This window comes from Papio anubis, chromosome 13, assembly GCF_008728515.1.
Source record: "Papio anubis isolate 15944 chromosome 13, Panubis1.0, whole genome shotgun sequence".
NCBI classification, from domain to species: domain Eukaryota; kingdom Metazoa; phylum Chordata; class Mammalia; order Primates; family Cercopithecidae; genus Papio; species Papio anubis.
The window spans coordinates 14,445,620-14,589,798 of NC_044988.1; the positions used below are offsets into that span (position 1 = coordinate 14,445,620).

Here is a 144,179-nt window from a genome sequence, read left to right on the forward strand (position 1 = left end):
GCTTAATCTTACTCAATTTCTAGACATTCACTTTTAATGCATGAAAAACTCTTAAATTAACAATATGTACATAATGTTGGATTGCTTGATATCTTAAATAAGATGATAGATGCTGTGCTACTGCTTGCTGCTTAAATTATTAGCGTCTAGTTTCATAAATGCTGTATCACCATAATATTTGAGGTCACTTAATTAATTTAAGCATAATATGGGATAAGCACTTCCATGACTCTCTGCTTTTTATTTTGGGGATTTTACAATGGTGATTCTGCAGATTCTGGCAGTAATGTATGCAAGCTCACAAATTTAGAGGCCAAAGATATTTTGGGGGTGCTCCAGGTGCTGCTCATGAAGCAAAGCACAGTTCCTGGGACAAGTTCAGTGCTTCATAAATTTGTGCTAAGGACTAGGCTGAGACCACGTCGTCAAGGCCATCTCATAGCAAATTATGTATAAATTAAAATTTTGTGAATGAAGTCTCATTTCAACTACTGAGTGAGGGCTTGTTATATTTAGGAACTATGCCTCAAATTATTTGTAAAATGAATAGCTACTTCCTGATTTGCCTGCTATATAAGTTTGACTTTCTCTGACAAAAAATTAAAGGGTGGATCACCTGAGTATATGAGAAAATAACTTAGCATAACATGGTATGGTGAACAGGATCTCGCCTGTGATTTTCCATCTTTTTATGCCCTGGAACATCACACCCTTTCTGTGATGTTCTCTGAATGCCAGACTTTTCAATACATTCTTAAAAGAGTCACCATGAAAAAAACATGCTAACTTTGCCCTTGAGATTTCAGCCTTTGAAGTTTAAGGTTTTACAAGTAGGCTTTTGTAGTCACTTATGTAGAGATCATAAGTGTGTGTGTGTGTGTGTGCATATATATATATATATGCACTTAAATCAGACTATAACAAGTACGGGGAATATTAGCATATCATAATGAGGCATCATAGATATATGGATAAATAGAACATATGTAGATATATGGAAAGACAGAGACAGAAATGTCAGGGTGCATGAAGGATATAGAGGGTTTGATTATCCTTTCTCTGTGGGTGTGTACATCTACAATAAGCCACTATTCTCAGATCCTGCTCCATTATAAATTATGAGAGGAAAAATCTGGGTGTGTGTTCAGTTCCTAGAACCATCTGATATGATTTGCCTCTGGGTCACCACCTGAATCTCACCTTGAATTGTAGTAATCCCCATGTGTTAAGGACGGGGCCAGATGGAGATAATTGAATCATGCGGGAGTTTTTCCCCTACTGTTCTCATGGTGGTGAGAAAGTCTCACGCGATCTGATGGTTTTATAAATGAGAATTCCCTGCACAAGCTCCCTCTTTGACTGCTGCCATGTAAGACATGACTTTGCTCCTCCTTGCCTTCCACCGTGATTGTGAAGCCTTCCCAGCCATGTGGAAGTGTGAGTCAATTAAGCCTCTTTCTTTTCTAAGTTACTCAGTCCTGGGTATGCCTTTATCAGCAGTGTGAGAATGCACTGATACATCATCTTAGTTGCAATTAGGCACTTAATAATTTTATGATTATAATGATATTAGGGAGATAAATAAAATCTGTCAACAGAGTAGAAAGTAGTCATAAACATGAGGGTTAAAAATATAAACATAGTGAACAGTAGTTAAACTAAGCAGAAAAATCACATTAAAATCGTGGGATTAATCATAGGTTAGATTTGATTTTTTCTGTGTTTATAATCTTCCAGTTTGGTATATTTTGATCTTTTAATAACACTTCAATTTCTTAGTGTTTTACAACTCATTTTATTCTAATAATAATTGTAAATGAACCCTATTAGGCCTAAACTTGTTATTAATCTTAGAATCTTACTGCCAACTCCATTTTATATCACTAGTATTACCAAGGTCTCTCTTACTTGCTGATTGTATTAATAGAGAACCTGGGTGCTTGTATAAGATGACTGACTCTTATTAGTTTAGCTCTCAACTGAAAGTTCATTCAGTATGGACTCTGGAGCCATCAGCCCTAGATCTGACTGTAGCTTTGTTGTTTACTTAGGGATAACCTCAATGAGACATTTAACTCTCAGACTCACAATTTTCTTATTTGTAAGAAATAAGAGATAACATCTATTTTTGTAGGACTATTGTAAGCACTAGAACTAGTGTCTATAGGAGGCCTACCTAGGAATCTGGCATACTTAGGCACTTCTCAACTGGGAACCATAAATATGATGACAATGACGATGACGATGATGATGTTGATGATGCTAACTCATCTGAACAAATTCATGTCATGCCTCTAGCACACTTGATTCATTGCCCTATCCTCTATGTGCAGAAAGATTTGAACTTGAAAACAAGTCCTTGTTTGTTTCCTCCTGTAGGTGAGGGATCAGCTTGCCCATATCATTGTGACACAGTGTCATTAACTGGACAGCCTGGTCCTCAGCTCCTGTCCTCAAGTAACAGGCATAAGCTTGGTGGAAATCAGCACAAATCTGCGAGCCCTCAGGTACTTTTTTCTGTGTAGGCATCCTAACCAGACCCCAGCAAAGGCACCCCAGTGTTCTTTAAGATAATGGGTTTGGTCTTTTGATTTTTCTTTATTTAAATCACCCAAATAACCAATACTGTCTGTTTGATGGGTAAATTAGAAATGGTCACTGTCTGAGAAGCCAGCTGAGGTTCTGCCTGATCCTTTCTTGTTTTGGTGGAGCAGCCAGCATCACTCTGTGAAGTGATCTGACCCATCAATACTGAGTGGGATAGAATGAATTAGGAAGAAATAGACATGAGGTTTGGGATATGTGACATTTTGTTTGACCACAGGAAGGTGTTTTGAAGGAAAATTTTCAATATAATTTTAACAAAAGCGCTGTGGCCATTCTATATTCCTAATGGGCCTGTCTTGCAATATCAATAAATGATTTAACCGTTTCTTCCTTTCACCATCAAATAAAGACAAGAACTGGGATGATGTGAAGAGGTAAATGAAGGCAGAGTGGTCGTAAATGCCCACATAACAGAAGCCCACTTACCTATGAGTATGCACCAGAGAAAGATATAGCATTAAGGGTATTCTTTTAACGGGTCTAAGCCACAACATGATTTGCTTAATTTATTCCCATCTTATAGCCTTTTCCCCCACTTTCTTATAATCCAAAATTATAGTGCTGCAAACGACACTGAAAAAAGAACCTCCTATTTTATATGATGTAGCATTATTAGCCTGTTTCTGTGGCTGCCCAAAAAATCCTGCAGCAATTTAGTGGTGGAAGATAACCATTCGATTAGACTCACTGATTCTGTGGTTTGGGAATTTAGACAAGGCGTTTTCAAAGAATTTTACCTTTTATTTGATTAGCAAGTTTATGGACACACACATTTAATCATCAAAACAACTCCAACTCTTAAGTAGTTATTCTCACTTATTTTTCCAGAGGAAACAGAGGCTCAAAAGAATTAAGTAACTTGACCAGATTTGGCTGATTAGTAAATGGCAGTGTAGGCCTCAACATCAAGGCATCTGGCTGCACATCCTGTTTTCTTTTTTCCTCAAGAAGTTTTCATCTTTAATATGCAATATTGTTAAGATAAGGGTACTCTGCTGCTATAGAAGTTTGCATTCTAATATTCTAAGAGGGAAGAGAATTGCATTCTGGAATGCATTGTGAGCACTTTTGAACCCAGCACCTGAACCCTCCTATAAACTTTCCATTCCCCCAAAATGTCCTCTTTCCTTTAGAAGAAGGTAAAGGAAATAAAAGGCAGGAAATTCCACCCCTTGTTACAGGTTCCTACCCCTAGGTCCCATCTAAGCCAGGTAGATATAAAGAATGAAAGGTAGTAATATAGTTAATACTATAGCTGCATAGATGTTTATATACAAGCTCTTCTCTATTATGAAAGCTGAAGCTATTTTGTTCCTGTAAAAATTCAACAATGGTTTCTTAAATAATTTTTCATTTAGGAAATTATTGATTCTTTTTCTCAATGTTGATGCTTAGAATATACACAAATGAAAGCAGCAAAAATATTTCAGTTTTATTTGAACTCTGCCCATAGAAATCTAGTTTGTTATCTTTAATGTCTTTTTATAGCTCATTCTTGTAATCTTAGATCACTGTTATGATCAGAAAATTCTATGAAAATCTAGGGAAGGCAAAACTTCTCTAGATACTTAGAGCTTATTGTGTTTGACCAAGCAGATGTGGGGAAGATAGAAAACAGAATTATTTTCTTGCTTAAAAAAGGGAGACTTGGGACAAGGCACAATGTGACCGGAATTGCACTGGTATGTTTCTTCTTTATAACAGCAAACTCCACAGAAGTGTCCTCTCAACTAGTTGTCCAATTCTTGTTCTACAGATAGGAGAAGGGAAGCTAAGTGTGCCCACTTGTGAAAAGCCTCTATTAAGTCCTTTTTACTTACACTCTAGGTATCTTGATGTGAGTGGTTGCTGACAGATTACCAATGCAGGAATCCATGTGTTGGCATGGAGCTGTCACCAGCTCAAGTATCTGGACCTGAGCTCTACAGGGATAAGCAAAAGAGGGTAGGAAACTTAGAGATTATATATTTTTTAAAAATCTGGTTGCTTTAAGAAAAGGGACCATGAATTAGTTATTCATTTCATTTTATCATTTTATGGGCACCTGTGAGTCTATAGTGTAGACTATGATAAGATAGGCCAAAGGAACATCTATAGATTCCTAAGCAGAGAAAATACATGATAAATGAAAGTACGAAGGAAGGAGATTCATTCACTCAACTGTAAGGAGAGTTATTTTGTAAGGGGAATATATACAAATTATCTATTTTGTATCATCTGGCATGAACTGCTCTATAAACTTCAAATTAAAATATGGTCATATTTCTTCACTTTTATAATGTTTACTTAAGCAATTCCTGCTTCATTTATAGGAAACCCATTTTCCTCCTCTCTGGTTTTTCTCACTAAATTATACTAGAACCCTGGGGGCAACACAGTCTAAGAAGGTGGGTAGGCTCTATCCAGCTTCACCCAAGTGAAGAGACTGAAATCTCATTAGTCCACTACTGCCATTGTTTCCTGCTGCCATAGGGGTGATGCTAAAGATTCATGATTCACCAGATTCCAGAGTCCCCTGCTTCAGTGATGCTTCACTTGAGCCAACTGGGTTCGTTGAGATTCATCTCACTATCTCAGTTCCAAGCAGTGCACCACGAGACTGAGGTATCAAAACTGTATCAAGACTGGTGTTTAATTTCTTTCATTCCCTTATACAGCTACCTTCTAGGATATTAGTTGACTAATTACAACTGGTCTGGCACTTGTCAACTGGTGGTTCCAGAACTGCCATCGCTCTTCCTCCCCAGGTAGCATTTCCTTTTAAATTTTCAAATCATAAGGGTTCTAATTGCCCTTTCCCAGGATATTGGAACTAATACACCACCCTTCCAATGGAGATTACTGCAGTCATTTCCAGGGGCCCTACATTCACCAATCTGAGGGAGATTCCCAGTTATGCTTGGACATGAGGCTACCTTAATTATTGTTAAGTAAAGTAAAAACTATAATGTGAGAAACAAGAGAAACAAGTAGCCTAAGAATCACTACCAGGGTGTATATCATTCCTGTAAGTAATGTTAATTAGCCAGATCCCTTGTTAAAACACCAATATATAATTAGGTGTCATTGTCCCATTTAATAATTGGAAGTGCCAACCCCAGAGCAGGAGTTGTATACTATCCAGACTCTTCTTTTCAAATACCCTCATTGCATTTTGGTCACGTGCTGATTATCAGAATTTTTTAAAAAGAAAACTTAATATTAAGGAAATCTAATGAGTTCTCTCTTTTATACTATATACACCTGACTTTTAAAAGACAAGGAAACAAATCTGTAAATTCCCAGAGTTGATAAATAAAATACAGGTTTTGAACTGGTTTCACATAATGAGAAGAAATTCCCAGGAAGGGTCTAGCAATGTATCTTCACTAGAAATATAAATCAATCCACATGTATAATTTAAAATTTTCTAGTAGCTACATTAAGAAAAGGAAACATGAAAATAATTTTAATAATTTATTTTATCCCAATATATTTGAAATATTATTTTTACATATAATCAACATAAACAATATTAATTAGATCTTTTATATTCTATTTGCACCAAGTGTTCACAATGTCATCGGTATTTTATATTTATAGCACATCTAAATTCAGGCAGGCCATATTTCAAGTGATCAAGATCCATGTGGATAATGACTGATACTGGACAGTGCAAATATAAACTGTAGGATCTTGTGGAACAGGAATGACATCTCATGATAGTATTATATTATTTTAATCATTGGAAACCATTTTAATCATTGGAAAACGTGTCCCACAAAGCACCCTGAGGAAAAAAAATAGTTTTATGGTTAAGTAAATTTGAGAAATGTTGCACATTATCTTCTGAAAAGAGATTTATAATAGATGACCCGTATATCAAAATCACTGGGAAGTCTTGCAATAAAGAAGTCTATTAAACATTGTTCAGCCCAGTGTTTTATAACTTACTTGATTATGGGACTTTCAACTAACATTTATGAAGCTATCATTCTGCAGAATATACATTTAAAATGCTATCTCATACTACGGCACATTTTTATCTGGAATTTGGAGGGACATAAGTGGTTCACATTTGAAGATTTTCATGATAACTGAAGCTTTACAAGATGGGTCCATGAAAATGACAGAGTAAGGACCTTCAAAAATATCCCTGTCCATCATAGCAATTGAAAAACTGGAAAAAATAGCCAGAATCAACTGTTTTCGGAACTCTGACTTGCAGCACTCTTTGGGGCATTTATGCAAAAAACGAGATAAAAAGCAAAAGAATAAGAAATGAAAGAAAAAGAATATAAAAATGTAACATAGTTGGATCTTAGTAAGAACAGTGAGCTTTGTAGTTACTGTTTTAACTTACCCTTGTCCCATCTCCCTCCCCAGCTCAGTGGCCACTTAAAAATAACATCTCGGCCGGGCGCCGTGGCTCAAGCCTGTAATCCCAGCACTCTGGGAGGCCGAGACGGGTGGATCACGAGGTCAGGAGATCGAGACCTTCCTGGCTAACACGGTGAAACCCCGTCTCTACTAAAAAAATACAAAAAACTAGCTGGGCGTAGTGGCGGGCGCCTGTAGTCCCAGCTACTCGGGAGGCTGAGGCAGGAGAATGGCGTGAACCCAGGAGGCGGAGCTTGCAGTGAGCTGAGCTTGTGCCACTGCACTCCAGCCTGGGCGACAGAGCGAGACTCAGTCTCAAAATAAATAAATAAATAAATAAATTAAAAATAACATCTCACAATTTTGGTACTGATGGAAGCAGCAAATAATTCATTCCCAAAGAACTGTCATTGTTTGACTGTCTGGTAGTTCCCTGGAAGACCCCACTCAAAAGACTAGTCTTTATTTTACCTCTCTTAAACTTAGTAGGGCTAAAATCCTCTTCCCAGGGATTGTTTGTTGAATATTTTAACATCACAGCTACTTGAGGCAATGGATAACAGCTGGAGCAAACAATACACTGACCAAAAAGCTCAAAAGAAAAGGCTAAGGAATTAGATGTCCATAAGGACTTTATTTTTAAAAAATTATTTTTATTTTTATTTTTTTTTCAGTCAGTATCTCCCTCTGTCATCCAGGCTGGAGTGCAGCGGTGCAATCTAGGCTCACTGCAGTCTCCACCTCCCAGGTCCAAGTGATTCTCCTGCCTCAGCTTCCTGAATAGCTGGGACTACAGGTGTGCACCACCATGCCTGGCTAATTTTTTGTATTTTTAGTAGAGACAGTGTTTCACCATGTTGGGCAGGCTGGTCTCAAACTCCTGACTTCAAGTGATCCACCTGCCTCTGCCTTCTAAAATGCTGGGATCACAGGCGTGAGCCACTGCACCTGGCTAGATGTCCATAAGGACTTTAAAAGCTCCAGTATATACCTAGAAATATGGAAAGTCATGTGCAGGTACAGGCCTGTGTGCATGCACAGCAAATACCTGAGAAGAACCCAAACACTCCTGACTGGTTGATCTTGAGACTCTTTGCAAGTAGAAAGTGAAGTTAAAGCAGAGTTGAAAACCACCTGGCTGAATGAATGTTGAAAGCATGTCCCAATACACACACAGAGCCTGTCAGTAATTATTAGGAGATTTAATGGTTCTAGATATTTTAGGCACATTCTGTCCAATTAGTAGCTAACCATAAGCTAACTGAGCAGAGACTTCAGTGGCCATACATGAGAGATAATATAGACTTTATTATTATTCTCTGGAATAATATTACTATTATTATATAATATATATATTATTCATTTGTTGATTCATTTGATTGATTCACTTGTTATTCAAAGACAAAAAATGACTTGAAAATAAAAGGATGAAAAAAGATATACCATGCAAACACTAACCAAAAGAGAGTAGGAGTACCTGTAATTAGTAATAAGTAGCCAGTAACATAAACAAAATAGACTTTAAGACAAAATTTTTTGCTAGAGACAAAGACATTTTATAATATGAGTCAATCTATCAAAAATATTCAGCCCTTAAAAACGTATTTGCATCTAACAACAGAGCCCCAAAATACGTGAAGCTTATTTGGCAGAATTTATGGGAGAAATAGAACATTCAGCAATATTGATTGGAGACTTCAATACCTCACTATCAATGACGAGTTGAACAACTAAAGACAAGATCAGCAAGGTAACAGAAGATTTGAACAACACTATTAACCAAGATAGTTCACATATTATCTCTCTCTCTCTCTGTAGATAGATAGATAGATAGAGATATATCTAACTATAGATATATCAAGAGATATATCTATGTCTATATTTATATATAAAGAGAGATATGTAGGTACCTACATAGATATAGATATATAGAAAGAACACTTCACCCAGCAATGGCAGAATGCACATTCTTCTCAAGTGGACATGGAACATTCTGCAGGAAATACCAGATATTAGGACATAAAACAAATCTCAAAGAATATAAAGAATTGAATCACACAAAGTATGTTTTCTGACCACAATTGGTTGAAATTAGAAATCAATAACAGACTAAGGGAAATTCACAAATATGTGGAAATTAAATAACAGATTCCTAAATAACAAATGGGTCAAAGGAGAAATCACAATGGAAATCAGAAAATAATTTGAGATCAATGAAAATAAAAATACAACTTACCCGACTTTATGGTATGCAGTGAAAGCAGTGTGCAGGAGAGAATTCATTCTATATATTAAATAAACTCAAATCGGTCCCCTAACCTTCCCTTTTGAGAATATGGAAAAAGAAGAGCAAACTAACCCCACAACTAGCTGAGGAATGAAATAATATTAGTGTGGAAGTAAATGAAACAGAGAATAGAAACACAATGGAAAAAAAAGAATAAAACCAAAAGTTGGTTGTTTGAAAAGATGAACAAAATTGACAAATCTTTAATCTAGACTGACCAAGAGAAAAATAGATAAGACTCAATAAAATCAGAAATGAAAAAAAGGACATTACCCACCCTACAGAAATACAATGGATTAAAAAAAAACTGTAAACAATCACATGCCAAGAAATTAGATAACCTATATGAAATGGAAACATTCCTAGAAAAACATCAACTACCAAAATTGCCTAAAGCTGGAAGCCATCTTCAAGCTGTGTTCTCACATGGCAGTAGGAGAGAGAGAGAGAGAGAGAGAGAGAGAGAGAGAGAGAGAATGAATAAGAACATGCGTATGAGCATATTCTCTGGTGTCTCTTCTGATAAAGGCATTACTCCTATCATGAAGGCTTCCACTCTCATGACCTCACTAAATCCAAGTACCTCCCAGAGGCTCCATCTCCAAATACCATCACACTGGGGGTTAGGGATTCAACATACAAATTTGGGGGACACAATCCAGTCCACAGCAAGGTAACTTTAACAATTTTGTCTTCAATGTCCCTGCCATTCCTCCCTATAATTGCAATCCCCACCCTTTAATAGCCAGACACATCTACTTCTTTCTTATTGGGTATTCAAGTCCCAAGGAAATCTGAAAATGTGATAAAATACTTGTTTTAAGTGGCTCTGTATAGTTACCCTTTTTCACAGCCAGCTTCCAAGATGGCCCCAATGTTCCCCAGCTCCTGAGATTTACACCTTGTGTAGTTCCTTCCAACATTGTATTAGCATTGGTCTGCGAGACCAAAGAATACAGCAGAAGTGAAGGTATCTCACTTCTGAGATTAGGTGATAGATGGCTCCATCCTGGCTGCTTGATTTCTCTCTCCCTCTCTTGTTCTTTTCTTTCTCTCTCTCTCATCACTTCCTCTGGGAGAAGCCAGCTGGCTTCTCATGAGGACACTCAGGCAGCCTATAAAGAGGCGCAAATGTTGAGGAATTGAGTTCTCCAGCCAATAGCCAGTGAGGAACTGAGGCTTGCTTGCTGCCAACGCTGTGAGGGAGCTTGGAAACAAACTCCCTCAGTTGAGCCTTTAGATAAAACTGCAGCCCCCACAGCAACTTGACCTCAACTTTGTGAAGCACCTTGAGCCAGAGACACCCGGCTAAGCTGAACCCAAACTGCTGATCTAGATAAATTCATATAAAACATAGTTATGGTCTTAAGCTGTAAAGTTTGGGGGTAACTTGTTATGCATCAGATAACTACTTATATACACTGAGAAGTGTTCAGTATAAATATTCTGGCTTGCTGAATAGGACATCGATGACCTCCAGACAGTTTCTGCTTGAGCCCATTTATCAATATCAAATCTGGCCCCTTTATGGATATTTATTTTAACAAATGTGTTCCTGAGCTCTGTGTTGCTTCCTTATTAAAAACAAAATGAATCTATGATCTTTATTTTTCTTCTTGTTATCTTATCCTTGGATCTTTTCCAAATAGTTGAAGCTTCTGTGTACATAGTCTCTGATTTTAAGATATTAATTCTGCCCCTTCACATACCCGTAACACCTAGCACATTTTGTACACTACTAGGTGATAATTCTTAGTTGATTGCTTAAAGCATCTTCTTTGCCAAAGCTACCTGAAAGTTTTTTTAAAGATAAAAATAATGAAGTAAAGAACACAGAGGAGGTCTCAGTTTGGAATGTGTGCAGTGTGAACGGTCACATACACATCACTGGTTACTGTTTGAGGATTTGTAACTTTGTTTTTTTTGGAGACAGAGTCTTGCTTTGTCACCCAGGCTGGAGTGTAGTAGCACAATCTGGGCTCACTGCAACCGCCACCTCCCAGATTCGAGCGATTCTTCTGTCTCAGCCCACTGAGTAGCTGGGACTACAGGTGCATGCCACCATGCCTCGCTAATATTTGTATTTTTAGTAGTGATGGGGTTTCACTATATTGGTCAGGCTGGTCTTGAACTCCTGACCTCAGGTCATTCACTGCCTCGGCCTCCCAAAATGCTGGTATTGACAGGCGTGAGCCACTGCACCCAGCCACATTTTTTTTTTTTTTTTTGAGACAGGGTCTCATTCTCTCACTTAAGCTGGAGTGCAGTGGCATAATCAGGGCTCACTGCAGCAGCAATCTCTTGGGTTCAAGTGATCCTCCCATCTCAGCCTCCCAAGCAGCTGGGACTGCCAGTGTGAAGCCACCATGCCTGGCTAATTTTTGTATTTTTGGTAGAGATGGGGTTTTGCCACGTTGTTGCCTAGGCCGGTCTTGAACTCCTGAGCTCAAGCAATCCGCCTGCCTTGGCCTCCCAAAGTGCTGGGATTAGAGGCGTGAGCCACTGCATCCAGCAAGCAACATCTTTTTTATAATGCTTAAATGATTTCATGTCATGGACATTGAGATGTTATGTCTATAGAATGATAATGGTTTAGAATAACTGAATTTATAGAGAATTAATGTCTGACTGATCATAAGAAGTTGATGGCCTCCTGGCTTCTAAATATTATTACTATTACTATTTTTAGTTTGAAGTGAAGTGGGAGGGTATGGTGATGGCTGTGGCTTACTGGAAGCAATTTTGTTTTCCTGGGAACATTGAATGATGTTCTTGTACCTACTTGTTCTTACTGGGATATATCTTTTTAAAATTTCAAATAAATAAAGGACCGCTTTGTGGTTAAGTTTTCATTTCCTGGAATCACAAAGCTGAGTATTCCTGAACTAGGTGCAGCAATGCAGCTCCTGCCATTTAATTTAATGAGCATATTTAAAATGTATAATAAGTTCAAAACAATTATGGTGAACTGTTTGCAGTGAGGGATAGAAAAGAATATCCAAGACAAGTTCTTCCCTCAAGATACTAATCATTTAATTTGAGAAAAAAATATACACATGCAAAATCTAAATGTCATACGTACGTGAAGATGAAAGAAATGGATGTAGCTTTAAGAGCAGGGGTGGCTTCCTGGAAGAGTGTAACCTTAGATAGTCTTGAAGGACCAGTAGGATATAGATGGGTGGGAAAAAGGAAAAGGAACTCCAGATGAGGGCAAATTGCCCCACATTGTGATATATTTTTTAACAGTTTACAGTTGCCAATAGCTTCCCTATGCATCAAGTTGCCCCCACAATCCTTTGAAGTACTTAGGGCAGGTGTGATTATTCCCACCTGCCCTAAGGCAGGACGTTTTGAGTCAGAAAGCGAGTTGAGACCTTTCCAAGTTAATTCATGTAAGACAGTAGTTGGCAAATGGTAGCCAGCTGCCTGCTTTTTACAACTCGAAGTGGTTGTATTTTAAATAATTATATAAGAACCTATATAATATTTTTGAGTGTGACTCTTGGCCTATGATTAAATATAAATTAAACGCTGCCAAGACTAAAATATTTACTACCTGTAAGAAAAAGTGTGCTGACTACTAATTTAGGATCTTCATAATGCTTCAAATGGAACATTTTAAACTTATTGTAATAAATATTTTATCGTAATGAAATAAGATAAAAAGATATGGCACTATTACAATACACTTAAGTATGGATCATTCTGTAAGTACAATTTTATCTCTGTGTCTTTTACACTTTTACATCTAAACTTATACCATGTTCTTGTTATCCATCATTTTTTCAAAAATATATTGATGCTTGCATAATATTCCATTATATGAATATAAAATAACTTATTTATATATTATCCTGTTGTTGAACATACAGATTCTTCGAATTCTAATTAGTAAAATAACATGGTAATAAATATCCTTGTACACAGGTATTTGCATCTTTGATTGTTTCATTGGTATAAAGCCCTAGAAATAGAATTACTAGTTCAAAAGTTATGAAATTACCATTTTTAAGGATTGCAATAAATATTGCTAAGTTCTTTTAAGAAAAGCTGTACCAGTTTATTATTCTAATAGTAGCATATGAAAGTGCCTATCTTGTTACACCAGAGGAAAATCCAGGGTTCCCTTAAATATGTACCCAGCATTATATGGGGGGTGTCTTATTTTATGGTTTTGCTGATGATTCTTGATATTAAAAAATTTTAGTATTCTTAATGGCATTTTGCATTTTTAATTTCTTTTGTATTTGATGTGTGTGTATATATGTGGGGTTTTTGCCCCTTTTGTTATTGAAATGTACATCTTGTTTCATAGATTTGTAAATAGTCTATAGATATGATATTGATGCTTGATCTTTGAAATATTTTGTAGATATTTGTTCAAGTATATCATTTTATGTAAAATTTTTCACTTGATTTTCGTGTTTTCTTGATGTATTGAGTACTTTCTACGATAGAATATAGTTGAACGTGTACAAAATATATGCGTTTCAATACATACATTCTTAAACCTGAAAAATCTCTTCTTAAAGATAGTGTATAAGACAATCATTTACCAATTTGGATGAGATCAGGTGTGTTCATGGTAGGATGGCCGTAGACCATTTACCAATTTGGGAGAGTCACAGACAAACCCCTTTATGGAATTCATCTGCTCTGGGGCAGAATTGTAATGTGTAACCAACTGATGTTCTAGAAAAAATATAACAATTGTTCTTGGTTCCTTGCTGTGGTACTACATATATATTAGAGAGAGGATGCAGAAATGGATCTGAATGGAAAAAATAGGGCCATATTGGATAGGTATGAATTCGAACTACCCATGCATTTTTTTGCTCATTTACTACAGGTATGTTTGCTACAGATATGCGTCTCTATACTTACAGATCACTGGGCGCATGATCTTATATTAGATTGATCAAATTGACAAGCTTCTACCTTTGTTTTCTACTTCACCAATGTCATCCCTCTTTCTAATAATACTTCTACCCATTACCTCCTACATAATTTATGTAACAGTTGGTAGAGAGAGTAAACTTGTCAGAATCCAACAAACTTTTATATGAGAAAAACTGTCCAAACAAATAGAAAGGGAGACATAATATGTTTACTCCATTGTAGCCTTGAAGTCCTATTTTAATTTTGGCCTAACTTGTTATCTGTGTTTAAACCTGTCTGCCTTTGTTCCTTTTTGTTTTGCATCTTGGACTATCTGGATAAAAGTTGTGGTTGTAATCTCTTTGATCAGTCTCCTGCAAATGTTTGAATTTCACTTTTAAATCTGACTGAAATATAATGAAGAAAAAAGTGATACAGGGTGTGCTGGTGCAAATGATAAAATCAGTTAGATTTGTACTACTGATTTCATCTGCTGAGATAAAAGTAGCTCCCCTGGGTGATGCAGAGCTAATCAAGCATTGTTATTCAGCTAGAATCATAGTTCTCCCTGGGATACCAACGGTAGTGGGCTTCCATGAGTGATAGATAGGTCAGGTTCATTCTCTCATTAGGAAATTATCGTCATTTTAGAAGGAGGCTGTGTCTCTAATTACATTGATGTGAAGTAGAGGTTGCAGAGAGAAAACTTCCTAAGTATGGAATATTGGCAACCAGCAGAACGAGGATCGTTTTTTCCATCCTGGCTTTGTTCCAAGGGCCAAGATCATACTAATTAAAGTACAGAGAAGAGAATGACCCGAGCCTTATGAGCTTATTTTGTCACATTTTCAATCTCTTACTGACGCTGGGTGTCTAGGCTACATTTCCTGGTAACTATGGCAACATCCCCATTTTTCGTTGGCTCTCCTGGGACTCTCTTATAGGATTATCTGACTTATGCCTTCTCAGTATTTTCCATTTATATTTTACTTCCATGTCTTAAATAAAACATTTAATTGACTGAAATGTGAATTCAAACCAGTTACATTGCACTTGTACCCAAGCCTGTACTTCAGGAGTTTAATTTATGGAGAGGTGATCACATCGGTAAATACATGACAAGTACGTGGAGATGCTGGTATCTCCTTGTTTTACTAAAACTCTCGGAGCAATGGTACCTCCTGAGCCCAGCTGGCCTAGTTTAGCAGGATTTACTCTATTATGAAGAAAAGAATGTTCTATTCTAAAAGTGACGGGAACTTCCAACCGTGGTTGAATCATTTGAGAGAAATGTATTACAAGATATATAAAACCTTTCCTGATGTGGTCTTCTTCACATAAGGGAAGTTGTTTCCTTGGAAGAAAACATGTAACATCATTCTTGTGTTTATGAAAATGCTCAATAGAAGCCAGTGTCTCCATCCGGTGGTGCCATCACAAGGTTTTTATACTATTGTTCAGGCTAGAAATGAACAGGAACAATTATAAAGCAAAACAAATCAAAAAACAGAGTCATCTCTACTCATTTACTAACAGACTATCAAGAATGAGAGGCAGATTACTTTTTTCTGTGTGATGCAATATGACTTCTAACTAAAATGTTCAGGAAAAGACTGATTTCATGCTTGCACAAGTCTGAATCATCTGTTTCATTTACTTTGAGAAGAGGAATTGCTTTGGAATGTGGACTTTGGAGGCAGAGTCCCTGGTCCAAGCCCCAGCTCTTTAATTGTTGGTGTGACCTTGGATAGGTTAATCAAGCCTCTCTGTGCCTCAGTTTCCTCATCAGTAACATGAGAATGATAGCACCTGGCTTAGGGTCATTGTGGGGATGAAGGGAGCTAATACAGGAAATGTCTTAGGGGCTTGGAACACAGAGAGTACTCTGTGTTAGGCATTAGTATTTTTCATACGATTGAGTTTTTCTTTATTCTGAAGAATATGCAGTATTTATTGTACATAAACTCAAATTACTAACTTACGAAAAGGTGATTATCTCTTCTCTCACTAACGTTTTTTAAAAAGCAAAAACTATTTAGTATTACTCAGTGTGAGTAAACTCATGAAGAATTTTGTATTTTCATAATGGTTGCAGGGAAGACTTATTTCCTAGATTGCACCAGTCTAATGACTCACTGGAACCCAGTGAGATACCAGAATTTCAGTACTTACAGCTAATACCAAGAAATTTTTCTGTTATGAACAGAAATTAAAGAAAATGTCCATTTTAAAGATGGGGAAAGAAATTTTTTGTGTTTGTATAATTATGTTTAACATTGAGAGGCATAGATTTCTTACTAGATACATGTGTTCCATTACTGACACCTGAATAATTCTTTTAGTGAAAGTCCTTAGAAATTTTCCATGCTCTTGTTAGCTTTATGAAGTACCCTCCATAGCATGCTATGTGAAATGTTCAAAATCTAACCCAGGCCATCTTTGATAGTGTGTACAGGCCACATATACTATCTGGCTCCATCATCTGGGGGTGGGGCAAAGATCATCATACTTAGGATTTAACCATGAAAGTTTCTTTGCCTTTGATGTTGGCATAGCCATATCTGTATGGAACTCTCTTACATTTCCATTATTACCATCTGTGATACTTGTCTGTCTCCTTTATGTAACAGGTCTGGGAAGTGGAAATATGTTTGATACAAACCTACTTCCCCTCATTTCTATCACTTGCTTCCTGTTCTCCACTCTCCCCTGTCTTCCTACAGTTCCATAATTTTTGCATTGAAACCTGGTAACTAACCTAACAGAAGAGTTTTAGATGGAATTAATGCTTTTGGAGGGCACAAATATGGTACCGAATATGGATTTTGTTTATTCAGAATTAATTATTTTTAGGAAATCCAATCAGTGGTAAATTAAAAATATTGCTTAATGAGATTTTTAGCCTTTCTACCTATAAACTTATTTTAAACAATTTGTTGTTTAGACATATAATTTGTTAAGGTTGGCCGTGTCTTTGAGGATGATTCTCAGACATGAGTATTTTTTTAATCATCATATCACAAGGCCATTAACATAGTTTAGCTATTTGTCCCTGCCCAAATCTCATGTTGAATTGTAATCCCCAATGATGGAGGTGGGACCTGGTGGGAGGTGTTTGCATCATGGAGGTGGATTCCTCACAAATAGTTTAGTGCTGTCTTCTTGATAGTGGGTGAGTTCTCAGCGTTCTGGTTAAGCGTGTGGCATCACCGAACTTCAAACTATACTACAGGGCTACAGTGACCAAAATGTCATGGTACTGGTACAAAAACAGGCACATAGACCAGTGGAACAGAATAGAGAGCCCAGAAATAAGGCCCCACATCCATGATCTTTGATAAAGCTGACAAAAACAAGCAATGGGGAAAAGACTCCCTATTCAATAAATGTTGCTGGGCTAACTGGCTAGCCATATGCAGTAGACTGAAGCTGGACCTCTTCCTTATACTCTATACAAAAATCAACTCAAGATGGATTAAAGACTTAAATGTAAAACCTAAAACTAAAGGAACCCTGGAAGACAACCTAGGCAAACCATCCTGGACCTAGGAATGGGCAAAGATTTCATGACAAAGACACCAAAAGCAATTGCGACAAAAGCAAAAATTGACAAATAGGATCCAATTAAACTTAAGAGCTTCTGCACAGCAAAAGAAACTAACAACAGAGGAAACCTACAGAATGGGAGAAAATATTTGCAAACTAAATATCTGACAAAGGTCTAATATCTAGCATCTATACGGAACTTATCAAATTTACAAGAGAAAAATAAACTACCGCATTAAAAAGTGGGCAAAGGATATGACCATATGAACAGACATTTCTCAAAAGAAGATATACATGTGGCCAACAAACATATTAAAAGAAGCTGAATATCAATGATCATTAGAGAAATGCAAATATAGTTACCTTATCCTGCTGAGAAATTCCTAGTACTATAAGTTAGTTGGCAGCTTCTGATTGGTTAGCATGAAGTTTCATTTCTCTCTTTTTTTTTTTTTTTTTTAGACAGGGTCTACTCCTGTTGCCTAGGCTGGAGGGCAGTGGTGCAATCTTGGCTTACTGCAACCTCCGTTTCCTGGGTTTGATTCTCCCAGGTAGCTGGGGCTACAGACGCATGCCGCCACACCCAACTAAGTTTTGTATTTTTATAGAAACGGGTTTCACTATGTTGGCCAGGCTGGTCTCGAACTCTTCAGCTCAGGTGATCCACCCACCTCTGTTCCCAAAGTGCTGGGATTACAGGTGTGAGCCACTGTGCCAGGCCTCATTTCTGTTTAATAGAGGTGTTTACAACAAACAGCTCATGTTAAGTTTCGCTTATATTTACAAATTAAGGAAGGCTGAGGTCACTATGAAGCCTAACTGGCTTTGTCTGCTCAGGGGTACTTCAGGCCTGGCCTCCATTTTCATTTACTTTGACAGCTGCAAACCATTGAGGTCAGTGGTTCTCAAGTTTTATCTGCATCAGAATCACGTGGGGGACTTGTTAAACACACAGATTGGTGAGCCACACCTGAGTTGCTGATTCAGTGGGTTGAGGGTGAGACCTCAAAGTTTCTAACAATTTCCCAGGTGGTGATGATGCTGCTGCCCTAGGAACTATCCTTTGAGAACTAGTGATTTAGGTTATACAGAGATCCCTTGTCCCAGAAGAGGCCTTTTTGACTCTGAAACAAAGGTAAACATTTGCTTAAGAGGATCAAAATTTCGTGTCTGGAATTTTCATCACAAAATCACTCCAGAATTTGTGATTTTAACAAATTCTGGAGTGGACTTAGTTCTCATCTCCCTCTCCCCACCATCTTCCCTTGTTTCCTGGGCTGCTGTTCCCTCCTACCTGGTTAATGTTAATTCAGGCTCTTCTAGTTCATTTATGAGCAAAATTAACGTGTGACAGTATTATCCAAAACAGATGGTTCCCTCCCATGAGTAATTCTGGTGCCAGAGGTTAAGATAATGATTATTTTCACCTCGTTATTAATACACATCACGGTAACACTGTAATAATTCTCTGGATTATTTCTTTAATAATCTCAAAATGAAACGCAGATGTCTTTAGATCTTTGCCTCTATCTTTTTTTTGCTTGAATTTTTTCCCCAATGTTTTCCTTTTTTGCTGTCCGGACATTTTATCAAACGTCTTCAAAATGTGTACTTAATAAGTTCAATTTGCATTTTCACTCTGATAGGGGAGGGGAGGGTTGGTATGTCAGGGCTAAGGTAAGTTTGAGGGTGAAATTCAAGAAACTATTTGTAAAAAGTATATTTAACGACCGATTCTAATAACTTTTTCATCCTCTTTTTCCTATCCAGAGGTGGTTCAGTGGCTAATTATTGTCATACTAATTTGGAATGTGTAGAACTCAGTTTCTGTAAGAATGTCACCCTGGATGTAGTTGAAAAACTTTGCAAAAATTGCAGACAATAAGAGAACGCTGATTATGTCCACTTGTGTCTCTTTTAGTCTTATATGTCATCATAAAGTGAAACGGAAACCTGACATTCGCTGTGTGCTGGTTTGTGTTTCTTCATAAGCCATCATTGTTTCCATTTTATTAACACAGAGTTGTAACAATCATTAAGTATTTCCCAGAAAATAGCTTCTGGTAATTTCATTTAAGGATAAACCAAGTTTTCATGACCTTTTCAAGAGCAGAAAATACATTAGTTTCTTTGTGCTTTGGAATTCATGTAAAAATTCCAAAGTGAAAAATATTTGGAAAAAAATAAAACAAAAAATTTTTCAGTCATGAGTGACTTCTGATTTTGGAATACTGTTTATCAGAATTATACAATAAGCTAATGGGAAAAAAAATCAGGACTTGTCAGAGTTGAAGTTAGCATTTCAGGTGTCCCATATTTCAAGAATTATGTGAGTAGTCCTGCTCTGTGAAATCCAAGCTTTTTGAGTAAAATCTGAGGTTTTTGTAATGAATCTTTCATGAAATGGGGGAATCCATTGAGCAACACTTCTATAGGGCACTCTGGGCCTTTTTAGATTTCAAAGCAAACAAAATAATAGAAGAGTTTGAGAAAATTTGGTTTGCCAATAGTAAATATCGTCTAGAAAAATTAATAATTTGTTTATTGCTGGAAAACATTAACTGAGAGCTGAAAGGACATAATAAAATCTACCTTGTCTTTAAAAATCTTCTCTAAAGGCATGGCATTCTGAACAAATATGTTGGTGGGGAAAGTATCTATCTTCTACCTCATTTTGTGGCAAATGTGACCTCTTCTTTTTTTTTTTTTTTTTAACTAGACCTTCATTTTATCCACCTATCTTCTATGATATTAAAGACTTGCAAAATCAAGGAATTCATGTAATATCATTAGGAATCTTGATTCTGTATTTCTAATTACTACATTAGTGAAAATTAGTGTCCTAATTTGTTAATCTAAGACTCAAAGGTATTGGTAAAAAGAGACTTATTTGAATATGTCATCTTTTAAATACTGAATTATATAATGCTTTCCAGAGGAATGGGAATGGCTTTATAATTTTTTGTTGTTGTTGTTTTGAGACAGTCTTGCTCTGTCACCAGGCTGTAGTACAGTGGCGCGATCTTGGCTCACTGCAACTTCCGACTCCCTGGTTCAAGCAATTCTCCTGTCTCAGCCTCCCGAGTAGCTGAGATTACAGGCATGCACCACCATGCCCAGCTAATTTTTGTATTTTTAGTACAGCTAATTTTTGTATTTTTAGTAGAGACGGGGTTTCACCATGGTGGCTAGGCTGGTCTCAATCTCCTGACCTCATGATCTACCCGTGATCCGCCTGCCTCGGCCTCCCAAAGTGCTGGGATTACAGGCGTGAGCCACCGTGCCTGACTGGCTTTAGAATTTTTTAGATCTCTTTCTGACTTATCTATCTGACAAAGTCTCATTTTGCACTTCTGGGAACAGGAGCTTTAATCCTTTTTTTTCCTAAAAAACAGATGAATATTTTAACATCTCTTCATGTTATAGCATTGGTAACTACTTTCATGTCACACAGAAAATGTGTATTTCTCCATTATTTTGGATGACTATGAATGTATCTATGATCTAACAATGTACATATTACATCCCCTGGAGCTAAAATAAATTTTTGAGTGTTTTGAGATCAAATTCATATAGGCTTCTGTAGGAAGAAATCTATTGTGGTCTCAGAACATAATTTGTCTTTAGTTAGAATAGTAGCTTGGGAAAAAGGTGAGTGTGTCCTTAGCAGCTGTGAAATAGTAAATTAAGAACAAGGAAATGTTGACATGCCTATCATTCTGATAGTTCTAACATTAAAATAAGCATAACTGCCTAAGAATTGTTTATAATTATTTATAATGTATAAACCCTGTCTACTTTCAAAAAGACTTTGAGACTTTTTATAGGTAAAAACACATACACACACACACATACAACTGGGAAATTCAAAATTATATTAAGAAAAAACTGATTGGAAACCAGTTAGAGAAAGAATATAAATAGAACTGGGGTTAGGCTGAGAACTGCAGTTTAACAATGGAAGTCTATACAGACTCAATTCAGACTGTAAGTTGGAATTTGCTGGAAGGTAAGGCAACATGGGGAACAAAATAAACATCATGGTCCTTTCTGCCATCTAAAAAGAGGCCTACCAATACTTCACAAAGGCAAAATTAATACTCTTTAAGGAGAATTGATCATAGGATCCTTCTACAATATTAAGAAACTGAAAACTTTAATCAGACAAAATTGCATAAGGTTATGCAGATGATGGTCAGTTGGTATTTTCTTATTTTTAAAATTTTAAGTAAGTTATTAATAGAATTTCCAGTCTTCCCGCATTCTACCACCATTTCCTTGTGATGACATCACTTCTTTCCCTGCAAGTTGATTACTATGTTTCTAACTGGTTTAAAAAATCTTAGAGGTGATGAAGGTAAAAGACTGGTTTGAACATAAAAACATTCCTTGCCAATGCATAAAGTTAACTTGTGCTATGAGAATATGTGAAATGTGTCTGTCCTTCCCTTCTTTCTACAGTGCAGGGTTGACAAACTTTCTGTAAGGGGCCAGAGGGGAACTATTTTAGGCTTTGCAGGCCATATGCGTGTCACAGCTACTCAGCCATTTTCTTGCAGCGTGAAAGCTAATGAGTATGACCATGTTACAATAAGGCTTTATGGACACTGAAATTTGAATTTCGCATAATTTTCACATGTCCTAAAATATGTTTCTTTTTATTTTTTTTAAACATAAAAACCATTTCAGTGAATAAGCCCTAGAATAGTGGGTGGTGGGCTGGATTTACTGACATCTGGTATCTCTCAAAGGGCCAACATCCTGGTTTTTAACTTAAGTATTCTCAACATACCCTCACTAAACACAGACAGGTGACAAATTCTAAAAATAGATTTGTAATTCTCAAGTTTGATGCTATCTTTCTCCTTTGAGAAACAATCAGTACTAGTCATAGCCAATGATATTTGAAAGACTCTTCATGCATTTATCATGCTTAGAATCCAGGCTCAGCTATATCCACTCCAGATAATCTGTGGTCTTTTATTTTCATCTTCTTTTTTGTTGTTAGATTGAAGATTCTCCATCTCTATGGCTGCACCATCACTTCTGACCTGAGCAAAATAAAAGAAGCTTACGGAAGTGTCAAAGTATTTCATGACATATCTGCCCTTACCTGCTACCATTTTCAGGAAAATAGAATTTCTGCCAACAAAGATATTGAAAATATACATAAATATGCCCAGGAGTTTTCCCCATTAAAATGAGATATACATTATTTTTTGGTTTGGAAATAATCAAGAAATAATTGTATGTGAAACTTCAGCATCATACCAAATAATGCATTTTTCTATGCCAAACACCACCTCCTCCAAATAATGATAAAGTTAAAAAGCCTAAAACTTTAAATATTGGTATTTTCTTGCTTATTAACATTATTGGTTTGTAATGGTTTTAACTCTTAACTGAGATTACTACTAACTGGCATATTGTAATCTATTTTCCTTTAGCCACTCAACATATCATGAGAGAAGAGTAAGTCAGAAAGCTCTAGAAGGAATATTTTACTCTTTAGTATTTAATGGTATGTACAGTGGCTTTATATGTACACTACAGCAAATATGGTGGTGATTTCTGCAGGCCTTGTGCCAGGACATGGCAGTGGCTTCCAGAAAGCCCATACATCACATAGGGTTCTTTCTCAACTGCACCCTTAGACATGAGTCTGTAGAAGACATTGCATGCCAAGGAAGTGGTTGTACACTGCCTTCACTGGGTTACCATTAAGAGGAGGATTCATGTCAGTGTGGAAGGTTAAAGGAGGTAAGAAAGATAAGCAGTAGCACAACATTGACAACAAGCACCATGGTGGGGTGGGTGGAAGGTGGGGTGCTGGGGGTGGTGACTTTGTCTCAGTATCATTGCTGAGGATTATGGAGATCAACCTCAAAGGTATTCTGTGTAGAGGGCAAGAGAGTTGGGGTATTTATTTTACCATGCATTGTTCATGGGCTGCTTCCAGAGGGGATACAAATTTCCAGGCACCTATGGCTCTCTGAATACACAGGTAAAGCAAACCCTACCAGCAGGAGGGTACTCCTCCAAGAAGTGATGCAGGGGCTGGTTTGTGGAAATGCATGGGGGGCTTATGGGGATGGGGCTGAGCAAAACAGCATCTGCTACATGTGTGATAGAGAGAAATGTGCCACAAATTTGAACTGGGTGATCTGGGTTTGAACCCTACTTCTACTAGCTGTGTGATTTTACTTATATCACTCAACCTGATGCTTAGTGTTCTCCTCTCTAAAATCGAGAAACATACTTTATGAAGGATGCTTAAAAGAGTAAATAACATAGCTGTGATGGTTAATATTGAGTGCCAACTTTATTGGATTGAAGGATGCAAAGTATTGTTCCTGTGTGTGTGTGTGAGGGAGTTGCCAAAGGAGATTAACATTTGAGTGAGTGGACTGGAAGAGGCAGACCCACCCTCAATCTGGGTGTGCACAATCTAATCAGCTGCCAGTGTGGCTAGGATAAAGCAGGCAGAAGAAAGTGGAATGAGCAGACTTGCTAAGTCTTCTGGTTTTCATCTTTCTCCCAAGATAGATGCTTCCTACCTTCAAATGTAAGACTCCAAGTTCTTCAGCTTTTGGACTCTTGGACTTACGCCAGTGGTTTGCCAGGGGCTCTTGGGCCTTTGGCCACAGACTGAAGGCTGTACTGTTGGCTTCACTACTTTTGAGGTTTTGGGACTCAGACTGGCTTCCTTGATCCTCAGCTTGCAGATGGCCTATTGTGGTCCTTCACCTTGTGCTCATGTGAGTCAATATTCCTTAATAAACTCCCCTTCATATATACATCTATCCTATTAGTTCTGTCCCTCTAGAGAACCCTGACTAATGCAGCGGAAAAGCAGCAAAGTGGGGAAAAGACACTGGACAGAGGAAACAGCATGCAGGAAGTACAGAGTCTTAAAAATAGTGCATAATATTTTGGAAACAGTATGGCTGGAGGGCAGGGTACATGGGCAGAAGGTGTGAGGATGGTGATGGGGTTGTGGGATACTTAGAAGGGAAGCCTAATCTCTGTATGGAAGGTCAGGCAAATGATACTAAGTTAAGGACTGAAGTAGGGGAGGAAGATACCTGGTCAACAGGGTGGACTGAGCTGATGTGGGAAATACATCATCCTACTTCAAACATACAGAAATGTAGAAAACAAATTTAAGAAAAAGATTAAAGATGGTCTCAAAATTTTAACTCCTCCTCCTGCATCAAGAGGTGGAGACTAATGACCTTCCCGTTGAGTCTGGGTTGGTCTTAGTGATGAATAGAATGTGCCAGACCAATAGAAGGTAGCAGAGCTAATGTTCTGGGACTTCCAAAGCTAGATTGTATAAGAAGCATTGCAGCTTTGGAACAAGACTCATTGAATATTCATCCTTAAAACCCTGAGACAATAAGAAACCCACTTACCAGATGGAGATACCATGTGAAGAAGCCCTGAGGCCACATGGAAAGTGAGAGTTGGATTAGAATGAAATCCATCAGTATAATTCACCACCGTTAACAAAATGAAGGAAGCCAGGTGCAGTGGCTCACACCTGTAATCCCAGCACTTCAGGAGGCCAAGATGGGCAGACTGCTTGAGATCAGGAGTTCAAAACCAGCCTGGGCAATGATGAAACACCCCATCTCTACAAAAAATGTAAAAATTAGCTAGATGTGGTGGTGTGCACCTGTGGTTCCAGCTACTCGGGAGGCTGAGGTGGGAGGATGGCTTGAGAACTGGAGGAAGAGGTTGCCATGAGCTGAGATGGTGTCACTGCACTCATGCCTGGGTGGCAGAGCCAGACCTTGTCTCAAAAAAACAAAAAAACACAAACAGAACGAAAGAGCAAAAACAACACCATCATTTAAGTAGATGCCAGAAGCATCGAACAAAATGCAAAATCTACTCATGATAAATATTCTCAGCCATGTATGAAAAGAGAATTTCCAAAACCAATAAAGGGCATCTACAGAAAGACCCTCTCGTCACCATCACAATGGTGAAAGATGAAGTGATTCTTCCCCATCTCCTGTGACTAGGAATAAATCAAGACTATCTGTTCTTACTATTGCAATTCTACCTTGTATTAGAAGTCCAAAACCAGTGCAACAAAGCAAGAAAAAGAAATAAAAGACATACAGATTGAAAATGAAGAAGGCAAACCATCTTTTCTTCCCTATAGATGACATAATTGTGTATGGAGAAAATTCTAAGAAGTCTATAAAACAGCCACCAGAATTAAAAAGTGAGTTTAGCAAGGTCTCAGAATATAAGTTCATCATTATAAAAATCAACTGAATTTTTATATACTGGTAATAACTGGAGATTGAAATTACAGTGTTATGTCTTTTACAATAGCATAAAAATCAGAATATACTTAGGGATAAGTTTAACAAAATATGTGAAAGACCTATAAATCATAACCTATACAACATTGTTGAGAGAAAATAATCTCACTGATGGGCAGATTCATCTCTCTGATGGGATGAATCTCACTGATGGGCAGAGAGATACAATCTCACTGAAGGGCAGATTCAATACTGTTATCAATTCTCCCAAAATTAAGCTATAAGATTCAACACAATCATGATATCTACAGAATGTATTTTTGTGTAAATTGACAAACTGATCTTAAAATTTCTACGGTAATACCTAGGACCAGGAGTATCTAAAACAACTTTGAAAAAAGAATAACAAATTTGGAAGACTGATACTACTTGATTTTGCAACTTATATTCACCTTATTATCAGGCAATGTAATCAAGACCATATGGTGTTCGTGAAAGAACAGATGAGAAATCAACAGAAAGGAATGTAATGTAGAGCCCAGAAATAAACCCACACATATGTAGTCATTTGATTTCTAACAAAGGTGATTCAACAGGGAGGGGATAGTGTTTTCTATTTTTTAAAATAACACTGGAAGAACTGAATATCCATATAGAGAAAAGTGAACTTTAACTTTTTATTCACTTAATACACAAAAATTAACTTAAAATGTATCATAAAAGCAATGGTAAATAAAACTTTAATATTTCTAGTAAGAAAAGGGATATCTTTGCAACTCTGGGTAGACAGATGCTTCTTAAATGGGTCACAAAAATACATACCATAAAAGAAAAACTGGTAAGTTGAACTTCATCAAAACGAAAACTACTCTTAAAAAGTTACCATTGAAAAAATGAAAAGGCAAAGCACAGGAGATTTTCAAAGTACCTATATATGTGACAGAGGACTTGTTTCCAGAATATGTAAAGAACTCTTACAACTGAATAAAATGATACAGTAAAAAGTGGACAAATGATTTGAACAGACATTTCACAAAAGAAGATGCAAGAATGGTTGAAGACATATGAAAAGCTGTGCAACATCATTAGTCAACAGAGAAATGCAAATTAAACCTACAGTCCACATTACATATCTAATTTAAGAATTAGAATGCTTAAAGAGACTGATGTTTTAAGAATTAGAATTCTTAAAGAGACTGATGCTACCAAGGATTGACAAGAATGTGGAGCAACTAGAATTCTCTTACATTTCAGGTGGGAATGTTAATTGTACAGTCACTTTGGAAAGCACTTAGTTGCTTATAAAGCTAAATATATATCTGCCATATGACCCAGCAATCTTACTGCTAAGAACTTCCTCAAGAGAAAATAAAACGTATGTTCCTTAATACAAAGACTTGTACAGGAATAGTCAAGGCAGTTTTATTCACAATAGCAAAACCTGGAAATGACCCAAATGTCAATCAACAAAGTAATGGATGCACACTCTGTAGTATAATGTATAATGTGATCCTACTCATTACTACAAAGAAATGAACTACTGAATTAATCTAAACACCTTCTGCTGAGCAAAGAAAGCCATGCATGGAAGAGTGCATAGTGTATAATACTACTGACATAGTATAAAACTCTAGAAAAGACACCATCATATTAAATCTGTATTGAGCAAGAGTAGGTTGGTGGTGAACTGGGGTCTGCAGTTGGGTGAAAGATTGATGGGAAGGGAGTCAATGACAATTTTGGCATTGTGGAAATATTCTACATCTTGGTTAAGTGGAAGTTAAACAGATATTTACATCTGTGCAAGTTCACTAAACTACTTTAAAATGGGTACATTTTATTGTATGTAAATTTTACCTCATTAAAAGTGATTAATAAATAATTTCATTCTCAGTAACAGTGGTCGAAACTCTCAAGTTTATTTATGCTGAAGAAACTTAAGTAGGATCTTTCTTAGGTATCCTCAGAGTTTCATAACACATTACTTCTTCTCTAAAGTAGTATTTGCTTTAAAGGTTTTAACAGTTTCTGTTTGCAAAAAGTACTATCAGTTACAGTTGGACAATATTAAATGGCACGTTTACAAGACCAAAAATTAAAGTCCTCAAAAGCTACTGTATTTTAACATAAACTTGCAGGACAAATAGTTTTCAGTACAACAACCTGTCATGTTCTGCAACCGGCCTTTTGTCAGAGTTTTGATCCTTTAACACTTACCTCCTTCCCCGTTTTATTTCTTCTTTAAGAAAACAAACTTACACTTGTGTATTAGTTTACAATTACTGTAAACAAATGACCACAAACTTAGCAACTTAAAACACCATTTATCATCTCAGTTCTGTGGTTCAAAAGTCCAGGAACAGCTGAACTGCGTTCTCAGCTCAGTATCTCACAATGCCAAAATCAATATGTCGATTTGATCTCAAGCTGGGGATGTGTTCTCATAGCAAGCTCAGAGTCCTCTGCCAAGCTCATTCAGGTTGTTGGCAGGTTTCAATTCCTTGCAGCGACAGGACTGAGGTACCCATTTCCTTGCTGGGTGTCAGCAGGGTGACATCCTCAGCTCCTTAGAGGCTATCTTCAGGTCCTAGCCACCTGGTGTTCTCATGACACGGCAGCTCACTTCTTCAAAGCCAGGAGGGGAATGGAATCATATAATGTCATCACAGGAGTGATTATCCCATCATATTCACAGGTCCTGCTCACTTCGAAGGGGACTGTGCAGAGTATGTACACCAAGGGGTGGGAACCAGGGTGCCATTGTAGAATTCTGCTTACCACAGTTTGCTTTTTCTGCTGTCCAAAAGTGAACTGAGGTCCACTTATTTTTATTAGATTTGATTTCTCAACTTGTTTCATATATAATATGAAACAGCGGCCAGGTATGGTGGCTCACGCCTGTAATCTTAGCACTTCAGAAGGCCGAGGCAGGTGGATCGCCAGCCAAGGTGTTTGAGACCAGCCTGGGCAACAGGGAGAAACCCCAGCTCTACAAAAAATACAAAAAAAAAATTAGCTGGGAGTAGTGGTGCGTGCCTATAGTCCCAGTGACTCCAGCGACCAAGATGGGAGGATTACCTGAGCCCAGGGAGGTTGAGGCTGCAGTGAGCCGTGATCACACCACTGCACTCCAGCCTGCGAGAGAGTGAGACCCTGTCACAAAAAATAAATACATAAATAATAAATAAAAACACAGACTTTTGTCTTAACTGAGAGGAGCAAGATGGATGAGGCACAGTTTGCTAACGTGGAAAAATGATATGAGTTTTGCTTAGTCATCACAAAATGGAATCAGAAGTTTGAAATGCAACACTTCTTGCTCAGTTCTAATAATGAACACCAACTCTGCTCTGGCTCGAGACATGAAATGGTATTTGATATTGTTTGGAGCCTTACAGAGATACTTAATTTTTTAAAATTTTTTAAAATTTAAAATGATACTTAAGTTTAAAAAATTTTTTAAAATTTGCCAAAATCTGGTAACTGTCAACACAATACCTATACAGCAATGCTATAAATCAATTATAGAAACAATATGCAGTCAAAGGGGAAGTTCAACTGGGTCTCTAATGCTTTATTTAAAAAAAATAGATCTGAGGAAAATAGAATAGGATGTTCACATTTGCTAATTATGGATAGCAGTATATAAGTGTTATTATTTTCTCTTTTTCATGCCTTACATAAAGGGTAAGTAGATCATTATGATATATGCTGACACATTCCTTTTTGCAAAATCTCCCACATTTTTCCTGTAACTTCCTTAGGAATAGTAAGCTCTGAGTATATATTCATGAGAAACTAAGACTCAGCTCTTACAGGGGTATGTATGTTTCAGAGTGTTCCTGAACCTACTAGTTGGTGCCTCAGTGGTATGCCATTACTAAGATATCTAGTTCCATTTTAAATGGCATTTCGGATCTTTCTGGGGCAAAGTAACTGCAGTGTTAAGTCATACTCTGAGAAGCACTCTCATACCCGAAGAAAATTTTACGGGGTGGATTACAATAGGCTTCCACTAAAAGCTTTCTCCACTTACCAGATGAAAAGCAGGTTACAGTGGTGTTGCTCCTTCCCGTTATGGGAAGTTGGGCCAATTTATGATGTAGGAGCAAGGGATCACTTCTCATGACTCACCACCCTAGTCACTGTCTAAGATGAGATCGCCTCAAGTATGTTTTGAGAGCACTAAGTCTGTGGAAAGCTCACGGAAATTGAAACCAAACCAAACCAAAACCCAAAACTCAAAGTTACCATAGTCAAATACGTTTAGGAAATATTCGATCGAACAGCTTTATCTCAAAGGAATATAGGATTCTTTCTAAAATTTATTTGTGTTTTACAAATGTATCTGATCACAAAACTATTTCTTTCCAAAGATGTCTTTTCACTGCTTTGAGAAACATGCTCTAACAAGATTATCTCTGATTTTTAAAATCTTTGAGCAGGCAGAGAGGAAGCTGATCTTTCAAAAAGTCATGATAACAATCATGGGCAAGCTCTCCTTACCTAATAATTCACTGGCTCTCAAAGGCTGCTCTGTTATCTCCAGTTCCTGGCTAGCTGTTTCTGGATGCTAAAATAAAAAAGAAGCACCTCCTATTTCTTTCTTTTCTCTTTGCTGTTTCTTGAAAATAATTAGAGACAGATTATATGACAGTGGCTTTCCCCTGAGTATATCTGGGGTTATTCAAAAACATTCCTGCTGCTTGATACCTGAACTGACATACACACTAAGTTATGTGTTTGTGAGTGGCAGGTCACAATGCAATTGTGTAAACGTTTGTAGAAAAAGCAGGATCCAATTCTTTTACTTAAGCCGGGAAATGGTTTGGTTGGACAGAAGAGAGAAAAGCTAAAAGATCTGCTTGATATTCACATTTTGTCCTGATAATAAGGAGCTACTAACTTAATCATGTGATGAAGTGTGGCTTATTTGGGGGACAGTAAAAGCCCTGAGAGAGACTGAAGGGTGAAATATTTGATCTATGTGGTGGCAGCAAATTACAGAGGGCTCTGGATGCTCGGATGAAGAGTTTACCCTTAGTTCTCTTTTTATTGGAGCACCACTGGGGGTTTATGAGTTAGGGTACAGGCTTCCTCAACCTCAGCACAATTGGTGTTTTTGGCCAGATAATTCTTTGTAATGGGAAGGAGAGGAGGCTCTGGCCTGTGCATTATAGGATATTCCGCAGCATCCCTGCAGCTATCTACTAGATGCCAGGAGCATCTCCCCCTTATCAAATTAAGACAGCCAAAAATGTCATCAGACACTGCCAAATGTCCCCTGGGAAACAAAATTGTTACCTGATTGAGAATTAAAGAGCTGAAGAATGACAAAATAATTGGTGTTTAAGAAGGACTGTCCAGCTGTGGTTGTGCAGAATAAACAGGAGGATGGCAGGACAAGAGCCTGGCAGAATATATTAGAGGCTGTCCCTTTACCTTAGGTGTGGTATATTGTAACAGTAAGGGCCTTCAATGAAGTACATTTCTCTGTATCCCTGTTTTTTTGTAGTCCCCTCCCACATTGACTTAGGGCTTGGCCATCTGACTTGCCAATGTGTCTTGTCAATGGAATATCAGCAAATATGACACAAGCTAAAGCTTGAAGAGCACTTGTACATTGGGGCTTACTGGCTTGGAACATTGCCACCATGTGACAAAACCCATGCTAGCTTCCTGAAGACGCATGGCCCAGCCAACAGCCAGCACTAGCTTCCAGAAAAATGAGTGAGGCTCTATAACCATTCAGCCCCAATTGAGTCAACAAGAAAGCCACCTAAGAGATCCGAGGTCAGCTAGCAGACAAACCACCTAGCTGAGCCCTGCCCAAACTGATGATAATGGAATTATGAACAAATAAAATGGTAGCACTTTTAAATCACTACTGCTGTTATGCAGTGATAAATAACTGATATCGTAGGTCTGAAGTATATTAACATTGGTAGAAATAAGAGTAAGAAAATGCATGCACAAGACATTAGGAATAATTCGTGGTTTTTTTGTTGTTGTTTTGTTTTTTGACGTAGTCTTGCTCTATCGCCCAGGCTGGAGTGCAGTGGTGTGATCTCAGCTCACTGCAACCTCTGCCTCCTGGGTTCGAGTGATTCTCCTGCCTCACCTCCCAAGCAGCTGGGACTAAAGGTGCCCGCCACCACACCCAGCTAATTTTTTTGTAATTTTAGTAGAGACAGGCTTTCACCATGTTGGTTAGGCTGGTCTCGAACTCGCAACCTCAAGTGATCCACTGACTTCAGCCTCCCAAAGTGCTGGGATTATAGGCATGAACCACCGTGACAGGCCAATTCATGTTTCTTGATGACTCTTCAATGAAGGGGCTTAGGGAAAGGGCAAAGCAAGTCACAGAACATAAAAATTCAGAAATAATGAGCACAAAGGTCAGAGTGAAAATTCAGGAATAAACTTGTGCAAGCAGTCTTCAAAAAAGCACTTCTGCCTAAGCAGTTAAAAACATGAAAGCATCTATTTTGAAAGACATAGATATCCATTAATTGCTAACAGTAGAAATATAATAATAGTTCAAAGATTTAGTTTAATAAGTATATTTGTAAAGCTTTAAAGGCATTACCAAACTAGCCACTTTTTAATTCATACGGAAAAATCAATCTTTAGAATAAACAGGAAAGCACATAAGCTCAAAATCAATAACAACTTATATTGCACTAATGATAAGATTCATTTCAATGTAGCAGCTGTCCAACTGTATACAACTATATTCACTTAACAATTAGGTTGCTAAGACCAGGACTTCTAATGGAATGCCTCTCATAATTTACCAGTTAAATTTGCAGGTGGGGGTTATCAGTAGTAGTTACAGTTTAATAGAAGCTGTTAGCGTTGAACATGTTTATTGTACAATTCAAGAGGAAATAGGTCCTCAGATGTTTAGCACTTAGCTCTATGTTTAAGAACACTAGCCTGGTAGGAACGTGTTAGTAATATCCCTTACTTAATGATCATATTTTTAAAAAATCAAAGTAATAAACGATAAAGAGAATCCAGAATGAGATAAAAGAAAAACACAGAGTCAGAAAGTCTAAAATGTGGAGGAAATGGATAACGTAAAGTAAAAATGAGCCAAATGTATCTTCACAGGCTGTGAGAATCGCCTAAAGGCACGGTTACACAAGCCGTAAGACAGACTGAGGGTCTCCTGGAAATGGATGGACAAAAGTGTTTAAAAGGATCAAAATGGGTGGATTTTAAAGATCTCATATCCATTAAGCAATCAGTATTAAAGAAACAATAGTATTGTCGAAAAAAGTGTTTAAAACCAAAGGGTAACATACCTTTGGATATATAATTTCCATGAAGTTTGTTTAAAGAAAAAAACCTCCAAAACGACCTGTCTTTGTTTAAACAATGCTGCCTGCCAAGCGATTTTGTTTATTAATTTTTTTCTCAGGTTTAGGAGACAAGGATTGAGAAAAAATGTGGAATTGGAGATCTGGAAGATCTGTGTTTAAGCAGTGGGACCTTAACGTTAGACGCACAGAAATGCGTTAACGAAAGCCAGTAAAACTGAGAATGGGGTCTTCTGGTAAATCTTGTACTTTGGTTTGTAAGAAACTTGTATGTAAAGAAGTTTACCAAGTTCGGGAATAAGATAATAAAATGCACTTAACCCATTCGGATTCCTACCCCTACCTACCTTACCTCTGGCCGGTTAGCTTCTCACGCGCGCGCCGGCACCTTCTGTGGAGAAGCTGGGCGCTGGGCTCTACCCGAGCAGCGATTACGCGGAAGGGCAATGCTCCCCCCGCACCCCCGTTCAGGCCAACCAGGTCTCCCCTTCCTACGCGGAAAGCAGCGGCGGGCTCCGGGGCGTGGGAACTAGAGAAGCGAAGGCGCGCGCTCCTCCTCTCTGGCTGGGCGGAGCCGCACCCGCCGAGAGAGTGGTGAGGGCCACCGCGGCGCGCGGGCGCTCAGTAGGGAGAGGCGCTTCTTCGCGGTGCCCGGATCCAGAGCACACCCCACCGCCCCCGGGACCTGCTGGAGACTGGCCCGAACCGTCGTCAAAGGGAGCAGCCCGGCAACCCCCGACGTCCCTCGCCCCGCCCGACGTTCCCGCAAGTGGCCAAACCAGCCGGACAAGCCAAACTCGCCGGGTCTCCCGGCAGCAGCAGGTGGCCCCGTCCTTCCAGGGAGGGCCGTGCGCCCCGCGGCGCTCCGGAGCCCTCTCGGCCGCCCCCGCCAGGCGGGATGGAGGCGGACGGGGACGGAGAGCAGCTGGCCCGACTGCGCTCGGTCTTCGCCGCCTGCGACGCTAACCGCTCGGGACGCCTGGAGCGCGAGGAGTTCGGGTCACTGTGCGCGGAGCTGCGGGTGCGGCCGGCCGATGCCGAGGCCGTATTCCAGCGGCTCGACGCGGACCATGACGGCGCCATCACATTCCAGGAGTTCGCACGTGGCTTCCGCGGGGCCCTACGCGGGGGGCGGCGCGAGGACCGGGGTCTGCTGGGTCCTGCGCCCGCCGTGGCTGAGGCGGGGCCCGAGACCCCCGACAGCGAGGAGGACGAGGGCGACGAGGACGCGGAGGCGGCGCTGGCCACCTCGTGGGGCCCGGCGAGTCCCGACCCGGCTTGGCAGGATTTCCAGGCGCGACTCGGGGAGGAAGCCAAGTTCATTCCCAGGTGCGAGTGTGAGCTGGGGCGGGAGGTGATCTAGCGCTTCCTCCTTTCTTCTTCCCACTTTCTTGCAGGTGTGCAGACCCAATGCACTTTACACTTCTCTGTGAGTTGCTTGTCTTCCTTCACCTACTCGCTTTGACTTTTCCAAGATCCGCTAGAGTTAAGAAAAGGGAGAGAGTCAGCGTTTGGGGAGAAAGTTTTACGTGCTGAATCCTGAGCCTGCAAAGGGCAGCGTGTTAATTACAGGAGCTCTCCTGAAATCTGCAGCCGCTGGCGCCCCGCGCGGGTTTAGGCGCGCGCCCCACATCTCACCCCGTCCTGGTTACGTCACCTTCTACCCCAGGCCTTAGGCTCGCACCCCAGGGCTGGGGCCCGGGCTGTTTGCCAATTTGGCGTCCTCTGTAATAGTTTTCTGATTTGTCGTTTTCCTAAGACTGTATAGAAAAGGAAACTGTTGAGTTTTTATATTGCTGGACACAAATACTCATTTGATGTACCTGCTAGGCATTTTACAGAGTTCACACGTTTAATTTTCATAACATCCCTAGAAGGTAGGCTAGCTTATTTCTGAACTTAGACTTAGAAATTAGACAGACGTTAAGGGACTTGCCCAGTTAAGCAGCAGAGATTCGACCCCACATTTTGTGAACTGAAAAACTCACTTTTTATGTGACGGAATAAAATGAAAAAATGACTTTATATTCTCTGCTCTTATTGCTGTGACAGAAATAACGTGTCAAGTTATTAATTATCAGGAGGTAAGAGGATGCCTGCAGGTGGGATTTCAGGGCCTGGAGAGGGAGAGGCTCAGTTTTTCTTCTTTGAGCTTCGTTTGCATTTGTCCATCCCTTGGCGTGGTGGGTGTCTCCAGCTGCTATTTTTCACTTCATTCCCCGGCGATGCACACATTTCAGTGCTGTAAGTGTTTTTCTGCTTTATGTTTGGAGTTTAGCTGAAATTTTATTGAGCTCTGGCTGTCGTTATTAAGACGCTCTGAAAGGCATCATTTTGGTTGGCAGTTGGCACATCTGAGATGGAAGATTGGAAAGGAAGTATCCCTGGAAGGTTGTCAGTGTGCTTGTTCATTGGAAGTCCTCACTTCCTCCTCCTCCCAACTTCTCCCTCCAGCTTGGAAAGTGAGGGGAATATTGGGCATGGAGAGTGACTCACTGCCATAGAAGGGTTGTGTAGAGAAAGTGGGTGTGTAACTATCTTTTCTATTGTTTACAGATGAGTTACTCCCCAACCAGGGAAGTACAAAATTAAAACACTGCTACAACCTATACTCTTTCTTTGAGTCATCTTTCATCTGTAACTTAGTTTGGGTGCAGCTAGTTTAAAAAGGTAAGAATTTTAGGAATGAGGCAAGGTGAGTGCATATCATATTGGATATGATGTATGCATACATGTGGATCTGTTTTTCACAGCTGTCTAGTCTCAGCAACAAATATTTCCCATACAACCTTAAATGATTGAAATGACCTGGATCAGTGTACAAACCAGGACTTAATATTGTTGGTGGAATTATTATTATCATGTTGCCTTTCCAAACTCTTCAGAGATTACTACGTTTAATGGGCACTGGTGTCACCTGGTAGACTTGTGTCCTAAGCCTCACCTCACCTCCTGATTTGAGATTAACAAGTACAATATTTGTCTTCCTCTCATGTTCAAGTGGAAGAGATCTAAACTGCGTTGCTGCATCAGATTGTTACCATGGCAGCCATCGGCTGTTTTGGTAAATTGGATTAATTCTGCTTCACTTCCTCATACAGCTGTTCACCTTTTCTTCCATCCATCCAAATGTGATTTAAATTTTTTTTTTGTTATTGATAATGCTGTCGGCATTATTTCAGCCAAATTTATTCCACAAACATTACCAATAGCCTGCCATATGTGAGATACTGGCTTAGGTACTGTCCTAGGTCACTGGGGACAAAGAGAAGGATGGTATGTAGTTCATGCCTTCAAGATGCTCATGGTGTAGATGAAACATTTTTCCAACAACTTCATTGAAGAACATTTAAAGCCAAAGGAAATTTGTAGGAAACTCTCTGTATTGTAGACATAGCTCAACAGACGGCTGCAAGCAAGAATTTTCTGTAAAAAGTCATTAAATTGCTCATGTTTGTACACAATATTTTGGGACTTGTTTTAATATAAAGTAGAGTTTCTTCTGAAGGGAGAATTGTCTTTCCAGGAAAGTGTGCCATTCCAACTTGTGGCTTTGTTTCCCACCTGGCACTCAATCTTATCCCTGGGGACAGCCTGCCCCAGGGCTATCCTGGGGAGTGTTCACATCCAGTTTGAGAATAACGGATATTAAATAGGAAAATGTTTGGTTCCTATAAAGGTAAAGCATGACACTGTTGATTTTCATTTAAAGGATCTTTCAAGCAAAATATTAAGCAATTTTGGGTTAAACTCCCCAGTCATCAGTAATTGCGATGTTAGAGGGAAGATAATACGGCATCATGAAGGGATGAAAGTGGCCTTTGGGATGTGTGTCATTCTTGAGTTCATTTTCTCTTAGAAGTTTGAGGGACTTTTTCTTTTGAAGGCTGAGGAAGGAGTGTCCAAGGAGCTGTGTGACATGGTAAGCTGAGCCTGGCAGGTGTGAAGGGTCTGCAAGGTGGACCTTGACCACTTCCTGGTCAGTTTGATAAGGTCAGCCAACAGGTGAAGGCAGCAGGACAATGCGACGTGGTTACATGGGGGAATTTGGGAGGGCAGTTGCTACAAGGCTAAGAAAAGTCCTGGAAGTAGGAAGAAAATGTGTGGGTGTTGAGGGTGGAGGGGCAGGGCAGAGAGCAAACTTATAATGTAGCCTTGCCAGTTTCTGATGCCTGGGTCATTGTCTTGGTGACCGCGAGTTTCATACTCAGGAGATACTCAGTAAATAGTCAGCAAATGTTTGCTGAATGAATAGAAGATACCAGTAATCTTTGATTCTTGTTTCAGATATCTGCATTTTGAGAGAAAGTGTAGTTCATGCTGTGAGCTTTTGCAGATTTTCTCACTTTTTTTTTTTTCAGTTACTGTTGTGAGCCGGTCATGGTGTTTAGAGATTGCCAAGAGAAGGAAATAGGCTCTGTGTGTGTGTGTGTGTGTGTGTGTGTGTGTGTGTGTATAGAGCATTTCATGGATGGCTGAGAGGAGGGATGAGGGTCTCTTCTCTGACCTCTAGTCAGAGCTGAAGCTTTTCAGTGTTTTCTCAACTCCATTTGCAGCAATTTTGAGTGTTATCTGTGAATTGATTCACGCTGATAAATTAACTTGGAAAACCCCACATTCTCACAAACAGCAACGTGAGGGTGCAGCTGGCACTGGAACCATCATGGGCCTGTGAGTGGGCACAGGTATCCCAAAAGTGTCCAAAGCAGGGACAACCTCAGGTCAGGTACCTGCTGTGTGACAGGTATCAGTGATGGGTGACCTGCCAGGCGGTGCTGGGCTAGGATTTGTTGGGACGTCAAAATCAGCACCGTTAGCTGTTTCGCATAGTTTGCGATGTTTCTATATGCACCATGTTGAAGGGGATTCTTTTATTTGGTAATTTAAAAACAAATTTAATTGAGAGGAGCCAAAACTTTCCATATGTGAATTGTATAGAGATTGGCAAAATGGCTTACCTTATTAAACTCAAGAGGAAAGGCTCCCCCATGGGACAGCAATCCTATTTAATTGGGAAACTTTGAAAAACAAGTAGCTGCCGGTAAGCAGAGGCAAAGTTTCAGTACTGGTGAGGGTTGCTTCTCCATTTCCTCTTCTTGGGTGCTAGTTTAGCCCTTTTCAGAATGATTGCCTTGTTTTGTAATAGTGTAGTTGCTTCACAGCTCCCTTAATTTACATGATACGGTGCTTGACAAGATAGAAAAGGGAGGGGAGAGACAGAGGCAAAGAAAGACATAAATACATCAGGAGTGAGCCAGAGAGCAAGAGAGAAGGCCAGAGATAGAGTGGCAGAGGGGGAAATGGTGAGAGGGAGTGAAACATAGAGATTGGATGGAGGGGAAAGGAAGAGAGACTGATGGATTCCATCTTGCCTCGGTTTCCCCTCTTTCCACTCAGTGAGCCTATGGCCCCGAGCCACCTTGAGATGAGAGAGGCAAATCAGCTCTTCTCTCTTTGATCTCAGCTCTTGAATATCTTCCACATGTGAGCATCTTGGTGCTTTGTGATGTGTTTGTGGTATGTAAAGATATATATATATATATATTCATGCTCATGGTCCTCATCCATGGAGGATGAGTACAACACTCACACATTCTCTTCCTACTTTCAGGACTTTTCTTAGCCTTGTAGCAACTGCCCTCCCAAATTCTCTTGTGTAACCACGTCACATCCGGTTCTCATCCAAGAAGAGAAGATGTGTTCTAGCCTTGCAACATGGTGGTGGGCTGCACTCAAGTCCTAGATATCAAGGGTATTTACCTTGAGTACCAGCTTTGGAATCTGTCACTGTGCTCACCATAGGTTTTCTGGAGGTTTCTTTACCTTTTCCGGATTCTGAACCAGGATCCTAACGTCTGTGTCTCTGTTTATGTCTGTACCTGGATCTCCTTGTTTTCTAACTGTTGCTATTCTGTAGCTTTTTGCTTTTTCTCTTTAATGTGTCCTCTGTCACAGTTACGTGTATCATTACTCTGCTGACTGGGAGAAACCTGTCTCTTAATAACTACAGCTCATTGTTGCTGTATAGAAATGCTACCGATTTGTGTACATTGATTTTTGTATCCTGAGAATTAACTGAATTCGTTTATCAAAGCTTAGGAGTCTTTTATAGGAGTCTTTAGGGTTTTCTAGATATAAGATTATATTGTCAGCCAACAGAGATAATTTGACTTCCTCTTTTCCAATTTGGATGGGTTTCTTTCTTTCTCTTGCCTGATTGCTCTGGCTAGGACTTCCAGTACTGTATTGAGTAGGAGTGGTAAGAGCGGGCATCCTTGCCTTGCTCCAGAATTTAGGGGGAATGAACCTTTGATCCTTCCTCCTGGGCCTTGTGTGAATCTGTGCAAGCCTTAGGTTTTATGGGCTCTACTTGCTGGGTGGTGGCCACTTCTGGTTCTGATATTTGAATTTAATCTCAAGGTAGTAATTTCTTTTTGGCTTTCAGATTTGGGGAAAGTATTCTGGCCTTCTAGTCCTTAGAAGGCTCTCTGTTAGCCACCTGGGCAGTGGCCTGCTGTAACCCTCAGAATTCACTGATTGCTCAGAGCTTTGCTCTCAGAATTTGAAGAAAGATGATTTATTCTGTCATTCTGGTTTGTGCAAAAATCAAAGGCTTGAAAAGAAAAAGTCTTAAAACTTAGTGTTATCAGGGAAAGTTTACTGCCAGATCTACAGACTCTTCTCTAGCTTTTCCTCGAACCTGAACTTGGGATTTACTCTTCTCTAAAATTACTGTTAAATTCAGTTACACTATCCCTATCTCTTTAAGCGTGTAACAATCTTTATCTGTTTCTTGTTTCCTGCCCGTGTTATCCAATCTTTTTTCATTTGTAAAATGAAAGTGGCTGCATCATATGGGGAATGGTTAGTGTGCCATGGTGATTCCAAATGTGTTTCGAATCCTTTTTCTCTCCTCAGAGGGTATATACAGTATACATTCTTGCTTCATGTATATAACTTATTACAATTTACGTAGCGCTTGAGTGCAGTATACAGTCAGAAGAGGGAAATGGGAAGAGAATATTTATTCTGAGTGGTCAGGGATGCCTCACCTGACTGTATTAGTCTCATGTGAGATTGTAAAATGGAAAGTAAACACTGTCTGTCTCCCGGAGGGAAGTTCTAATGGTGGAATTTATCTATGACACATAGGATTTCTTTAGAATTACTTTGTCTAACAAACAAGTTCATTGCTTCAACTTGTAAATATTCAGGGTCTTCCAAATGATAATTGCTTTTCTCAGAGTAATTATAAGAAAAGAAGAGTGAATTTTAACCCTTAAGGCCTTAGTCTATATGTCTTATAAAAACAGGATATACAGTTCCAGTAGTGCAAATGTTTCTTTGATCCTTTCTCTAGTTCACCCAATTTTGACATTGCCCTTGACATCTCACTAGGCACTATGCATACCTGACCCTGACCTTGTTTCTCACGTTCTTAAATACTCAGGAGTTTCTGACACCTGAAGGACCTGGGGTGTGGAATAATGAATGGGAAAATTCCTCCTGGCACACCGAAACACCACTCATTCTGGACTATGGATGTTTCACATCAAATGTTTCTCAAATTGGGAGCCATAGACCCTTTGTGGTCATTACATATATCTTTGGGAGTTTTAGGAGACCAAATATTCTTATTTTCATTTTGGCGATAATGTAAAATAAATTGATGTGAGCTCATTCCAGATCACCTGCATTACAGATTCGGATAACTCTTGCATTGCAGATTTGGGTATGCAATGTCAAAACCAGCCTTTGTGTTCGTGAGGCATCCCTTAACACTGTGCGCATTGTCATGAGCTAAGAAGGAAGGCCAAAAGGTGGGCTATGCGTGTGAGCCATGTTTCCACATAATCCGAAGGTGACTGACAACAGAGTCCTGGATTTTCTGTAGTCTCAATATAAAAGTGATGGGAGAATGGGGTTTTGATTATAGAAATGTGCTCCAGATAGCCATGTGTGAGCCAGTCCCACACTGACATTGACTGTGGAGATTTAGCTTGGAAAACTGCATGCCCTGTCAGATTAGCTGACTATTACTAATTCTGATTTCACTGATTTTGTAAATGTGTGTCAGTGTTAGAAATGTACTGATGCTCTTGGTATAAGGAGTTTATATCCGATTTGTGTTTGTTCATAGTTAAGTGTAATGTGTTATAAGCAATATTTAAGTTAACTGTGGAGTTCACAGGAGTCTTGTTTTTTTTTTTTTTTTAAACGGAGTCTCGCTCTGTCGCCCGGGCTGGAGTGCAGTGGCTCAATCTCACTGCAACCTTTGCCTCCCGGGTTCAAGTGATTCTCCTGCCTCAGCCTCTTGAGTAGCTGGGATCACAGGTGTGCACTACCATACCCGGCTAATTTTTGTATTTTTAGTACAGATAGTACTATGTTGGCCATGCTGGTCTTGAACTCCTGGACTCAGGTGATCCGCCCTCCTCAGCCTCCCGAAGTGCTGGGATGACAGGCGTGAGCCACCGTGCGTAGCCTCACAGTAGTCTTTAATAAGGTCTACCTGTTAATCTAAGTATGAGAAATATTATTCTAATGGGACTTGAAATCCTCAAGAACTATATAGGACTGTAAACATGTGTGTTTCATTTCTCAGTATGCATTTATCTCCTCTGTCATTTAAATTGAGGGCATAACACTATGGAAAAAGTACATCTTAAATCTCCCAATCCTAAGCAAGGAAGATCTGTGTTATTTTCCCACAGAGGAAACTCTTCTCGCCCTTTTTCCTATTTTTCATTCATTCATTCATTTATTTACTCATTCATTCCTTCACTTAACAAATTTTTTTTTTTTTTTTTTTTTTTTTTTGTCCACTGTATGCCCAGGACTGCACGAGGCACTGAGTACTTAGAAATAGTCTCCTGCCAAAAGTCCAAGTTGCTTAGCTGGTTTCTCTCTATTCAGAAGGTGGTGACATCAGTGAGGATATAAAGTGGCGAGAATCACGAGGTAGATGGCCTGGGTCCAGCTCTCAGTGGTGGTCAGAAATCAAACAGACCAGCTACACTCGGGGAGTTTCCTCCCCTCTACCACGCCTTCCCTTGCAAGGCTGAAGTGTGCCAAAACTTCTTTCTTTTGTAGTCCAGCATGAGTAGGACTGCAGGTCCCTGTCAAATGACCTCCAAGCTCCTTCCGCTCTTACTACATACACCGTGGGCTGTGATTAATGGAGGAGGGTTCACAAACATGGAGGCCTCCAGAGCCAGGCAGGTAACGTTGACCCAGTGATGTGGACTCTATGGCCAGTAAGAGCCTCTGCTTTATATGCTGGGAGGAAAGCCACTTCTCAGCCTGGCCACTTTTCAGCTCTAGGCAGCGGCTGCCGTGCAGGATGTGGGTCCAATGTTGACAGTGATGCTGGATTTTAAGTGCCAATTTCCAATTTTGCATAGCTAAAGAGACAGCATTTCCAGTGTGCAACCTGTGAATGTGCCCTGGTTAATTCAAATGTTAGGTTCGATCTTATTTTGAAGATCCCTGTTGATTTGAGCATGTCGTTCCATGACATCCTAACTTAGAACTTTAATGGTGTTACTTATTTCCCCTCTAAGTTTGTGGGATACCCTTTTGACCCAATGACAGTTTATCTTTACTTTCTTGTTTGCTCTTAGATGTTATTGTACTTTGCAGAGTTATCTCGCTCAGGCTCAACAGATGTTGTTGTACAATATTTTCTACTTCCAGGTTATGCTGCCCTAATGGGTATGTCCTAGGGGAGGAGGGCTGAACTATGAATGCATTGGGATGTCTAGGATACCTATTACTCTGATATTTTTCTTTCTCTTCGTCTGAAGCTGGAAGTACTTGGCTGTCACAGTTTTTAAGACATGTAAAAAATCAATTGGAATGAAATGATTTGTGATGAAAATTAAGAGAATTATAAGAGGTCATATTTTCTGGTATTGTAGTATTATTTTCTTTCATTGTTGGAATTCTTCATCCGTTAGGCACCGTTGTATTTTAGGGCTAAGAAATTTGAACAGCCATAACAGCTGTGTGTCTGGGTTTCTTTTCCTCTTTCTTTCTTTCTTTTTTTCATTTTCTGTCTTTTTTTATTTTGTCTTGGAGTAGTCTCATACAGGTTCAGTCAAGCTTTATTCCTTAAATGTTCTCACATGTATCTGTCCTTGTCTTCCATTTTTAAGTGGCCAGGTGGAAACACTCAAGGTAATGGCATGTTCTGAGAGCGCCTCCCCACCAAGTGCACACCAAGAGCAGCCGCTATCTTTAATTTCAATTTTTAAAATTTAGTTTTGGGGTGTCTTCGGGGAATGTTCAGCCTTGATACCCTCTGTGATCATTTACAACTATAAAAGTACGGTGCATGCTCAGATGGCCATTCTGTCATAATAGTATCTTTGATCAAGTATATCTTTTAAGTATCTAGATAGAAAGAAAAGAAGTACATAAGGAGTTATTTATTCTGAAATCCAAGTGCAGTGGTGAAAGTATCACCTATTGTTAGCTGCCTGTAGCTACCTGGTGCGAGGGCGAAGGGCTTATGGGAGGTTTAGGTAGCATTTCCTGATTTGTTACCCGTCTGCCTAGCATGGTGGACTTTACCATTTCGTCCCCTGGAATAACACAGTCACCTCATAATTCTTGCTTCTGTCAAACAGAGTTACAGTCTCCTCTGGGCTGAGGTGGAAGAATTCATGAAGAGCCAACACACATTTGTTTAGAAAGTCCATTTTAGGATACTCCTGTGTCATGTTTTCTGATGGGAATGCTGTAAACTAGTGTTAGTGTTTGTAGTGCAGAATGCTTTTTCTTTTCCTCCTTGGGGATCTCTTGGTATAGCATGTACTTCAAACTGGCAGATATGGTTTGCTTGGGGATGCTAATGAATGAATTATACTACAGGCATTTCTGCTTGAACACAGTGTATACATTCCAGAAAAGCCTAGTGTTCTGCAAACATACACAGGGCATTTGGGAAAAAAAGTAGAAATGGTGCAGACCACTCGATAGCTATACTTCTGTAATGAGAATACCCAAATAAGCAGTAACAATCATAAAATACTAGCACAGTAAAAAAAAAAAAGTCATGCTAGATTCTTAATAGACATAGAAATACAGTACTCCATAATACCTGTAGGTATCTTAAAAATGGTAGCTATTGGGTACTAGGCTTAGTACCTGGGTGGTGAAATAATCTGTGCAAGAAAGCCTCATGACACAAGTTTACCTGTACAACAAACCTGCACATGTACCCCTGAGCCTAAAATAAGAGTTAAAAAATAATCTGAAAAACTGTTTAAACATGAAAATATAGGATTTTGCAGGGTTTTTTTTTTTTTTTTTTTCTGAAGGTGAAGGTAGCTTAATGGAGATGTGGGGTTGCAGCTGCTTTTAGTTAGTGGGGCAAGGACAAAATGCACAAGGATCCAAGAGAACCCAGACAACGCAGGTGGACATTCTGTGCTAAGAGGGCGATCACGGTGCGAAATGGCATCAGGTCCACACTGCATTCCTTTGTAGCCTGCGGCGTGCAGCTGTTAATGGACTTGCATTTCAGTGGCTGTTACTTGGGGGCATAAAGCATTAACACACTGGGAAAAGTCATTTCCACTTTAGCATCCTTCACTTACTAACCTAGGGAGTGAACTAACTGATGCTGCAGGTACCTGCATTATGGCAGAGAAATCCTAAAAAAACATCTTGAGTACAGAACTCATGGGAAGCTCCAGCAAGGCACAAAGACAGAAATGAATGTCAGATTGATTCTGTGTACACAGATTCAAGGTTTTGTATTGGTCTAAAAGGATAATGCATCACCTCTCTCCTAAGAGATTATACCAAATGAGCTCTCTTCAGGATGATAGAAGTCCATCAGTCCACAAAAGTTTAGAAATCTATTAGGTTGTTAGAGTCCTAATGACCCTGGCTAAAATGAAAATATGATGGGATAGCTGAGCACTTGGAGCCTTGGGAAGTGACCTACTCTGTTGAATGATATTTAACATTAAGGTTTTTATCAGTAACAATTAAAGTTCTTATTCAGCTCTTTTCATCAGTCCTAGCATACATTCACTGTGAAGCTGGCACATTGGTCTACATTGATTAATCCCAATGAAAGTGCAGTGATTTTAGACATTTGTATTAGAGTTCTCCAGAGAAACAGAACCAATAAGATGTGTGTATGTGTGCAAAATGTACATAAACACAGACACACATATAAAATATATGTGTTATGTATATACCATATGTATACACATATGTCTTGACATATTATTTAGAAAGAGAGAGTTGAGAGAGATTGATTTTAGGGAATTGACTCATGTGACTATGGAGGCTGGTAAGTCCCAACTCTGCAGGGCAGGATGGCAGGCTGGAGACCCAGAGAGGGGTTGAGGTTGCAGTCCTGGTAAAAAGGTCATCTGCTAGCAGAATTCCCTCTTCCTCCTGGGAGATCAGTCTTTGTTCTAGGTCTTTACTGAATGGATGAGGCTCACCTACCCACATTATGGAGGGTAAACTGCTTTACTCGAAGTCTGCTGATTTAAATGTTAATCTCGTATATAGAATACCTTCACAGCAACATACTCACATGTTTGAGCAACAATCTGGCTGCTGTGGCCTAGACAAGTTGACATAAATAAAATTCACCATCATAGCCACTAAGAGAGTTTTTCAGATATTCTCAGTTTTGGGAAGATCACTGAGCATTTTTGAATGCTTCTAGCTTGTAAGTAACAGAAAAATTCAAACTAATCAGGAAAAATTCCTATACATATATTATATCCCCCCACCTTCCAAATGCCTCAACACTCCACAACAAAGTACCTAAGTCAACTTTAAAGTTATTAATATTTTTCATCTTCCAAGAAAAGGCTTGCCCTACATCTGCTTATGGCTGTGAGATGCCCCTCTGGGAGAAGAGGTCTTATTATTCAGCCTTGTTCCTACCCCTCCACCCTCACTCTACAATCCATTTCTTCATCAAAATAGTCGTAACTTCAAACTGAGCACCTTACAGAAGATACATCTTGGATTTGAGCATAGCCATCCAGCAAGCCACACAAACATTATGCTTTGCTGGACTTTCCTGGGCAAATTCACTGCGTTCTGGCTTCCTTTCTTCTTCTCCTTCCTTCTCACTCCTTCCTTCCCTCCTTTCTGCACATGCTCTGTGAAAGGAAGGCATTGTGCCAAGAAGTCCAAAGGCTGACATTTTAATGAGGAACAGGAAGAAATTCTTTCCAGTAGGAGTGGGTCCTTATCTGCTGTGTCCAACTACTAGATTTTGTCCCTGAGTTGGAAGTTGCTTACAGGATGTAATGTGAGAGCACAGGGAAGCCAGAAGTGTTCCACCAGGTATAAGTCCTAAAGCAGCCACAAGAGAGCTGCTAGATTCATTATTCAGCAGCTCAGTGGGCACTGGTGGTAAATCACATCTTCTCTCTGCTAGTCAAGGGCGTTTCTAGAAATGCAAACTCCCAGGGCCCACTGCAGACTCACTGAAGCATCTGTATTTTAACAGAATCCCTGAATGGTTTGTGTGTGTAGTAAACTCTGCTGAGAAAATGAGAAGTGAGAGTGTGGGATGTGGCCACATCTGCTGGGCAGATGTTTCCAAAAAGGCAGAAAAGACCCAGAAAAAAATCGCTGAACTGAAGTAGAAGAGAGAAACTTCGCTGACTTCAAAATGTTGCCTTGGGGTGCTTCTGGTTATTTGATATCTGAATTTTGAGATGTTCATGACTGAGTTTACCTTGAGGATACAGTCCTTTATACTCCATCAAGTACTTTGTGTATTTTGTGAATGTATTCTTCAAAGACAAAACACATGCAAAAAAAGCACACAGAGCGGAAGCGTTCAGCTTGCGGGGTTTTCAGATGGAATGCTTGAGTAAATCAGAATGCAGGTGAAGAAACAGAACATTTCACTACATTGCGGAAGCCCAGGTTCCCCCCTCAATCACTGCAGACCCCCCTTTCCAGAGGAGTCATCGTCCTTCGCCTCCGTGTTGATGTTACATACGTAGGTTCGTGCAGTGCATCTGGCTTCTTTCAGTCACCATGATGTTTGTGAGCTTGTAGTTTAAAACTTTTATTTTCATTGATGTAGACTCTTCCGCAGTGTGAAAATGCCACAATCGATTTATCCAGTTTACTAAAAATGTCCATTTGGATAATTTCTACTTCATGGATGTCACACATAGTACTGCAGTGATCATCTGTCACAAGGCTTTTGGTAAGCATATGGATGTGGGCAACGCATTGGTCAGAAAAATTGTTTGCAAAATCACTGAAGCTTTCCGTGCTAATTCAGGGTCATCATATGAAGTCTGGTTTTACTCTGGGAGGTAGTAGAATGATATCCCCAGGGATTTGTGGAGATGGTGGTTCAGCTTGGCTTTTGAAGTTACTGTGTGGAGTGTCTGTCCTTGCCATCAGGCTGCCAGATGACGTTTTACTATTCTCAGTACTTCCTTCCTTCCTGGGTCTTTGTCTGTTGCAGTTTTGGAAAACAGATTATCAGATACATTAGAATTGTGTTTTTTAAAAGCCCCATTTGAATGTAAATGATTCCTATACCAAGCAGGAGTGTCTCAGAAGCTGTTTTTCTTTTTTTTTTTTTTCTGACTTTCCAACCTCCTTTTGGATTCTTCTAGGCATCAGATACCTGAGTTTCAGATAGCTGGAGTGCTGCCATCATTTTGAAATTATAATATCATTATTATTTGTGGTTTTACTCCTGTTCCATTTTTATTCATACATTAACTCCTTTTTCAATTTTGTTTATTTTGGAGGTTCCTCAAGTAGACGCTGTAGTTCTAAATTATCTTTTTAGAAATTCAGCCACTTAGAGAGAGATAAGCACAAAACATGGACTTATATTATTTTGAACACAAATAAGAAGTAGGTGCCCAGCCAGGAGTGGGCATAGTTCACGCTGAATGAATCCACTGAAGTCTGTCAGTCACCTCATATGTTGGTCACTGAAATTATTTTTAATCCTTTCTCTTTTGAGTCTTAGGGGAATGCTTAAAAAATTACACACCAAGATAAACAAATACTACTGCCTTGTGGATTCTCCTTGTCCACTCAAGCAAATTATTGTAATAACTTTATGACAACTTTCTGTATAGTACTTGGATTTAAAGCAACAATTAGGCATTTATTTCCATTTTCTTCAGTAGCTTTTGCATTCGTTTTGCTGCCCAGAGGGTATCTTACTATCCAAGCAGGTGAGAGAGGAGTGCGGCTCAGACCACAGGGAAACAGAACTGGAAACCAAGGGAATGTTAAAGGTTTGGGATAAAAAAATATAAACTGAGATAAATGTAAGTATACGGCTTACTGAAATTGCTTTTTCCTTATCTGATGAACCAGTGAGTTAAGATGATGACTCAATTAAGGGAAGACTGGTTTTTCTTTTCTTGACTTTTCTTGAGGGTTGAGGTCAGACTCTGTTGGCAGATGGTGTTTGCAGATCTGAAGGCTGTTTGCTCTTTTAGTGAACTGTGGCTCTGGGAGCACAAAAGTGGACCAGTGGCAGGACAACTGATCCTTGAATAATGTGCAAAAGTCGGATTTTAATGAGATTTTTGGCTACCTTTTTTTAAAAAACACATTTCAGAAAGTCACCCTTCTGTTCTGGAGAGAATCAAATGAAAAAGTAATTAAACGTTCCAGCAGGTTGCTGGGAAAGCAGTGGAGTGGACAGATGATGGGCAGTGGGGTCTGTCTCAGCAGGCTTCTGCCTTGTGGAAAATGTATCCCAAGCACCATGGAGTGAGACCGGGAGCCTCTCAAAGGGTCTTAACTGTTGAAATGTCAAATTAGAGATGTCAGCAACATTTTATTTCTGAGGGGAAATGTGTTTAAGAAATTCATAAGAAAATCTCTACAGCTAATTTTACTTGGTTTGATATGTTTGATCTATTTTTGTATCTTTTCATAAAACAGACTGGAACACTGTTATTGATTTATCTTTGTGTTTGATGGTTAGGTAGCAGGGTAGGTAGGTAAAAATCAGTGATTCTTAAAAGTAGATTATAAAATTCTGTGACATGTCTTTTGGGACACTAAAGAAATAATATCACATATATAAATAGTTTTAACATAATTCAAAGATGTAATAGATAATAATATCACACTTAATTACATTAACTGTCATAGCAAACTAATGTAACCTTTGAAATAGGCTTTTAAAAGGGCCAGAGCACTAGGCACAGTGGCGCACACCTGTAATCCCAGCACTTTGGGAGGCCCAGGCAGGTAGATCACCTGAGGTCAGGAGTTCAAGACCAGCCTGAATAATATATCTCTACTAAATACAAAAAATTAGCCAGGCATGGTGGTGCGTGCCTGTAAACTTGGGAGGCTGAGGCGGAAGAATCATTTGAACCCAGGAGGCAGAGGTTGCAGTGAGCTGAGATTGTGCCATTGCACTCTAGCCTGGGTGACAAGAGTGAAACTCTGTCTCAAAAAATATATTTAAAGTAAAATAAAAAGGCCAAAGCAGGTTGTGTAGAATTCTAACATATTTTCTTGCCAGTGTTATGTATATTCAAGCATAAGGTTTATTTAACTGTTAACAAAATGTGATGAGGAACCAAACAGTTATCTTTCCATGATACCAGTAATAATTCAGAATTAAATGCCAACTATTTAATAATCAGTGGTAGGTATTCAATATATAATAAGTGCTAATTCAGGAAATATATTTGCTATTGAATGAGCAAGTAGAATGCACTTACATATTCCGGAATGCACTGATTTCGAAAGAAAAAGTGTTCTTTACTGGTATTCATGATTCTGTAGTATATTAATAAATCACTTGGAGATTTTAGAATGACAAGCAAATCCTTATCTTTTGTAGAAGCTAATGGTGAGTTATCTATGTATGCAATATATTGTCTTTGTTGATCTCCATAGGATCATGTAATTTAATTTATTTTTGGAACTCACATATATGCTATTAACAAAGATAAGTATTATTTTGTTAAAAATGCCCCCACATTTATTATTGAAGTATATTCAAAATATATTCAAGATTTGATACATGGGTTTAGCCATTCAGCTGATGTTGAAATTTCAGCAACCTCAGCTCACAAAAACACAAATCTGAGGTGGAGTGTATTCATTCATTTTCATACTGCTTTGAAGAAATACCCGAGACTGGGTAATTTATAAAGAAAAAGAGGTTTAAGGGACTCACAGTTCCACATGGCTGAGAGGCAAGGGAGGAGCAAAGGCACATCTTACATGGCTGCAGGCAAGAATGTGTAGGGGAACTGCCCTTTATAAAACCATCAGATCTCATGAGACTTATTCACTATCAGTAGAACAGCACAGAAAAACCTGCCCCCATGATTCAATTACCTTCCACCGGGTACCTCCCATGACACATGGGAATTATGGGAGCTACAGTTAAGATGAGATTTGGCTGGGGACACAGCCAAACCGTATCATGGAACAAAATGAAGGGGACTTTGCATATCAGAAATAGTTCCAGATACCAGCAAGACAGACAGTTTCTTGAGTTGGACTTATTTTCAGCATTCTTAGCATCTGTTATATGGTAAATAGTGGGCGCATCCCCATTGAAAACAATGTGAAAGGAGAAAAGGGAAAAAATAGCAGAGAAGGCAGCAGCACGCTGAAGACTGGTGCATGCTGGTGCGTGTAAAGTTCAGATGGAATCTGGTGTGCTTTCTAGAATCTCCTACTTTCTCACTGTGTTCAGCAGGGGAGACCCTTTTTATCTTGGCAATCATGTTTCCCATAGTTCGCCCTCTCCCTAACCCTGTGCAGGCAAGGCTCACCTGCTCACTCCTTCCCACCGTTGCCCTCTTTATTCTCTGTGAGTCAGAGTTCTGAGCCTGTCGCAAATCCAGTACAAAACTCCACCTTCTCCATATCAGTTCATGTTGAACCCTTCTTCCCAGACCTCCTGCCTCCTTCATTCATTCATTAATGGAGAAGCTGCTCCAGGTCAAACCTATAGGTACCGTCTGCTGCAAGGGATATGAGACTGATAGGGTAACCAGGAAGGTAGAACATCCACAGAAAACTCAATACACAGAACTCAGATAATAAAGTGTGGTGGGGGTAGGAGGAGAGGGATTTCCCTGTGACTGGAGTATTCAGGGCTGATTTTCAGAGGTGACTTTTGGGAAAGCCTTGACTGATGTGTAGGATTTGGCTTCTACATAGCATATATGAAAGGCTTAGATTCTGATCAAAGACTCAGATTAAAATGTACTTTGACCAGGGAGGAAAGAATTTGTTTCTCAACTTCTGCAGTCTCAAAAATTGGAAAAAAAAAAAAACCACACACACACACACAGAACAGTGATATGAAATCAGTCAAGAAAACATGCTTCATCTGAACCTTGTCTCCTTTGTTGAAAAGTAACATGTTTTGTATTGAGCCCTCTACAAAATACTTGAGGACATTGAGCACCTAAGGATGGAAAAAGAATGAAGGAAATGAGATAGGAAACTAGAGTGGCCGTAGAATTGATTCCCTAAACCAGGACTTGTTTGAGAATAAAATGAGGCGAACTAATTTACTTTAAATTATGTAATTGTATCAAAATACTATTTTATTATCTAACAAATTGTTTTCATTATATGGCGGTCCTTTATACTAGTGCTAGTCAAAAATTTTAAAAGTAAAGTTATTTGTAAAATATGTAAAAGGTTGATGTACATTGAAGTAAAAATTTTCTTATCACTTATGTAAACATTAAAAATTTCATGTGCAAAATAGTACTGGAACATATTCATGTATTTTAATGTTAATTACCTATATCTATCTCTAATGCCAGAATTAGTGGTACTTTTCTGAAGAATACATCTTCGAATGTGGTCGTATTCTTAATTTTTTCTATAATATCGCTTGTAATATTTAGAGTTATGGTTTCATTTTTTGACTACTAAATTTGAAATTGTTGACATCAGCAGTTGACTCTTCTGTGTAGATCATAATTTTTTTTTAAATTAAGAAAACGCTCTCAAGTGTTGAACTATAATTGTAGAGTAAATTCTAAGTGGAGGATATCGTTAATTCTTTTTTGTCTTGGTATTGACATGTAAATATTAACATATGTGAATAATTTAGTCCACGATTGCCACAGGTTCTATGTCTTTACCGCCTTTCAAAATACTTCCTTTAACAAATACTTTGACAAATTTATTAACATTTATAAGACAAGACTTATCAAGTTGTGTTCGTTTATGTTTCTTTTAAATGTTTTCCAATACTTAGATACATCAAAATTGTAGGACTTCTCAATTCTATCCTATTGTTACAGAATATAAATTTAATCAATAAAGATAGGAAGATCATCAAAAGATTTTTCTCATAAGTTCAGATATTCCAAATAATAATTACAGAATTTCATTTATACATTTGAACTCTCATCATTTAATCTGTTTAATTCCTTAGCATCTTCCTGTTTTCAGGCTTACTTTTCAATTAACTTCAGTCTGCAAAAAGCTTGAAAAATGGATGGTAGCCTTTATAGTTCCCATTGCTGAGTGATTTGCTTAAAGTTTTCCAACTGATTTTGAACAAAACGTAATGAAAGCTTAGAGGACTAGTTTACAAAATGACGTAGGACATTTAGGATGATTTGCGAAGTAGTTCTTCAAAGGTCCAAAGATTTCCAAAATCTGAATAGTGATAAGCCACAAAGAGAGAAAATGACAATTGCAAAAATGTTTAGATAATGTAATTATGTGTGTAAATATATTTGAAATTTTGACTTTTAGTCTGTAGAATATTACGGTGTATTTGGTTTCAGTTATATATGCCACCAATTCCAATGTGTTTCTACTTCACAGATTTCTTGATTTGCTAAAAATACAATTTTTACTACAATGCTTTATTCTTTTATTTTTCACTGAATTTATGATAGCATTTGTAATAATAAGATTGAATGTTTTGTCTTTGACAGAATGAACTTCTTGAACTTTGATTCCATCTGCTTTTTTTGAAACATCTCATTGCACTGATATAAAACTAGCCTGATTTACCTTTGTAGTGAAGTTCTTTTTCTGCTAATGCAGACAATAAACACAGCTATCATTTCACTCTTTGCATTTATACAAGATAATCGGTAATAAAAATTTGTGCAGAATTAATTTGAAACAACAGTCTCTTGACCTAAGAAAAAAGTCATGTTTCACAAGTGGTATGTAAGTAAGCCTTCTGCAGCTGCATGAGGAAAATTGTAGACTCTGAAGAACACGGTTGTCTTAAAAGACATAGATCCTGTTGCTTCTTCAGGAGCTTTATATTTTCTGGTTTTCATATTGCTAATGATACCACTATAGGGCACAATGACGTCACTGTAGGGCACCATGGTGCACCATGGTGGAGGATAATATCGAGAAGCTTTTTTTTAAAAAAAGGTGGTATAGTATTCCTGTGTAACATGTACTCACTTCTCCTTATTAATATCTTGCTTTGGTGCAGTGCAATTGTTACAATTAATGAACTGATTATTGATTCACTGTTATTCACTGAAGTCCATATTTGGATTTCCTCAGTTTTTCCCCAAAGTCCCTTTTTTGTTGTTCCAGCATCCATTTAGGACACCACGTTCCATTTCGTTGTCATGTCTCCTTATGCTCCTCTTGGCTATGACAGTTAACCATTTGGAGCAGTTATGCATTTATCTACTTTCTTGAGGAAAGGAAATTGAGTACTCAACTTTTTATTAAGCGTGCACCATTTTTTTGTTTATTTTTTGAGGTTGTTGCTGCCAGAAGGGTTTACTGCAAAAGATAAAAGCATTGCCATCCAATAAAATAACTAGATATACACTTAAGCCATATAAAAAGCATCAGCTTACTGTAGCAAGAGCATCCGAGGTACTCTCCATCGCTCTGAGGCAGGCCTGTCCAACTTCTGTTTTCTGTACATATTTCATGTGCGCTATGCTTGTAAATTTCCAATTTCCCACTGACTTGACCACACGGCTGCCTGGCAGCGTTTCACACATCTTGCAGATAGGAGCACAACTGACTGACTTTCGAGATGGTTGGCCGAGGCAACTGCTTCCAGTCTTTCTCCACCACCGTCTGGGTCCTGAAGGAGTTTTCTGTCTCCAGCTTCTCTTGTCCAAGCTTGATTTGTTTTATCAGTGAGTGTGAGTGTTCTGTTTCCTGCCCCTGAAAGGAAAGTTTCTGGTAAGGGTCAGGAAAGGAGAGATGGGTTTATTCCTGATTATCTTCTGATTTAGCCACATATTATTCTATCTTTTCCCTGGCATGGATGTCTCACGCACTAAAAAGTGAAAGTGAAAGTAGAGATGCAACACAATCATCCTGGATTATTTTAATGCAACTGTTAATAAGTTTAAATGCACAGTTGGTACCAGTTTAAGAACAGGTAATACATGTTAATGCAACTTTTTGATTACAGTGAAAGGGAAATTCTAGTTAGATGCTTACTGTGGACAGGATACAGGACAACAAGCATAAACTGGGAGTGTGTGTCCTAATCTGGGAAGGTGGATGTCATCTAAAGAGAAATTTTACATAAAAATGGATACTGTACTCCTTATTTTCTCCTCAGCGCCTATCTTTTTTTTTTTTTTTTAACCAAAGTAGAAGTATTTTTTTTCCGTGAAAAATAGCTATAATATACCGACTTGCACTAACACTACTAGATTATGCCTACATTTAACTTGACTCAGGTTAAGTTGATAGAAGAGAAATACAGGGAGAGCAAATGTGCATTGCAAGACAAGTGCTCTTAAAGAGCTGTATATTCTTACATATACATGTACACACACACAGCACATACATACTATAATATCAACAAAATGAACTTCTGTATATGAAAAAGTTTGATCTAGACTTGGGGCAGGATGTGAATAAAAGCCTGTTTATCTGAGTGTGGAAGGGTGAGGTCTGCATTGTCTCATGCAGATTGCTATGCTCAGGGCCTTATGTTAATAGTTGGTAACAGGGGTCACCACAGCAAGGCTCATCTATCCCTCTGACTATTACTGTAAATAAAGTTTTATTGAAACACAGCCAAACTTATTCATTTATGCATTGTCTAGGCTGCTTTCACACTGCAGTGATAGGGCTAAATAGTTGCAATAGAGATAGTATGTCCTGCAGAGCCTAAAGTATTTTCTGTGTGGTGCTTCACAGAGAAGATATTACTTACCCAGGGACTGTAACTTTTGCAGGCTGACCTTGAACATGACCTAATTTAATTCTCCCTTTTCAGTTCCCGGAGTACTGCCACCCATAAGACATTTCTGTTCGTGGAGCTCCCATACTACAAGGTTTTCTTCCTTTGAGCCCCTTTTGAAATACCACCCAGACGTGGACAGGAGACAACCATCTACTTCTTTTTAACTCAGTTGGGGAGTGGAGTCAGGAGTAATAATGGATGGGAACAATGGCTGGCACTTACTGATTACCAACATTTTACCTCACAGCTACCCTTAGGTGGTAGCTTCTATTGTTATACCCACTTTATGGTTGAGGAAGCTGAAGCTGGAGAGGTAAAGTGTTTGGCTCTGAGTCATAAAGCTTAGATGTGGTGGAGGAAGCATTGAAATCTGCCCAGGCCATTCCACTTATCCCGTGCTGTATTCATTTATGACTCCAGAAGCCCTAGTTGTTTTGAGGCTGTGCCTGCAGTAAACCTTCAGCACGATGCTTTCTGCTGTTTCTACCTTCCTGCCTCCATTGGCGAACTCCCAGTAACTAAATATCAGTGATTGAAAATAGGAAGGAATTTGCAATCTGGATTGTTTCTAGACATTGAATGGATCTAGTTAACTCATCTTCCAGGAAATTTTCATTTTAATACCTTTTGGTGAATGTTATAAAAATAGGTACTTAGGTAAGTAATATTTCTCTAGATGACACAAACCCAGAAAGACTTTTACCTGCAGGAGATGTATGTGGTTAAGGGGGCCTGAGTGAGGCACTGGTGGTTTAAAACGTAGATTAGAAACCCCTCTGATCAGACAGCCACAAAACCGAAGCCAGAGAAGCCTCAGCCCCTGGACCACGTTGTCTTTCCAAGTCTGCTGGTTGCTGGGGCCAAGTTGAGGAGACCATTGTTTGTTTTCTCTAGATTGGAGAGCTGGATAGCCATTCTGTATGCAGATTGAGACCACAGCCAATCGTAGGCAACTCTGTTAGTGGGAAGAGGTCATCCTGTCTAGAAAGCAAGACTTAAATTTTAGAAAGGGAATTAATATTGCTCTGTTCTAGTAGCATAGCTGGATTTGGCCCTTAGAATTTATTTTCTAGTTAATTTGGGGTTTATTCTGGAAGCATGCATACTATGTAATAAAAATACATTTTTAAAAGAGTACTTTTTATTTAACTTGTATAGGAGAAAAAGGATAAACCTTTGCACTTACTGACGAAACAACTGTGATTCGTTTGGGGCATTGAACGAAGTAGGTGAACTGGTATTACATTAGTAAGAACGTACTCCTTGTTCGTACCCAAAAAGAGAAATAATTATACTATCAGATTTTAGTTGTCTGTAATTTTACCTATTCTGGAGTAAAAACTAGTGACAACTCCTGAAGTTCTACATTTCTGGATTAAATGATAATGGCCTTAGATTTATCTTTATCTCTGCACATTTATTTCGAAATCCTTTGTTTAATTCCTTGCTTCAGCCAAAACTGTGAAAATGCAAACTCGATCATGACACCTCTTGCTTTAAATCTTGCCATGGCTTCCCATCCTTTCGGGATATCCCCGCCGACCCCCTTCAATACACTTTTGGTCCTTGAGGATGTGCTCATCGGGCTCCTGCTAACTTCTCCAGCCCCAGCTCTCCTCCCTGAGGCTGTGCACAGCCTGTGGCTATTGATACCTGGAAGAGACCACCCCCTACTGCACCGCCTTTCTGCCTAGTTGACGTCTATGCATGCTTCAGGGAATATCCCAAGGACTGGTCACGTTCACCTGTTCTATGCTGTCAGCACATCTTGTACTTAATCCTCACAGAACTTTTCAATCACGTGTGAGCTTTATGCAGGCAGGAACTCAGCTTCCTAGCATTTTATTTTCAGGATCTCACATGGTGCCTCTTGGATTGCATGCATGTTTTAATGTCTCATGTTCAGATGCTAGGATCTCAGCATCAATGTTCTTGTGGCATTCCTTAGTGTAGAATGATGAAGACATTGGCATTTAATACTGTGTGCTTTTGTTTACAAAAAATTGGGTTTTAGATACATAAAACATACAGTTTGAATAATTTAGCGCCCTATTTTAATGCTTAAATCTGTAAGACTTGGGATCTGAGGGCCAGTTTTCCTAAGCCCCCTACTGGATCACTGTGTTTCTTAGTGTGGAGTGAAGTTTTCTGTACTTAACTGTTTCCAGAGATGTCCTGAGATCAGCTGTGTCCAAGCTTTCTACATACCAGCCCTACTGCATTCCAGATATATAAACACAAATATATATGTCATCTTCTGAGTAAAATGTTAATCTTATGAAAATGCGTGACCTTTAAAAATTTCTGTACATCTTAAGTATACCTGTTTTCTCTTCAAATACATGTAATTTCCCTCTCAGCTTCAATGGGAATATTTGCTATTTAGAGTTCTTATTTCCCAGGGATCATTCAAAAATTTTAAGTTGTGAAGTTTTCATCAGTAATTAGCCGTTGCTACTGTCATTCATACAAATCATCATATAATTTATTGAACAAGAAGATAAATAACATCTAAAACATTGATAATTCAAGGTACATTTTTCTCTCATTGCATTTCACTTGATATCTTCAGACACAAATTAGATGTATTAGTGTTGGTTGCTCTCTCAGCACAGAAGTAGAGACTGCTTTTTTCTTGGCTGGCTAATGCTTACGACTTGATCCTTGATCTTTCTTTACCTGGTGTTTGCCAAGTACACCTGTAAACAGATCTGCGTGGTATTTGAGAGTGCAGGTGTAATTGCTTTAGATGAGCCCCTGGGTCCCTCATGAATTCAAAATGCTTTCAAGCCTTGTCACTGCTCGTCAGCACTCACTTGTGCCAACTGGGTCAGGCCCAGAAGAAAGCAGAGCTGTGTGTCTGGCCATTGTATCGTTTCTGCTTGTTTAACTTTTGACGTCGGAAGCTAGGACACCGGAAGAGGCCAGTAACTACGACACCCTTGGGGAGGAACAAAAGATTATCTTGGCACCAAGTGATGGTGCCAAGTTTATTGAGTTGAGAAATCCACAGGCATTTAGCTGCCCAGGTGAGGCACAGCATATAAATCTTACGTAGAGGGACCAGGTATTATCTTTTGCTATGATGAAGTATTTTTTGTTTCTTTTGTTTTTCCTTTTTCTATCAGGTGTGAGAATTGCCAAGAGCGTTATGTTCCAGTCTCTTGCCATAGCCCAGAAGGTGCATCATTTCCACAGTATAGACCAAGCGAAGCACACAGGCAGATGGGGTCAGGGATGGAAGGTGGGACTCTGCCCCCTGCATGTAATAGTCCTTCCCCCAAATAGCTTTAAGTAAACTAAATTGTATAAGGTTATCTCATTTTTATCTTATTCATGCTTTCGTTCTTTTAAGGAGTCCTCTTGTAATGTGGGTAATCCTTGTAGCAGTAAAACATGTCCTCTTCCAAAGTAATTTTTAAAAAATCTTGTTATATTACATATTCCTAAATGGAGGTATGTACTTAAGACCCCTGAAAACTGGCTCAGCACTTACTTTTGGTGTGAAGAGCTAGTTCTTCCCTGGAGAGCCCAACTCTGGAGCCAGATGGATTGAGTGGGAATCCTACCTCTGCTGAAGGGACATACTTGACTAAGTCTCCTCCTCAGTAAATAGGATACTAGTGATAACATCTTCATAGAGTTATCATGAGAATTAAATGAATAATATATGTAAAGGCTTAAATCGGCACCTCGACTACATATATAAGGTGATCGATAAATGTCTGCTTTGGTATATGAATGCTTCAGAATAACCTTTTGTTCCCTTCTAAAAAGAGTGGGTAGTGATTGTTAAGACTTACCTGATCATAAAAGTTTTATTGCATACTTATGATGTGAAGCTATCAAGTAAGGAGGTAAGGAAGTATGTTAATATGGAAGAAGATGATAAAATACCCAGAGAGGAAACCATAATGCCAACTTTCTAAGCTTAAGCTGACTGTAACAAAGAACTGGCTTTGTAACAAAGAACAAGTCTTACTGGCTTCATGCAATGCAAACATTTTTTTCTTATGTATCTGACAGATGGAGGTGATCAGGTAGCTCTCCTGAGCAGTCTTCTACCATGTGGTGATTCAGGGATCCAAGCACGTTCTATCACAAGGCTTAGCCATATTGGAGTTTTTCACATCAGTGATGAGGATGAGGGAGAAAGTGGGAGAGAGTGAAAGAGAGAGAAAGGTGGGAAAGGGAGAAAGAAGGAGAAGGTGGAAAAGGAAGAGAGAGAAATTGAGAAAGAAAGTGAGAAAGAAAGAAAAAAGAAAGAATGAAGGAAAATGTGCTGAAGATTTTATAAGCGATTTTAGAGGTCAAGCCTGGAGGCGGCAAACACAGACCATTTCTGTACCTACTCCATTTTCTACAACTAGTCACATGACTCCAACTATTGGCCAAGGGTTCTTGGGAATCAGATCTCCCTGTGTGCCCCGTAATGCAAAGCAAGATAGTTGAGTTTCCGTGGTAGAGTCCTGGCACAACAGGTAACCATGTGACATATTTTCTGTTAGTGGCAGATATTTCCTATAATTATTCTATTTGTATACTTCACTGTAAACTATTTTTGAAATTCTCTGTAATGAATTCCGGGACCAATAAATGACCCAAGAATTTACAAATCATTATGTTTCTTTCTCATTTTAGAAATTTGCAGAAAGTGAGGGAATCTACTCAGATGTCTACTTCTGAACATTTTGATGATGTACAGATAGCCAGCAAACAAGGATTCGAGGTGACGGTATCTTTGTGTGTGTGTGTGTGATGGAGTCTCACTCTGTCACCCAGGCTGGAGTGCAGTAACACGATCTTGGCTCACTGCAACCTCTGCCTCCCGGGTTCAAGCGATTCTCCTGTCTCAGCCTCCCGAGAAACTGGGATTACAGGCGCTCACCGCCACGCCTGGCTAATTTTTGTATTTTTAGTAGAGATAAGGTTTTACCATATTGGTCAGGCTGGTCTTGAACTCCTGACCTCAGGCGATCTACCCACCAAAGTGCTAGGATTACAAGCATGAGCCACCGCACCCGGCCTAGATGACGGTATCTTAATGTCCCCCTGACAGGCAGGATTCTATTAAAGAGCAGGTTTTTATGCTTTGCACCTTCCTGGTAGTCAGTAAATGACAAAGGTGCAAAGAAGTTAATGATCCATTGAAATTACGTCGGACAATCTACGAGTAGAGATTTTTCTTTTATTGCCCCCTAATAAATATGTCTTACTGTTGCAACCAGAATTTGTACTCAGTTCTGATGGGAAAGATAATGGCAGTTTTCTGTGTCTTATACCACCAAATGAGGAGACTTACTACTGCAGGTTTATTAATAATATTTTCCTTGAGCAGTTCTTTTGAATCATATTGGCCTCTGTACAGATCAAGCAGTTTGTTTATAAGAGTAAGCCTGGGGCCAGGTGTGATGGCACAGGCCTGTAATCCCAGCACTTTGGGAGGGCGAGGCGAGTGGATCACCTGAGGTCAGGAGTTTGAGACCAGCATGGTCTCAGAGACATGGTGAAACCCTGTCTCTACTAAAGATACAAAAAAAAAAAAAAAAAAATTTAGCTGGGCATGGTGGTGGGCACCTGTAATCCCAGCTACTTGGGAGGCTGAGGTAGGAGAATTGCTTGAACCTGGGAAGCGGAGGTTGCAGTGAGCCGAGATCGCACCACTGTACTCCAGCCTGGGTGACAGAGTGAGACTCTGTCTCAAAAAAAAAAAAAAAAAAAGAAAAGAAAAAGAAAGAGCAAGCCTGGGAGAGTTTACAGCCACATGGACACACCTTGGGGCCGTGCTTAACTAAGCTTCAGAGTTAATATGTACCTTATGTTTTTCAGTGTTTCCTAGATCTATGGATTGATTTCGAATCCCATTTCTTCTGCCAGAGTTTAGCTATTTAACACATAGGGAAGCAATATGATTTTATGGTTGATCAGGTGGCCCACAGCGTGAAACTGAGTTTGAATCCTTATTCTGCCACTTAACCACCATGTTACCATGGGCCCTATACAGTATGTGTTTGCTAGGGCTGCCTAGGTATTTGTGGTAAGAAGCATCGCAAACTGGGTGGCTTAAATAACAGAAGTTTATTTTCTCACAGTTCTGGAGGCTAGAAGTCTGAGATGGTATCAACAGGGTTGGTTTCTTCTGGGGCCTGTCTCCTTGACTTGCAGATGGCTGTCATTTCCTGTGTCTTTACATGATCTTCTGTGTGTGTGTGTGTCTGGGTTCAAATCTCTTTTTATAAGGTGACCAGTAAGATTGGATTTGGAGCTACTCTAATGACCACATTTTAACTTAATTACCTCTTTAAAGACTCATTTCCAAATATAGTCACATTCTGAAATACTGGGATAAGAAAGGTGCTTCCTGATGTTGTTGTGAGCATTTGAAGAGAGGATGCATACACGTTTCCTCACGCATTACCAGGAATATGGTGACTACTCGCTACATATAACTATTTTTATTACAATTATAAAGTGTATTCTATCTGTCTGTGTCTTCTTTTCCAGTTGTGAGATGGCTCTCTGCATGGCTTTTCAATTACTGAGGCCTGGGATTATTGTCGTCTTTCTTGCGCCCTCATAGCATCTTAAAATGCTGCCTTCCACAGAATAATAGGGCAAAAGCCCAAGGAATGTTGATCAAGTGGATGGGTATGAATTTTGTGCTCAGGATTTCTGAGTGGTCTTCTGTGGCTGTTGCTTTGGTGTCACTGTGGTGTCACACCATAGATGGCTGTGAAATGCTCTCAGATTTCCTGGTTCCTGGAGTGGCCTTCCCAAAAACTAGACAAGGACCTGGAGAAGAGTAATCTCTCCATGTCAGGGACAGGAGACAGAAGTCGTTGTGCATTGTCGGGGGAGTAACTGTAAAATCACAGAACCAGATCACCAAACATAAGAATTATCCACACATTGGAGGCGATTTTTAAATCAGGCAGTGTGTCAGAGTGGTTGACTTTCCTGCAATTATTAGCTATCCCCAACATTTCTAGGCTTAATGAGAATCAATGGAATTATTTGATGCTGGTATTATGGTAAGTTATCATCTCATGCCTAAAGAATTGACTCTTCTCTAAATTTTTGGTATTTCTTGTTTCAACTGGTATAAATGTTCTTTGCTTTAAAAAAGTGCTGCTACTGTCACAACCCAGTCACAACCTGTGTTAAATACTAGCAAGCAGGGATCCACTAGGATCAGAAGAAGGCGGCCAGATTGCAGAGTCTCTGATATAAGTTGTCAAGGAGGCCAGTATGCAGCCCATCAATGCGGAGAAGCTTGGATATGCTGGGGAATAGTGTGCTTATTAAGTCTACACATGGCTATAGCATCCATCCATAGCAGATGAGTTACACAGGCCTCATTAACTAGACACAAAGGGTATATTATTCATAGATCATGCTAGATCACTCTTAGTGAATGAGCTCTTAAACTGTGAGTCAAGGACACCACCAGCCTCACCAACGAGCTCCTTTATCCTCCATCAGATCAGCTACTGAATCTGGTTAATTTTTCTTTTGAAATACCCCTAAAAATGTTTGTCTTTTATTAAAAGGTTTTAAATAGTAACTATGAGGACTGTCACAAATAAAGAGTGTGATACAATAAGAAATAGGTAGTTGGGCTTTGTCCCAGCTTCCTGGAATACAGCTCCTAAAACCCTTGGAATCTCCAGAGTGATGAGTGTCTTTTGTATGGTAGTGAGAAGGCTGGTAGCTGGGGGCCCCTAGACCTTCAAGAGGGGATTGGACATGATTAAGACTAAGAAAGACTGACATGATTAGAAGGTTGGAACTTTCAGCCCCATCCCTGACCTCTAGGGAGGAGAGAGAAGCTGAAAATTGAGGTAATCACCAGTGGCCAGTGATGTAAAATCTCTCACATCTGTGCAGTAGAATCACCATAAAGCCCCTAAAACAATAGTGTTTGGATCGTTGCTGGGTTGGTGAACATACCGAGGTGCTGGGAGGGTGCTGTTCCCAGAGGAGGCATGGAAGTTCTGTGCACCCACACTCTGCTCCCATACCTTGCCCAAAGCATCTCTTCCATTTGGCCATCCTGAGTTATATTCTTTATGATAAACTGGTAAACCTAAGTCAAGTGTTTTCCTGAGTTCTGTGAGCCATTTAAGCAAAGTATGGAACCTAAAGAGGGGGGTCACAGAAACCCCTGATTTATAGGTGATTGGTCAGAAGTGTAGGTGGCAACCTGGAACTTGTGATTGGCATCTAAGTGGGGAGCAGTCTTGTGGCACTGATCCCATAACCTGTGGGGTCTGTGCTAACTCTGGTTGGTGTCAGAATGAAATTGGATTGTTGGACGCTCAGTTGGTATCTGAAATGTTGGAGAATTGGTTGGTATGAGGAAAAAATTCACACATTTGGTGTCAGGAGAATTGTGACTGACATCAATGCAAATATATATAAACATGTGAATTTATATGAAGTAATTTTTAGCTGACCATAACATAATAGTTATATTCATTGCTGTGGTTTGACTGTGCCCACACTCACATCTCATCTTGAATGGTAATCCCCTTAATCCCCATGCATCTAGGGACAGAGCTGTTGGGAGGTGCTTGGATCATGTGGGCGGTTTCCCCCATGCTGTTCTCACGATAGTGAAAGAGTTCTCAGGAGAACTGATGGTTTAAGGAGGAGCTCTTCCTCCTTCACTCCTCACTCTTCTCTCTCCTGTCACCATGTGAAGAAGATCCTTGCTTCCCCTTCCGCCATGATTGTAAGTTTCCTGAGGCCTCCCAGTCATGTGGAACTGTGGGTCAGTTAAAACCTCTTTTATGTATAAATTACCCAGTCTTGGGTATTTCTTTATAGCAGTGTGAAAATGGACTAATACACCCACTGTTACGACCATGAAGGCTGAAACATGTCTTATTAGGGGTGGGTGAAACATGGAATTAAGTAACTGATTTAATGTTACCTAATTGTTCTATAAATTGATTTATCTTTCTATTAAAATTTAGAAAAAAAAACACAGCAGGAACAACAACAAAATCCTTCCTTATTAGTCACTTGCTGTACATTTTCACTGTCCTCACAGGTCCCCATCTCCTGTTGTGGAAAAAATCCAACCATGTCTCCTGACTGCTATCTTCCCTTCCTTCTGATCATTGTATGATTGCTGGTTTTTCTTTCCTTAGTTCTTCATTTATGTTTCTCTTTCTTAAAAGTCCCCTGCAGAGTTGCCTTTAACATTTTATAATTTGTTTAATTTTTCTTTATTTGGCAGAGAAGAGCAAGTTAGTACCTTGTACCAAAACATCAACCTTGTGGAACCAAGATTAATTCAACCATATGAACATGTTATAAAGAACTTCATCCGTGAGATCAGACTTCAAAGCACAGAAATGGAAAATTTGGCCATTGCGGTGAAGAGGTATTGAAGTCCTTCCTTTATAAGTGGCCTGTGGGTGCTTTAACTTGCTCTCTGACCTGGGCGGCAAATGGACTGAAGTGCATTGTCACGCTATGATATTGGTGGACTTACTGAGCTTCAGGAGTCTAGAGCTTTCAAAATTAAGCCAACACTGAGAAGTAGGTCAGTTACCAATCAATCAGTAGGTCATCATGATCCTATTATATAAACTCTTCAGGATCAATGACTTGATACAGAACAATTAAGAGATGTATCTTACATCTTGCTGCTTAAAACACACAGGAGAAACTTTATCTAGAGAAGTAGGTGGAACACTATTTGAAGCCTGGCCTTGTTACCTACATGTATGAGACTTTGCGAGCAGGTTACTTAATCTCCCTGAGTTCAATTCCTGCATTTGTAAAATGAGGATGAATATCTTCACGTCCTCTGGGTGTTAAGACTTAGTGGATGATGTCATGGGTGAGCCCCTCACACTGCCCACCACATGGGTGCTCAGCAGTACTGCTTTGGCTCTTGTCTACTCTCTAGCCCTCCTCACTTGGCCCTCCCCCTCTGAACTGAAAGCCAAAGAACTATTAAACTCTTACTCTAATACAGTTCATATAAGCCATAGCTAGCTTACATAGGATATCTGATTGGTGTTAACAGCTATATCATGCAAAAAAAGAATTTATATGTGTTGCAGTCCAAACATCAGCCTCTTTGCCCCCTGGAAAAACTGCATTCCTTTAGCATATATTGGGAAAAAGAGGGCATTGTGCGTGTCACAGTTCTGGTGTGTTGTGCCCCACAGATGCTCCTTGCTGCCATGTGCTCCACCAGCAGCTCCCAAGATGCTGTGCACCCTGCTGGTTTCTGCCTGTAGCTTATAAATGCAGCCCTTTTAATAGGAGGCTGCCCTGTCAGCATAGGGGCGGGTGACTTGTCTTCAATTCTGCTGTCTCTTTATCCCTCCCATCCACATAATGCTGAAACTATCTAGTTGAACCTTCAGAGTAACTAAAGGACATTATAATGTGGGAAAGAAAATATTTTAAATTCTTGATACAAAATAGGACCTTTCTTATAGTCCTAGAATCAAGCAAAAGTTAATCTATTCACAAGGGACTTCTTATGAACATTTTTAGTACCTGACTGACCGTTTTTCTCTCAAATTAGCCTTCTAGGGGCTTCCGGTAGGATAAAGCGTGGTCCTCAGAACTCCAAATTCTGTAGAGCATGCTGGAGTGTGGATCAGAGTCCCAGCGTTGGCCTCTTTTGACATGTGACAGGCAGACACACACATTGATTCTTCAGAGCACCCAATAAGTATTAAAACAGACAAACTCACAGGTATACACATAGGTACACATATACAGACCCACACAAAGATATGTGGGTACACACACATACACATGCCCCCGTCTGAATATAATACCATGTACACCTATGAGGGAAAAAAACAGACTGGCGTGCTTGATGTTCTCATTACCAGCTAGGCTGCTTTTTCACGGTGGAGTGAGTACATCACATTAATTAGAGCTGTATTGGTTTCCCCATCCACTTCCTTCTGTGCTGCCCGGGCCATCCAGAGCCAGGCTCTACGCCGAGCCTAAGTCTCCTAAAGACTCCTTTCTTAGCTATCAAAGACGTCAGGAAGTATTTAAATGGCTACTTGTAAACCATTCCTTACATTCTTAGCCATCCATCCTCACCTCTATTTTGGATTGGGGGAGGGTTTTGGCCATTTTGCTCTGCACTGCATCTGAAGAATGGGTTCCCAGTGTCCTGGTGGGAGCCCTGGACTAAGGTCACAGTGGGCAGACATTTCACTAGAAATTAGAAATTGCTGGGGCAAGCACTCTGTCATTATGCATCACCCTGATTTGCAAAAGAAGAAAAACGTTGCTCAGAAGTGAAAAGGGCAGAGAGAGTCCATTACGGAGCAGTCCCAGATGTGTGGGATGGGATAGCTAGAAGAAGTAGGTGGGAAATGATCATAGCAAAGGGAGAAAGGATATGTGCCTTAGCCATTTACAGTCCCAGAGTTGATCAAAAAAACCACCAGGCATTGCTATGGAGATACATAATTTCTGGACTTCAAATAGCAGGTATTTATAAGCAGAAATGAACTGATTTCCCAACTTTGGTTAACATAACTTTAGACAGGCTATAAGCTGAGGAAAAAGTAAATAGAAACAGAAAATAATAATGTTACTGAAAACTTTACTTTGGGGTCTTTTTCCTCCCATAATATTTCCTTGGAGTTTTATGTGGAAGTTGAACCAATGCATGAATAAATTGTGTTGTGAGGGAGTAAATAAGTCCAAAGCAGGTAAGTTGCTATAGCAGAGACCCATCAAACTAGAAGACAAAAATCTTCTATTTAAGCCCTATCATTTATTAATAGCATGTCATTTGTCCAAATGAATCGCCTCTAAAGCTCATGGTTTAGATGCAAATCAATGTGCTTTGCCTCCATAGAGATGTGATTTATAATCGCACTCGTAACAGAAACAAAATTTTTCTAAAAGGTAACCTTATATACATTCTAGAACTTTAGGGGACAAATAAGAAATAATGATTGAGATCTTTTTTTCCCTTCTCACTTTAACATATAACATTGTGAGTTTTTTATAGTGAAATTTCAAAATTATATCTAACCATCACTTTGCCACGGAGTTCTTTTTTTAATCCAGGATTGTAACTCAGTCATGAGAGAAAAAAAAAAAAAATTCAGAATTTATTGAGAGCCTCCCAGCACTTTGATATCTTTATTCTTTGCCACAATCTAGTTTAATATCATTTTATCCAATGTATTCATTTATTTGATATAGTCAGGTACCACATCACGATGTTTTGATCACATAAATGACGGTGGTCCCATAAGAATATAATCCTATATTTTTACTGTATCTATTCTGTGTTTAGGTACACAAATACTGGCCATTGTGTTCCAGTTACTTGCAGTATTCAGTACAGTCCCATGCTGTTCAGGTTTGCAGCCTAGGAGCAATATGCTATACCGTATAGCCTAGGTGTGAAGTAGGCTGTACCAGCTAGGTTGGTGTGAATACTCTATGATGCTTGCACAATGACAAAAATCTCCAAAAGACACATTTCTCAGAATGTAAGCTAGTTGTTAAGGAATGCATGACCGTATCTAGTTTTAAAATGATTTTACACCAAAATGGTCAAATTGCCAATCTCATTTTGTTATGTAGATGGAATGGGGAATATCATTTTGAATGGTGTGTTTCTCTTCATCTGTAATATATAGGGCTTCACATAGATAAGTCTGAAGTTTCTCTTCATGTTTCAAGTTCAAGAGTGTAATGAAAAGGTGTGCATCCTTTTGAATTTCAGAGCCCAGGACAAGGCAGCTATGCAGCTGAGTGAGTTGGAAGAGGAAATGGATCAGAGGATTCAGGCTGCAGAACATAAGACACGGAAAGACGTGAGTTTCTGGGTTGGCCATTCATTCAGCAGATCTTTATGAGGTGCTTTCTGTGGAGAGGGCCTAGACACTCTTCTGGGTATCATGCATGGGTACAGCAAGTCCAGCTTCCCGCAGATCCTCCCAGCAAAGGAATTTTTACTGGTGGTGTTTTTTGGGGATGGGGTAAGAAGAAATAGAAATAATAATCAAATAAAAAAGTAAAGCAAGTAAGTTCAGATAGTGACAAGTACGATAAAGAAATAACATGTGCGATAGTGACTGGAAGAGGAGGCGGCTTAGGTTGGGGGTTAGAGGCCTCTTTGAAGGGGTAACATCAGAGACAAAGCCTTGGGAGAAGGCAGAGGCAGCCTTCATAGAGAAGGTGACTTGACTTTCCATGCCTGTGTCACTGCCCACACCCGCTGCCCACTTTAAATCTAGATTAGAGTGAAATTAAAATTCTGTCTTCAAACTTTGGTGTTTTATAATGGAGTACAGCCATCACTTGGTACCCGAAGAGATTAGTTCCAGGACTCCCCCGCAACCCTGCATACCAAAATCTGCATGCTCAAGTTTTTTACAAATAATGTATATTTACTTACAACCTACGCATATCTTCCAGTATACTTTAAATCATCTCTGGATTACTTATAATACCTAGTATTTAACACAATGTAAATGCTTTGTAAAGAGCTGTTATACCGTATTTTTATCTGCATCACTTTTACTGCTTAAAATATTTTCAATCTTTAGTGGTTGAATTTGCAGATGCAGAACCCGTGAATATGAAGGGCTGACTGTATGCCTTTATTCAGCATTATGGGAACCATTTAAAGTTGAAAGTGATATGTTACCTTCAGTGATTTCCATTGAAGAAAGAATTTTTTTCTTATATTTTTGGGTGATTAATGTTTATTGAAAACAGAAAATAGACAATGCTAGGTTAAAAATGTCACTTTTATTTATTCATTCACCCTGTTAACACTGAATGGCAGCAAAATAATGTGCAAGTGGCCTGAACGTTGGCATCTGGGAGACCTCAGTTTGCATCCTGGCCCTGATCGTATCCAGGTGACATTGGGAAAATAACCCAACCTCTGAGCCTTTGTTATTCCATCTCTAAAATGGGATAATGCAACCTACCTGCCTTCACGGGAGTTAAACATGATGATCTATATGAAGTGCCCGCCACAGTACCTGCAATGTGGTGGCTGCACCCTGGTTGTTACTGTCCTGCTCTTTCCTGTGGCTCTGTATATTCTTGATTCCTTTTAGATTCTTCACCTTAAATGGCTTTACTGCATATGTGCCCTGGGGTGTCTTTGTCTCCTTATACAAAGTTTAATAAGAAGCTGGACATCATATTCAACCAGATAAATGGTTCAAGATTCATGGTCCAGCTTCAGAGCAATGGATCACCCCTTCTGCTAGCACTTTCCTTTTGGTAAAAAGGAAAGAGTAAAATTATTTTTCTACCTTTTTTCTCTCTCCATCTGCTGTGTTTAATCTGTGCACTCATTCATTCATCAAACACCTGTCAAGCACATGTGTTATTCTGTCATCATATCTTACTGCTTCTTCTAGATAAATGCCTCCCAAATTTGTTGCTGGTAATGAGGATATTACCATGGCCCCCACCTTTTAGAACTTCATGTTTTGTTAATTACAACATCTTTAGTTTCCTTGGCTTCAGTCCGGAGGTGGCAAACCCATGCATCTGTGGCATCATTTCTCTATTCCACAGCAATGACACATGTGGCCTGTAAGTCACCATATACACGTGGTCTCCACACCTCAGCACACCAGTCCAGGACCTCACTGCCAGCTGAGCAGCTTTGGCACTGTGAGGAAACTTGTTTGCCTGTCCATCCCAGTGTCCACCTCACACCTTTCTAAAGATAGCTTCTCTGGAATAACGTGCCCAGGCCAGTCTAAGATTTTCCCGCATTTCCTTCCATTCCACACGGCTCCCTTCAGCTCTCCAGGGTTCTTCACCCCCAGCTCTGGCCCAGTGGCCTTGCTGTGCCTGACTCTGCTTTGTCTCCAGCTGTTTTCTTTGCCTTGATGATTATCTCCTCAATCCTTTCCTCCTTCCCAAATTCTGCAAAGCTCAGAGGAACCCTCACTTTCTTCTTGATGCCCTCCCCTGCTCCTCTGGCTGCATTCACCTTTTCCTGACCTGGACTCCTATGGCATATATAGCATATATTGCCTTGCTTCAGTTTTTTTTTTTTTTTTAACTGTAACAGCTTTATGAAGGTATAATTGGCATGCAACAAACTGCATATGAAGTACAGTATATGTGAAGTTTGGACATATGTATGCACCGTGAAACCATTCCCACAGGCAAGATCATAGGCATAGCTATCCACCCTAGAAGTTTCTTCATGCCCCTTGAAGGCATAACAAGCCTTTCTTCCTCCTTTCTTTGCCCCTTTTTGCCAGATAATCATTGTTCTATTTTCTGTCACTGTAGATTAGTTTGAAGTTTTCAGAACTGTATAGAAATGGAATCATGCAGTATATACTATTTTTTGTCTGGCTTCTTCCACTCAACATAATTATTTTGAGACGTATCCATGTAATCAATAGTTTGTTCTTTTTCATTGCCGAGTAGTATTCCATCATGTAGGGGTACCACAGTGTTTAGTCATTCATCTGTTGAGGGATCTTTGAGTTATTTCCAGGTTTTGGCTATTGCAAATTAAGCTGCTATGAATATACATGTGCAAGTCTTTATAGAGGCATAGACTTTTATTCCTCTTGAGTAAATTCCTGGAGTAGAATGGGTTGATCATCTGTGTAGATGACTGTGTATTTTTGTAAGACACCTCCAACCTGATTTCCAGAGTGGTTGTACAGTTGTGTTTCAATCAGCAGTGTATCAGAGTCCCATTCTTTCAGCATTCTAATTGGTGTATAGAGGAATCTCATTGTGGTTTTAACTTGCATCTCTCTAATGACTAGTTGTGTGGAGAATCTTTTCTTGGGTTCATTTGCCATGTGTATAATTTTTGTTTTTTTGGTTTTTTTTTTCTGAAGTGTCTTGTTAAAAATCTTTGGCTCATTAAAAATATAGTTTTTTAAAAAAAATACTATGTTTTGAGAGTTCTTTTATATTCTGAATGCAAGTCTTTTATCAGATACCTGATCTATAAATATTTTCACCCACACTGTGACCTGTCTTTTCATTCTCCTAACAGTATCTTTTAAAGAGTATAAAGTTTTAATTTTGATGAATTGTAATTTACCAGTTTTTTTCATGGATCATACTTTTCTTGTGGTCTTTAAAAATCTTTAACCCAAGCTCACGAAGATTTTCCCCTATGTTTTCTTCTATAAGCTTTATTATTTTAGGTTACATTTAGGATCTATTTTGTATTTGGGGTCAAGATATGGATCAATGTTCATATTTGTTTTTTGCATGTAGATATCCAATTGTTCCCACACCTTTATTAAACGAGAGTAACCATTTTCCACTGAATTGCTTCTGCACTTTATCCAAAATAGTTTATTCTATCTACGTAGGTTTATTTCTGGGTTCGGTGTTCTGTTCCGTTGATTAATTTGTCTATTGTTATGCTAATATTACATTGTCTTGATACCTATTGGTTTATGGTATGTCTTGATACCTATTGGTTTATAATAAGTCTTGAAATCAACTAGCATTAGTTCTTCAACTCTGTGCTTTTTTTTTTTTAAGTTGTTTTGGCTATTTTAATTGCTTTAATTTCCATAGAATCAGCCTTTCAATTTCTTTTTTTTAAAAAAAGCAAACAAAAACTCAAAGTCTTCAGGGAGTTTGACTGAACTTCATTGTATCTATAGATCAATTTGGGTAGAATTGACATCTTAACAATATTGAAAATATGATTTATCTATGTCTTCTTTTAGTAGTGTTTTGTGTTATTCACTGTACAGATCTTGTACATCTTAGATTTACTCAGTATGTCATATTTTGATGATCCTGTAAATAGTATTTTTAAAATTTCAATTTCCGATTGTTCATTGTGAATGTATAGAAATACTTTTGAGTTTTGAGTATTTGTCTTGTATTCTGTAGCGTTGCTTACATTGTTTGTACACAGTGCCTTTTTGTTGGTAGATTTTGTCAGATTTTCTAGGATGATGATTATGAAATACATTAATAATAAGTTTTATTTGTCTTTTGAATTTGGATGAAGCTTTTTATTTTTCTTGCCTTATTGCACTGGTTAGAAGAATAAAGGAGATGAGAACATTGAATGTGATGTTAGTGGTGTAGTATTCATAGATGCCTTTATAAGTGGAGTAGAATCCCTTCTGTTCCTAGTTTGCTGAGTATTATTGTTGCTGTTGTTTTAATCAGGAATGGATGTTGAATTTTCTCAAATACTTTTTCTGTCTTATGATCATGTTTTTTCTTTTTTAGAATGTTAATGTGGCGAATTACATTGATTGATTTTTGAATATTAAAACAAACTTGCACTTGAGATAGGCCATAATTAGTGATGATGTACTATCCTTTCTATAGATTGTTGAATTCAGTTTGCTAAATTTTACTTAATATTTTTGCATTCATATGCGGAAGAGATACTGGTTTGTATTTTTAATGCCTTTGTCTGATTTTGGCATCAGGCAAATTCTGGTCTCATAGAATGAGTTGGGACGTGTTCCCTCCATTCCAGTTTACTGGAAGTTTGTCAAGAGTTGACCTGAACCACTACCATGCCTCACCTGCATTACTGGAACAATCCCTTATCTGATTTCTCAGCATCTACCTGTCGCAGGTTTGGAATGAAATAGGCTAGTGATCATTTCCTTTATTGAGCTCTTGATAAAATATTTCTTTTTGTTTTTTTGTTTGTTTGTTTGTTTGTTTTTTGAGATGGAGTCTCGCTCTGTCGCCCAGGCTGCAGTGCAGTGGTGTGATCTCGGCTCACTGCAAGCTCCGCCTCCTGGGTCACGCCTTTCTCCTGCCTCAGCCTCTCCAGTAGCTGGGACTACAGGCAGCCGCCACCACGCCCGGCTAATTTTTGTGTATTTTTTTTAGTAGAGACGGGGTTTCACCATGTAAGCCAGGATGGTCTAGATCTTCTGACCTCATGATCTGCCTGCCTCAGCCTCCCAAAATGCTGGGATTGCAGGTGTGAGTCACCACGCCCAGCCTAGATAAAGTATTTCTAAACCCTAAAATGTTTATGTTTGGGTTTGTGGCTGTGGATCTAATGAAGAGACTTGCAGTCAAGTCCATTTTGGTGCCAGGAAGGCTGCCTCATTAGTACCTCATTGTGAGACCTCTGTGTGTTCATCCACATGTGAGGCAGGCAATACTTGTTGCCTCACCTGTAAAGCTGGATGAAGTCAGCTTTTAAAAAAAGTTACCTTAAGAGAAGATATTGCTCTTCTGCTAAGCATTTCATATGGATTATTTAATTTACATGGATTATTTAATTTATATAGATTATTTAACTTGGATTATTTAATTTAATCCTTACAATAGTTAAAAAGAAAATGGAGGCATGGATAAGTTTAGCAACTTGCCCAGGCTCCACAGCCAATGAGTGGGCAGTGAGACACACTGCCTCTGGCAGGTATTCAGATGTGGGAGCCTTTGTCAGAGAGGCCCTACCTTACCCTCTAGCAGACTGACTTCCTGCCACATCTCCCTGTTTTTTCTTTCTTTCTTTTTTGTATCATTTCCTGAAATTGTCTTTTTCTGTCTCCTCCACTAGAATGCATGAGAACATCAGTTTTATTGTCCCCCTCTCTGTCCCCATGTCCCCAGTCCCTTAGAACCATTGGTAGGTGATCAGTGAATATTTGTACACTGAATTTTACTGGCTATCAACATAAAACTATTTGAATACTGAATGTAAGATATAAAATTATATAATTTATTAAGAGAAAAGGAAATTTAGAGATATTTCAGCCCATGGGAACTTCTGAATGGCAATCCCCTGACCTCCTGGGGTGCCTTATTGCCATTCTCTGCTCCAGAAGAACTTGAAGGGACACCCCTGAAAAGTACCAGCCCACAGGGAAGCACTTTGCATAGCAATTTGCAGTGATGTGATTGGGATTTAGATAAGGCATCATCTCTAGGGAAAAGGATGCACCCAGGATGCCTTCTTGAGTCCTGATGACATGATAGGATTCCAGTAAGCACAGCAGCCCTTCACTGTGCCATGTCTTTTAACTAATTATAGCAATAATTAATTAATTGGTGTGTTACGGCCTCTATCACAATGTGAGTAATAGTCTTAGAGGTGTCACTCCTGGGTGAGGTGTGTATGTAGGTTGTGGGATTTTGCTCTTCTGTCAGTTTTGTAGGTTTCCATTCCAAAATTGCGGTACTTCTGAAGTCAGTTGATTTCCTTCTGATACCCCTTCTCATCCTCCCTGTGTAGGAAAACTGAAGTCAGCCTTAATTTGACACAAAATGTTTCTCACCTGTGGGGTTTTGAAGGTTGTTTAAGAGGGTGAACCTATTTAAATGAACACAATATATTTTTTTTTCCTTTAGGAAAAGCGCAAAGCTGAGGAAGCCCTCAGTGACCTCAGACGTCAGTATGAAACTGAAGTAGGAGATCTGCAGGTGACCATTAAAAAGCTAAGAAAGGTAGGCATGTGGCAGCTGGACTTTTAGGAACAGCCTCAGCATCTCAGTGTATCTAAGTCATTAACAACCAAAAACATTTGGAATCCTATTGAAGTGGCACGTAGATCAGATTTCAGAATCAAGGAATTCCTTGGAAAGACCTTTTCTTTTCTTTTTTTTTCCTTTTTCTTTTTCTTTTTTTTTTTTTTTTTGAGACTGAGTCTTGCTCTGTCAACCAGGCTGGAGTGCAGTGGCAAGATCTTGGCTCACTGTAACCTCTGCCTCCTGGGTTCAAACAATTTTCCTGTCTCAGCCTCCTGAGTAGCTGGGATTACAGGCACATGCCACCACGCCTGGCTAATTTTTGTATTTTTAGTAGAGGCAGGGTTTCACCATGTTGGCCAGGCTGGTCTCGAACTCCTGACCTCAGGTGATGCGACTACCTTGGCCTCCCAAAGTGCTGGGATTACTGCGCCCAGCCTGAAAGACCTTCTTTTAAGAGCCCCTTGAGTTCCTCTTTATTTTCCAGGGGCCATATGTCTTTTTCATAGATCTGATCAATATTTTCTGATCCCTTCAACCGTTGTCCATAAAACTTCAGTTTGCTTTCCTTGGTCTTCACCAGCTTAGTACTCAAGTCCTTCGTGTCTAGTGGACGGCATGCCTCATCACTGTTTTTCTTGGTCATGTCAAATATCCATGTGTCCCTATCCCTAGCTTATTGCAAAGTGCATGGTAAGTATTCAGGGAATATTTATTAAATGAAATGAATATTGCTCTTCTAAGTAGAAAATTTCAGATTGAGGGTACCCTGATCACCAAGAGTCACCTGTTTTTGAAGAAGAGCAGAACTTGTTGAAGTGTGAGCAAAGATGTGATTAGGTTTTGTTTTTTTTTTAAATGTAGTTGGTTTTTGGCTTTTCCTCTATTTGGTTTCTAATAAGCAGGTTCTGTTTGGCTCAGTCATATCTGGCCGTTGTTTACCAGGTGGCTCTGTAGTGGGTGGAGGGGAGGGGAGGGATGCGTATCATTTGTCGATTTCCATGGTATAACTACTCCTGTCATTACTGATTTCATGCTACCAAGTTGATACCACTGAATTTAAGGTTGAGAAGAGATGCTTAAAGCAGACTCTCACCTGCCGGTACAGGCTGGCCCCAGCACTGTACTAGACACACTTCTTGGATCTGTTTTTCGTTTTTCCCATAACTAATGGGAATGTGTTAGCTAAAATGAAAATGGATAATTAAAAAAGGATCATCCTTGCTGGGCATGGTGGCTCATGTCTGTAATCCTAACACTTTGGAAGGCTGAGGCAGGAGGATTGCTTGTGCTCAGGAGGTCAAGACCAGCCTAGGTGACATAGTTGAGATCCCACCACTGTAAAAATAAATAAATTAATTCATTAAAAAAATTAACTGCATGTGGTAGCACATGCCTGTAGTCCCAGTGAGTCAGCAGGCTGAGGTGGGAGGATCACTCGAAGCTGGGAGAGCAAGGCTGCAGTGTGAGCCATGATTATGTCACTGCCTTAAAAAAAATCAAAAATCATTTCTGAAAATGGTGATGAGATTAAGTGACAATTAGCTATACTTTGTATTTTATACACTATTGCAATGTAAACCTCTGGGATGATTAAGAATTCTCCCCAGTAGCCTCCTTAGAAAATTAACATCAATTTGAACCTGATATCTAATTTTCAAAAGTTATTAGGCCATGCATACCATGCTTGTATTACAGAATTGAATAGACCAGTCTTCTGTTTATGCTAGAGCCACAAATTCACCGAGTCAGTGCCCTGACTTATTTCTGTGGCTTCCCCAATCTTTAGACTAAGGGAACGTCTACAAGAAGAGATGCTGCAAATGATGAGGGCCAAGTGGTCTGAACAGTAAGAAAGGCCATATGTCGGGAGACCTGAATCCTTGTCAAAACTGTACCCATTTTTTCCCTGAAGCACCTGGGAGAGTTCAGATCATCTTTCTGATTTTTAGTTTCTGATCTGTAAAATGCAGTTAATAATAAACTGTCCTTCCTATCCATAATGACTGATATTTTATTGACTGTGCAGTTCACTAAGCCCTTTTTCATGATTTAAAAAATCAAATTCTCAAACTTTCTCTGAGGAGGCTATAAATAACCTGCTTTTAGAGATGAGGACTGAGTTCCAGAGAGGTTAAATAACTTGTTCAGAGTCACACAGCTAATAACTGATGGAGCCATGTTACTACACAGTTTGTGCTTTCTCACTTATACCAGACTTCCTGCGTGCCTGATGTGGTTGTTATGCAAAACAGCAAGGTGTTTATTTGAGAGTACGTTAAGGGCTATAGTTTACTAATTTGTTACAATAGCCACTAACTGTGTCCTTGATTCTGAGAAACTCATTTTTTCCAGATGGTTTTTCTTCTCTGAAGTCAAAATGCGTGTTTAAATCAATGGCTCTTCTCAGTCATAGTCAGCCTTGTGGCAGTCATGATGTTTTTATATAAACACTATCCCTTTATAGCATCTGGCAAGGTGAAGAAAGTCCAGAGTCAAAGCACTTAGACTTGGTGAAATGTGGGATCCGTTTTGATCAGTGCATAAACATTCCATAAATGAATCCCAGCAGATCCCCACCATTCCCAGAGGATGTAAGCTGTTTGTAGGAAAGGCATTTTGTTGTTGTTGTTGTTCTCCAGGTTATAAATGCTGTGGAACCAGTTTAGTCTGGTAATCATAACGAGTATGTAATTGTAATAGAAATGAGTCAACCAGCAAGCAAAGCTCATGCAGAAATGAGTTAATCCTCAAGCAAAGCTTAAATGTAGGTATTTATATAATCAAGTGTGTTTGTGTCTCTTGCTTCATGTTATACTCAGATTTTATTGATTTTAGTTATTTAATAAGCATTTCTTGAACTCACCATGAAGAGAACATATAGGTGAATCGGACGCTAATTCTGCTCTTAAAAAATCTTGCTCTCTAGGAGGGAAGGTAAGACATTTCTAAATAATTGTAATACAGAATGGAAAGTGTTAAATGCAGATAATACAAAGGAGAATAGAAAGATCAAGATTCCAATATAGCATAACCGAGTTAAAGCAAGAATTGGATTGCTTAATAGTTGAATGATTTCCAAAAAGGGCTTTTCAGCTGTTTCCAGAAAAGTTCATTTCACAACCAAACCCCCTTTTTCAAATGTTTAAATTATTTAGAACAAAATTTCAAATCCTTATGGATTTTATGTATTTAATGATTTATAAAGTCGCATAATGTTGAAAATTGGTGACTTCTAGAATTCTCATATGTATATTCAAAGATAGTCCTAAACTTAAAGCAATTCAAAGTGAGTTTGTAAGCACACAACTTTTATTTGGTCTTTCAGCTCGAAGAACAATCAAAACACATAAGTCAAAAGGAAGATGTGGCTGCACTGAAAAAACAAATTTATGATTTATCAATGGTAAGAATTACCTTTTCACTTACAGAAATGCACTTCCTGTTAGACCACATCATCATGCTCTTATTTCAGTGTTCCAGGAAGACCAGCTTAAAGAGAAATTAATACTATGGTTAGAAAAAATCCTTAAAATACGTTTGATCAAAGATATTATTTATGCAGGCTTTTCCCTCAATAATATCCAACTTATTGTGAAAGCTTTAACTTATTTTTCTTACAAAGTAGTAAAGACATAGTGTTTAAGTTTTGTAAAACATGGTAAATCCTGTATTCTTCCAACATCAGCTCTGGTCTGTACAACGTGATGCTTTGTGATGAGGATATTAGTGCCTTGCCCCTTCCTCCAAGTTTTTTTTTTTCTTTTCTGTCGCTTTTCTGTCTTACGCCAGCCACATCTTTACTTTTAGTACTAACAAAATTGATAACATTTACATCTCTTCTGTTATCTTTACTAAGTTTTATTTATTTTGGTTCTAGATTAACTCCCAAATTTGAAAGCAAATAAAGAGTGTTTTCTTTATTATGATTCTAAATATTTTCACTGCAGAGCTAAGAAATGAATGAGGCTTGCATTTCTTTCTCTCCATTCATTATCTCTGTTCCACTTAGAAGGCTCCCAGCCTCATGGTCAATTGAATTCCTAGTTCCAGATTTTTCCACATCTTAGTTGGCTTTGTATTTGGATAACGACATTCTTGTAGAGCTTTTTGTTTTTCTTGGGTTTCTTGTTGCAAAAAGAAGCTCTACTATTTTCATGATATCACTGATACCTTAATACTTATTTATTCTTTCCAATGCATGAAATTTGTTTAGATTTTCTCCTTGAAAATATTAATTTTGGAGTCTATAAAATTTCAGTTCTTTTTTTTTTTTGAGGTGGAGTCTCACTCTGTTGCCAGGCTGGACTGCAGTGGCATGATCTCAGCTCACTGCAACCTCTATCACCCGTGTTCAAGTGATTCTCCTGCCTGAGCCTCCCAAGTAGCTGGAACTATAGGCACGCACCACCACGCCCAGCTAACTTTTTGAATTTTAATAGAGACAAGGTTTTGCCATGTTGGCCAGGATAGTCTCGATCTCTTGACCTTGTGATCACCCACCTTGGCCTCCCAAAGTGCTGGGATTATAGGCGTGAGCCACCGCACCTGGCACAATTTCAATTCTTATTGGACTGTTTTTTAAACTTGCTACCCATACATTCTGCAATTTCTTTTCACTGGGCTTTTCACTGAATTGCAGCATTTTGCATATTGCAATTTTTTGGGAGGAGAGGGTTATCCTCATTTCGCCATAGCACATCCTCAAGAAACTTCTTCAGAAAGAACATGTGAGAGAGAAATTTTCTCTGTTTTTGAATATTTGAGAATGTCTGCATTCCCCCTCACAATTTATTAAGTTTGTCTAGATAAATTAGGCTTTTCTGGGACTCCTCTAGGATTTATTAATTTAATTCTTTCTCGGTACCATTTTTTTTTTTTCAAATACCTGGCAATGGTTGGTGATCTGTTCATATTTTAAAGTGAAGGACTAGCTTGGTTACTTGAGGTAGCTCGTGTAGGATCCTGTGGGGTGTGAACAGATCGACTCACCTGAAGGCCTCTCTCCCGAAAGAGTATCTTCCTAGGAGCTCTGTGTGTGAAGCTGGCAAGGGACCCCAGGTACCAGCGTGAGTGGGGCAGGGATATTCAGAGAGAAGCCTTAGCTTTTTTTACAGGAGCCACTCAATTTTAACAAAGATAATCTCTGTCTTGTCTTTAGAATCCACTCTGGCTCTCTACTGTTACTTGCTAGGGTAAGACAGGGGATGGGCTTGGTGGGAAGGGTGCCTTACTATACAGTTTTAATCTCTCTTTCCAACCCCATATCTGGTTCTGTCTTTCTGGGGTTCGGCCTGGTCACTTGTCTCCTCCTGGGTTCTGTGTCAAAACCTTGAACACACTTCCTCTAGACTTCCATTTCTCCAGTCTTTTCCCTTTGGCAACACATTTCCATCAGTTTCCATTTTCTAGAAGTGCGTTTAAGTCACTTGAATGCTCTGGCCCCCTCTTCCATTCTTTTAGCTGTTATTGGTTCATTTCCTTTGGCATTTCATTTTACTGAGGTTTTGGAAGGGGAAAAAGACAAATTCATGTGCTCCGTCCACCATCTTGAACGGACGTCTCCAATATTATTTTAAGAAAACACAGAAATGTTCGGATCACACTGGTTTATTTTTAAGTGCAAAACTTAAAATATTAAGTGATAGAATTTATTTGTAAAAAGTAGCCAGTGTACCTACCAGGTACTATAGGTACTATTGATTCCACAAAATGTTTATCAATAATTTTATAGCTCTCATGAAATAAAGCAGGTGTTCGAATGGTTGGTGTCAGTTAATTTGCCAGTAACGTGTTGAAATACATCATGGTAAACCCTTGACTGTTGTAGTTTGGTATGAAATATCAAGCATAGAAAAATGAAGAATAACTTTGAGAATTTAGATTTTTGACATTTATGAATATATAATGATTTCAAACTACCTTGAATTGACAAATAGTTCTTTGAACACCGAGATTTGAAGAGTTGTGGAAGGGTGAGAGTGGTGTGGGAGGGTGACACGACACTACTTCATTTCTCCCAGTCAGAGGAAAATATGAATCTAATGACCTCCACTTTTCCTTTTATCCAGGAAAATCAGAAAGTTAAGAAAGAGCTTTTAGAAGCACAGACAAACATAGCCTTCCTTCAGAGTGAATTAGATGCTTTGAAAAGTGATTATGCTGATCAGAGTCTGAATACTGAAAGGTATGAACTTTGCATTTTATTTGTTAGTTTGAGTAGAATATTGAGATGATCATCTGAGCAAAAGAAGCAGCTCAGTTATGGAATAATGAAGAGTTAGTAACTTTGCTAATATCGTCTTTATTTTATAAGGATTTTATTTTCAGTATCAGATTTCCCAGTGTTTTTTGTGTTTTTAATTTTTTAAAGCAAATAGAATAATTATTGTCTGCGTAGGCTAGCGTAGGGCTTAATAAATGTTTGAATTAGCTGGGACCTTAAAGAATATACCTACAGTGTCAAGGGTTAGTGCTTATTAAAGTGCTTTGAAGTCAGGAATCCTGGCCATAAAACATAAGAAAGGGAGAAATAGGCAGGTCTATTTTTGTGTGTGTTAGTTTTGCAGTATGGTGTTAATACAATAAATCCTAATACACATACATACACTCACAGACATGTATTTATATATAAGGAACATAGACATGTATATTTTTATATGGATGGTAAATATAAAATGCATAGATAGGTGTATATGTGTGTATCCCCTAGGACATGTACGCTTGGGAAAAATATCTTTTTTGGGGTTTGTTTGCAAACTTTAATCGGAATTAAGGTCTTATAAGATCTTAGAAAACAGTGAAATATTATTATTTACTACATACAAGTCTCTGAACTAGATAAGGAGTTATGAGAATATATATATATCATATATCTCATATATATGATGTGGGCTCTGTGTTTTGAGAATTTCAAATTTAGTTGGGAAAAAAAAAGCAAAAAGATTATAGGGTTTAACAACAGAAGAGCTAAAAAATATCAGAAGCAGTGCCACTAACGTAGTCATGGTTTAGGTTAATTGCTGTGTGATCACAGAAAAGATTTTGTTTTAGTTCAGAAGAGATGAAGAACTGCATTAAAGAGGTGATGCTGGAGGTGAGCCTAGGTAGACAGATAGCTCTGTGCTGGGAAAGGGGGAAGAGGCAGCCAGGATGGCACCATCAGCAACTCAGAGCTGGTGGCACTGCCGCCTGCCAGGCACTGTCCTGGTCCTTCACAGGCATTAACTGATCCAGTGCACACAACATCCGATGAGACAGAGACCTTCATTATGTCCATTTTACAGATGGGAAAAGAGAGTCTCAGAGATGTTCCAGGTAAGGCAGTAACCAAAGCAGGGGCCAGAACATAGGGAAGGATACGGCTTGGGGAAAGGTGATCAGACCACAGGGCAGAAGGAGACATTTTGAATAGAAAAGCAAAAGTTTAAAAAAAATTAAGAAGTTTAAAAGCTAGTTTAAGGTTATAATAGAAGGCCCCCGAACTTTGGGTTAAGGAACTTAAATTCCTGGAGACAATTAGGAAATGTGTACTTTTATCATCCAGGGAGCAGATGGACAGGTTATTGTGAACCAAAGATAGCCTGGGCGTTTTGGGAAGCTAGTGATGAGGTTTGTGTGCTCAGCGGGATAGGGGCTGGAGGAGAGGCCGGTGTTCTGAGTGCAGTTTGGGGAAGAAGCCAGAGCTTCCATCATAAAGCAACAGAGGGATTGCCACAGGGTGAGTGTCTCATGAACTTAGCAAGCCTGGTTCTTTGGGGGTCTCTGTGGTTTAGGTAAGAAGAGGGAGGGCAGGAGTAGGGTGAGACAGGGAAAGAGGAAGGAATCACAGGAAAGGAGAAAATAGATGGAGTTGGGATTATATAAGGATGAGCAGGGAAGGTTCAGAGGATTGAAGGCACAGTTTCTGAGATGCCCTGAGGAGAAGGGACCCAGGAGATTCAGCCCTCATGGAGAACAGAGCTGGGTCAGCGAGGGTGGGGATGGAGGAGCTGGTGGGTGCTGAGATGGGCTGAGGAGGAGAATCTCTAGGCTTGTGATGTCAGAGGTGGGGCAGAGCCTCACAGGAGAAAGCACAGGATGTGAGTGTGTTTGTGGAGTCGCAGAAGGAGAGGAGGCCGCTGAGGCTACAGAGGCCCAGAGCAGGAGCACGGGAAAGGTAGAAAACTGTGGCCAAGGACACTCGTCTTTGAAAAAGGTGGAAAAGGGTCTGGGAGGGTAGGTATAGATGAGGCAGGGCTTGACACCTAATTCTCACTCAAACATAAAATATAATTTTACAGGGATCTGGAAATAATCCGAGGATACACAGAAGATCGAAATAGTCTTGAGAGGCAAATTGAAATACTCCAGTAAGTTATCAGATCAAATGCTCATTACATTTACATTTCACTTATTTTTTTGTTGATAAAAGACATAACACATAGAATGTGAGTTTGCCATGCTCTGAGGACTGCATTTGTGGCTCAGTGTGTGTTTCCTCTGAGGGTGTGTACTTGGCATCTCCTTTTAGCTTTCTGATGCTTATAATCCTAAATATATTATCCAGATGTGGGGAATAGAGTATAAATCTCTAAACATCTTGGGAAGTCAGGGGATATGTCCAGTGTGTATTATGCCTCTATAAAGAAGAACAGCCCTGAGCACTCAGCTTTCTCTGAGTTCTGTACCGCGAGTTTTTCAGGCTGCTCCTATTAGTGGGGCCACAGGGCTCTGCCTCCACAATTCTTTCTCAGTTTGTTGTGTTTACTTAGAAGTATATTTTTCTTAGTTTTTTTTTCCTCTCCCCAAGTAGAGATATACCCACTCTGTCAGCTTTATGACTAGGTTATAGCAGTTCCATTCTCTGAGAGTCTTGCCCACAAAACCTAGCTCTCTCCCTCCCCTTTCTTTCTTTTCCACCCATGCCGCATTGTCTTCTGGTTTCAGTTCCCGCCAATGAAGTCAGGTCAGGTTTGACCTTTTTTCTTTCCCACCATTTTTGAATGCTTTTTAAGTCTCACCTGTGGCAGTTGTAGAGTTCATGTATTTCAGTAATCCTTTGAGTTATTTTATTCATTCATTCATTCGACAGATTTGTCAGTACTTCTTACAGGCCAGGTATGCCAGGAGTAAAGGATAGAGTGGGAAGTGGGTGAAAAATCTCTTTCTCCTTGTGGGGCTAGTCTAGGAGAAGAAGAGAGAAATGGATCAATAATTATAGAAATAAATAGAAAAGGCCAAACGAGAGAGATGCAGCAAAAGAAAGGTACATGTCCCCTAAGGGGAGATTTTGGCCTATCAAAGAAGGTCAAGGAAGTGTTCCGGAGGAAGTGAGGATTGAGCTAAGATGCGAAGGGTGAACCAGCCTTAAGCTGGGGAAGGTTGGCCACTCTGTGGGGTAGGAGCTGTGGAATCATAGCTGTGCTGTACAAGAGGGTGCTGAAGCTCTGACAGCTTAAATGACTTCTGTTAAGTCATATGGAAATAAAAGTTAGGATTTGAACCCAGATCCGACTGAGATCATCACCCAAGTGTTTACCTGCTACACGACAGTGCCAGGTGGAACAGTGCCAGGCTGTGCATAGAATGCAGGAGCTGCCAGGAGCATGAGGCCAGATACAACACACTGCGTTCATCCCTGACCTCTGACATGTGGGAACTGGCTGGCCAGGTTCAGGCATTTAGGGAGCTTTCGAAGACCTGCATGAAATCTGTTCAGTCAGCGGGGCCGCGTGAAGGAAGAGTGAGTTCCACAGCTCAGACAGGTGACTGCTGCAAGGCCCTGCAACCTTTAAGGAGAGAGGAGTCATCGATTCAGCTCTTCTACTTTAAGTAATGAATTACCTCAGTTTATGAGGTTTGAAGGGAAGTGGTGGAAAGTTGCAGAAGATGATAAGCTATTTCACATTCTGAATGTTACAGCTAGGAAAGAAAGTGATGGCAGTGACCCCCCCAATGATACTTTCCCTTGATACTTTCTGCTTGTTTCTTTACTCTGCAGAACAGCTAACCGGAAGCTACATGACAGTAATGATGGCCTTAGAAGTGCCCTTGAAAACAGTTACAGCAAGTTCAACAGATCTTTGGTATGCCACATAGTTTTTTATCCTGTATTTCATTCTTTCTAGCGGTGGAGTATTTTGGTGTTGATGAAAATAATGTAATTTCTTAAAGGAGAATGTCACGCAAATCCTTATAATAATGAGAAAATCTTTATGTAAAATAAAACGAGGCAGCATTGTTCCAAATTAAAAAGTATACTACCCTTCTGAAGAAATAAGTGTCTCGATGTTAACCAACTCTTTTTATAGATGTTCTAGGAATCTAGAGATAGGTGTGTAAAATGTAATCTTTGGCCTGAAAGAGTTTATCATGTAGTAGGAAGTTAAGATGTACACAGATAGATAGGAGAATCCCAGAGAGGTGAAAATAAAATACTGCCCAGTTGAGAGCTGGGAGAAGGTGTTTCTGTCTGAGGGGTGAGTTTAGACTTGTGAGTATTCTTTATGTCAGTGAGATGCTCAGAATGGGAGCCTTGGATTTCAAACCCTCCTACAGAAATCAGCTTAGCTCATTTGGAATTGTAAGGGCCTCTCCCAGACTGCATTTGTCACGAGGCCTCTTATCCCACTTGTGGAAGTCAGCTTCATGTGTGAGATTCCAGGGTCATATTGGGATATGGAGGGCTCAGTCACTAAGCCAAATTATGGTTCAAGAAGAGACACGTTCAAGGAAGTTGGTGGTTCACGGTCCTGGCAATGTGGGGAACTACAGTACTCCTTTATGGAATGTGCAGTAGGGTTTGGACGTAAGATAGGATGAGGAGGCGAGCATACTATGGCAGTCATCTTCGTCGCAATGTTTCCCTTGACTTTTTTGCTCACGTTTGCTCAGGTAGTGTAATATAACTTTTAGTTATACTAGAAGTTTGAATAGTGTGATGTGGTTTTAAAAAGTGGGTTTGTGTGTGCCTGTGTGTATATAAAGTGTTTACATGAAAATTACATGAACTAACAAATAATTACTTCTATATTACAGCGTATAAATAATATCTCACCAGGGAATACCATTTCTAGAAGCAGTCCCAAATTCACTGGTCATTCCCCTCAACCTCTAGGCTATGACAGGTATGTTAACACGTCCTCACTTTTTGTTCGAGTTCAGGATCACAGTTAAAAGGAAAGTAAATTTCCTTGGAGGTGGATTAAAATAATAGAATACATTTTGGTCACTAATTTATATTTTCCATGATGTTGAAAGTTTCTAAAACATGAATCATGTAAAAATTAAAAGTGTTTCAGAGAGGCAAAGTTACTTCCTGATGATGTTATGAGTTGGTTTTTTATATGCTCACCATTACCTCATCTCTAATCATGTCTTGTTTCTTAGAAGTAGACTCAATAAGAGATGTTTCAGGGATGCAAGTAGAATTATGGTATATGATGCTGCAGTATTTCTGGTGTATAATGTTGAAGCTTTTGGCATGATCTGTAAATATTCAATAGCTCAGCATAATATTATGTGAGCTATGTTGCAGAAAAGGGAAACTTTCAAAGCAAATATAAATATGGCTAGTAGATCCTTATAAAATAGCTACTGTATTGAAGGAGTCACAGAGGCTTACCAGAAGTTAGAATTTAGCCCTGCATTTAATCAAATGAACTGAAATATTAGGCCTTTTATTACGTGAGACCTAGTAATCACTTAGAGATTACACGAGTGTATGTGTATGTTTATACACATATGTCCAGTGTTGCGAGTTAAAAGTTAATTTTGTAATATGTCAAAAATTTGAAATTGGAAGTGAAAGCATAAACATAAAGTTTCCAATTCTCTATATCTTTGTGACTTTTAGCTTCATGTTTATCCCCTTTTCATTGGGATACTTTTGGTAACAAGAATAATGTACTTAACATCCTGGTGTTAGAAATGGTCATGTTGCCATTTAGGAAGACCTGTTACGAAGCCTTATTGGTGACCACTTCCAAGAAAATTCTATCAGGTTTAAGTTGTTTCTACTGTTTACTGATTTGCTCAATAAAAAAAAATCTAATGGCTTGATTTATAGATAGCTGACTATTCTGTTATTGAGAAATAATAGATTTTTTTAAATGTGTAGGTATGATGTCATTTTTGACTAATATTTAAAATGATTCTAAGCAAATTGGGGGGAAAGGTATACAACTGAAAAGTATTTCAGAAATTTCACTGTGATTCATTTTGAAAAGATTAGACACCATGAAAGGCTCATAAGAACTGGAGTAAAGCTCATCAACAAAACATTCTGCGGGACAAAGTCATCACGTCCCCAGCATGTTTGAGTGATGTAGCACTCATGTGCCTACTTCCTTGAGCTGTGATGAGAGACCACCATAGCCTCAACACCATGCCCTTTCTGGGTGTGTGTGTGTGGGGGGGTGATTATTTTGATATAAGAAGTTAACATTTTATTTTATTTTTGATGCTGATATAAAAATGTAATAAAAGCATGTACATAAAATTAGAGGTACAATAAAATTATATTATTTTTATAGCTTTATTTGGTTTTATCTTTAAAATTTATGTTGGCTTTGTTTTTTGCAAGACCTCTAACAAAAATTTAATTTGTTTTGTAATTTTACATAGTTAATTATAATGAAAATATTGAGGGGTGGCAAGATGGTTGACTTTGAAAAGGATATGCAGTTCAATTGAGTTTGAGAAAGTTTGACCTGTACCTGTGTTTTTATTTTTATTATTTTTACTTTGAAAAATTTTTCAACTTTTATTTTAGATTCGGGGGTACATGCACAGATTCGTTACATGGGTATATTACGTGATGCTGAGTGTGCCTATATTTTCAATTTAGAGTCTAGATGTTTATTCAGGTGAATTCTTAATTTGGGACTTCATGTTTTCTTTGCTCCTTGTCAAAATACAAGTGGGCTTAAAATAAATCATAACCAGTAGTGAACACATGGGAACTGAAGTAGTTTGTAGTAGATTATAACTAGAATGGTTTTCTTATGTACTTTACAGATGGACCTAAAATCAGTTTCAGAAGGAGAGTTTTATAAATAATGCAATAATATGTTAGCAATATATTTTCAATGTTATTGTTAATAATACATATTAACAATAAATATTAAAATATATTAATGTATTTTATTATTGTTATTCACAATATATTAACACACACTCACATGCACACGTGCACACACCTAGCTAGCTACATAGATTGAGATATGATATAAAATTCTTGACTCAGCATAAAGACTTTATAATTGAGCAGTATTGAGAGAGAGGAAGTTAAATCATCTTTTTAGTTAATTTTAAACATTTGCTAATGGCATAAAAATACTTTTGACTTCTCAGATTTACATGGCTCATACTTAATTATATTAAGCTCACCTCTCATCTAAGCATGTCTACTTCTTGTTTCTCATATCTGAAGACCTATGTATCGTGCTTATTCTCCCTTTCCAATGATTCATGTAAGTGTATTGGTAGGATGGTGCTCATGGTGTGTAGTGGGTGGTAAATAAGTCATAACCATCATTGGTAAACTTAGATTCTTATGGAAATTAAATGGAAAAGCAAAAGTAAACAGGGATGTATACAGTTTCTTTTGATTCTCTTATTCGATGTGAATTTCTCCCTCACTTATAACATCTCCAGAGTTTCGCTAATGTTAAGATCTATAGAAGTCAGGAGTTCAAGCCTTTATCTGAGGCACCTCCCTCCCTATGAAACATTTCCCGGAGGGGTGTTTCCAGACGGTGTGTCAACATTTAGTGGCAGAAAACTTATGTGTCAAATCATGCATTCCAGCAATGTTTCTAATTGCTTATCATTTTCATCAGATGTTTCTAATTGCCTATCATTTTTTGCCATGTTGATTAGAAATCTGACACCCAGAAGAGCTTATCTTATTTTGTCTTGTGCAACCTGAGAGGATATGGTCTTCTTCATGTATCAGCTCTTCAAGTATTTGAAGAGAGAAACCGTTAAGGGTTAAGTTGAGTACACTGAATCTTACTTTTCAGATCTGAGGGTCTTGAGTCTGACATTGTGGTTGCCTTTTCCATTTGGGCTCTCAGCAGCCCTGTTAAGTACAGATGTTATCCAGAAATGGACACAGTGTTCAGAATATAGTCTGACCACCTTAGAGTAAAAAGGCTCATATGTTCTGCATACATTTTTATAAATACAACTTGAGATTGTGTTTATGTCTTACGTACCCTAATTCTTTTTGTATCAGGAAATAACATGATTTTTTAAATGGCCTTGTTTGTTAAGTGTTTGATGTAAGGGTCTTTATCTTAACTGATAGCTGCATAGAATGAACAGAGGCTGCCTTGAGCATTTTATGTCCCCTAATGCCTAATCATGAAATACACTGCGGCTCTTAGCAAAAGTGAGAACGTCGGCCTACTTGATTCCATCTAATAGCATATGGTCTATTGCCTGTACGTTCTTGAGCATCCCCAGCCCTCAGGTAAATTGGTCTTCCCCTTTATTACCAGGTCATCCCGCTCTTCCTATGTGGATGAGGACTGTGACTCCCTGGCCCTCTGTGATCCTCTGCAGAGGACAAATTGTGAAGTTGACAGCCTGCCTGAAAGCTGCTTCGACAGCGGCTTGTCTACCTTGAGAGATCCCAATGAGTATGACTCAGAAGTGGAATACAAGCACCAGAGGGGATTTCAGAGGCCACACGGGGTGCAGGAGAGCTTTGGAGGTGATGCTTCAGACACGGATGTAAGCCCTAGACACCACTGCTCTCCTAGGCCTTCTACGTGATTGAAATCTGTCACCTTATTTGCCTTCTGTCTGTTATGGGAATCTGTTTTAAAGGTCACAAACATAAAGCATAGTTAATAAAATGCTTTTTTCTCCACAGAGTTAGGGAGAAATTCTCATAGGTTGCCATTCACTGTCACTCTATTCCCGAATATTAATAGCATTGACTGTTGATTTAGCTGCATAGTTTTCTTCTTTGTAATCCATAATACGTACATTTCAGGCTTTGTTTCTTAACTGCTGACATTTTTTTTAAAAAATAGGTTCCTGACATAAGGGATGAAGAGACATTTGGTTTGGAAGATGTGGCTTCCATCTCAGACTGGAAGCTCCAAGGAACTGTCAGTGAAGGCAGCATTGTTAGTTCATCGAGAAAGCCCATCTCAGCACTCTCCCCCCAGGTAGGTGTCTCTGAGACACTCCTGTTCATGAACACTGCTTATTTTCTGTGCAGTGTTACATATTAGGATGAAAACTGGCAATACCTTTATCATTCACTGTGGCTTTTCCCCCCAGACAGACCTGGTAGATGACAACGCTAAATCTTTTAGCACACAGAAGGCTTACAAGATTGTGCTTGCTGGGGACGCTGCAGTGGGGAAGTCTAGTTTCCTCATGAGACTTTGCAAGAATGAATTTCGAGAAAATATAAGCGCCACCCTGGGTATGGCTCCTGTTTTGGTTGATAATGGGAAAATGATCTTCCTTAGCTTGATTTTCTCTTCTTCAGGGATTACATACACAGATACTCAGTTAAACCGTTTTCTCTTTCTCTGTGTATGTGCACATATGTAGGGGTGTGTGTGTGTGTGTGTGTGTGTGTGTGTGTGTGTCTCCTAGTCTATGGAAAGGTCCTTCTTGTTTTGGCCAAGGCCTGCTTTTAGGAAAGGAAGACTAAAAGGACAGAGATATCTGGCTGGGTGCGGTGGCTCATGCCTCGGCACTTTGGGAGGCCGAGCCAGGCGGATCACTTGAGGTCAGGAGTTCAAGACCAGCCTGGCCAACATGGCGAAAGCCCATCTCTACCAAAAATACAAAAATTAGCCAGGCATGGTGGTGGGTGCTGGTTGTCCCAGCAACTCGGGAGGCTGAGGCTGGAGAGTCGCTTGAACCTGGGAGGCGGAGGTTGCAGTGAGCCAAGATCGCACCACTGCACTTCAGCCTGGGTGACAGAGTGAGACCCTGCCACAAAAAGAAAAAAAAAATCTGCTTAGCCAATCAGATGAATCAAATCAAATTTAGAGCTTGAGATATCAGATTCATTTATTCGGCATGGATTCCCTGAGTCCCACTAAAAGCAAGATGCTGTTGTAGGTGCAAAGGATACACAGTTAAGAAGGTTGACAATCCCAGCCTGCACTGCACTTACGTCCTAATGGAGGGAAAAGGTACAAAAAAGAGGTTTAGGGAGCGGTGCAGTTTTACACAGAGTGGCCAGGAAAACCCTTTCTGCTAAGGTATCATTTGATGTTGACAGAGTGACAATATGGATTGCCACTTTGTCATTATGGTCAAAACCATAGCCAGATATATGCTCTGTTCCCCACCTTCACAACAGAACAGTAGAACAAGTAGTATCCTGATTTCCCAAATGTGCATAATAATCAGTAAAAGGAGCTGAAGATATGCAAATTGTCATTTATTTTTCTTCTTCATCTAAAGAATTCTTATTTTGATTACCTGAAATGTTAGAACAGTCTTCTTCACAATGGGTGGCTTTGTAAATTTGTGGTTCTCTGACACACTCTTCAGGATAACAAAGCTGAAAGTTTACTTCAATTTGATTCATAGAAAGACTACATACAGTATTTGGTTCAGTTGTCAGAGACCATGATGCATGTAAGTGTGTGTGTGCTCTAACATGTGTATATATACACACACGTGTATACATGTTTAGATATACATACATTTATACACATATACCTACATATACACATACATGCATATACACAAAACACGTATCTGCACCTACACATATACATACACATATACACCTGCACATTCACGCATGCCCACTCATACACACATGTACACACGCCCACACACACACACAAATATGACTGAGTTCATCCAGTCATCAGGGAAAATAAAACATAGATTTTTCCCTTGGCTCATAAATTAAATCATTCTCCAAATCAGCCAACCTGCAGATGGTGCCTCTGCACACACGTGTGGTCTGACTTGCCATTCCTATTTGAAGGTCACTCTCCTTAAAGGTCATGTTCATTCTTCCCTCCCTGGCTGAGCTGTGGCTTATTGGCTTTTGCCTCATCTAAAGAGGGCTTGAAAGTAAAAAGCCAATGGAATTATTTACATCATGCTCTCCACTCTCATGTTCCTTTTCAGGAGTTGATTTCCAAATGAAAACCCTCATTGTGGATGGAGAACGGACAGTTCTGCAGCTCTGGGACACAGCTGGTCAGGAAAGGCAAGTGCTTTCCGCAGCGCTGTGGGCTCTCCTGGGTTTGCACTAACAAGCCTTGCAGGCCACTTGATGTTCTTCATACTCAAAATTCTATAATTATAATATACTTTATAATTATATGCATAATTACATGTATAATTATACAGTGTATTATAACTGTAAAATGCTTATCTTTTCGCACATCTTCTCCTCCTTCATTTACCTATGACTGCTGTGAGAAGAGGATCTTTAAGCTTCTTTTGAGCCGATGTTCAGTTGAGACAGAGTGTCCTTTGCTAACAAGAGAGGCAGCACTTTTGAGTGCAGTGACAGCCTGAGGAGCTCCCTGGCTGTAGAACAATAAATGATGGAGAAGAGAACCAGTCAGCTCCCCTTGATTAAGGGCAGAGGCACAAACCAGATAGCGGACTCGCATCTGGTGATGGCAACTTACCTTGCATTCCTCACCGATAAGCAGAGCATTCAGCACCAATTTTAATCTTGTCTAACTCCTTGGGAACAAAATCATTCAGTCGTTCAACCCATAAGTATGGGATGCCTGCCTCTGTGCCAGGCATTATTCAGCGTGCTAAGATTCAGTGGTGAACAGACAGGCACGAATGCCCGCCCCCATGGCACTCATATTCTCTAGCAGACTGGGAATTTCAACATTTAAAAAATATCTGTGGTTGACATGACTGTATTTTTAAAGTACTTGTAAAATATTGCACTGGGTTTCGAGTTAGGGCATGTGTGTTGAGGTGTGCTCTTCCCACGGCAAATCCCCTGACCCCCATGTATGTAAAGTCCTGGTATGTTACGGCATTCCACACTGGTAGTTCCTCCACCCACCCACCCACAACACTCCCTGACCACCACCACCAAAAATAAGTATTCTCTAGTTTGTACCTCCTTCCAGCCTCCTCTGTCCCACATGTGGCTTCTGGTAGCTTGTTGCTGAGGTTGAAATTTTTGGAAACTGTGCTCTCAACCTTGCCCTGGTTATGCTCTGGGGATTGTAGACATTTTTGGGGTTGTTTGGTAGGGAGAAGGATTGGATTTTCTAAGTCGGTCACCCAGACTCTCATCCTGTTACCTTTCTTTGGGTCATTCGAGACCTTTGAAATGGCTATTTCTCAGTCGTATATTGCAGTGAGAGTCTTCTCAATTTGGGGTTGATTTTAGAAGATGAGAAAAAATGAGCATAAAAGAGAAGAAGAATGAGGCAACACAAACTGACTGATTATGCGGTTTTCTCTTTCTCAGATTCAGAAGTATTGCCAAGTCTTACTTCAGAAAGGCAGATGGTGTTTTGCTGCTGTATGATGTTACATGTGAGAAAAGCTTTCTCAATATACGAGAATGGGTAGATATGATCGAGGTAAGAAATCACAATGGAGAAACAGAAAATTACACGAGGAAGTTTCAGGCCATCTTGGAAAATGCTGTTGCTCTTCTTTGTCGGAATAAACTTGATTAGGAACCGTTGATCCAAGCCATCAGGAGGAATTGGATGCTACAGGCAGAACTGGCCACATTCATCTCTTCCTCAGGATGTGGGCACGTTTCCCTGAAGCCAAGGACACTAATGAAGGAAGTTTTGGGGAATAAAACTTCTAGGTTTTCTTATAGATAAAATCAGAATCCCATTGTAAGCAAGTAAAACTCCAGATAGCCTAGGAAGAAGCTATTACAAACAAGGAGATGGTGTGGTTGGGTGTGTAGTGTAGTTGAGGGCATGTAGGGGTGTCCACGGGCATGGGAAGTACAGGTGAAACACCACCTGGATATGAGTGTGTGTCAAGGTTCAATTTGTATGGGAGCTCTCTTCTCTTCTCAACCTTATTCTGGTAGCAATTTGGGATCTTTAGATGTCTCAGGGTACTACCGAAATACCAACTGGTATTTTAAATATGAGCGTAGCTTCTGTGCTTTCTGTGGTTAAATAAGATGATGTCTTTCACCTGAGGAATGTTCCTGTCCTCTGTTTTCATGGTAAATAATTTTGAAAAGTAGGAAATGATGTTGACCCCATTTAGCATGCTGCCAGCCGTTATTAACATAACACTACAGTTCAAGCTATGGTTCAGCATGCTGTCTTGAAAAATAAAAGTAGCGGCTAATACAACTTTTCAAGTAAGTATATTATCTATAATTTAAGCAGGCATTAAATTGCAGTAGTGGCTGCACAGAGGACTGGTTGCTGTCTGATCTCAATTTAGCTTCTGGCATTATTGTTCACTTTCTAACTAAAGAAGTAATGTGAGAAATGACTGATTGCAATTGGCAGTAAGACTTTAACAGTGATAAATAAATATGCACTGTGTTCTACCAACTTATCATGACTTAAAATGATTGTAAACACAGTGAAAGTGTGTTTACATTTATGTAACATTTTTACTTCACAGAATTTCCCATGTTATAGTCGTCTCTCTAGCATCTGAGAAATGAAATAAAAAACATCATCCTAATATTTTGTGAGAAAGTTGAAGCATAGAAAGCATAGGTAGCACTTACTTATTTAGTGGTTAGGAATAGAATAGGGGCTCTGAAGCATAGAAAGCATAGGTAGCACTTACTTATTTAGTGGTTAGGAATAGAATAGAGGCTCACACCAAACCTTCTGATTCAACAGTGGTTGTCGTTTTGATAAAGCACCAGCGTGAGCAGAAGATTACTTGAAGAAGCCTCTGACCTCAAGAAGGAATCCCAAGGCCTGTAATTCCAGCACTTTGGGTAGTCAAGGCAGGCAGATGGTTTGAACCCAGGAGTTCAAGACCAGCCTGGGCAACATAGTGAGACCCCATCTGTACAAAAAATACAAATATTACCTGGGTATGTTAGTATGGACCTCTAGTCCCAGCTACTTGGGAGGCTGAGGTGGGAGGATCATATGAGCCCTGGGAGGTCGAGGCTGCAGTGAGCCATGATTGTGCACTGTACTCCAGCCTGAGTGACAGAGCGAGACCCCCATCTCAAATATAAAGGAATCCTAAGGTGTAATTAGAGCATAGAGGAGTGGAGGCTACGCAGATGAACAAATGGAGATCCCTGGGATAGAGCAGTAAGTCCAGAGAATAACAGATAACCCTAACTCATCCATATTAGTGTTTAAAATCCACAGCAAAATTGTTTTATTGTTGACATTTTTGGATTAGTCTTTATTTAAAATCTTTGGGTTATGCCGAAGAAAAGGAGGCACAAAAGCCTAGAGCAGCCACAGCGAAATAACCCTTATGTCAAGTGGCGCACTGCCATAATTTGCAAAGCACCTTCACGAGCTAAGATATCTTTTCTGCCACTGGTATCACCTTTTCATAGGGTCTGAAAAGGAAGAAAACTGTAGAAGAGATGAATTCTTAAATTTGTTCTGGATGAAAAATTAGATACTACTAATGGCGTTTGACTTTCACCTTAGAAAAAGAGTGGGCACAGTGAAGTTTCTCCATGGCTTACTCTTTCTAATTTGAGGAAATCCTGCAGGGACAGTTTATATGGCTACTGTAAATATGGGTAGAAATGAGTGGTGTGATCACCTGGATAGACCAGAGGATTGAGAAGCAGTAGACTGTCAGCGGTGAACAGACCCTCTTAATTAATAATTGATACACTTCGATGGAAAACTGCTGAGTTAAAAAATCTTGTAATAGAATTATGGATAAAGTAAAATTATAGCCATTTATTTATCTGGCATGAATATTTTATTGATTGAATATTTGGGTAAAAGCTGAATGGAGATACTTGAGATGTAAGATCTCTTCCCAACTTTAACACATTTTGACTATCTACCCGGTTCCTGTGTAGCAGTCTAGGTTCTCGGAATATATCTGTTAAGAAAACAGAGCCCTATCCTTATGGAGCTTGTGTTCTAGTAGGGGAGACAGATGAAAAGCAGCAAACATAGATCAGTAAATGAAATGATATGCTAGAAGGTGATAATGTTATAGAAACAAAATGAGAGCGGGTTGAAAGGCCTGACGATGAGGAAGTGGGCTGCTGTTTTCATCAAGGCAGCCTCACTGCGAAGGAGATATTTAAGTTGAGACTTGAAGGAGGTGCCCTTTACCTCTGTGGCTTTGAGGCGTCATTTAGATGCCTGGATTCTTGGGCTTACTGAAATGAATATTTGACTAATAACTTTCAAGTGATGCCCCTTGCATCCTGAGATCATTAAAGAAGACAATTAACTAGCACATGAATGAGTGAAACAGCTAATTTTGGAGAAGGCCATTCATTCCCGTCTTTCCTTTGATTTTATTACACTCTGGAGCCTTCTGTCCAAGGAAAGTTGCCTGAAGAGAAAGGAAGTCAATTACAATTTCATGTTGCGGCACGTTTTTTGATCCTGCATCAGGAATAGCCCCAAACCCAATGAGTATGCAGGTATCTTTAGTCACTGCAAAGAGTAATTTCCACATGTTTTCCTCAGGGCTGCCACTTCTCTTATTTAGGAACCAGAAACTTGTGTTTCTGTGCTAGTCAGGTTGTCTTCTTGTATTCTCATCATAGCCTGCTGAGGTGGGGTATGCCCTCATTCAGTCCTTCATTTTACAGACAGGGAGACTGCAGCGGAAACCTGCGGAGACTTGCCTGATCTCACACAGCCAGTGGGTCCAACTGGTGGAGGGGTGGGTCTCAGACTTGACTCTGCCACACTCATCTCACATTCCATGAGTTCCACTGTGACTCTGGGACCCTGTGACCATTGCATAGGCTGACATGGGAGCCTTATCTTAGAAACCATTACTTTGAAATATTGGTCCTTGACTCTTTCTTAGAAAAACGTTGACCTTCAGGAGTTTTATATTTTGATTTTGTTGTAAACCAGAGAGCAGTGAGTGTGGAACTTCCAAACTGCCTTTTTGTTTCATTATAGCTGAAGAATTACTGTGTGTTTTATAACTGTAATAATGAACTTGACTTGTGATCACTAGTGTTTGAAGTAACAATTGTAGAAAATTATGTGGGCACCACAGCCAAATATGATTCTATGGTCATGCCTTTTGAGTTTATATTGACTTGTTGTGCTCTGTGTGCTAGAGATAAGAAATTAACAGATATGTGTTTCCTTTGCCGTAAAACTGATTAATCCCGGTGCCATTTAGCCTTTTCATTAACCTAAGGATGGGGCATTGTATAGAGGCCAGGGTTATGGAATTAGTTTGGACCCAGGCCCTGACCCTTATACCTTCTTATTTAATGTCTCTGAATTTCAGTTTTCTCTTCTATAAATGGGAAAATGTATGACTGTTTTTAGAGATGCGTTGGGGTTTAAAGATATCCTCTATATAGGATTTGTCACAAAGGGGGCAAAGGGAAAATGGTAATTGCTGTTGCTGTTGTTCTGTGGTCAGCGTAATGTGTCCAGTGTTTGATGTGTGCCCCATTTTTCTTTCTTCCTGGTAGGATGCAGCCCATGAGACTGTTCCCATCATGTTGGTAGGAAACAAGGCTGACGTTCGTGACACTGCTGCTGCAGGGGGACAAAAATGTGTCCCAGGGCACTTTGGAGAGAAACTGGCCATGGTAAGAGTGAGGAAGCCTCAGAGTTGGAAGAGAACATAGGGGTTTGATGGCTTTGAAGTCAGTGACCTTTCACTTTTGTCTACCTTTGCTTGAGAGGTCCTTTGACAAACCTCCCCCATCTGAGGCATCTGTCCTTAACACAGGCAGAACTGCCATGACTCCCACTTCTTTTATGCCAAGGATTAAGTCCCTTGGGAAAGTAAAACAATCACATAATCATTTTCTCCCATTGAGTATCATTGACAAAAAGGAACCTACATAATCCCATCATCTTCCTCCTCCCTCTCACCTAGTTCCTAGAAACCTTCTCTAGTCCTGGAATCCAAGTAAAGGAAGAAAATGGTGTCCTGTTTTGAAAAGATAGCTTCGGTTTCAGAGGGTTATAATGCCAAAGGTAGAAGATGGTACAGTGTCTCACCTGTGTGGAAGGGAATTGGAAGACTTCTTCTCTAAGATTTGTGTCTAGTTGATATGAAAAATCATTCCCATATACAAATGCATATGCATTTTGGGGTATGCATTTGTATACAGGAATAAACTCATTCCTATTCAGATTGTTGTCATGGGCAGTGTTTATTCTCCCATCGGTGTCATCTGTCATCATGTCAGAATGCTACCTGGCTCTCTTCTGACCTGTCTTACCCATACAAGTACTTAGATGCACTTTGGGGCAAATAAATTCATATTGCAGCAGTCTGATTTGATGTTGATAGTGTTGTCTGTCGTCAGCACCAGGAAAGAACTACTCTGTAGCATATGTATGTGAACTTCAAAAGGAAGTTTCAGTTTTAATATTTTAAGCTGGAATAATCGTTCTTGTTTTAAAATTTAGAACTGCACACCAAATGTGATAAATGTCAAAACTAGGCAATGAAATGCAGAAGTGATTCATTCAATCCATGTTTATTGGTATTTACCATGTAAAAAACCACTTCATTATGTGCTGGGCCAAGAGCAGAGAACACAGCAAACAGTCCTTGCCCTCGTATTGTTTACTATCTGAGGGAGACAGATGTTAAGCTCATGAAATCCACATGCTAGACACGGTCCCACACAGCCACTTTGAGATCTAGTTCTTCTTGGCTGCCTGCCAGCGTTATTCCCTCTCCACGATTTCCCAAAGTTTGCTTCTTTATGCATCTTGTGACCTCCACAGTCCTGCATCCTCAAAGGCAGTCTCTGTTTCACCCCATATCGCCCTGGATGTAGAGGTCAACACCAGCACTGACGGTTTCTACCGGAAATGCATTTGCTTTGTGGTGTTTGCAGATTTTGTATGGATTTGTGGGCTCATGGGTAAAGTTCCCATTGTGGCATTTTTCCCCATTTCCTGGCTTTTCTCATTCTCTCTGTTCTAGAGCAAGTATCACCTCCTTCCGTTGTCCCACACAGGACTGTTTAACCCACACCCAGGCCCACAACACTTAGTTCTCCTTTATTAAGAGAAAACGTCTTCAGCTGGTCAGACAAAGATACACAAAAATAACTTGAGCAATTATAATTGTGGCAGTTGCTGTGCAGGAGGATCAGAGAGTGCTCGGAAAGTTTACGATGGGAAGTCCTAATACAGACTTTTCAGGTTAGGAACGACTGAATCTTAACTTCAAGGCAGCATTACCTAAAAATCCCAAAAGTAGGTAGGTGTCAGACTGGTGGAGGGTGGAGGGAACCTAGGTGATGGGAAGAGCAGGTGCAAAGGTTCTGAGGTGCGAAGGCTTTGCAGACACTGGAGAATTGGAGGAAGGCAGAGGAAACTGCAGCTCTGTGAGTGAGGGGGGATGAGTGAGGTGAAAGGTGAAGCTCGGAGCTTGCCTGGGGCCACGTGAAGCTGGGCCTCATTGGCCATGGAAAAGCATTTGTACGTTATCTAAAGAGGAACAGGAGGCATTGAAAGATTTGAAGCAGGAGAGTGACATGATACCATATGCACTATGGCTGGGAGGTTGCATAATAGAAGACTAGAGCGTGTCCTTTGGTTTCAGCAAACATGGAGGCTGCTGGAGCCAGAAAGGAAAAGTTAGCGGGAAGGAGGGTGTGTTAGCTGCTGGCCAAGAGGAAACAGACTCTTGATGGACATTTAAATCCTGAGTGGTTATCTTGAACTCATTTTTATCTGTCTCGGAATATTTGATAAAGAACATTTGGTAGCATGTGTTTTGACTGTTGGAAAGAAAAACCTTAAAACATGAAATGTTCTATTTTTTAAATGTAAAGTAAAAATCCTCCAACTAGGAACTGTTCCTGGAGTAACTATGCTTAAATCATTTTCTTTGTAAGTACGGGAACTCTGAATTCAGTTTCTTAGCTATTAGTTACTCTTAGCATGCTCAGTAGGAACTGATTTTAAAAGCTAAAATTTCAGGAAACTCAATGAAGGGCTTCATTTAATTGTGTATATTTCTTTTCTACAGACGTACGGGGCATTATTCTGTGAAACAAGTGCCAAAGATGGTTCTAACATAGTGGAAGCTGTTCTGCACCTTGCTCGGTAACGTTTGGGAAAATGGATGTAGGACTGAATTTTCGCTTGTTGCATATGTCACATTTCTTGTCCAGAATGTGCAGATGGAATATATGCGGGAAAACACTCTCTTATCTTTCAGTCATGGTGGGAGAAATAAATATGTGGATATTATAAAAACTGGCAACGTTGCTGTGAACACTGGCAAAATATCTTTACTGCCAAACAAAAGAGGTGCATCTGAGGTGTCGTTGACATTTCTGAAAAATGTCACCACAAAGTTAATAGTTGACTTGTATGAATCATTTCCAGGAACCAGATTTTATACACAAGGGACTATTATGAATACAACTGTCAATTATGATATTTCCCCGGGCAAAAGGGGGGAAAAAACAAAGCAAATTGTATGTCATGCCAGTTAGAAACACTTTGTCAGAATTATTACCTAGGTAATTATTAAGCTAAAGCAATAGTGTTAATAATAAATAACATTTGGGAAGTACAATAGAACGAAAATGGCATCATTAAAGAACTTGGATATAAATGTATGTGGTTTAATCCTTGAAGTAATTCTTAGGAAATAACATTATACATTAGATTTTTCCCTTCTACCTAGTTTTCTGCCATAAATGAAAAGATTATTATTTACTGGCCTAAAGGGATTAAATATCAAAAAAGGAAAAAAATCAAAATGTACATTACAAAATTCAGAGCAATCATCTTTAATTGCAGACAAAGTTAAAATATAACTTTAGGCATGTCATTCTTTTTCTGATTATTTGTAAGGTTTTATAAGAATCTCAATTTTAGTATGATAATTGGCCTCTTCTGCTGGTGAACATTGATGGTTAAAATACTTTGCAATATCTTTAATGCTGTTTTTCAATTAATGACTTAGGGCCGGGTGCAGTGGCCCATACCTGTAATTCCAGCAGATCCCATTGGTTTCAGCAATATGGAGGCTGCTGGATCCAGGAAGGAAAAGTTAGCGGGAAGGAGGACGTGCTAGTTGTTGGCCAAGAGGAAACAGATTCTTGATGGACACTTAATTCCTGAGTGATTATTTTTATCATTTTTATGAGAGGCAAGGCAGGAGGATCACTTGAACCCAGGAGTTTGAAACTAACCTGGGCAACATAGTGAGACCTTGTCTCTATTAAAAATATATATATACACACACATACACACACACACACACACACCCCTATATATATATATATATATATATATATATGCACACAAACATACACATATGCACATTAATGACTTGGCATTTATAGTGCTTAATAAAATAGAGTTCTATTAATAGAATGTTTGGACTAGGGCCACGTGATAAACTATTGCCCTCACTTAAGAGAATCAGGATATGGACTTTGGGTGTCCTGCTTGGCATTAGTTTGTGGCAGGCTTGGCAGATGCCCTGTATTCACACTCAGAGTCTTTGAACATTTCCCTCTTTGACATCAGTCCAGGAAAGATAGCCACCTCCCCCTACAACACTGGAAATCATTTTTGTTTCAAGCAAAAACAGTGCTAACCTTGAATGTGCCCTAGCACATTTTTTCCTTTTGCAGTAGGCTGTTTTGTGCATCTCTGTAAAGGAATACCCAAGACTGCAATTTATAAAGAAAATAGGTTTAATTGGCTCATGGGTTCTGCAGTCTTTACAGGAAGCTTAGTGCTGGCATCCGCTTGGCTTCTGGTGAGATCTCAGGGTGGAAGGTGAAGGGGAGCCAGCGTGTCACATGACGATGGAGCGAGGAGTGGGGAGGGGCTACACTCTGTTAAACAACCAGATCTCCTGTGAACTCAGAGCGAGAACTCACTCATCACAAGGGATGGAGCTATGCCATTCATGAGAGATCCACCAGCTTGATTCAATACCTCCCACGAGGCCCCACCTCTAACACTGAAGGTCAGATTTCCACATGAGATTTGGAGGGGACAAACCTCCAAACCATTTCATCTTTTAAAAGAAAAAAAAAGCAAATATTTGAACACTCATACATTCAACTAAATTAGATGGAGTTTCTTGGGTTTTTTTGTTTGTTCGTTTGTTTTTGGCTGTGAATAGTAGGAGAATCATGGGCTAATATCACATTCGTGAAAAAAGAGTCAGAGTAAAACTTTTATCTATCGGGTTGAATAACGGATTCCACGCACTTGTGGGTACACAGGGAACACCAGCTGTTTGGCCAAACAAGCTACATTCAGTAAAGAGGGGAGTGTTCAGTAAAATGCAGAATTTGACTTCACTAAAGATCAAATAACTGTTGAATTGTGAGGTTTTTACTTTTCAAATGGTTGTGTTGGTGTTTCATTCATATGTTGCTGAGAACTGCTGGATGGAAGTGATCTAGTTGCTGGGGCAGATGGCAGCAGGGAAGGATCTGCAGGTCTTTGGAGCATCCCTGGGATGCCTTAGCCTTGGTCAACGGAGCACTGCATTGCTGCTCCCATGCAGCAGTAATGGATGCAACGGGTCAAGCCTTGCATGTGGTTACTGGCTGCTCCCCAGCATATTGGAGGATTATGGTGTCACGAGGCTCCAAGTTCATTCTTAAATCTATTTCTAAATAGCTATGAGGTCTTGAACAAGTCCCTGTCTTTCTTTTGGCAACTCTAATTTGTAAAATGAGGGAGGGGGCCGAAGAAAATGACCTCAAAGGTCCTTTCTAATTCTAACAGTCTGTGACTCTAACAGTCTGTAGACTCTATATGTGACAGCCTGTACTCCACTGAATATCTTAATCACTGTTTAATGCTCAATTGTCTTCTGGGGTCATATTAAAGTTAAATGGTTCCAAAGTGCCCCGGGGAAGAATCGATCTCTTTATTATGTCATAAAGATGGGAGAGGCTGTAAGTTTCCTTTGACTTTTTCCCCATCTGCTCCTATGAGGCATGTTGGGTCAGCCAGGTGTTGGCCCTGCTTACAGTGAAGCTTGGACACTAGCTTGTGTGTGTTTACTTAAAACAACTGGTATGCAAAAGCATTTTGATAACTAGGTTATTTCAGCTGCATAATGGATAGGTTATATTTATTTTAAAAAGCTTTAGACAAGTAAAGAAATCAGATAAGCTTCTTGAAAATCATTTCGCATAGAGGTTTTTGTTTTATTGTTATTGCATTATGGCCTGGCTTTGGGCTTCTAGTGATGTTAGTGATGTGTTAAATATAAAAATTATAAATAAAGCAAACATGTGAAGACTTCAATTGCTTTATACTTAGCCTTCAGATTTGTTTATCAAATTACCCAACCTTTAAATGGAAATGTTATAGTCTCCGCAGGTAAAATTATCATTTGTTCAAATTTTACAACCTTGGGAAATTTATGTATAATGCAAAACATGTATGTTCTCAATTTAGATTTCATAGGGCGAGATCATATAATGGCATAAAACTAGGAGAAGGTATGGGTTTGCACTGTCTGAAACAATTTATTTTTAAAGGGATGCCATAAATATTTGGTTAACAACCTGAACTACTCTGCATTTTCTTGGAAAATCTCTCAATCCCAGGAAGAGTTTCTCCTAGAAACGCAGTTTCCGTGTAGTGCTGATAGGCTGTCGTTCATGACCATTGTCCCATTAGCAAGTAAATTTGCCATCACCAGAACCACAGGCTGTAAACATTTTGCAATAGATTCAAGTTCAAGAGCCATTTAATTATCAGTTGCCTGAACTTGGAGAAAACACAAAAAAAACTTAGGCTGATGTATCAGTTCAGCATCAGAGCTGAGCCCGTTGGGTATAAATCTGTCCATAAGACTTAGCCATTTAAACTGCAGTCGTTAAGCGTATGGTAGATTTTGGTGAACCCTAATTTTCCCAGCCTTAAATCTGTTTTAGATGTTTGGCATTGTATCTTTACAATTTCCTTAAAGTGGAGCATGCCTGCATTTTTGGCTGAAGGCCAGATGAAAGTGTGGGTATATACTTTCCCCCTTAATATTTGCTTTCAGGTTCAATAATGTCTGCATTATGGGCACTGAGCATGTGCATAGTCCCATGCTGTGTTCAATAGAGACATCAAGGGATTAAAAGACTGGCCTTGCAATTTAACATTACAGAAAAAAAAATGACGATATATGACCAGGCAGCTATATGGTACGTGGCTGATAGAGGCCATTGGATCTACAGGAGGAGAGAGATGTGAATTGTTCAGTGAAGATGCTATGGTTATTGTACCCATTTTACAGATGAGGAAATTGGAAATTAGAATACTTAATCAGCTTGCTCAGTGACACAGCTAGTAAGTGGCAGCGTGAGGACTCTTCGCCACCAACCTGGATCACTGGCTTGCTGCTTAAATGTTGGTAATCTCATGGTCTCCGGCTGTTGTCTCTTTCTTTTCGCTCTCTGTCTGCCTATATCTTCCATTCACACAGCTTCTGGAACCATCTCTACCTGGTAACTTCCAGTTTTTGTATTTTTTAACCCCCCACCTCTTTGTAAAATTCCATAAGCCTAGAGTGAACTCCCCACTGGAAGCTCCATAGCCATGGTGACTCTGCATATCCAAATCCTAGTGTGTCCATGTGGCTTTAAACGTGTTCCTCAGTCTGCATTCCCTTTCTCAAGAGTCTACCAAAATTACAATTAAACAATAGTCACCTGGAGTCAGTCTTGATTCCTTTTCTCTCTTGCTTCACGCCTTGCCTCCAGTGGCTTCTGAAGGTCGTCTTTCAGTCTCTTTTGAATCCATGCGTTTTTCTCCCTTTCTCCCTTTTTCTGCTTTGGTTCAGGCCTCAAAATTCCCTACCTGGGCTAGTGCAAGAATTTCTGCCTCAGAGTTTCTCTAATATCAGTTCATCCTCTACCGTGTAATCAGGTAATCTTTATAAATAAAGATCCAGTTAATATTTACTTTCTTGCACCCAACCCCACATTGGTGTCCTACCGACAACACAGAGTCCCAGCTCCTTAGCATGTGGCTGATAGCCCATCACAGCCTGATATGGTTTGACTGTGTCCCCACCCAAATCTCAACTTGAATTGTATCTCTCAGAATTCCCATGTGTTGTGGGAAAGACCCCGGGGGGAGGTAATTGAATCATGAGGGCCGGTCTTTCCTCTGCTATTCTTGTGATAGTGAGTAATCTCACGAGATCTGATGGGATTATCAGGAGTTTCCACTTTTGCTTCTCTCTCATTTTTCTCTTGCTGCCGCCATGTAAGAGGTGCCTTTTGCTTCCCTCCATGATGCTGAGGCCTCCCCAGCCATGTGGAACTCTTAAGTCGAATTAAACCTCTTTTCCTTCCCAGTTTCAGGTGTTTTTATCAGCAGCGTGAAAGCAAACGAATACACACCCTGACCGCAGCTACCTTTCTGGTTGCATTTCTATCTCTTTTTCCCAAATGAATGATAATCTGTAGACACAGTAAACTTCATCCAATCATGGCCAAGCTCTTTTATGCCTCTGCCTTTCTGCATGCCGTTCCCTGCACCTGGAATCTCCTTTTCTGTTCTTTCAAAAGCTCTCTCCAATATCAAAAGTCTCTATGAAGCCCCATCTCCGTGAAGCCCACAACACATCTGTGGGCACAGAGTGCATCTGTGGTAGCTGCTGTCTCAGGACCATGAGATTATTTATTTAGACATCTGACTCTCCCTCAACGCTCACTAGCTGAAGGTCCCAGAGCCTGGCATAAGTTGGGCATTTATTCAATGACAGAATGACCGAGATTTTGCATTTGGAAGTTGTGTTAATTTTCCATTGTCCTTGTAACAAACTCCCACAGATGTAGAGGCTTAAATAATGCAAATTTATTATCTGACAATTTTGGAGGTCAGCAGCCTGAAATGAGTCTTCCCGGGTGTTTGGGTTTCAGCTGTGTCTCCTCCTCCTTCTCCTGAGTCTCTGTTGCCTCATCTGTGAGGTGAGAATAGTACTACTCACCCATCTCCTGTCGGGTCTGTGTGTTTGGGGTATATATCAAATATGAAAAACATGTATATTGTATTTACCAGCTGGCCTACAGCTAGAATGAGCTTATTTTTTTCCCTGCTGAGATGTCCTCTTTCCAACTGACAGTGCAGTGGTTTTCAAAAGGTAGGATTTATCGGCACCTTCTGCAGCTATGCTGGCCAGTTTGGTAGCCACTAGCCACTCCCAATGTGGCTAATCCAATTCAGATGTGCTGTATGCAATCAATATAGACTGGATTTTGAAGGCCTTCGACACATTATCTCATTAATAGTGTTTTTATTGACCACATGCCGGAATGACCATATTTTTGCTATACTGGGTTAAATAAAATATATTAATAAAATTAATTTTACCTATTTCTTTTTACCTTTTAAAAATCTGGCTACTAAGTAATTCAAACTGACATGTATGGATCCCATTGTATTTCTGTTGAGCGCTGTGGCTCTGCTGGAGACACACAGACTCCTGGTAGTTTCAGTTAAGTGCTTCATCTTAAACCATCCCAAAATGTAGTTGCCCAAAACAACCACCAAATTTTATTTCTCACAATTGGCAAAGGTGGCTGGATCTCAGCCAGAAAGTTTCCCGACTGCTCTTGTGTGGGTATCTCCTATGTTTGCAGTCAGATGGCCACCAGGGCTGTGGCTCGGGCTGGATGTCAGCCACCAGGGTGCTTCTCCTTGTGGCTTCACTCCATGTGGCATCTCAGTCCCCAGGGCCACTCTGGTGGCCTCTCTCCATTGAGGAACCCTGGACTTCTTGAACCCTAGACTTCAAAAGGCGTAGCGGTTGATGCAGCCCCGCATTATAAACACTTGGGCTTAGAAGTCACAGAATACCATTTCCTCCATATTCTATTGGTCAAAGCAGGTAGAGAACCCGCTCTGACCAAGAGGGTAGGGAGGCAAACCTTCACCTCTTGATGGGAGAGGCATCAGGCACTGACAAGGAAGGGCAGAATTATTTGGGGCCATCTTGGGGAGGCACTCATCTCGCCCACAGAGATAGCCATTCAGCTTGTCTAAGGTGAGACTTCTGGTCTTCATATTTCACAAGCATCCCCAGTGGCTACACCTGGAAGGATACTTCCTTAGGGGGTTTTCATAACATCTTGGAGAGTAAGACCTTTTTTTGTGAGTCTTGCCTCTAGCAGTTAATACTGGAAGAAACGTATAATGACAGAAAAGGATGGTGATAAATCCATTGTTACCTCCATGATCATGTATAATTAAAGCATGGTTATAAAATCACCGTTGCTTTTGTTAAGCTCAGCAAGCATTACATGAAGCTGGAAACCAGGTTCCAGAGTGTTAAGGAGCAAGCTGTGTGTATCGCAGGTTCTGCAGCATCCTGAAACCTTGGAGACAGTGAGAGGAGGAGGGTGTGTGTGTGTGTGTGTGTGTGTGTGTGTGTGTGTGGCGCCTGGCGCTCAGAAAACAGGAGCTGGAGCCAGCCTGTGTGGTTTGAATCCCACTTCTGTAGTCATGTGACCTAAGGGAACTGTCTTAACCTCTGTTTGCTCTCATTTCCTCACATACAAAATGGGGCACAGCAAATTTATATGGTTCTTATGAAGATTAAGTCAACACCTATAAAGCATTTAAAACAATGTCTAGAAGGCCATGCAGACACTCAGCATGGCTATTTTTATTTCTACAGAACCATCTGTGGCTTAGTTTTTATACCTCAGTAATCCTCTCTCTTTCTCTCTCTCTCTCTCTCTCTCAGAGAAGTGAAAAAGAGAACTGACAAGGATGACAGCAAATCCATTACCAATCTCACCGGGACCAATTCCAAAAAGTCACCACAGATGAAGAATTGTTGCAATGGCTAAGTCCCAAACATCCTTGACCTGTGAAGTCTTCATTTCCAGAATACTGAATTTGTGTGACTTATTTGGCTGTTGACAGAGTGGCATATCCTACTGACACTGTCATATGGAGAGTTACAGTGCAGGAAACCCGAACCCTGCTCTCAGGTCCCTCTGGAACTTTGGCTCTTCTTTGTTTTGTCTCAGTGAGTGGTTTGGGCCCTCTGGTTAAATAGACTAGTCATGTCCTTACAGGTCTTAAAAGATAACATGTAAATGTTTTCTAAAATGGTAAAAAAAAAAAAAAAAAAAAAAAAAATCACATGCTCACATCAAAGCTGTAGAGGAAACTGACATAATTAGATTCATGTGGTAGCTGAATTAGGTTACCCACGAAGTCAGCATTTAAATATTTGATATTAAAGTTCTAGTAAAAAGGGGTTCTCATCCTAGGTTTGCTGTTAACTGGCCTTGTGATCTTGGACATGTCACAAGCCCATGTCGGATCTGTTTCTTCATCTGTAAAATGCACAGCTTGCCCTCAAAGGCCTTGCAGCCCTTGGCACCTCAGATTCTGTAGGAAGCAGTAGGAAGGAGAGTGTGGCGGCCCACAGCTAATAATAAGAACTGTGGTTATTCCTGCTTTTTAAATATTGGAGTATTGATTTTTCTCACTTCTGAAATAAGGACAGAATTTAATTGAGAAAAAAAATGGAAACATCTATTTTTTATGTATAAAGAAACATGCTTGAGACAAAAATAGTTGTATATAAAAGAGGATATTTCATAATCTCAGAATAGTTGCAAAGCCCATTGTTTAAATTTGGTGTTAAAAATTGTAATGAAAACATGGAAAGCCACATACTGCTGAAAGCACAATGCCCAGGAAAGTTGTTACTCTTCACTTAAGGGAGTGGTTGCCAGGGGCTGAGAAAGGGAGGACAGGGTATGTGGTTTCTTTGAGGGATGATGAGAATGTTCTGGAATTCAAATAGAGGTAATAGTTGCATAACTGTTTGAATATACTAGGAACCACTGAATTGTATACTTTGAAAGGGTGAATTTTATGGTTGTGAATTATCTCACTAAAAAAAATACTAGTACTTAGAGTGATTTAACATGTTGCAAAATGAAAATATCCCTGCTGATTTCAAACCTTCCCATGGTTTAGAAGCGTAACCTGTAATGTAATCCAAGTCCCCTAACTCCCTAGTTGCTAACATTAACTTCCTTAAGTAATAATCAATGAAAGAAATACTATGTATGGTTTTGAAATAACGTCTTTAAAAGAGGAATTGCCATTAGGAAAGGTGAGTCAGGGTCCTTTGTTTAATGTGACTAGTCCCTCATCATCACCAATGACCTGGTTGGGCCTACTCTCCTTCCAGAATCTGCATTGCTTCCCAGACGTCCCCACTGAGATGTCTCTAAGAGCCAAAGGAGTCAACACCTGAGCCTAGGGTGGGGCTACAACACAGAATTCTAATTTACTTTGCTTCATCTAGGTCCAGGCCCCAAGTCGCTTCCTGAAGGAACTTAAAAAAAAATAGCTGTTATTTATTGTATTATATAAGCTAAAAACACTTATTTTTGTTGAATCAAAACAATTCCATGTAGCAATACTTTTTCTGTTCACGATGTTTGTGATAGAACCTTATATTCCGCAAGCGTCAGTTTTTTAAAAAATGGGAATTGACCAGATATGTTACAGGCAAAGATTATAAACAGCTACAACATCATTTAACTTTTGTAAACATACCTTCTCCCTATTGAAGACATCTGATATTTTTGCTGGAAAGTTGGATCTATCCTCAGCAACTCTGCCATGAATTCCTGTTTCCTGGTTCCAGAAAAAGAAAAGATTACATTTCTAATCATAAAGAATGTCTTGCGTATGGGAAATTTTTCAAAATAAAGGGGGTATTATTTATGTGGCACGACGAAGCAAAAGTTTTGCCATGGCTGTTTGTCTTAGTGGCATCTTTTGATGAGATTGGTGAGATTGGATCTGATATAGATGCTGATATATGGGACACATGTTTAGGTTTTGGTGCAGTTGCACAAAACTGTGTTAGTTTATATGTTACTGTGTTGCCTTTATTTATTCTCTCCAAAGTGTCTCTTTTTATTTGTTTTACAATCTGTAAAAGAGTATACCTGTAACACAGAAGTATTTTCATAGTCTTTGTCTCTGGATTGTCCCGTCAACGTACCCGACATTGATGAGATTACACCAGTGCCTTTGATCATCAACCAATCGTCTTTAACTATTTGAGCCCTGATAAATATTTTGGTAACATCATCCAAATTAGAGACTTAGAGCTCTGGTTAGCAATCATGTTTCAAGAGAAGCTTCTTAATGTATGCTGCAGTGCTGGGAGATCCTGATTATTACCAGCGTTTTGATTTCATGAAGGTGTTCTCAAATTTAAAGCACATTTTCAGTAAGAACAAAAATATTTAATGTTTTTATCTTAGATTTAATACATTTGCATATTACTGTTGAAGTTATTCACCTTGTCCCTGTTTTTCTTTAAGAGCTTTTAAAATCACAGTTACACTATAGTCCTTTATAAAATGTATCCTGATACATTGTAAAATATTTTAATTTTATTATGGAAAATAATGTTGGATAAGGAGATATTTTTCAGTGTTAACTTTTAGCCCATGCATTTTCATAATTTATTTTTTTCGCTTGCTGCTTTGTATGATATATGTGACATTTGATTATTTAATACTTCATGTGATTTGCATAAACCCAAGTTGCACAGCCCTCCTGCTGAAGATAAAATTGAGGTTAAAGATAAAGATTTATTTTCATATTGGTACAGTGATTGGCTTCAGAGTGATGATTTTTGTGAGCTTTTATTGTATGTGTGTGTAAGAAATTTCATATGTATATATTAAGTAGGCCTCTGAGTATTGAATAATTGTTTTATGATTTTGATTTATATGGTTTACATTTTCATTGTGTGGGCCATATTTTGTTTATACTGTTTATTTCTCTTCAAACCATTAATAATTATAAAAATAAAGTGTAATTTTTATAGCAATGCAAATGTCTAAGGAACTACAAATGTTTTCTACATTGTAAATTCAATAAAGCTTGCTTCCTTTGGCCTTTTGACTGTTTCCTTCAACTTTACTGCAGATATCCCTGAAGTAATTTTAATTCTAGGATGTGTCTGCCTGAAACCATACCTCTAAAACACTTGCCTTTTCTGGCCATGGTGAGCCGAGTTTTGGGAGAGAAGAATACACGCCTGGTGTTCAGTGCTGTGGCACAGACAAGTCATCCTGGCCAACGGGGCAGCAGGTAGACCAGCCTGGGGCAGGACAGCCAGGAATAGTGAGGCTTTTGTAGAAGAATGTCCGTACTCTGGCCATCCTCATGTCCTCTGAGGAGTTAGACCTTTTCCGTGATTCTCACCCCTTTCTTTCTACCCCCACATTCCCATGCACCCCAGTAGGCTGAGGCTACCTGCCCTCACTCCTATAGTACCTTTTTAAAATTTGTCAACATCCTTGTTGCCCTTATACTTATTACATAGACAGATGCCCCCTGCCCTTAGCCACTTTGTCTGCTACCACCTCCCTTCTGTTGTGTGCAGTGCTTGATACTTTAATCATCCTAATTGTTGAATGGATGGTCAAAGAATTAACTAGTTAAATAAGGTAGGCTTTGCAAAGAGTGTCTGCCAACACCCCTACCACCACCAACACACACACATAGACACACATACATGATGATGATGGACAATATAAGTAAAAGGCAGTCTAATGTCCATGGTTATGAGCTCTGAGGCCAGCCTGCCTGGTTTGAACCCGGCCTCACATGTAGTAGGGTAACTGTGAGCAGGGGACTTAACCTCTATGGATCCCAGCTTCTTTATTTGTAAAATAAGAATGATAACAGTACCTTTCCTGTGGAGTTGTTCTGAGAACTAAATGAGTTAATGTATGTAAAGGTCTTGAATCATGCCTGACACTGTGATTGCCCTCAATTAAAAGAAAAAAAAAATCATTTTGCAGCACCATTGCCTGCATTGGTCTTGTTCAAGACCCTGGATACTGCCACCAATGAATAACAGACCTCCAGGAGTATGCCAAGTCACACTGGGGATAGAACATGTTAGAGGATTCTCTTTGACATAAGTTCATGGACTACCTTCCGCGTACGTTTTTGGTGTTTCAATGGACACAAAGTTGGGGTATCATATAGGATAGGTTATTGTAAAGGGTGGATTAACAGAGGAGGAAACAATTGAGGAGAGAGAAATAAGGGTCTGAAAGTTAGAAAAGTGTGAATGGAATCATGATTAGGGTAGGATCTCCGTTTACTAATGGCTGATAGGATCAAGTAGTGGAAGGGATGAGGAAAATACTGGAGCCTGACTGGGATTTTGAATCTAAATGATAGCAAAAGTGGTAGTGGGGTAATGGAATTCTCTAACTAAATGGAAACTGAACTTAATAGCTTGTTGAAAGAGAAAGAAAGATTGCCCATAGATACATCCCCATATCCACATGATGGGAATGAATCCCCAGGAAAGCATATCATTTTGCAAGATTTAAAATAAAAAGAACAACTTTTCTTTTCAGATATCAGCATGGAAATATATTTCCGAGGGTGGTTCCAAGATGGCCGAATAGGAACAGCTCCAGGCTACAGCTCCCAGCATGGGCGACACAGAAGACAGGTGATTTCTGCATTTCCAACTGAGGTACTGGGGCATGTTGGACAGTGGGTGCAGGACAGTGGGTGCAGCCCGCCCAGTGAGAGCAGAAGCAGGGTGAGGCAATCACTCAGGAAGAGCAAGGGGTAAGGGAATTCCCTTTCCTAGCCAAGGGAAACCGTGACACACAGCACCTGGAAAACAGGGTCACTCCCACCCTAACACTGCGCTTTTCCAAGGGTCTTAGCAAACGGCACACCAGATTATATCCCATGCCTGACTCAGATGGTCCCACGTCCACGGGGCATCCCTCATTGCTAGCACAGCAGTCTAAGATCTAACTTCAAGGTGGCAGCAAGGCTGGGGGAGGGGCGCCTGCCATTGCTGAGGCTTGAGTAGGTAAACAAAGTGGCCAGGAAGGTCAAACTGGGTGGAGCCCACCACAACTTAAAGAGTCCTGCCTGCCTCTGTAGACTCCACATCTAGGGACAGGACATAGCCAAACAAAAGGCAGCAGAAACCTCTGCAGATTTAAATGTCCCTGTCTGACAGCTTTGAAGAGAGTAGTGGTTCTCCCAGCATGGAGTTTTGAGATCTGAGAATGGACAGACTGCCTCCTCAAGTGGGTCCCTGACCCCTGAGTAGCCTAACCGGGAGGCACCCCCCAGTAGGGGCAGACTGACACCTCACATGGCTGGGTACCCCTCTGAGAGGAAGCTTCCAGAGGAACGATCAGGCAGCAACAATTGCTGTTGAGCAACATTTGCTGTTGGTAAAAGGTAAAAGCAAAACATCTACAGATTAGCAAACTGTACATAAGATTGAGAGTCATTTGGTAAAGAATCAGATTTATTGAATGCTTTCTAGGGTGACATAGCATATCATTTCTCTCCTCCCTAAAATCCCATTAATAATAGAGTCAAAGGGAGTTTTAAATCTATCCACAAGAACAGAAGACAAAACCATCAAAATTGTGAAGCTGGAAAGCAGATGGATAACTGAATATTGAGATAATTGAGTTCTGAGTTAACAGACCCAAGAAAGCTGAATCCTAGGTCAGTCCTGGGAGAGAGTTGTGAACAATTCAGATATATATCCTGGATTTCTCAGAAGGCTCAGGAAGTGATAGAATTAGGTACCTCAAATGGTGCTGTGAGGCAAAGTGGTGTGAATGCAGTTTGAGAAGCAACTCTGTCCTTACAGATTATTCTCTCATGCTACACCGTTATTACCCTGTGTAGAGTCTGGTGATGTGTTTTCTTGAGTGAGAAAAACAGAGGGCTTCTAGAGTTATGGATGCCACTGGATGCAGTCGAATGTGTTGGTGCTGTTCAAAATTTGGTGGAATTGATGACATCATCTATTCTGAGTGCTGAATGCTAAATGCTAATACTCCCCACTCAGCTTTCAGAGCACTGATCCTTTATCCTCCAGAGATTGAGAGACTTTTCTCCGAAGTGCTGCCCTAACAAGAGGAAAGCCCTAAAGATACATCAGGTATGTTTACAACAAATGGCTCCCCTGATCACCCTACAGTAAAGTTCAAAGTTGACAAGTTCTTCCCTACATTCAGAACTTTAAATCAGGTTATTAGCTCCCCTGAGCAATCCAAGGATCACTGGATATTTGTGGAAAGCCTCTTAACATGGAAAATGCAGACCAAAACAAACAAACAAAACAGAAAAATATCAGCACAGGGAAACAGAACATATGCAGAGAGGAAAAAAAAAAATCTATCAATGTATTCAGAGAGATAGATGTAACTATTGCAGCCATGAAACAAGAACAAGGTATTATCAATAAGGACATTCATAGAGCAAAAATAAGCTTTTAGAAATTAAAAACATGATAGAAGTTACTAACAACAACAACTAAATAAACTTTGGAAGATAAATTTGGGGCACCTTGCAGAAAGAAGAGCACAAAGAGAAGACAGGAGAGGAAGGATGTCCGATGTCCAAAAACAACTGTTCCAGAAGGATACAATGGAGAAAATAGGATGGCCTAATCATAAATTATTCAAGACAAAATATCCAGAACTAAAGAGTGTGAGTTGCTACATTGAAACAGCCTACCTAGAACACAGGAGAATGGACGGAAATAGAGTATATTGTCATTAGAGCCCTATGTCTGGAGAAAAATACTCTCCAAGTTTCCAGAAAAAAAGGAAAACAAATTAGGAAACAGGAATTAGAATGGTTGTATAGATCTCAACAGAAACACAGAAAGCAAGAAGACAGTGAAGCAATGCCTTCCAATTTCTGAAGGAAAATTGTTTCCAACTTGTATTTCTACACCCAGCCAAAATACTAATAAAATGTGAATAATAATGACATTTTCAAGATATTTAAAGTCTCAAAAAACCTGATCTCTCCTATGCTATATGAGAGGACTTCAAAAAGTTTGTGGAGGCCAGGCGCAGTGACTCACACCTGTAATCCTGGCACTTTGGGAGACCAAGGCGGGTGGATCACCTGAGGTCAGGAGTTTGAGACCAGCTTGGCCAATATGGTGAAACCCCGTCTGTACTAAAAATACAAAAATTAGCCAGGCGTGGTAGCAGGTGCCTGTAACCCCAGCTCCTTGGGAGGCTGAGACAGGAGAATCGCTTGAACCCGGGAGGCAGAGGTTCGGTGAGCCGAGATCGTGCCACTGCTCTCCAGCCTGGGCAACAAAGAGTGAAACTCCATCTCAAAAAAAAAAAAAATGTGTGGAAAAACAGAATTGAAAGATAAAAATTAAAAATATAAACTTTAGTTTTCAACATAAGCTCCATCAAGTTCAAGACTTTGGTAAGCAATGATACCAGCCATGAGGCATCCCTAAAGAACCGAGGGTCCTGGGAATTTAAGTATGTCAATGCAGTCTTTTTTACGTGATACTGCATTCTGGTTTTAGCTGTCCCAAGAGAAAGTGTTTGGCCATGGAGAGAAAGAAAGAGAAAAGAGAACTGGAGGGGAAGGAAGGAAGAGGGAAAGGAGGGAAGGAGGGAAGGGAGGGAGAAAGAAGGGAAGGGAGGAGGAAAAGAAGGGAAAGAAAAGAAAGGAATAAAAGAATCACAAGGTGGCACACTCTTCCTGCCTATGTTGCTGCTGGATATCCAGTGCTCAGCTCACACTCATCTTCCCAGGTTGCCCATCTCTGGTGAGTCCTGTTTCCAAAAACGAACCCATCGATTTTCAACTGATACACCCAGAGGGTCTCTTACAAACTCTTAGGAAGCTAAAATTAAGCTTATTCTCAGGAAATAAAGGAAAAAATGAGGAAAAGAGTGAAGGTAGGAAAGAAGAAAGGAAGAGAGGGAGGGAAGAGGAAGACTAATGTTCTATGGAAAGCAATTTGTAAACTTTCTCAGCAGGGCGTGGTGGCTCACACCTGTAATCCTAGCACTTTGGGAGGCAGAGGTGGGTGGATGGCCTGAGGTCAGGAGTTCCAGACCAGCCCGGCCAACATGGTGAAACCTTGTCTCTACTAAAAATACAAAAAATTAGCCAGGCGTGGTGGTGGATGCCTGTAATCACAGCTACTTGGGAGGTTGAGGCAAGAAAATCACTTGAATCTTGCAGTGAGCAGAACCTTGCAGTGAGTCGAGATTGAGCCATTGCATTCCAGACTGGGTGACAGAGTGAGACTCTGTCTCAAAAACAAAAAAGAAAAGAAAACTTTCTCTAACATATATTTGCATTTTATTAAAACACTTTTATGTCACTTGCCTGTGTTTTTAATAACTACAGGCAAATGAGTCTTCATCATATTTTAAATGTATTGGTTAATAATCAAGAAATTAAATGACTCAGATGATCAGACCCTGTGGTAGACATTTGCCACTTCTTTTTTTTTTTTTTTCCTGGCATCTGGACACCCTTTTCTTTAAGGGGAGTCTCTCTGTGAATATTAGTGGGAAGCAGAACTCTACATATCACTAGAGAAGCTGAAAGGAAAGAACACTGCCTCTGCCTGTCTCCTGAACCTGGGGTTTAGGTGTGTAACCTAGACTTAGCACAGACCATGCCTGCGCCCAGCACCCAGCTCTAAAGGAACAATGCAGACTTGAAGGGCAGGTATTGAGTCACTCACATCACAGTGCTGTAGTGGCAGGCCAGCACGGGGAACATCCTGACTGGACTCTAGACTCTCTGGGACGTGGCATTAGCTATACCCCCTGGGATTCCGAAGCTTATTGTTTGTAATCCGCACGGGGTTCTGTCAAGGCTTCCTATCAATTCTGTAAGTTACCTATTGGCCTTTGGATGAGATCATTTTGCTAAGGTTCAAAAATAAAACACAATATAGACCGGGCTTGGTGGCTCATGCCTGTAATCTCAGCACTTTGGGAGGCCAAGGTGGGCGGATCACCTGAGGTTAGGAGTTTGAGACCAGCCTGGCCAACATGATGAAACCTCGTCTCTACTAAAAATACAAAAATTAGCCGGGCGTGGTGGTGTACACCTGCAATTCCAGCTACTCGGGAGGCTGAGGCAGGAGAATCTCTTGAACCAGGGAGGTGGAGGTTGCAGTGAGCCCAGATCATACCACAATACTCCAGCCTGGGCAACAGAGTGAGACTCTGGCTCCAAAATATATATATATAGTGTGTGTGTGTGTATATATATATATATAGTGTGTATTTATATATACAATTCATCCATGAATCAATCAAAAAGCCAAAAAATTAGTCTGTTATATAGGTCTTATTTTTCTACTTGATCTGTATTACTTTCCTATTGTTCTCTAATGAGTCCTCACAAACTTTATGACTTAAAACAAAGCAAGTTCGTAAGGGCAGCAATACAAAAATGGGTCTTATGAGCTAAAATCAAGGTGTCAGCAGAATGGCCTTCCTTCTAGAGGCTCTAAGGAAGAATCCCTTCCTTGTCTTTTCCAGCTGCTAAGAGGCCACCTGAAATCCTTGGCTTATGGCCCCTTCCAGCCATGGTGTCATTCCAGTTTCAGCTTCTGTCTTCACATCTCCTCAGACCCTGACACTCCTGCCTCCTCCTTTCCCCTACAAGGACCCTTGTGACTGAATTGAGATTACCTGAATAATCCAAGAGAGTCTTTCCATCTCAAGATCCTAAATTACATCTGCAACATTCCTTTTCACAGTAAGGTAACATATTCAGAGTTTCTGTGGATTTGTACTTTGGGGATCCATGATTCTGTTTTTTGCAATATCTGCAATAATTATATATGATTATCTTTTTATTGTCACAATTTTCATGTTACTAGGTGACATACATTTTTTAAAGGAAGAAAGTTTTATTCTTTAATATGTTTCTTTTTAACCTTCTAATGAGGTGTGTTGGTGATTTTTAAAAATTCCTAAGTATCCTTTGAGAGCAGTAAGCAAGCCACTTGCCATTTCAAACATTAAATTTCTGTAAATGACCACAACTTGACTTGGCCAACTAAACACTTATACAGCACTGATTAGGAAGAGAAGTCTTTGAACTGCTGGAGAGAAAATTTTAAAAAGGAAGGTATACTTCTTATTCTTGAAGAACATATTGGTTAGTTCACAAGATCATAGAAAAGGCTATCTTCTCATCAACTGGAGAAAATAGAAGCAGTAGTAAATTCCAGCTGTTTAGCAACAGGAGAATGTGGGTTCCCACAGGATTTCCCCACCAGCCACTGGTTTGTCTGCTCCATACTTCTTAATGTTTTAGAAGCTGTTCAAATGGCTATAAACATATATGGCCTTTTGAGAAGTTTATAACTCCTGAGATTTTAGACTCAGTGAAATGTCAATGGGAGTACTGATCAAGCACACAGGGGAATTACTAACATACATGGAAGCATATACAACTGACCGTGTGCTGATGGTCTATCATAAAGGATGCTAGAAGTCCACCCACAGAGTATCAATCAGACTTGTGCTTAGCTCATATTCTGGAAGGCACAGATATCTATTTCTTACTGTAGACAGGAAAGCTAGTATTTCCCAAGTGTTTACTGTGTCCTACAAGCTTTTGACGTGTTTTCTCATGTTATGCTTACAATAACTCCTGTTTTAACAGATAAGGAAACAGGCTTAGCCAAGTCAAGTGGCTTAGCAAAGTTAATTCAGGGCCAACATGACAGAGCTGGGACTCAAACCTAGGTCTGGTAGAATCTTTGCACTACAGTACCCTGTCTTAGCCAATGCATGTCTTAAAGATCACCCAGCCATGGAAAAAGGATGAGATCATGTCCTTTGCAGGGCCATGGATGATGCTGGAAGCCATCGTCCTCAGCAAACTAACACAAGCAAGAACAGAAAACCAAACACTGCATGCTCTCAGTCATAAGTGGGAGCTGAACAATGAGACCACATGGACACAGGGAGGGGAACAACACATGACCAGGCCTGTCAGGAGGTGGTGGAGTTGGGGGGAGAGCGTTAAGATAAAGAGCTAATGCACGCAGTGCTTAATACCTAGGTGTTGGGTTGATAGTTGCAGCAAACCACCATGGCACACATTTACCTATGTAACAAACTTGCATATCCTGTACAGTATCCTAGAACTTAAAATAAAATTAAATTTAAAAAATAAATAAATAAAAATAAAAGTTAAACAAAAAATAGATCACTCAGACTTTCAAGTCTTAATACTCTTGGAGAAGAAAATATCTCATGACTTAATGATTATAATGTGTGTTTAAAAAAAAAAAAAACCCAGGAAACAACTTCCCTTTCTGCTGTCTGAACTCATCGGGTTGAAGTGCTTGGAAGGAGGGGTTGGCAATGTAAGGTGGCTAATGTTCTGTTTCAAATTCAAGGCGACCATCTCAGTGGTCTTTTCCTTGTGATGGATCAGGACTCTTGCAGTTCTTGTTTTAGTAAGACTATAGTTTCTATAGGGTCTTTTTTTCCCATTAGTCTTGGCTATTGGAAATTCTGCAGTTCTCCTAAGAACTAATTCTTGATTTGCCAATTCAATGGGCAGTGGTGGGAGCAGAGTCGGGGAGAAACTTTCTCATCTCCATAGATTCAGTCCATGAGGAGACTCTCAGGATAGAGTTATCAAGCACTAGTGCTGAGAATGAGTTCGGAGATTATCCACACACTTGTTTTAATTGGTGAAGTAGCTGGTAATCAGGGGTAGCCTGTGGTTGTCATTGTGGTTTCAGAACCGGACCCAGGACCCAGGCCTCTTGTCTTCAGACTGATAGTTCAAGACGCCACACTTCCTCTTGCTTTGAAGCAACAAAACCCGACAGTGTGGGGTTGCTTTCCTCCACTCTGTCTTTCTTTTTTTGTTTTGTTTTTTTCTCTCTTTTTCCTTCCTTCCATTCTTCCATCCTTCCTTTTTTCCTTCCTTCCTTCTTTGTATTTTTTTCTTTCTTTTTGGTGGGTACAGAGGGACATAGGGCTAAGCTTCAAGTCAGAGAAGGGAAGAAGAACTAGATGCACATGACTTGGTTACTAGTGAGTCTCTTAAGCATAGAAATAAAATTATATCCCTCATGAACAAACAAGTAAAAAAGATCCTAACCTAAGCTACTAATGGCATTTCATGCACAGCACTGACTATCAGGTAATTTTCTTTTTAAAAAGAACCCGAATAGGCATAAAGATAGGAAATTAATCACTAGACTTAGGGGAAAAGATTTGTTCATGTGAGACAGTTTTACAAAGGAATACAAAGCACATAATGACTCATCAGAACACAAACTCAGGAAACCCAGCTGAGATGGCTATTTTTCTCTTGATAGAATACTTCAAATATTATGAAAAATTGCCTTCCTTCCTTCCCTCCCTCCCTCCCTTCTTCCCTCCTTCCTTCCCTTCTTCCCTCCTTCCTTCCCTCCTTCCCTGTTTTCCTCCTTTATTCTGTGAAGTATGTACTTATTTACTCATTTTTTAATGAAAGCATTGTTGTAAATTGAATTACATCTCCTAAAATATATGTCAAAACCTAAATTCCATTAGCAGTGAATATGACCTAATTTGGAAGCAAGGTTTTTGAAGATGTACTCAAAATACAAGGAGGTCATGTTTGACTAGGGTGGGCCCTAACACTATGTGACTGGTGTCCATACATGAAGAGGGGAAAACATGTAGAGGCACACACAGGGAGGACACCACGTGACAGACTGGAGTGATGTGTCTTCAAGACAAGGAATGCCAAGGGCTGCCGGCAACACCAACAGCCAAGAGAAGGGGATCAAACGGATTCTCCCTGGAGTCTTCAGGGGTGCCTGGCCCTGTCAACACCTTGATTTTAGACTTCTGATTTACAGAACTGGGAGAAGATCAATTTCTGTTGCTTTAAAGCCACCCAGTTCATAATAATTTGTTACTGTTTTCCTAGGAAACTACTACAGTCACTAGACATTTCCAGAATTCCTGCTACAGCCAGGTGCTTTGAGGGTGGGTGTGTGTGTGTGTGTGTGTGTGTGTGTGTGTGTGTGTGTAGTCAGGAGGAGAGGACCAGATGAACAAAACACAGCTGGTGCCCTCTAGGATCTCACAGTCTAGCAGTAATGTTAAGAGACTTTGTGAGCGTTCCACTTTACCCACAGGTGTCTCCACTTTCAGAACAGCAGTCGAGGGCAGGTGACCTCTATGGCTATATACACCTGTTACACTTTCAGTGAGGAAACTGATTGCAGGAAAAACTGCAAGGAGAGGAAATATTAGTAATCTTTAGAGTACTGTAGGTAGAAATTGAGAAGGCCAATTTTTTAAATTACTTAAGGAATTTTGAAAAGATTTAGGATTTCTGTTTTGAGTTGTTTCGGGGTCCTTAACCAAGATGAAGAAGACTGGAGAAATCAAATAGAAAAAGGTAGGAAAGTTCTGTCTGAACATATGTTTAGGGGAAAACAGGGTGCAGAGAGCATCAGCTCCTTGGAGACCTGGATCATACGCCATTTCTTCAACATCAACCCTTCCCGCTTCTTTCATGTACTTTACATATTCAGGTTGGGTTGAATTAAGGTGTAGTCATTTCCCCAGATCTTATTTTACACAGGACAGCTGAGCTGGTGAAGAGGTGAGGAACCACAGTGGCCTCAACTTTTGTGCCAGTGAACATACCCAGGTGGGTCTCATCCTCTAAAGTCAAGGTCAGGCCATTTCTTTTATGAACTTTAGAGGAGATGAAAAAGAAGAAGATGGAGAAAGGAGAGTGGAAGTCTGGGGAGAGTGGAAGAGCAAGGAGCAGCAAGAGCAGGTTGAGGAGATGGTTGGAACCCAATCAGATGGTGGTGGCCAGCCTGCTTCAGCCTAGTGGACACTTGGAGTTGGGCTCACACCTTGATAGAGCCCAACCTGAATGCTTTCCAACCTCTCCTTTATAAAATAACTAGGGGTGGCTACAGTTTTAAAAGTAGCTGCCCACTGATTGATAATGTCAAATTTAGCAATCCTGTTCAGAAGACATATAACCTTCTGAAGAGGTTTATATGTCTGATGGAAAGAGATGAGTAGACAAAGAGGAGGCAGCACGACACAGCACGAGGCACTCAAGAGCTGCATTAGGGATATGTCTAGATCAGTGTTTCTCAAGTTTTAATTTCCCACAAAAAAATCTTTTTAGACATATTTTCCTAATTGCCCTCTGCCCAGGAAATGTTAATGCCACAGATATATTACATGTATGTTTATGAACTGTGCACATAGCTGTGTTTTATATATTTAAAAAGTTAAGGTCCCTCCCACCCTCCCCTCCAAGAGAAACAATTTTCCCCTCTTGGGGATAATATCACCCCCCTTGAGAATTCATGTCTAGATGACTTCCAAGACCTAGGAATTGCTGAGTTGGAACAGAGGTCATTGTACCCAATATTGTATACAGATGGGCTTAGGAATCTGACAGACCTGGCCTTGAATTCCACTTCTGCCACTTCCTAATTCTGTGACCTTGGGCAACTTACAAACATATCTTGAGTTTTAGTTTCCACATCTGTCTTATCTATATTAAAGACTATTTAGAGTAAAAAGTAAAGAAAGTTAAGTGTTTTGCACATTGCTTGACACCTGGCCCATGATCAGAGTGGATGTTCTTTCTAGTTATTTGCCAGGCTGTTTTCCCCACTCTCTGCATAGAACACTAAACGAACACCAAATGAAGGGAAGTATGTGCTAGTTAGGTCAAGGAGTGATACAAATGTGAGCAACTAATTTGCAGAGATTTGTTTTTTCTTCATAAAGAATCTTACAGATAAAGAGCATGACAACTGTATTCTCTAAAGGGATTTGCTCACCTGGGAGCCTTGGGCCATTGGGAAGCTCTGTCTCTGTTTCCTCTCACCAGCCTGTCCTTACGCTGGAGAGGAGGCTGCAGACTGCTTTAAAATGTTAAAAACAAAGAAACAACACTCAGATGAACCATAGTATAGAAAAAAATTAATTTCTCTTCAGTTGTGTTTCCTTAGCCTAAGGTGACTCTGTACATGGGTAATGGGAAAAAGGAAAAAAAAAAAAGAGAAAAAGGAGTGATAAAGGAATAGTTCTAAAGAGATGAACAAAAGCAGAAAAGTGCTTCCTTCACAATGCAGGTGGTGTCTAGGAAGGAGCTTAAGGTGGTAGTCATTTTCTAAATGAGGTGTTTACATATATCAGCTCTCAATTTCTAGGAGATGAGGTGATGATGCATTTGGATAATCCAGGACACTTGCTTTTCTTTTACCAATAAGACATCAGAATTTTTGCCATATTACAAAGTCTTAAAAGTCTGAGACCTGAAAGGACTTTCAGGTAACAACTACAGTTTTTTTGATAAATCAGTTGAGAAAACTGAGACCCCACCAAAGAGGTTAAGTTATTTACTCAAGGTCACATGGCTTGTGAGTAGCAGACTGATGTACACACCCAGGTTTTCTGATCTCAGATCCACTGGTCTTTTGGTTCCAAGGTAGCAGTTAGTAAAACCAGGCCTTGGAAAAAGCACAGGATGTGCAGTCCAATTGACTGGGACATGGATCTAGCTCTTCCCCTTATCAGAAAGGTGGCTTTAGAAAAATCATTTAATCAGGTTTGTTTCTGATAAATAACAGCATTGTGGAACAGCAAAATTCTGCCTGAGGAGCAAATATATCTGCACATTGTAAGTGCTTCATCAATGAGACAGTATCTCAAACGTCAAACCCAGGTCTCTTGGTTCCCAGAATATTGGCCCCTTCGACTGGAGGCCTCTCAAAGGGGTCCTAATACATTTTCATCTGTCAATTTTTATCATAAGAAGTTTTTCAATATCATACATTATAAGAAAAGTGCATATTAAAACCATAATGATATATTACTTTTCCTAATGATTAACTTGGCAATTGCAAAAAGTTTGATAGTAAATTGTGTTGGGAAGTATTTCTATGCACATGCGTACTTTGGAGTATTAACTGATATCACCCATTTGAGGGGTGATTTGGCAATAGCTATCACAATTTAAGGTGCATATGTTCTGTAACCCAGCAGCTTCACTTTCACAGATATGTCTACACATATCCAAAATGCCTTATCATTACAGCATTATTGGAACACAACCTAAATATTCATTTAAAAATGAGTTAAATATATTATGGTACATCTATACAATGGAGTACTATGAGGCCTCAAGGAAGAATGAACCATCTATATATACTGCTCTGGAACCATGTCTAGGATGTATTGTCAAGTGAAAAAGAAAGCTGCCGACTGATATGTATACCATGATGTGGTTTGTGGTATAAAGGATGTGAATACACATATGCTTACTTATGCATAGGCTATCTAAGGAAGGATACAGAAGAAATTCAGGAGAGGATAATTGGGGAATTGGGAGACAAGAGTGAAAATGAGATTACTGCTTGGTATCCGTTTTGGAACCTTCTGAGATTGGCTCCATGTACATGTATTACCCATTTAAAAAATAAACACAAAGCCAAAAGAAAGCCCAGCCAAGCAAAATACTTGTGGTCTCCAGTGCTGGCGCAGGCTGCCCTCCTGCCCACCTACTCTAATCTGCTTGGCCCACCTTCTGTGGCTCTCTAACCTCTTGGATCTTCACCTTGGCTCTTTCTTTTGATTTCCAATACCTACCACCAACCTCATTTATCTTGACACCTCATTTATCTTGACAACTCGTTGCAGACGCACACCTCTGGCTTCCATCGCTGGCACGCTCCCCTGGACACGAGGCTATGAATGCTCTCTGGCTCTGTGGAGTTAGGCTTGCTGGAGCCGCCCACTCCTGATCAGGCCAGCTAGGTCACTAGTTAGCTTATACATCCTGGCTCCAGACACTGCCTATGTACAAGGAGAAAATGGACTACTTGGTTGTCCATTGCATAGAGGTATAAGCAGGGCTACCTCTATGTCAACATTTACCTTTGATTGGCCGGGGACATGTTGGTTTCTTCATTTACTTGTTTCCTCATTGGTTGATCTGTTAGTTCTTTTTTCAGTCATTCAGTCAATACTTCTGAATGAGAGGAACAAAAGCTACCGTCCAATGGGATTAGTATTAGGAGTATACCTCCAGATTTCATATTCCTCCATTTTCCTTTTCTCCAACCCAATGGATAATTTAGATTTTATTATATCCTGATAGCATGAGACAATAATTAAAGCTATTGCCAACTGAATATGTTGTATGAACAGTGGCAGCTTCGAGGATTGATAGGGACCTCCCTTTCACCCTCACTAACTAGAAGGATCTACAAGGTACAACAAAGAGGCATTCAGTTTAGTGACATTTGCAGATGAGCCTTATTTCCCTTGGCTGATTTTTTTTTTTTAAATCTTATTATTGAGTCTTTTCAGGGTTTCAGTTCTCTCAGAGGGCACCTTGGGAGGAACAATGAATGCCTGTAGCCAACTGACCACTTTCTGTCTTCAACCACCTGGGACCTAGGATGAGGTTAGAAGTGCTGCTAGGGACCCCATCAATATTGAAAAATGCCTCTGGCTTGATTAAGCTTCAGAAACGCCTCCATTGATTCTATTCAAATATTTATCGAACACCTACCTCAGACCTGGTACACGAATTGACCTCAGAAAAGTCCCCTTTGCCCAAGCCTGGGAGGGGGAAGTATACAGGAGTGCTGGCTGAGAAAAGGAAATTCCTCATGGGTTGACTGAAAAATGGCTTAGTTCAGGTCCAAGCAGAGAAGGATCCAGGAGAAACAAACATTGGGTCTAAGAACACTGATAAGGGTTTATGGCCCTTGTTACTAGCTAGTTGATCTGACCTGAACTAGAATCCAAGAAGTAAAGAAAGTCTTTAGAATGGCAGCAGATACAAGCAATGACCTTCATAAAATCACCTTTCGGAGACACCATCTTGAACAACTGCACAGGAAAAAGCATTACAGTCTCTTGACTTGTCCTATAGAAAATATCTTTTAAGGAGACAGTGTTAAATTTAGTATTTCAGAGTACAGACTTGAGCCTGGGCTTGGTGGCGCACACTTGTAATGTCAGCATTTTGAGAGGCCAAGGTGGGAGAATTTCTTGAGGCCAGGAGTTGGAGACCAGCCTGGGCAATATAGTGAGAACTCATCTCAAAAAACAACAACAACAACAACAAAAAAAGCCAGGCGTGGTGACATCCATCTGTAGTCCTAGCAACTTAGGAGACTGAAGACTCAAATAAATACTCTGGAGACACACTACCTACCTGGGTGGGGATCCAGGCTTTACCTCCAAGTTTGCTTAGCCTCTCTGTGCCTCCCAATCCTCATCTGTAAGATGGAAATACAATAGGACTCATCACATGTGCTTGTTTCAGGACAAAATGAGTAAATAACTGAGCCGGCACCAGAACCCTAGTGAGTCCTCAAAAATACAAACAGTTAACTGTGGCAAGTTTTGCCCCTCTGAAAACGACCATGTCTTCCAAGGAGTGAGATTGTTGATTTGCCTAGTTTTGAATTTTGTGCTTTGAAATTTTTGCACTGCAAAATCCTTTTTTTCCTTTTCTGTGGATTTGCTTTGCTGTCCTTTCCACATCATTTTTTGCTCTCACAGAATTTATACAAACAAAGGCAGCCACATGGTCTGTAGTCCCTGGAATGCGTTACTGATGTACATATGCTCCTTAAGTTCAAGGAGGAGCCTTTATTACTGGCTTAAAATGTCATGAAGAGGTTGCAGTTGAAAATCCCTGAGGTCAGGAATGATTTGTTTCCATTTTTTGCCTGTTTCTTATCACAAGTATCATTAATAATGTTGACTAAATCATTATCTTTGCAAAAGCCTACCGAAATTATCTTTTCCCTGAACTTGTGTTTGTATTAATACTGTTGCAATAACTTCTTCATCAAATACAAATTTCTCATGTTTATTTAAAATGGTTTGCATTTGTGCACACACTGACATTGCCTGAGGAGAAAGCCAAATAAAGACCTTATCAACAAGAAGGCTTTTGAATTTGCCCTCAAGATAGTGACAGTTATCAAGAATATATCTGTCTAATTCTGTCATTTCCAGAACTTAAGTATGCAACAAGTTGTCATTGGCTTTGTCCATTTTTCTGTCCCCACAATACTTCTTGTGCTCTGAGTTGATCCCTAGTAACTTTCAAATACATTCCATTTTTGCAATTGAATTGCAGTTCTGACCATATGGACCTATTCAGACTTTTGTAACATTCCATTTCTAAATGATTTTCTGCCAATTCAGTTCAAGCTGCAAATCAAATCCAACCTCTGTAATAAAAAGAACTGCAGAGAAAACCGTTTTCCAGTTGTCCCTCGCAACCATTCCTTAAAGGACCTCCCACTTTCAGGCCAATCATAATTTTCACGAACATACCCATGGTCATGCTTTTTGATTTCATAATCGGCTTTGTTTAAGTGAAACTGAGGGAACGGTTCTTTTACCCAGCCCCATGCAGTGGAAGAAAGGTGCCCTGTTAACTCCACAGTTGCCGCTGGCCTGGCAGCAGTTGGTTGGTTATCCTACTACCTCTAGGTGGCAGTGCAGCCCAAGACAACACACTGGGTCCTCGGCTTCCTCCCCTCCCCCTCTCTCTGGGTTGGCAGCATAGGTTGGATTGGCATACAGGGAAAATAATCATTAAAAATAAATGCAATCAAAAGAAGTAGGTTATTATAGTGGCACATTGGAACTGCTTTTGTTAGAAGTCTGTCAGCCTCCCATTAGAAATGTTTGGGAGAAGTTTACCACTCAGCTGCAAAAATATGCTGGAGGTTAAAAAAGACACTCTCTGGGACTCAACCTTGTTGCCTATTTATTCCTCAGAAGTTTGGTTTTAGATGGTTGGGTGGCTTTGAAGTAGCATGCAAAGACACACAGATGGGTCTGTTTTGCTTAAGGCAATTCATAACTGTTTTTGTAATACTGAAATGCATTATGACCCAATGACAGGCTGAGTTTCATGGGCCGCACCAGAGTGCATGTCCTTATGAGGATTTCAAGATTACATTCTAAAAATACTGTCGTGTGAGTAGATAAAATATTATTATACATTGCTACTTAGTAAAAAATTTAGATAGGTTTAGCGATAACCCGGGTCCTCCACTTCATCTGAGGCCAGTCTCTTTCCCCGCCCCTTCTTCTAGGCCATCCTTCCGTCCACTGTAAAATGAAGAGTCACTTTCCACGAACATTAACATCAGATGTTAAGTCAGGATTGCCTGCATCATGCTATGGCAACAAGTGAGCCCCAAATCTGATGACTTAACACCACCAGAATGTATTTCTCATTTGTACAGCCTGTCTGACTTGGGCCGTGGGTGACTCTGCTTCACAGTCGCTGAAATGCTACCATCTTGTAAGTGCACCACGTGGACTAAGGGTTCTTGGACTTTCTCTTCTGGACTTTGTTCTGGAACCCATACGTATCACTTCTGCCCCCAGCTCGTCCCTGACAACCAATGACAGGTCCCCACTTCACTGTAAGGGAGTGGGGAAATATTCGGCAGACATCTCAGCCTCCATCATAAATCACTGTCATCTCTGCATTTTAGGATTCTATGATCCTGATGGAGAGACAATCTTATTAACTTTTTAATGCTCCCAACTGTTAACACCAAATGGCTTGTTAATTCCTCAAAAACTAAATTAAATGGAATACCTCGAAGAACTCCCAGGCTCACATCAAGGGGCAGGCTCTTGTAATTTTTTCTGTGAAGTCTTATTCTCCTTTTCTAGACAAAATTAATTGCTTCCTCTCTGTGCTTTGGAGGTGCTATGTTCATGCTGATGGCTTTGGGTTTGTCACAGCTCAATTTGTAGCTCCTCTATCTCTTCTGATAGAGTATATCCTCCTTGATGGGAGGTAATCAGTTTTATCTATTTTGTATTGCTGATCCCTAAAAAGACATGGATGAAGAAAAATGAAATGATGAAAAATGTTATCCTATGGAAAATAATAACAATAATGTTTTTGAGCTCTGTGTGCTCTGATGCTAATGAAGTTTCAAACATATATAATATACATAGATTCCTTGTCTCTTTCAATTCTTAGAATAATCTTTGAGGCAGGTGCATAAGGGAACTGTATTTTCAGAGGTTGAATAACATTCCCAAATTTGTGAGGTAGCAAATACTAGACCTGAGGTTCAAATTCAGGCCTCTTTGATTGTATTTCTGAACCACTATGCTAAATGCATAATGATTTATACCCTGATTTGCATGTCTTGATAACTAAAACATAATTAAAAACATTATAATTGAAAGAAAGGAAGCTCACCATGCAAAGTAATGTCAACTTGAAGTGAAACCATGTCTAAAGGACAAGAGACCTAGATTCTATTTCTGGTGCCAGTTCCACCCACTTAATAGTTGTATGGCTTTGAGCAAGACTGTTCATTAGCTTCACCCCAGTTTCCAGAGCTGTACGTTGAGATTTAAGTCTGTATCATTAACTTTCAACTTTACTATATAAATTGGATACCTTGGTAAAATGCAGATTCTGATTCAGTAGGTCCAGGGTTTCTGAGATGCTGCAGTTCTAACAAGCTTCCTGGTGATAATATTGTGGCTGGTCCATGAGGAACATTTTGAATAGCTAGGAGCTAGATGATTGCTAAGGCTTCTCACTATCTGATTTTGTGAGGATTTAGGAACTGTTGGATTGAACTACTTCTTAATCTAAATAATTGGCACAAAAATATAAAGCAATTGACCAGTTATTCTCTCTTCTTCCAGCAACATATGTAGAGTTTCCTTGGAGATTCTCTCCAATCCTTAAAATATATGTGCTTCAGGTGAAATTTGGAGGTATCATTGTTTAAAAATTTTCTGCCCAAAACAATTGGTTTAGATGATGTCATGAGATAGATTTAAAGTCAGTAAAATACAATCAAATATGTTCCTTGGAATTTAGGAACAGACATAGAGACTTTTTTGTGCTGGACTTGAACTCAAATGTACTAGAGCAGCCTTAGCTATTAAACTTTAATGCCACAAGGATAGAAAGATATTCATGATGAGAAAATGGATCCAAGATGTGGAGGCAGAGGAGGCAAGTCCAGGGGAAGCCTTTTGAGCTTTACTTGTAAAAGTAACTGGGCAGACTCAACCATAAATAGTTGGAAACATGTATTAACTTGTGTGTATGTGTGCATACACACTTCTATTATGTGATTAACCAGTTAGATGCTCATCACCTGGTAGGCCCAATTTCCTTCCAGATAAGAGCCTTGGGACCTGGGGTCTGGGCTCAGCATTGGAGAATGGACCTGAGGGGTGATTCCCAAGTCAGAATTTAAGGTTGAAGCCACCACTAAAAGCCAAACAGAAAATACAACAGAAGGATGGATGAAGCTGCAGCGTGGTAGGAAATGGGAGGGAAGCCACAGAACCACATTGGAGATATAAGGCCATAGCCTGAGGGCTTGAGAGCTAAGAACGGAGCCTGCAGAGTCCCTGAGCTGCTGGAATCTGGCTGGGGCTTTTCCACAGGGCTGCCTCTGTAGTGGGAGACGGAAGAATCAGGAGGTGTGCCAAGCCAGGGGGACGTACAAGGAGGTTGTGCTGCTCTCTGGGGCTTTAGTAGGGCAAAGACACGACTATAGGCCGCAATTTGCTTTGGTTAGTGAACTGCTGCTTGCAATGCCTCTGGTGTGTGTGTGTGTGTGCGCGTGCGCGCGCGTGTGTGTGTGTGTGTGTGTGGTGATTATTTATTTTCCCGACAGAAGCAGTAATCTCAAATGGCCTCTTGAGACTGGGCAGCTATTATGCATGTCACAGATGAACTCCTCTTAGGACAGACGACTTCACTTTGACCTGAGGCAAAAGCTATTTAAATTTTATTAGGGAAGCAGGCCAACCACCCTATTAGACCTTTGGGTGATTAAAAGAAAATCATCCTATAAAGCGTCCCATTATATACGTCTGTTAAATGGCCATGGCTTCCTGATGAATGTAAAATATCTGATAGGCAGATGGCATAACAGGAATGATTTATCTGAATCAAGCTAAATACTGGAACTTAATTTTATGGAATATCACGGGATCCCTGGTTTTCCTATTTCTGAGCAATCGCCTTCCTTTCCCCCTACCCACAAACATGGTTGCCTCAGCGTATTCTGAGCCCCATGTTCCTGCAATTGTTTCTGTCTTGCTTCAGTAACTCTGGAGCATTTATCCATGTAATAGCATGGTCTTCCGCCCCACTGCTTATACAGCCCTTACGCCTCAATGAATTTGCTTGATGGGATGCAGACAAAATGCTACTTCGTATATTTTATGTATTTAAATGAATATTTATAGCAAACAAAGGAGGCAGACATTTTTAAAAAGATATAATGGTTTTGAGGCAAATGGCTAATTAAGTTTTTATCATCTACAATAACTTACGTTTTATACATTCTTCATTTGCCGTATAGGATGGGGTGTTGGGCCGTATTTGAGTAAGTTGTGCATACTGACATGTAGGCTTATTAAAAACTGAAACACATCCCAAAATATGATTTCAAGCTACTAATTTGAGTTAATTATTCTGCAATGGTCATTTACATGTGTAAAAATATAGGTATAAGGATATTCTAAACAGATAATTTTTTTTTTTTTTTTTTTTTTGAGACAGAGTCTTGCTTCTGTCACCCAGGCTGGACTGCAGTGGCATGATCTCGGCTCACTGCAAGCTCTGCCTCCTGGGTTCAAGCGATTCTCCTGCCTCAGCCTCCCAAGTAGCTGGGACTACAGGCGCACACCACCACACCTGGCTAATTTTTGTATTTTTTTCAGTAGAGATGGGGTTTCACTGTGTTAGCCAGGATGGTCTCGATCTCCTGACCTCATGATCTGCCCGCCTTGGCCTCCCAAAGTGCTGGGATTACAGGCGTGAGCCACTGCGCCTGGCCAATACTTTTTTTAAAAGTGATTTTTTAATTAAAAAAATTGTTGTGGGTACATAGTAAGTATATATATTTATGGGGTACATGAGATAATTTATGGGATACATTGCATGAGGCATGCAATGTGAAATGAGCACATCATGGGGAATGGGGCCTTCATCCTCTCAAGCTTTTATCCTTTCGGTTACAAACCATCTGATTACAGTCTTTATTTCAAAATGTGTAATTAAATTATTATTGACTGTAGTCACCCTGTTATGTGATCAAATAGTAGGTCTTATTCATTCTTTCTATTTTATTGTATCCGTTAGCCATCCCCACCTCCCCTCCAGCTCCCCACTACCCTTCCCAGCCTCTGGTAACTATCCTCCTACCCTCTATGCCCATGATCTAAAAGGAACTTTTTTTTTTTTTTTTGAGGTAGAGTGTCGCTCTGTCACCGAGGCTAGAGTGCAGGGACACGATCTCGGCTCACTGTAACCTATGCCTTCTGGGTTCAAGTGATTCTCCTGCCTTAGCCTCCTGAGTAGCTGGGACTACAGGCATGCACCAACACGCCAGGCTAATTTTTGTATTAGCCAGACCTCAGGTGATCCGCCTGCCTCGGCCTCACAAAGTGCTGGGATTGCAGGCATGAGCTACCGCACCTGGCCCTGAACAGAATATTTTTGATTGAGAAAAATTAGACACAAAAATGTATCCAAAGGCTGCCCATATTATGGTAGAAGCTCATAGTGGAATATAATACAGCTGCTAAAAACGAATAAAATAGATCTATACTTGCTGGCCAGGAAGGATTTCTAAAAACAAAGACAGTCTCGCAATAGGTATGTGATATGGTTTGGCTGTGTCCCCACCCAAATCTCATCTTGAACTGTAGCTCCCATGATTTCCACATGTTGTGGGAGGGATGCTGGTGGGAGGTGATTGAATCATGGAGGTGTATCTTGCCTGTGCTGTTCTGGTGATGGTGAATGGGTCTCACAAGAGCTGATGGTTTTATAAAGGGCGGTTCCCCAGCACATGCTGTCTTGCCTGTCACCATGTAAGATGTGACTTTGCTCCTCCTTCGCCTTCCACCACGATTGTGAGGCCTCCCCAGCAATGTGGAACTGTGACTCAATTAAACCTCTTTCCTTTATACATTACTCAGTCTCACATATATCTTTATGAGGAGCATGAGAACACACTAATATGGTATATATACTGTAAACCTGTATTTATTAAAATATGAATGGTGAAAATAATATATTAATTTGTATTCTCATAAAACTATGAAGGAAACGACCAAAGTTTTGTCAAAAACTGCCTCCTTTCTAAAAACATTTCCATATAATTTTATTTTGGAATTTATTTTATAATGTGATAAACAAAATATTTTATTTCAAAAAGGGTCCCAACTTGGCATATATAGATGTAATTCTGGTCTATCATTGCATACCTGGCCACTGAAATATGAGCCATAAGGTAAAAGGAAGCAATGTCTACTGATGTTTATGGAAGAAAGGAGAAGACCCTTCACCACAATAGAAATTTGTGAGCTGCTGGCATGGCAGGGAACTTGGCGACAGCATATCCAATGAACATGGGGAGAATGAAAGACTGATGGAGTTAACATCTTTCCCAAGCTCATGCAGTCAGCTGGTGAGGAGAAGGCAATAGTGAGGTCAAGACTCCTAGGATGCTGGGCGCGGTGGCTCACGCCTGTAATCCCAGCACTTTGGGAGGCCGAGATGGGCGGATCACGAGGTCAGGAGATCGAGACCACCCTGGCTAACACGGTGAAACTCTGTCTCTACTAAAATACAAAAAAAAATTAGCCGGGCGTGGTGGCGGGCGCCTGTAGTCCCAGTTACTCAGGAGGCTGAGGCAGGAGAATGGCGTGAACCCGGGAGGCGGAGCTTGCAGTGAGCTGAGATCGCACCAGAGCACTCCAGCCTGGGTGACTGAGCAAGACTACATCTCAAAAAAAAAAAAAAAAGACTCCTAGGATGCCCGACCCTATGCTCTCTCCATGAGTATCTGCCTCCCAGTTTAAAGTTTAGTAATACCCAAGTTTTGAAATATGTCTTTCATCGCATTTGAAAGCTAAATAAATACATACATCTCATTAGTTTAAGAATCCTAAAATATCTGTGTCTTCATTGCTTCTGTTTTATTACTGTGCGGTATGATTCTGGTTTTGCGTCTGGGAAATGAGTTAATCATGACCCTTCCTTACAGCCCTCTGAGACAGGGAGCCTCATTACGGTGCCTTCATTTTCCAGATGAAGAAACACAGCAGCAAGAGGGTAAGTGATGTACCCAGGGTCACATGTTGAAGGTGGTTAACAATCAAGTCTGGATCAGAGAGTTTTATCTCAGATGGAGTCTATCCTAAAGCATTAAAAACAAGTCCTGAAAGTCCAGGACATTTGCCAGTGCCTCATAGATTCTTGTATTTCAGGACTCCAAAGATTGAATTTTTGTAGTAGAAAAAAAAGAGAGATGAAATGACAAAGTTAGAAAGGCAAAGTAAGTATATAACAGGGATAGTAAAGAGATAATTAACCCCTTCACCATTGAGCCTATATTTACATATCTGTGAAGACGGTAGTACTTATGGAATGCCTGTGCGTAAAGCATCTGTTTCCACTCTCTGAGAAAGATACAGAAATACTCTTTTTGCCTTCTTTGTTCCTATGATGATGGGCACAAGGTCGATAAAAAGGTTTAGAGTTGTCTATCTCAGATTTGTATGATGTAGCAATGAATTTATTTTTATGGGATCATTCTGTGAATAAGAATATTTCGATTACATATTCACAATCTAAATTAAATCCTCCATTAATTCGATGGGAAAGAGTCAGATAAGGTGAATCACATTATCCAGACTCTTCTGAGACACTCACACCCTTGATGAATCTACTGGGACTCTCAATTCATCAAGGGCTCTTGTTAGAATTCACAAGCAGGTATTTTTCCTCTTTTTTTTTTTTTTTTTTTTTTCTCTCTCTCTCTCTTTCTCTCTTTGTGAAACTTTGGTTATATGTGCAATTCATTGTGGTCTTGTGCTTCCTATGAAACACACACCTTTGTGTTAAATGATTTCTTGTTAGAGGCATGAAATGAATCCCCCAGTCCCTCTCCCAGGGCAGAAACCTGGTAATCAGAGAGATGGTATGAACTTTGCACCAGTCATCATCTTAGCTATCTCCGGGAGTTTATACTGATTTCTGTCAAATAAAAGCTGACCCAGAAAGACAGCAAGTGAACCTTCAGAATAATATGGTCAGGAGGAGTTGTCACTGGCTGTTGGGTTGAAGTTAGGTTTACAAGATCAGTCCTATGAGTTGCTGCCTGGGTTGGATGTGGGTAGGGAGGACAGTCTTCAGATATACCAGGCCAACTGGTCTCCAGAAGATGACTTAGGATGGAGACTAGCTATGTTTGCCTCTGGGTTTCTTAAAAAGAACTGCCACCCCCCACACGCACCCCTTCACCCCTTCTAGTAAAGCTGGTAGAGGGAGGTGAACGGAGTTAAATCACACTCTTCTTCCCAAGTAGAATCCACTCTTTCTCCCCAGACTGAGTCTGCAGAAGCCTCCATTGGTACCAGGTAAAGCCAAAGGCACTCGTGTATAGGGGGCATGGAATGAGCTGGTCTGAACCTCTGTTATTCTGTGGGTGGGTGGGTGGCAGGGTGGGAGTAAGTTTGGTATGTCCTGATAGATGGCTGGTGACATTCATAGGGAAGACTGAAAGGATACTGCAGGAGAAGCTGAGAGGATTTGGGGAGCAAGGGGAATATAAGACATAGGGAAGCATTCAAGAAGTGCGTATTAGGAGAGAGGATACCTTCCAAAGACCTTTTGTCAGGGACTATGATGGGGAAGGGATTTAGGCAAGGAAACTAGCATGAGTCAATATAGAAGGTAAATAGTTGAGGTATGACAACCATTTGTGGTAACTAGACACATGGAGAATGGTTTGGGAGAATGACTCCAGAAATCTAAATTGAGGCAGATTGTAAAACTCGTTTGACATCTGTTTTTGAAAAATAGTTTCTGGTAAGCATTAGTTAGAACCATTTAGAGTAACTCATTTGCCTCTTGGCCAGTATTACATACCATATTAGTAATAAAATATATGATCAAATCATAAATACAAATAGAGATATGGAAAGAATAATATTGTTTGCATAGCATTGCCTTACATGTCTTTTTAGTACTGGTTATCTACACCCAGTGGAAGTAGGTAGTTTAGGTGTTATTCATTTCACAGGTGATAAAATGGAGACCCAGAAGCTGGTTTGAATCTCTGTCATTCTAATAACCTTGGTCATTCTAAAAGCTCTGACATCTCCAAAGCTCCAGGGAAAATTAAGAGTGAAACTAGGATAAGAACCAAGATGTCTCCGCCCCAGTCTGATATCCTTTTCCATTGAACTGCACTGTCTAATATTGCTTTAGCTAGAATCCTTTCCCTGGCAAATATTTCTCCCATTTCCTACTCCGTTCACAAACATAGAAGGAAAATATGGACCATTTGAGTGACAGGGTCACCTGGAACTAACAAAAAAAGACCGAATAATTTTTTCATGTCCATCATTCTCAGTAGGATGCATTTCCTCTCTTCTTTCACCCCCACTCTCCTCCCATCCTCCAGTCCCAGGCATCAGTCCTTTCTGTTATAGAGCTACTGAACCCAGCTTAATAAAGTAGTTTTGTAAAAGATTAGATTAGATTTATTTTATCCTTCAGAGACAAAAAAATCATCACAGAAGAGTATTTCTTTCCATTTAAGGGCATAGCTTTTCACATCTAGCTCAAGAAACACTTGCTGAAATTATTTATTTTATCTTATCTGGGCCCTGAAAAAAAAATTAGACATTGTTTTGAAACATCATTGAGTTTGCATTTTTTTTTTTTTTTTTGGTAGAGAGTTGTTACTAATCTACGCAATTGTCAGGGTTAGCAATCAAGCTGCGTCATGTTTGAATGTACACTCTGTAGAGTGAATTCCGCTTGGGTACCATAAGAGCGCAGGATTTAGAAATGTGTGATGAAAGAGATGATTTGCTCTTCTATTTATTTTCTCTCTTTCAAAAGAATGTGTTATTTGAAAAAAGAAGACTGCAGTGTAATCTATTTCATTCTGTTTTGATGGTAGCCTCCCCTTGTACAACATATCAATTTTAAATAATACAGATTCCCATCCCCCATAAATGCATAAACCTTTCAAGCTCAGAGATTCTAGCAGACGACTGACAAAGCCTTAACTTTACTGAACATGATGCTATAATTAAGGAAATGTGGACTTTGGAGGTAATCATTAGTTCTCCCATATGCTTGTCTAGCCTGGGATTTTGCCGCCTACTACGTTTCCTTCTTAATGACAATGTTGGGAGGCTTCCATGTAATTGAAATTGCCCCCTTTGAAGAATTGATGTGCTAAGTGATCATGTAATCTCATGATCAGCTAGTAAGAGAGAGATGAAGAAAATTTGTATCCTGGCACAAAGTGGAAACAAACAGACAATTATATGGGAAATTTCTGTACTACTTTTCAAGTTTGTGCTGTAGAATTAAAGAAGCTAGATGTTGCCCACTGCTGCATAAATTTAGAAAGATGCTTCTAGACTGTTTTAGGTAGATCATCAATAGATTCCAGTTATACTCTATGAACTCGACAACTTGTAGTGAAGAACCATGTGTATGTACATACGTCCATACCAGGAGCAGGTGTGTGGAGTGTATTACTCAGCTATTTCTGCAACAGTGTTGCATTTTGAACATCCTTAAAATTTGCTCACAGGTCTATGGGTCTTGTGCACTCTGACTGGGTGAGTCTAGACTCTGGGATCCAGGCTCCAGGACCCAGGCTGTGGCACATGTTGGGTTTGGATCAGCTCCGTGAGTTTCTCATCCTCCTTGGACCAGCAACTACCCAGAGCCCCCCCTTCATATGGCAAATGGCAAAAGTGCAAGAGAGCAAATGGAAACAAAGCACCACCAGAGGCCTCAGCCTTGGACTCTCTCACTATCTCTCATCCACAACCCATTGACAGATTGCAGGGTCAAGCTCAACACAACTGCAGCAGGGCAAGAATCCTAAGTCACATGGCAAAAGGCGTGGATACATAGAATTATATTTATGTGTAATAATTGCAAATAATGATTCAAGCTACCAAGAGGTCAATAGTCTCATGGTGTCCATTCTTGAGAATTCTTGGACTACACTTTGTTTATTTTTGTGGTCTCTTTATGCTCAGATTCCCAATACAACAATACAACTGTTAATACCACATTCATTTCAAGTGAAGACGAGAAAATTTGCTGGGGGAGAGGGGAGAGAGCATTTGCTTTACAGAGGGTCTTTTTTCTTGGGGATTTGTTTATGAATATGTATAATTAGGTCAGAAGAAATGTTTAGGTTTTGTCTCAGTCACTAAATACCTTTTAGAAAATAGGTAGGTGTTTTTGTTGTAGAAAAGCCCACATATTGGTGAGCCCTCTCTGTCATGGGCAGGAGGGAGAACTCTTACCTGCTTCCCCAGTATCCTTCACTACCTGCTCACTCGTGAATATCCTGCCAGTCAGTACAGGGCAATCCCAGGTGAAGGCTGGGTGCTGGCACTCTCCAGAGTTAGTGTCTGTCTTGGGAGAGCTACTCTCAACTGTCATTTTGCATAGGTATGGACTTGTGTTCTGTTACCTGGGAAAGAACTTAAGTATAGAATACATTTAACATTATATTCAAATATGAAAATGTACAGTACATTTGCCTCAGGGAACACTTCAAAATTCACATTCTTTTGCAAATTTTTCTACATTATTATAAAAGAAAGAAAATAGGAGTCAAAAGCATATATGTTCTTCTCGTCTGGTTGTGCCTGTGGCCCTGCTAAGCCTTACTGTACTCCTTGCTCCATGGCACTCAATTTATTTTATTTTTACATTGTCTGAAGACTAGTTTTTTTTTTTTTTTTTTATGTGGCAAACTACTCAAAATAGAACTGTCCACTAACCTTGAAAACATGTCCATTGATCTGCATATTAGTTTCCATTCTGGTAATCTCTCCCAAAATTTAAGCTCTAAGAAGAAAATTTTAAGCCACTTTCTTAATCTCAAGCTCAACATTACATATATGCATTTCACAAATGCACTTGGATTCTGGAATGATTTTGCTTCAAATACCTTAATGCAGAGATACAGAGGTGGAGGTGGCCAGAAGGTTTGGCTCCTCAGCTCAGTCCCTGACACTAGCTTTGTGTCCTAAGGAAAGAGGGAGCACCTCTGCATTTCTGCATGGAACATGGCTCAAACAAGAGTAAAGGACATGCAGGACTGTCCTGTCATCTTCAGGGCATGAACCACTCTTGGTTTCCTGGAAGACTAAGAGCTAGTGGAGGTGGCTGTCTTCAAGGAGGGCACAGTAGCAGCTTCCGGGTTGCAGAGCCATCCTCAGACACCTGACATGCCAGGGGCTGCCAAAGTGGAAGAACAAATGAAATCTGTGTTTGAAACCCAGGCAAGATCTCTCTGAGGGTCCCAAGAAAGTACTGGGAAGATTTAGCATGTGCATAGATAGAGAGAATAAAGTGCTGCAGAAAGAGAGAGCTATAACAAATCAGCAATTTTTTGCTTACCAACATTTTTTAATTTATGCTCACAAGCAGAAACCAAAGGCAATTCAAGGCACTCATAAATTGCTAGATGTATTTGGCCAGGTATATACGTTGAATATCAACTGTTGAGTTTCTGGGCCTTATCCAAATAGTTCTCCAATGAGTGTTTGTTTAAAGTACGATCATCAGTCCCATGAAAGCAACTCCTTGTTGCCTCTTCTGTCTTAACATCCTTACAGTTCTTTGTTCTGGTGATTCTCCAGTTTGTGGCCATCCCACGCTCCTGCTCTTCTTGCTGGGCAGGATTTTTTGGAGATGATCTGTCTAGTTCCTATCTCATTCTTCGGTATTTCACTAAAACACCTGTTATCAGACCTCAGGAATAGGGAGATTATTTTTTGCCTGGTTGGAGGTGAGCATTTAGTGGGGGTCATTTCTATCCTTAGTGTGCAAAGTTCTGAACCTCATACTTTGAGAGCAGAGGTCTGAGGCATTGCCTTAGAATCTGGCCAGTTCCTGGTTTAGAAGATTTACATCAGTCATCAGCCACAATTCTTAAAGCAGCACTGTAAGAACATATTAGGTACACTTCCACTATGTCCTAGCATTTTGTAATGAGGTGCATTTGAGTATTTTTATGCCATACACATCATAGAAGTCACATTTCAAATGCATTTCAATTACTGACTCATACTTCTGCAATATAGATTTTGAAATATCTTGCCTACAAATTAGACTGAGTTTTCAGACTCCTTTAAAATCATCCAAAAAATGATCATCTATAGGTTTTTATAGAAAGTAATAGGAAATGAACTTTTTAAGTAGCATCAATGTTAAAAGAGTTATCCTGGAGGCATAAAACATTTTCAAGGTTTTCCTAAGTGCTCCTTGAGACAATGGCACCTTAGTGATTGAGATTTGAACTCCTGTGATCTGCTTAATACTGACAAGGTTATTTTAAGGGCTTTGAGCTCTCAGACACAAGCAGCATTTCATTACCTTAGATTTCAACAGAACTTTTGAAATGCCAAGGGTTTGCCTACTGTTCCCAAGCTTGGTGAAATATAGCCAGGTCCATCGGGTCAGAGGACCTTACCTTTGAATGCAGCCCACCGTGAATGTGAAATGCTAACTCGTTATAGCCAGAGTATTTGAAATGGCCTTTCTGTTCTTAATTAGTGAATGCTTTCTCTACCACTGACTACCTGGGTCTGACATGATGGAGAATTTGCCTGGTTCACAGGGGGGCCTGGGAGAGCCATTATCAATCACAGTGTGTTAGAAATGAAAGATGGAAGAAAAGATGATTAAAGCCCCAGTGGCTGCCTTCACAAGTGAACTTCAGGAGAAAAAGCAGTTTTAGTGTAAACGTGGAGAGTCTTCATACTGGAGCTTGATAAAATTAAAGGCAATGCCAGGTAATATAAACCATTGTTGAATCTTTCTTTTATTAAAACTGGGCTAAAACAAGGAGTAGAAATTTGTCAGGTGCAGTAATTACTTTGGTACTTTACTGATGAAAGCTGTCTCGGGCAATGCCCTCCCCTCATCTATTTTCCATTTCCTCTGAGTTCTACTTTCAGCTGCTAGAGGAGGATAAATACAAAATGAGGTGAGAGCAACTTCACAGCCTGTCTATTTATAGATTAAATATTTCTAAGGGCAACAGAGGTGGTTTTTTATTCTTATACCTTACCCCGAATTACAACCTTGAGAAAATTTCTAGATTATATGGTCCTTAGGAGAACATAGAAACATACATGTTAGTGACCATAGAAATTGAGGAAAAAAAATCCAAAAACCTGGTGAGAAAACACTGGTTGCATGTGAAAATAATATAACCCGGATATTGCAGCTGGGGCAGGAAATGGGAGGAGGATACAAGAAATTGGTAAGGAAGGAATGAAAAATCTCTTAGGTCATTGCCACTCAAAGTATGGTCTGTGAAGTAGCATAAGCTTCCCCTGGGAGCTCGTTAGAAATTCAGAATCCCAGGTTCTAGAATCTGCAGTTCAATGAAATCCACAGGTAAGATATAGAAATGCTGAGTTTAAGAGGCTCTGGTATATGTAAGGCCCTTAAACTAAGTGATACTCAGGGAGTATCCAAAGCCAGGGAGACCCATAAAACCCAGAAGAGATTCACAGTTTCTCAGCAGGCATTTGCAGAGGGCATGGCAGTTAAAGGAATTATACATGTAATGCTGGTGAAGGCAGAAGTATGTATTAGGTTAGTGCAAATTGAAAGGAATGGCAAAAACCGCAATAACTTTTGCACCAACCTGTAGCTAGTGCAATAGAAATTCACATGAAATTTTTAGATTTAAGACAACAAAGCTCTCTCTTTTAAAGGTTGAAATTTGTGCAATAATAGAAAGGAGTTAAAATGTTTCTCAATAGATACTGGTTATGAAAGACCTGTCCAAACAATGGTGACATGAATGAGTATCAGATGTTGAACTACTAGAAGCAGGAGACAGAGAATTAGCACCAGGCAAGAAGACAGGAGTGTCACCCAGGATAAAGATCTGCTTCTAATCACTTTTTGCTAATAGCTCTAACAAAAGCCTAGTGAGGTGAAATTAACAACAAACCCAGACTATGCTTAGCCATGCTAACACTTTGTAATTTACTGAAAATCCTTATCTATTCATGTATGTCCTTAAATTAACTCTTTAATAAACCCTACATAATTCACCCATAAATGGGTTTTGTTTCTTCACAAGCACAGGCTTATTTGACTGCTCCACTTGTATATGCTGTGAGACTTTTACTATCTGTATCTTAGTCTCCTTTGCTTCAGTTTCTTTAGCTGTAAAATGGGGATAACAGTAGTACCTACCTTATAGGGTTCAAGGATTAAATGAACTAGCATGCATTATTCACTTAAAAGAGTGCATGATACAACGTTAAGATTAATAATTACTAGTTATGATTATTACTTATGAAATCCTAAACTAAAAGTATCCATTTAGGTATTTTAAAGAGAGGTGGCTGAACCAGGGCAATTTAACCAGCATTTGAGGTCACTCTGCTGGTACCCAGGGAAGCCAGATCACATCAGGATGTATTATTTTTAGGGATACCTTAACTATGGGTATTAGATAGAATTTAAGTAGTCATAAACGAACTTAAATGTATTTTCATAGAGCCAAGAAATGAACTCTTTGGAAACAGAAAATCCATTACTTATCTTTGCTTCCAGAAATCTCAGCCATTTTCTTGGATCCTTTTTCATTCTCACTCACTTTGAAGGCCAATTCCACATTAGCTGTTCCTGGATAAATAATAATGGCCAAAGCAGAGTGGCTGAATTTCATCCTTTAAAATTTGATTGAGGAATTGAAATTAATTTGCAGTTGTATAATGCATCTTTTTCATATGACAAGAATACTAGAATACAATTAAGATAGGATGAAACTGTAAAAATTTTAGGATCAGCTGGGACTCATGAAGAATGAGAGCTTATTCTTAAAAACAACTTTAATCAAAAAGTACTACAAATCACTTTGTAGTAGTTTTTAATATGCATTCTGAGGATTTTCTTTCTCTACCTCCTCTTGTTCCTCCTTTTCTTCCTCCTCCTTGATCTCCTCCTTGTCCTTCTCTTCCCACTTTTTCTTTCTTGAGTGGTATTTCTGCAAGGAAGCATCATTAACAAATGCAATTTGTCATAGATGATGACAGTAATCTCCCAAAGCAATGTATTTTAATAACTTTCCTTCAGGAGGCATAATAAATACGCAGAAAAAATAAATTTGATCCGTGTTGTGGGGTTATGCGAAAGCTTTTTTTTCTTGTCATGATTCTGCTCTGACATTGTTTTGTCTTAAAGCAAGTCCATTTCCCTTCCCTAGGCCTCAGTATCTTATCTGTGAAATCTAGACTAAAATATAAAATCATATATCCAACCAAACTTAAAATTCTACTCAAAAATTAGGACCCTGCACAAAAGAATTACGAAAAGCATTTCTAACTAATTAGTTTAATTTGAAGTGGTTTGGAAGAACTGGGGTCAGGAACCATCATGAGACTGCGCTAGGGTAGAAGTGCAAGTCTTTCCTTGAATATAGTACTTTCCTTAGGTGAATGTAATTTCCGAGAGTATTTCCCGTTTTCCTTCAGACAAGGGCCATGTTGGTCAGCCTGTTTGTAATACGGGTTTTGATTTGCAAAGGTGATTTCCTGCATCTGCTCTCTACATCATTGAAGATGTTGTTGGAAATCTACACAAAATTGGGAGAAAGAGGTCCTTGGATGCTGATGCATTCCACTCATAGTTGCTTGGCCCGTGTGGCTCAGGTTTGGCAAGGAGGACATGGCAAAGACTCAGTGGAAATCCTGAACCAGCAGGGATGACTGTAATTGATTTCCTGGGCAGCCCCTTTGCTGCCTTCTAGCCCAGGCACACTTCTTTACCTTTTTTTCTATTTTCTTTCTGGCTCCATAAATAATCTGCGAAGTGGACAATTGGCAGCCAGAAAATCAATTGGCCTTTATATCTTCTCTAATTAATTTCTCATTGTCAAGCATTCACAAGACATTTGTAGGAAGTAAACGAACTCTTCCGCCTGTTACAATGCTTTTGATATATGACAAAACAAATAAGGATTCAAGGTGGAGCAAATAGCTGAAATTCTATAACTGAGTAAACTCCGTGTGAGCTTCCTCTTATCTTAACTTGTATATCCGTAGAGGAAAATGTTTTCCTGAATAACAAATTATTAATATAAATAATAATTATTTAGAATTAAATATATTACCTTTTCTGTTCTCTATTCTTTTTTATTACATTTTAGTGTTGGATTACAAAAACAAACTGAGAACGTTGTAAATACACAGAAAGTAGGAATGACAAATT

The 144,179-nt window shown here is 39.7% G+C and overlaps 1 protein-coding gene and 1 long non-coding RNA gene across 2 annotated transcripts; one reads left to right on the forward strand and one right to left on the reverse strand.

Moving 5' to 3' along the window:
* Positions 1-29,071: 29,071 nt before the first annotated feature.
* Positions 29,072-33,720, reverse strand: LOC103878461. The gene is made up of 3 exons (XR_638666.4): positions 33,632-33,720; positions 30,466-30,532; positions 29,072-29,112 (listed from the first exon to the last, which is right to left on the reverse strand). It is a non-coding gene; the product is annotated as an uncharacterized LOC103878461 (long non-coding RNA).
* A 159-nt stretch (positions 33,721-33,879) lies between these two features.
* On the forward strand, positions 33,880-110,924 carry RASEF (RAS and EF-hand domain containing). The gene is made up of 17 exons (XM_003911850.5): positions 33,880-34,613; positions 64,715-64,861; positions 68,210-68,300; positions 74,788-74,883; positions 78,233-78,310; positions 80,976-81,091; positions 83,187-83,255; positions 84,887-84,971; positions 85,924-86,012; positions 89,391-89,625; positions 89,931-90,068; positions 90,184-90,331; positions 92,014-92,095; positions 93,338-93,452; positions 97,478-97,597; positions 100,009-100,085; positions 107,719-110,924. Exons 1-17 carry the CDS (start codon positions 34,183-34,185, stop codon positions 107,822-107,824), a joined length of 2,223 nt encoding a protein of 740 aa, XP_003911899.1. The 5' UTR covers positions 33,880-34,182; the 3' UTR covers positions 107,825-110,924.
* The last annotated feature ends 33,255 nt before the right edge of the window (positions 110,925-144,179 follow it).

Bases quoted from the DNA above. Each gene is read 5' to 3' on its own strand.
- RASEF (XM_003911850.5), top strand. From the start codon at position 34,183: ATGGAGGCGGACGGGGACGGAGAGCAGCTGGCCCGACTGCGCTCGGTC. The intron at 68,301-74,787 runs GTGAGTTTCTGG...TTTTTCCTTTAG, and splicing joins AACATAAGACACGGAAAGAC to GAAAAGCGCAAAGCTGAGGA. The intron at 78,311-80,975 runs GTAAGAATTACC...CCTTTTATCCAG, and splicing joins AAATTTATGATTTATCAATG to GAAAATCAGAAAGTTAAGAA.